The following is a 114,287-nucleotide window of genomic DNA, read 5'->3' on the forward strand; positions in this document are numbered from 1 at the left end:
AGAAATGAGCCACTGCTTCCTCTGGTGCCAACAAGAACACCGTGGCCAAGATTGAGAATATGGCCCTTCGTTCCTGCACACTTCACAACCCTGACAGTCCATACAGATCTTATCAGCTTTGCATGCAAGCAACAAAGTTTAAAGAAATCGCGCTCGATTTGTTGCATAAAGACCCTTCAGTCAACACAAATGCCGAATCAATTTTGTATGTCTCGGTAATGCTAAGGATGGGACTTGAGATACGAAAACACTTCACTTTTCAACTTGATGTTCGTGGGGCAAACCTTTCAACTTCATCAGTCAAGGCAGGAAGAGGAGAAAATATGTAGGCCGGCCGGGTCAACATTTCCTTGTATACTGATATCATTTCCTAGTCGTTTCCTTCCATCAGAAATGTCTATGGTCCGTCCAGTCAAGCCCAATCACATCAACTCCAGTACCTTTCATCCGTTCAAGAAGCCCACCATTTACATTGAGAGCACAAGTGGTATTTGTGGGCACTTTTTCTTCACTATGCTTACTATCTGCACTAACAGCGGTATTCAGAAAGGGGAGAGAAAGGAATATGGTGCAAGTATAACTCAAAGAGCTTTAAGCAATGGCAGCATCAAAAGCCTAAAATTGATATCGGAACAGAGATAATAAACACGTTTATTTAAAGTTTTTTTTTTTCAACTTTCAGGATTTTAACATTAAAATCACTTTTAGAATAGAATTTATTAGTAAATTGAATTCTTTCAGATATTAAGACAAACAAATCATAAAAATGGAACAAAAAGTACTAAGTTCGACATCCTTAAGGACAATACAATATTCACTTAAAAGAAAATGAATATAAGATCATCTCATCTTCCAACTCTTTATCTTCATCAATGTGCTCTCTGAAAAATGTTGGACCTCTTCTATTTCGTTGTTCAACAAATTTAGCAAAATAGTGACAAAGTTTAAAGACGTGTTGCATTTTTTTACATGAGTTTTCCGTAAAATGACTTAGAATAAATCGTGGTAATATATTAGTAATCAATATTACAATTACAACTTGATAAGAAATTAATGTCGTATGATGTCAAATACAACACAAGTAACATGACATGAAAAAATGGAAAGATTTAACTTACATGACCCATAATTTGCAGCGCCAACCAAACCATTGAAAGAAAAAATACACATTTCAAATATCAGAAATAAGTTTGGCAGAAGAATGATCCTTGCTATCATGATCTAAACTATAAAGTGAGTTTGTGGAATCAGTCCATGGCCCATCCATCGAAACACCTCTCTGTTCTCTACCATCCACAGATATAGTTGACGCCCTCGTCTGGCTATCCTGTGACAATACCTCTAAAGCTTTGAATCTGACATCTGAATCCATTTGTCCACGCTTCACCAATGGAGCTTGAACCGGGATTTGGCCTTCGAGCATGCTCACCACGGAGGACATGGTTGGTCTCAGAGTTGGAGAAGGGTTGGCACACAAAAGTGCCAAGTTTAACATCCTCAACGCTTCTTCTTTGGAGTAGTTTGATTCGAGACTTGGGTCCACTAGTTCTAAGAGATTTCCTTGCTCTTGTTGGACATAAGCCTGACATTTGAACAAATAGATACTTATGTAAGAGAGAAATAAAAGGATTGTTGTTCATTTGAACTTTGAAGGTGATCTTGCATTATTGATGTAGAACGATACAAGTCTTTGACCAGCGCGTTAAAAAGTTTTTCAAATGTCATATTATCGGATGCTTAACTAATACCCGACCATGTATAAGATGAACAGAACCACTAACTCTTATTCATTCATCTACCGGTAAAGGTGACCTAGTGGCTAGTCTCCTTAACATGTAATTGTGTTACTTTTCTTACTTAATGGTGCAGAACCTATAAGAAACTCAGCATCTGAAAAACAAATTGTATTTATCAAAGAAGGAGAGAATTCCCAACAATTATAATTGAAGATGATACCATGTAAAAACAAAAGAATAGAAATATTGTCATTGCAACTAAGGGTTGAGCTTTTCTATCGGTTCCGATACCAATTATGAAATAAAGATTTGTGGCATTATTAGAAGCTACAGTTTATAGTAATTTTAAAAATCAGACCTATATTTCTATAGTTGGTACTAATACCTACAAGATCAATTGTACTCCATACATAGTTTCAGCTAACTTAGAACAAGAAATCGAGTAAATGAACGAATCTTACCCAATCGAGAAGGAACACAAACTCCTCTTTTGGCCTGTAATTAGTGTTACTCTTGCCACTGACAATTTCTAGTGCAACTATCCCAAAACTGTAGACGTCTGCTTTGTCTGTCAAATAGCCTCTCATTGCATACTCAGGAGCCATGTAACCTCTGAAAACACAACAAAAAAAAGTAACAACTCTTCATCTTATACAAAGATCATTAGAAATCTTGACTTCAAGTTTTCAAGTCATACGATCCAATGGCATGGCCAATTTTTCTTCCAAAGATTCAAGAGAATCCCAGTTTTCCTCATGATTTGAAAGCTCACATTTTACATACAAGAGGTAACACCACCCACAAAAACTGATGCATAACTTTACAGAATCATAAATCAAGAAAAGAATGAAGGGAAAATGACATACACTGTTCCAGCAATTCTTGTGCTAATATGTGTGTTCTCTTCTTCATCAAGCTTAGCCAAACCAAAGTCGGATATCTTAGCATTCAGATCCTTATCCAGAAGAACATTTGTAGCCTTAATATCTCTATGGACGATTTTCAACCTTGATTCTTCGTGAAGATATGCTAGACCTCTAGCTATTCCTATGCATATCCTTTGTCTAGTGGGCCAGTTCAGGTTTAATAGTTGCTTCTCACTACCTAAACGAGGAAGCCAGGAGTAATAAGCCCAGCATGAGAAAAATTGTGGCAGATTTTAGAAAGGTCAAGGGATAGGGAAGCATATTTACCAAAAAGTGCTCGAGCAAGACAGTTGTTTTCGAGGTACTCATATATTAGTAGCAGTTGGTTTCCTTCTATGCAGCACCCAAAGAGCCTGACAAGGTTGGGGTGTTGAAGAGCAGAAATCATTCCTATTTCATTCACAAACTCCCGGTTTCCTTGCTTAGACTTGGAGGAGAGCTGCTTAACTGCGATAACCGTACCATCGGAAAATACACCCTAAAATAGAGAGAATGATTTCATAAAAACTTACATGCCATATTGCCAGAAAATGAAATAGGAAAATAAGCTTCAGGCTTTACCATAATCCTATGTTCCATAACTTTTTAAATAAACTTCAGGAATAAATAGAGCTTGGTTTGGATTAAAAGGGAGTGAGAGAAGGTAGAAGTTTATGCCAACATACCTTGTAGACAGGACCAAATCCTCCTTCGCCTATCTTGTTAGCATTATCAAAGTTGTTTGTAGCAGCTTTTATCTGTCTGAGAGAAAAATATCCCGTCTGTAGATCGAGTGCTTTAAGTTCTGTACCGAGAAGATTATAGTATATTTAGTCAGTCACCAAAGTCTAAGTTTCTTTCACAGCTGATTAAACAAAGAACGATTGAACCAAGTCGAAGTAGGATAAATTCACAGAAGCTGGAAAATTTTACCCTTTTCTCGAGCATCTTTTCCTTCGAAGCACCCTTTCTTCCAGAGAACAAATAAAACCAACAACACAACTGCACAAGAGGAAATGACAATCCCAGCAATAGCTCCCACTGAGAGCCCTGTACTGACATCAAAATCTGCAAAAAAAGGTGTCTTGTCATGAGGCAGTCGACAAGAATGCCAATTTGGGAAGAAAATGATTGTGGGTAATATCTTACTTGGTGTCACTGCGATTGCAGATACTAAGGGCCCGTATACACCTCTGTCGGGAATGGCAGTGGTTCCCTTCCCAGTCCAGTACAAGTGGATCTCTAGAGTGCTACCGTTAACAAGGGCATTAAAATCCTGGTATATTCCTTTTCTAACACCCTTAGCTTCTTTTGCAATATCAAAGTCCGTCAAAACCACATTCCCCTGCCAAGGAATTCCAATTAATATTGAATGCTAATCAAATATCAATATATCTATTCCAGATAAAGTGCTCAAATTGTCGTCTATACTAATTATTCATGCTGTGCACATTGTAGGTCAAGTAACAAGAGAAGGAATAAATTATAACATCAAGTGTCTGCCATTATACCAAAAACTACAGCTCATGGTAATACTACAAGTGCCACATTTCTACCGATGTGTCATGCAGGCAAACACACAGGGTACACCGGATCAATCGATGCTACCCGACAACAACCTTCATTTGAATGATTGTGCTTACCTTGCGACTGATTGAGATTGAATGCATAACTTTGGCTTTGTAGTAATTTTAGGATTGAGCAATTACAATTTTACCGAAACATATAACTAACGGTAACTATATGACAAAAATTTGTTAACCTTACAGCCACCCAAACATCACATTTCTGTTGCTATGTGATATAATTAGCACAGTGGGGAAAGTTGATACTATAAATCAAAAAATGTAAAGAAGAATCATATGCCAAGTATCCTTCATGGATCCACTTACTTGGATAGCTACATCAAATACCCTTCTTCCGAGGCTCTTAAATGTGTTGTCATCAGAATACATTATTTCAGCAAAATGAAGACGCACTTTGTAGCTACCTTGGCGCAAGCAAAGTCCATAAAATTTGAGTGAAGAAGGTGAAAGACGAGCAGTCTGGTAAATTTCGGCATCTTTTGTTGCCATGGAAGAATAACTTGCTGCAATAAAACTAGCACGATCATTATTCATGAACGTCCCTGTGCTGCTATAAGCCCATCTGTCATTGGATTCAAAATGTGAAGGGCCATTAGGGCTCGTGTTCTCGTCATATTCATTGCCTTGATAGCTGGTCCTTCCTCCTCCACAATTTATGAACAATGAATGACCTGCTGGTTTAGAAAAGGATGATTACGCATGTTTATAGCCACATATTAATCAAAGATCTCAAGTAGAAGAAGTCGTTACGATTGGCATTTCTAGAGCAGGGGAGATCCGGTTTCAAACACCAAGATATTCTGTCAACATAAGAAGTGCCAGAGATAAGGAGGATTTAAACTATAAATCTAAACTAAAAAAATAAAACTCTTGAAGGAGGATACAAGAACTCACGTTTCGCTAGCTGAAGTCGAATGACTGGCAGCTAAGTTCCTGTGAGAGTGCAAGCATATTGAAGTAAAGATTCAAAAATGGATTAATGTAAAGAAATTTCACACTATTTGTATCATCAATATCGTATCTCATAAAAAAAAGCATCTACAGAGAGAAACTTACACATTGTTGAACTGGCAGCCACTTGATCGTGCTTGTGTGAAATTGTTGTATGATACATCCCTGCAACAAGTTACATTGGTCATAAATCCATCGTGTTAGTTCCTTTTTTCTTTCTTTATATTACTCGAGGTGTAAAAGCAAATGTGTAGACATAAAGATCTAAAAAGCACTGCATGATAAATATAACTCAAGAGATCGCCCGACTCAGTTAAAAAGGGAGCGGGAGAGCAAGAATAAATTCATGGTAAGAAGTAATGTCACACTAGCATCAAATTTAATAATATGATAGTCAAAGCAGGAATAAATGCTTACATATTCTGTTTGCTGTCCAAAATCCAACTATGTATCTCTCCATTCAGCGAGTTATGACCCAAAAACCTATGAACAGAACATAAAATATTAATTTGTTGATGAAACTATCATTGGAGTTTTTAACATAGTCTATCAAGAAAAGAGATTCAAGAGAAACATCCACGCTGATCCATATTTAATGAACAGGATACTTACAGGTTAACCAGTTTACTTAGCCTCCCGAGTCCATTCGGTACTTGACCATTTAACAAGTTGAAAGTCAGGTCTCTACAACGAAATAAACCGAATATAAGCCTAGTAAAGAATCTCCAGAAAAAGAAGGCAAACATAACAAAATAATCTTATTTGAAAAACAATAAAGAGTACACGCTGCTTCATTTCGACAAGCTCTTGTGCCAGTTCCACATGGAAACACAAGAGAGAGATGTGACTTACAATGTTTTTAGATTACTCAAGTCTGCCAAGTATTCTGGAATAGGACCAGTAATTGAGCAATTTCTTAATATCCTGCATCAAGTGATTTTATAACATTACTACATCCACAGATGATTCTCTCTAAATGGGCATAGGACATTACATTTCCTGAAAAAAGAGAGAAAAAAAAGAATAAGATACTTACAATTCCGACATGGATTGCATGTCTTGCAAATTGGGGAAAGTCATGCTCATTCCCTTGAGATCAGTTATCCTCCTGACAAAGGAATAACAATAGCAGAAACTTATATGAGCACCGATGAGCTAATAAATTTGACGTCCCTTCATTTGGTTGAAAAATTACATGAAATCGTACAGGTTTTTGGTAATTAATGATTATTATAACTTACAGCTCCGTCAAGTTTTTCAATTGAGAAATTGTAGCAGGTATAGGACCCTCCATTCCCGTACCTTGCAAATCTCTACAACAATTAAATTAGAATTGTAATAAAGATATTATTAACACGTGTTACTGTCCATGGTAATGAAGGAAGAATGACAATCACTGATATAACTAAGATACTCACAGTCTAATAAGTTTGGTCCAGTTTCCTATAAAATCAGGTATCTTTCCAGATAAACTGCTCCCATCGATCCTACTGAAAACCATGTAATGAAAAGTTTCAGATACACGTATAGGTTTCGAAGAAAAGTTTGGTGCAATCCTAGCTCAGGTCTTGATGACTCTCATGGAAAAACAGAAATCTAAAATTTGAGGCTAGTAAAAGACGAAGCATGTATTCTTATGGTTTCTGGCCAATGAACCGTGTAGCTCAATGCCTCATAGCCAATTCTTGTGGCTGAATCCAGTGCACTCCAAAAATCATCACTTACAAATTTGTCAAGTTCCTCAGATTTCCATATGTTTCCGGTATAGTCCCCGTGAAGTTGTTTGCAGAAAACAAGCTGCAATATAAATTTTCGACATAAGAGACCGGTTTATATTCAAAACAAGCGTAGGATTCAAGAAAGATGCAAAAAGAATAAAAAGCAGACCCAAGGCTAGACGGTTTAAATTACAAAGTCGATCTTAATTATGACACATTCTTACATTCTCTTCAAATTGATTAAACTTCCAAGGTTTGTGGGAAGATTTCCTCCGAGCAGATTATCCTCCAAAACCCTGGAGAAGAGGTAACAATGTGCAATCAAATACAAATCTATACTTCTACGTTTAAACTACCACATCATACTATTCATAACTTACAGGTCTTCAAGTGAGGTGATGTTCCCAATTTCCTCCGGAATTGAACCACTTATACGGTTTCCAAGAATCGACCTATAATTATAGAAAGATGTGTATAGCCAATAGGTATCGTGCAATCTACTATCTAGGCTATAGCTTCCACTATTTCTTTTGTTTTCCTTCTCTGCGAGGAGGAGAAGATGTAACTTACAGAGTAGTTAAACGAAGTTGCCCAAAACTAGCCGGAATTGTTCCATTGATGTAATTTCGAGTGAGATCTCTGGAACGATAAAGAAGTGAGACTTCATTCACAATGCATTTGCATTACAGCAGCTGAAATAGAAGTTTCTCCTTACATTTCTCGGAGATAAGTTAGATTTGCAAATTCCACAGGTAATGTTCCGGTCAAGTTGAGACCCTTCAACTGGCTGTAAGTGCAAAACAAAGATTTGGATTTGAAATCAAATAATGAGAAATTCACATAAGGATTCCACAACTTAAAACATGAGTCAGGTATGCATGCTACACAATTATCCAACATATCAAAGATTATAATCATATATATTCATGGCTTTGATTGAACAAACATACAGACTGCAAACCTTGAGCTCTAGAATGCCGAGTCAATTTAAGAAAACATTCACTCGCTTATGGACTCAAATTACTTCTTAACTGATCATAAAGCTGACCCATTATCTGATCCGTTGTAACATAAACGAATGTCGGTCAGTATGAAATCTAAAGCTTACATGTTAGTGACATGGCATGTAGTGTTACTGTCGAAAGAACAGTCACATGCCACACCGCTGTATATGTTCGCAGGCACATATGTCACGTTAAATCCATGGCTAGCCTCAGTACAAGAGCTTCGACTGACATTCCAGTACGTGTTGTGTAGTTTTGAAGATATTGTTTGAAGAATTTGCACTGTAAATAACAGAGTTAATCACAAAGTTACGAGCTAATTGATGAGCATGTCAAACAGAACTCATTTGTAAAAGCATACTTTCGCATGAATTTACAAGAGGAACTCGGGAAATTATCATCCAATGAAATGGCATCTCGGAGATCACAAAAAGAGGCCCAAACCGGATTCATGACAAGAATTAGAAAAATTCACAAGCATCCCACAAAGTAATTGATGTATCAATAATTCATCGAGGATCTTATTCTTTACTGACACAACCTGCATTTTTACGATAAAAGCAAGAAATTTCCACTTTATACTCTGTAATTTGCTCTTGGCTTCGGTGAGTCTAAACGTTTCATGAAACCAATAATTTTACGAGAAAATAATCCCTTATTTTCTATAATTTCTGTGTGATTACAATCATTTAATTCATCCTTACGATGCTATGAAATTCAGAAAACCAAGAAACGCCTTTGTTATCATATAAACTAGCTGTGGATGTACGTACACCAATCATATATTGCTAAGAATTAACTGTTTACACGTACTTATCAATCCTATACACAGTCTCCTAAAACAAACAGCACGCAAGAATAAAAACTACAAATTTCGTGAATGAGGAAAGTCCAAAAAATCCATTAACACCAGGTTTCGTCCGTCAGGAACAGTTCTTAGACTGTAAAGTTAAATGAACAACTTCGCTAAAAAAGGATTTTTGTTAGCATTTTAAACAGCGTACCTTCATCTTCAGGCAGAAGTTGAGCAACAGATGTCAAAGCAAACGATGCACAAAAACTGACGAAAAAGATTCTCAACAAATCTGCCTTCTTACAGACACTTTTCCTAAGAAAAATACCCATCAAAAAGTATTGAATGGGATAAATTCACACTAGAAATCCCGTCTCCCGACAACCGTAAACTGCCTTTTATATGTATGTATACGTGTAAAATCCTGCTTCTGTATGTGCTTTCTAATTATATGCAAGCAAACCTGCATCAAAATGAGTTAGAATAATGAGGTAATAGGTAGTTAAAATTGATGGCTGGCGGGAGAATAGAATATTGAAGCAGTTGTAAAGTCGAGAAGAAGATGGTGCGAAGGAAAGAGTTTGAAGGGGTCAAAATTCAAGGTAGATGGCCTCAAAAAGCAATCATTAAAATATCTTGTCGGGGGATGGATACTTAGCGGGATTATTCGTTATACGTCGATTTAGTTCCTAAAATTGACTGAAACAATTCGAACACTTAAATCTCACGTGTTTTTATTATTTTATCAAAGTGTTAATTTTATGGGATAATAAAAACGTCAACTTTTAAATTATGATGAGCACGAACACGACAGACTACGTATATAATAACTATTAAAAATTTGAACTTTATATTTTGTTTATTAGTTCATAAGCTGCAGAGTTTGACAATCCATATACTTCTGTTTCATATTATATATTAATAAAAAAAAAGATAAAAATTTGTGTGAGACGGTCTCACGGGTTTTATCTTGTGAGACAAATATCTTATTTAGGTCATAAGAAAAAAATATTACTTTTTATTTTAAGAATACTTTTTATTGTAAATATCGATAAAATTGACTCGTCTCAAAAAAAAAAAAATTAATAGAGATACTCATGAAAAAATATGTTACAGAGCCAATTCAAGGAGGCGTATTTGAAAAAAAATGGACAGATGATATTTTGTTTAATTCTAATCTGAACCACTCGTTTTTGTCGATATTTCTTCTTATCCAGTTTTTGAATTTCTCTGGCCGGCTGTTTCTTCCTTTTTTTTTTCCCTTTATTATTGTCTTTTTTAGGGAAGCTTTTTCGTTTTTAAAGCGCCCATTGAATGGTGTTTGTTCCACTAAATAATCTTTTAATGAATGCTTTATTATAGAAAAAAGTATCGCACAATAAAAAAAAATTATAATAATTACTTTATATAACATAATATCGTACAATAAATTTTTTTATAAATAATTGCTTAACATTCCTAAATGAGAAATTATATTTTTTATAGTATATATATATATATATATATGTTTGTTTCAGTACTCTATTGTATCAAATTTCAGTTTTAGTATCTTGTTTTTTGTCATTTGACATTATTGATGTCACATCAACGTTACGTCGGGAAAAAAATACTAAAATTAAAAAAAAAAAAAACAAAGAGTCTACGTTGAAAAAAGCGTTAAATCGACAAAAAAAAACAAATATGAATGTGAACGAAATCTGGTAACATAAATGATTAAAATCACACAATCAAATAAACAATATCAAAAATTAAAATTTCTCTGCTAAAATAAAATATGAATTCACATACTTTTTAATGTGTGATTTGAACTTTGATTTTAATACAGAGAAAACAACAATCCGACCGTACGATTAATAAAAATATATAAAATTTATTCTCTTATCCAGTCTTTCGTAACTTCGTAATGCACCTAGCTATTAATTATTTATTGATAAATTCCTCAATTCAATTTAGGAGTTGGATACGAGCTATGACACGACGTATTCAAATTAATATGAAATTAATTTGACAATATAAATATTTGAAATTCGTACATATGATCAAAGGGATGCTTATAATTATAAATTTGATATCGATCCATATTATATTTTTTTTATTGAGAAATATCCAAATTAGTGTTTTTATCTTGAATAGATGTATTGTGAGACAGTCTCACGAATCTTTATCTGTCAGATCGGTCAATCATATCGATATTGACAATAAAAAATAATACTCTTAGCATAAAAATATATTTTTTCATAGATAATCCAAATAATATATATGTCTCACAAATGATCCGTGAAATCATCTCACGCAAATTTGTGTTTTTTTATTTTCCTACTTTGGAGGAAAACTCGAGAGAGTAACATTTCCAATCAACCCCTTAAGCATAATACGTATACTTTTTTGTTTATTATAATAATAATTATTATTATTGTTATTATTATTATTTGTGTAATACGTAAACTTGATATATACTTAGAGACTATAACATTTTTATCATTGGAAATATTGTTAAAAAATACAAGGGCAAAAAAAAAAAATATATATATATATATATATATTTAAAAAAAAATGAAGTCTAATTTTATATTTCTCGTCATAACGGTTCTATTTTTTATTTTTATCTTTTTTATGCATATGTGTGAACTGCCATACTAATTGTGATATATATATATATATTTATATATATATATATATATATTGATGATATGATAGCTCGTAATCGCTATTCAGACAAATTACAGTATTGGACAAGTTTTATGCGATAAGTTCGGCCCGAGAAACTGTTGGTAGTTATTAAATTTAATAAGTGAAAATTTATTAAAATTATTAATATAAGAAATATATTCAAATTTTAAATATTACTATATAAAAAATATTTATATTATTTGATATATCATTTAAATGAGGACAACATTCTTCTATAGTTGAATTGACTTCTTTATCTTGGTTGAGTGAAATTATTACTTATAAAAATTAAGAAATCATATGCAATTACTTTGTCTATCAAAATTTAAAACAACAAACTTTTTTCCAAAGATCAATTTTTGTCGTTTATTAGATGAATAATTTTTATTAATTTTTTTAAATTATTTTCAGAAGACGATAAAAATTATTTATATTGACATTTTAATTAAAATATAATAATAATAGTAACAACAAGAACAACAAAAATAATTTATGGACATTAAATGTATCAAATTTCACGTCGACAATTTTTTAAAAAGTTATAAAACATAATATTATATAAAAAATTATATATTTTTTAATATGATAGAGAGTGATGAGCTAAATATATAAAAGTAATGCAAAACTCAAAATCATAACTGAAATTAAATAAAATAATATAACAAGTGTAGATATTTTAATGTAATTTATAGTTTCAAGAGACATTAAATTCAAATTTGAATTTTTTTTAAAAAAATTAAATACTTCACATTACATATTTAATTTTATTTATTTTTAAATATTTAAAACAATAAGTGAATAAATTAATATTAATAAATATTTCTTTTAATGGTAATTTTTTGCCAAAAAACTTTGTTTTTATATATATGGATAAAAGACATAAAAATTTAAAATAATTCGATGGATGTAATTAATATCTTATTGTACGATGACGCGGTTCTTTGACTTCTTGTCCAATCAATTTAAAATACAAGGAAACCATCAAAATTAATTCTCAATTAATCCACGCAAGCGGATTCATGTTCAAGTTCTCTATCCCAAATGGAAACCCATAAAATTATGAAGTAAGTTTCATGAATATATATGTACGAGATAGATTGATGGATATCTGAAAAATATGTCGAATATCGCCTTCATCTATATTTATAATTAAAAGCAATAATTTTTATGAGTCGAGTTATATCAGATATATGTTTCACAAAATTAATTCGTGAAACGTTATCATCAGAATTTTTATGATATAATGCAATTGAATTATCAAAAGGAAAAAATATATAATTTTTAACATTAATGTGGTTTTGATTTGCGACTTTATTGGGAAAATAACTCTCAAAACATCGTTTTTTATATTCACGGGAAATTTAGGGTCCGCTCTCAGCAAGTGTCACTAGTGCAGACGCAGGGTTTTGAAATTGTCCTGAGCCTGAAATCACGAAAAAGACCGTTAAAGGGGGTCAGGAGGGTGTCCTGGCGTAGCTCCTCTGACGCTCAAGTCAGTGACTGAGGAAATGTGAGAGGAGCAGCTAAGAGTGCTGTTGAAAACAATATAATGAATTGAATGCCTGAGTTATACACCCGAACCTGATATTTATAAGAGAATACATGAGCCCGTAATGAACCTGTCTTCCATTTGGACTAAGGATAGACCATGGATAATAATGGGGTATCAGTTTTCTTTAAAAAAAAATTCAAAACCTTTTAATTTGTTTTCTTTTATAAAAAAATCTGGATAATTGTTACTTAAATAGAAAGACGTCCGAAATCACACGGAAGTGACAACTGCGCCATCGAGTTTGACCGCATGCACGGACGTACGGCATCAATAATTGGTTTAAATAAAAAAATTCCCATTGGAAATATTTAGGCCATCTCCAACCCAACACCATGTTGGTGCAATACTCCATCATGGTGTGAGTTTTTCTTCTCCAACCCAACACCATTTCCTACTCTATTTTGGTGGTGTGCTACAGTATTGCACCAAATTTGGTGCAATACTGTAGCAATAGCGTTAATTCTTTTTTTTTTTTGATTTTTTTATGTGATTAATTAGCAATTATTACATTCAATTAAGTATTAAGCTTAAGTATTTAAAATAATAATATTAAATACTAAAAAATTTAACGTAATTCAAAAAACATTATTTAATTAAATTTTTTTAATTCATGTATATTTATAATGAATTTCGATATATACATTATTTTAGATATTAATGATATTTTAATTATTGTGTTTAAAATATTTTGTGAAATAAATTATTTGTTGTGAATAAAATAATAGGGAATATTCTGAGAATATTCTTTTTGATGTAGAGTTTAGAGTTGATGGGTTGGAGATGAGTTTTAGATTTAGTGTAAGAATTACACTATTTTAAAGTTAGTGTGACACTAAGATAGTGTAATGGGTTGGAGATGGCCTTAGGCAGATCAATCATTGAATTTTATTAAGTTTCGGGGCATGATAATAGCAGAATATATTAAAATCGTAATAAAATTTTAAGTGTAAACTGATTTTAAAATTCAAGCCAATATATTTGGCTAGTTCATATAAATCATATTATCCATTTGTTGTAATTTGAATTAATTTTTATTGCACAACTATAATAAACAAAACTATATATAATTATAATGATTTAACTATAATTTGATTTAAAATAAGTTAAATTTTAAAAAAAAATTTAAAGTAAGCCATATGATAATATATAACATAAACAAAACATTGTCCGTTATACAACGAAAATATATCAATAATATAAAATTAGTGAGACTTGATATGGTAAGAACATGTTTGATAGTTATGATGAAATTGGTGAGATAAAGTTGAAAACATCGTTTAATGTTGACGTCAATAACTTCGATGATGAAAATGATGTTGAAATCTGATTTTTTTTTTATTTAATTTAATAATTTCATATTTAAAAAAATTAAAACATAATTAAAAAAGTTCAATTACCCAAAATTAAATTTCAATTAATAAATTAAATTAAACATAATTTAAAAAAAGACACGCAAATAAAAAATGACAAATAATTAAATGTGACAAAATATGAACTAAATAAATTAATACTTGAACAGTTTACGAATGATTTTTTCTTTCATCTCCGAATAATATCCCTTATGTTTGGATCAAATTAGCTAGTGATATATAATTTCTTCTAATTCGTTTATTCCTTAAAACATAATCATATTCAATAAATTATGAAATGAAAAGAGACCACCCAGCCATTTATTTGAATAAAGTTGGATTTATTATCTTTTTTTTTTTTTTTTTTGTAGAAGGGACAATGATCAAATCGGTAATCTATCTTGCATAGTAAATACTGGATCTATATGGAGTGAAATACTGGGAGTGCCCTACGCCTACATTGCTTCCAAACAAACTCATGAGGAATATACCTTCATCCCGTCGATCTATATGATCGAGTTTACAAAACCATGGACGCAACAGCAAAAGAAATGTAAACGCAAACCAAAGCACAAATCCAAACCAAAATCAACCATTTGCGGGGAAAAGTGGAGGCTAAGGATAACAAGAGGCTTCTTCAACATCAAGAACTATCTTTATATCAATATTCCTATGAGCTAGCGTATAACTATTCAAATACAAGATCATGGTAGGTGTAACTGCAATATCCGATTGAGTGTCAAAAATGGTGCCTCCGCTTCGAGCCAGCAACACGTGATCCATGATATTGGTAGCCATTATCCAAGGGTGAGGAGCGAATGTCGGGTACAAAGACGGACGAGTCAAATGGATCCTGGCACATCTGAGGACAGTGTAGTCCGGACGCTGTTGGTGGGGAAGGAATCTGAGGTACTGCCCAAAGTGTTCCGGGCACTTGTCCGATATACTCATCATCCTCAAATTCTCCGTCAGCAACTTCTAAGTTCGGAGATCTATCTGAATCTCCGAGTCTCCCATTATCCACCTGACAGACGGTTTAATTATACAAGAAAGATCAAGTTTAGAGCAAACTAAAAACTCTCCAAATGTAACTCACATCCAAAAGACTTATAATGAAAGATGGTGCAACTTCATTTGCGGCCCGCGCTTGTAAAAGAGATGGCAACGACATCACAAAAAGCCAGTGCAAACAATTATATATATTGAACTAAGCACAAGTGAAATTCCTTCCAACTCGAAAAAACCACGAGCCAACAACTTTTAAAGTTTGACGGGGCAATATCGATGTTCTCACAGGTTTGAATAATATATCACGCCATTACTTATGCATAATCACTAATTAAATCAAATGCGTTATTATTTAAGCTAATTGAGCTTCTAATATCTAATATAATTCAGTGTATACCTATATTCCAGGAGAATTTATCAATAACTTGACTATAGTTTCTTAATATGACATTCGCGATGATGCTACGTTTGATACATATATATATACTGCTGCAGGATTGGTGTTTCATCTGAATACAAATCAGAGGCTTTAATAAAATAACAAAAATGGTACTAACGCAATTAGATTTCTCAACCTAACGCAATATAGAAACTTATAAAACAGTTTTAAAAAATAACAAAATATGAGCAAATGATCATTAGAGTGGAAAAATTGTTAAACTTGTGCTGCATCATCAGTTTTAGCAGCCATTTCATTCAATTTTAAATAAGTTTGCAAGTAAAGCTTGTAAGATGAGGACAGGTCGCCGATCAGATTTCAAGAACCAGACACATCAAGAAACCTTGATAAGTTATCGTAGTTTTACAGATTGATTAAAAATAGACCAAAAATTAATTTAATACACCAAACATGTGAGTCGTAAGTATAGAAAATAAAGGGAAACTATCACTAATATTGAAGGTGGCAAGATTGTTTGGGAAACTAAAACAATCCCAAAACCTACCTAGAATAAATGCTGATGAATCAACTACACTAGTTCTCTAACCTCAAGCCTAACCTTTCTGTCAAACTAGTGCACCCAATAAATGAGAAAACAAAAAAGCGATATTGTGTCGATTTAACATTGAGTTACCATTGAAAAACTAGATTTCCATACTCTTGTGTATATAATAACCAATGCTTCACTCAAAATGATAATACCAAGACCAATGATGAGGTAGAAATCATCAACATGGAACAAACAGAAACATGATCTCCATTCTCTGTGATTCAAAGGCATGGACACATGCTCAGTCGACAATGAATTTTGACGATGAGGGGCAGCTGAAGCTGGACAACAAAATTGCTATAAATTTTTTTTTAAAATGTTGAATATCATATTTTTGGAGGGGGCCAGTGGCCCTTCTTCGCCCTCCTGCAGGCGTGTGTACGACTCGAGATCATACCTTAGATGAACCACTATCCATGAGATTTTGATTCTGATTGAAGTCACCAAGTCCAATAAATTCATCCAACTGCCAAGGCGAAATGCTTTCAGTTGCAGAACCTCCAGGAAAAGGAGGCTTTGAAGATGAAGCGTCCCTGCCCACGCTATCTTGGACCGGTATGGTTCTCTTGGGAAGAGAAAATTCTAAATCAGATACTTTCTCGTGTGATTTAGTTTTAACAAAAGAGGGTAATGGATCATGTTCAATAGCTTCAATGACTACTTTAACTCCAGTAAGTAAAAATCTCTGATGTTTTGATACGAAGGAATTCACTGTGTGTGTGGCAAGATCACATTTTCTGCAAAATAAAGCTCGGTCCTCTAGGCAAAAGAAATAGCCGATCGTTTCCTGCACGACATAAAAAGCAAAAGCATCGAGACCTACTCATACAGGAAAATTAAAATCTAACGTATGTATATCTCGAACTGAAGTACGAACAAAATTTGATTATTACATGGTACCAAATACAGGGTAAGAAACAAAGTACGAACAAACCTGGCAAATGTCACACTTGGGCATCTGGGTCGGTGAGCTAGAAAGTAGAACCCTCTGGTGCTTATTAACAAGCTTGTTTGCTGTGTGCACTTTCTCATCGCAAGCCCAACACAGCGCAGCATCATCTGCGCAGCAGAAAACGGCCGCCTCCGCTGCCTCGCACACGCTACACTGTATCTTCATCCTACCTTCGGCTCAGTTCACCAATCTTAACACCTAAAAAATTACTATACCCACAAAACTCGACTCCGAAACTTCAAGAAGCAAACAAGAGAATCCGATGATCCATGCGAACAACTTTATTCATAGGGAAGCAGAGGAGGTGGTATGAGCTTGTAACGAAAGACAGAAAGCATGCGGAGATTCAAGGGAGTTCAAGAATGCGCCATATTGATTCTAGGGTCTTATCTTGAAGTAATTACTACGATTGTTAAGGCGGTTACACGGCGGTATGGGGAGGGAAGCGAGGCGTCACGCGGGTGGGTGGTGGTAGCGCCTGGGATGGGATATCTTCACCGCGAAGAACTGTGCTCTATTTATATATACCAGTGTCTTAATATTATTATATTAATATTTGAATAATATCATAATTTAAAATAGAATATTGAAATTTTTAAAAAAAATGATAATATGTAAGACAATTTTTAGAGCAAAAACATAGTTTTTTTTTTTTCCGAATGAGGAAGATTTTTTGTATACAGTTATAGATATACATCTGATTTGACGTTTTTCTTAAAATTTTGACTTCTTTTCTTGACCAATTTAAACAAAAATTTGTGTGAAATGGTCTTACGGGTCGTATTTTGTAAAACGAATATTTTATTTGAGTCATCTATTAAAAGTATTACTTTTTGTGCTAAAAGTATTATTTTTACTGTGAATATCTATATGTATGATTGATCTGTCTTAAAGATAAAATTCGTGAGATCGTTTCACAAGAGACCTACTCAACAATTTGTTATTAAAATTTTGATTGTACGTGACTATTCGGTCGGATACCCATTAAGAATTATGCATACAATTTGGGTTTTGGTAATAAGGCGAACTTCTTTTATTTTTAGAATACATATTGATATATGCATAAGCCAAATATTCATTTTCACATAGAATCCATAAAATCCAACGAATTAAAAAATATTTTCTTAGTATTTGGTTACAAAAGTTTTTTTAAAAAGACACTTAAAAAATGTTTTTTCAGAAATTGCAATTTTTGGTTTTTGGTTTCTGCTTCTATTTAAAATAAAATAAAACAATTTTTAATATTTATATAAATATAAAAATGTTCCTAATGAACTTATTTAAAATAGTGTTTACAAATGATTTATAGATTTTTCCTTTACAAATTTTCAATAATAGTTTTTTTTTAAACTTTTACATATACTATTTAATTATTTTTTAAGGTACAAGTTTATATCCAAACTTACATCTAGAGTAGTTCTTTTTATATATAATTTCTTCATTTTATCACCTTTCAAATGAAATACACTCTTATATAAAAATGATTGTAAACAATATTTGCAAAATCTTTGATTTTATTGGGAGAATTTTGAGAGAAGTTTCGGAGAAATATATTGAAATAATGTTTTCTAAAAAAGAACATATGTTTTATTTATTTAATTTGAAATATAAACTATAAATGTCAAAACACATTAAAAAATTTCCACAAAAACACTTTAAAATTGCATATTTCGGATCAAAACATTATGTTTGTTTAGATAATTATGAAAAATTTAATTAACATTAATTTATATCAGAAGATGAGAAAATATTAAAATATTTATTTTAATAAATACGTAATAAATTGGATTTTTATTTGGATAAAATTCTGAATTTGCATGGCGTCCAGTAGACAACCGGGGCTCCGAGATTCTGACAGTCGGGTCTATTAAAACGATCTCCTACGTACTTTCCCGCCATTATACTACCAAAAACACAAAGCTCGATGATCGATACAAACTTGCGAAGAATAAATCAAATAAACCCCGTCCAACGCTACTTTTCGTATAATTTTTGGGAAAATTTAGGTTCAACTCGTTCTTCGTATTCCACTTCTTCAATTGATGCGCTTGGAATTAACCTTTTTTCTGGATAGAAGGAGATTTTCAGGTACGAAACTTGTTTTCAACTTTAATATTATTGATATTCTGGAATATTGGGAATAGCATTGAATTAGTTCGTTGTTGGCTATATTTTCTTTTTTCAAAAAAAAAATTTGGAGTTTTGGCTGAACACTTGCGTGACAAATTTCGAAATTGGAGTTCTTGTGATTTTTCTGTTATTGTTTGAGAATTAAGATAAGAAGAATTATTCAGCTTCTAGATTATCCGTGGCTTTGTATCATCTGAAGAAACCGTATGAAATTTCACCTAACTCAGCTCAGTTCAACTTAATCTCTTGATTTTGTAATTTTTAAGCTCTGGTTTCTGATTCTGTTCATTAGATCTCGGTGATCGGGAATATGCGGTCCGGAAGCTTATTTAAATATCGTTATTGAAATGAAAAATTCAATTGTTGTAAACATGGTTTGTATAAGTAGTTTGAATGTAGCTCTACTGATGATACGGTGTTCCTTCGTCTAACTGTAGAAATTGATGATTTATCACCAGTTCACCAGAATGGCCTATTAAGAATGGAACTTGGACCTAACTCAACCCCAAAAGCTAGCTCAAGGGGGGAGGATTGTCCAAGTCCATATATGTAACTCCCAGGTTATTTATCCAACCGATGTGGGACACTAACACACCCCCTCACGCCCAGGAATGAACATTATGGGCCCAGAATGGCCATACTATAAATACAAAATCGTTCGAGAGGATCAGTACGATGGTCTTGTTTTGCTTGAGATAGTTGATAATCAACTTTATCTTTGAAAACCATTTAGATTGATTAATGGAAAGCAAATCAGAAGTGATAATCAGTCTAGTAATAACTATTGTGAGGTTTCCTCCACCTGCACTTGATATACAACATATCATTGACATAGTTCATATTCGTAGTAGAGTTCCAAATGGATTACTTAAACATTTGGAGTGATGGAGGACCCAATGTCTAGTAGTAACTGTTTATTATATAAGATAAGGGATAGTGGAAATTTGAAGATACAATTTTTTTAGTCATTTTATAATGGTGTGCGCCACTTGGAGAGCTAAAATGCAGTTGGTCAGTGACTCACTGGGATGGATTTTGTGGGTTCATATTAGTAATTTCTGATTGGACCCTGATTAGGTTAGAAACTAAGGCATAAATCTTACCCTGCTTTTCGAGGCATATGTACATTTTTGGATTTTTGGTTGAAAAATGTTAAGCGTGATGTGGTAGCATCTCAAGAACTATAAAAAAATGGCATGTTTTTTTGTCAGACTACAAAATTTCAACGCATTGCCAAGTGAATGTTAATATTGTTGCTTGAGGCAAAATGAGGTGCAATTCTTGCTGGAGAGAATTGGAAGGACGAGCAATTACCACCACCTGTGGTCACCTTTTATGTATCCAAATTCTTGAAAAATATTCAGTATCAATTGCTATAATTCCTGGAAAATCTTGATGACTGGTGAATCTATAAGATTTCCTTAATAACCTCAAAAGGCCCTGAAGACGCCAATAAGATTCTCAGCAGTGATGGTGCCTGCCCCGTATGTGATCAAGTGCTCTCCAAAAGGTGTGTTGAAAATTCTTATATGGTTTATCACCTGCCCATTAATTATCAAAGAACTTCTGAGATAGACTTCATGAATAGTGAGAAAGTATGAAACACAATTTTTTTAGGAAATGGCATGTATCGCAATCGTCCTGGTACAAATTGCAGTGTTTTTCTCTCTTATGTGATTGATTCATTTCAAGAATAAATAGTAGTAGTTTGATTCACAATTAAGATCTAACATGCTTTTGACATGTCATTTTGCTTGTCAGTCTTATGAAGCCTGTGGATATCAGTCCTAACGATGAATGGGTAAATGTAAGATATGGCTCTCAAACAACTACGTTATCCCTCTTCTTAACTTACTTTCCATGCCTCTCAACTTAGCTTCTCATTTCAGATTCTGTAACATCTAAAGTTTCATCATTATCCTCTTAAATGATATTCTACTTTCTCCTGCAGATGGTCATGGCTGGAATATCCCCTCAAATATGTATCCTCAACAATGTGATTCATATAAACAACTCTAAATTTATGACTACTAGGTTATTTTGTTTTCCATGTGAAAATTATGCAATAGCCTTTATTTTTATGCTCAATTTCTCAAAACTACATATTAGACCTGTTATTTTCCTGAACTCTCCCAGTAATGAAGAGCGCATATAGAAGTGTAATGTTTTATATTGGACAAAGGGACTTGGAGATGCAATTTAAGATGAACAAAGTAGTTGCTCAATGCCGCCAGAAATGTGAGACAATGCAAGAGAAGTTCACAGAGAAACTGGAACAGATACACAGTGCATACCAAAAAATGACCAAAAGGTGCCAAATGATGGAGCAAGAGATGGAGAACTTGTCCAAAGATAAGCAGGAGCTTCAAGAAAAATTTTCAGAGAAATGCAGGTTGACTCCTATCTTGGTTCCTCTTAGTTATTCTCTCATACTGTACATTGTTGTGCTGACTCGAACACTGCCAGGCAGAAGAGAAAACTCGATGAAATGTATGATCAAGCAAGAAGTGAAATCGAGTCCATAAAGAGATCAGCAATTCAGCCTGCAAACCATTACTTCTCTAGACCAGGGCCTGATTTATTCTCAAATCAGGCTGCTAGGATGGATAACAGAGATACCATCATGAAAGGTAATATATTAACTTTAACTCATCCTCAATTGCTGACAATTCAGTTGAGCTTGAAAATTACTGTATTTCACGAAGTGCATTTGATCCAAACTAATAAGAAAGTTGAGTTTGACGTCATTAAAATTTAGAAATTTGTTTTTTTTTTCCATTTGCCTGGACGATTAGCTTTTCACTCCTCCATGCCTGTTTGCTTATCATCCATAAAGGTTTATATATAATCACATATTGTTTTTGAGAAAATTTTGAATCTATACTACAATGATGGTAGCTCATGTAGGTGATAGTGTGACAGTTACATCGATGAATGTCATATTCTTTCAAAATATACCAGTTGACTTATCTATTGCAGACTGGTCGATTTTCACTCCTGACACTCCAGGGCCAAGGGAGGACATGTGGGCAGGGAGACAGAACAGTTCTGGTTCTACATTTGACATCTCTGGTGGCTCACCTGCAAAACAGACGGGGGTTCCAATCGATACAGGAAACAGAATGTCGAGTGCTCACCATTCTTTTGGCATTGGGAGTGGAACTGGAGCCAGCAATCCCTCGATGACTCTAAGAAATCTTGTACTTTCGCCGCTAAAACGACCACAGCTCTCTCGCAGCCGACCTCAATTATTCACGTAAGACCCTATGTATTACACTGCTTAAAGGAAAAATAGCATTTTTGGGTCTTGGAAGCTAGAATTTTGGTCCAATATTTGCGCTATTTTTAGTTCAAGATTTGATCCTTGAAAAGAGAAATGTGTACATGGTTCCTGATTTCTCTAAAGTTTTAAATCGAGTATTCTCTCTGATTGTTGGTTTTGTTCAAATCTATTTATAACTTTGAGATCGGAGCATCATAAAGATTTTTACTGTCACATGTGAAGACCTGAGTGGAATTTTGCTAAAGAATTAAAGTTTAAATTGGTAAATGATAGTCTAATTCGGATATAATTGGTTTTAATCCATTTGAATGTGTGCCAAGTCGTGGATTCGGACTCAATTTTCTAAATTGAAAATAATCCAAAATTGACAAAACTTGCAAATTACTAAAATGGTAATAGTTTGCTTTGTATCATCATTTCTTTGTCTTGGATTATCAGAAAATTCCTTCTTTTCCAGGCTGTAGATTGGAGAGATCTGCCGTTCCAGTCCCAAGTAGTAAGGTCCCGCCTTATACTCCTCTATGTTTAACCTGTCAGAGAAAAATGCACATAAAATTTTCCGGTCGTGGATTAGTTGTTTCTCTCTTGTTTCTTACTATTTTACAGCTACTGTTACTTTACCTTGTCTGCATGAATTCACTCATTTTCATTCGAGAATGTTCTTCTAGTGCTGAATGAATCGATAATTTTAAGGAGGGATTGATAAACTGAACATGAGGGATGATGCATACGTTTATATTGAGCAAAGTTTATTGTTGACTGGATTGCCTGCTTTTATGTTTTATTGGGCAGCTGCAACATAAGCTATAACCATTAAAAATTTGTTGAGAACACGCCTAATCAGTTTGCGGTTTACATTCTACACTTCATCGTATAAAATATATGTTGCGTATGAGTCTTAAAAATTTAGGTATCCACGAGAATTAGGCACATCCTTTGGGAGGATTTAGCAGCTGATTAATTGCCCCCAAGAATACGTTTCTCATTTTTATGTATACCTAGAAAAATGCAAAATTTACCCCGTCGAAAATAAGTTAAATAACAACCCCGTGGAGTTGACCAAAGTTGCAATATATAAATGGAATTAAGTTCAAATATATTCATTTCACAATATCCAAAAGTTACAACCCAACGGACTGGTATAAGACAAGCATGAACCACACAAGCCGGTGGATGCTTAGTTCAGATCTTCGGTTCTTATTGGTGTCCATCTCCTACTTATACATGTAGGTTAGTAATACGTATCCTTAATTAAACTTAAGATAATGTCTGATGGAAGTAAAATTAATACATGAGGCAGAATTCCTCACCATTACAGATTCTAAGAAGTTTAAAAGAGACCCAAGAAATAAGCTGAAGCTGGAAACTTTGACTAATACAGAAATGATAAGCCGTCAACAAAACAAAATCACGGAATCAAACCACGGGTTAACAGATTAATTCACTCAGCTGGAGTTTTCCTGTTCGGCTCAAAAACGGTCTTGATAAGCGACTCCTTAATCGACAACAACTCCGGAAACTCTTTCTTCAACTTGGAGGCATCCATCTCGTTGTTACTTCTAGGAGCAACTATGACCTTGGCTTGCTCTTCCAGTGTGAAGTTGGTCCACTTAAATTCAGGATCAATGTATTTCTTGTACATCTCCAAAATTTCATTGTGGCTAACGACGCCAGGATTTGTGAAGTTCCATATGCCTCTAAGATTTCGTTTTGCCATTTCGATTGAAATCGGAAGAAGCTCATCCAAGATTGTCATACTGTTGGGAATGTTAACGACCTTATTGTAACGGGAAATCTTAGTGATGAAATTGCGTGGGTTGTTCAGGTCTGCAGATATCGGCATCCGAACTCTGAGCGTGCAGACATTGTCATATTCTTTCAAGAGCTCCTCCACCTGATTAGTATACATAGGGAAAAAATTAGCAGCCATATTGATGCATGTTGCTTGCTTTTTGTCAATATTTAACTAATAAATACATGCACATCATAATTCGATCAAGATATTCGAAGGGAGAAGGCAGAAAAGTACCATGGCCTTAGTCTTTGAATAGAAGGAACCAATGAAGTTGGGCGTGTCTTCCTCCTTAAACCCAATGCCAGAACCTTCAGGGTGAGAATCATTGTATTCAAATATACACCCTGTGGCAAAATTCATCATCAATAGACCATGCTCTCTGCATAAATCCGCCAAGTTCAGAGTACCAGCAACATTGGTACGGATTGTTTCAGTTTTGTGAGTTTCACACCAATCAACATTGGGTCGTCCAGTTACGCCAGCAGCATTAAAAACGTGTGTTGGCTTCACAGCAAGGATGTCTGCCAAAAGCTGTGTGCGATCCTGCAGACGCCCTTTCCCATATTCATATGGAATACCCTGTTTTTCACACAATTTTCCAAGCAACCCACCAATCCACCCCGTCCTACCATAGATCAAAAATTTGAGGGATGGTTTTTGTGGTGAAGGGCTGCTTTTGGAAGCTGGCACCAACATATTCACCTGGTTAAAATTTTCAGCAAACTCGGATTTTCCAGATTCGTAATTCTCAGCTTCGCTGAAATGCCTTTCTATTCCACCAGTCATCATCAGCATTCTAGGATGAGGAAGGAGGGCACCAGACACATCACCCCACCAATCAGGATTGCTAGTGTACCACTCCATGGTCTTTTTTAAACCATCTTCCCATTTGGTCCTTTCAAACCAACCCAAATTCTTCAGCTTCTGGTCATCAAGGAAGTATCTCTGATCATTAAATGGCCTATTTTCCACAAACTGAATACTCTTGTCTGGATCCATGTTAAATAGATTGCATACATCTCTGGCAACATCAGTGACTCTTCTCTCCTTCTTAGTTCCTATATTGTAGACATGACCAACTTCACCTTTGTGAAGAATGACTTCAAATGCCTCGGCAACATCCTCACAGTAAAGATAACTTCGCACATTTGAACCATCACCATGAATTGGGAGAGTTTTACCCTTCATGGCTAGAAGTATAAACTTGGGGATCAACTTTTCCGGAAACTGATTCGGACCATAAACGTTGTTCCCACGAGTGGTAATCACGGGCAAGCCGTAAGACCTACCGTAAGCCATAACAAGCATTTCAGCCCCAGCTTTTGTTGCTGAGTATGGGTTTGTTGGCAGGAGTTGTGAGGCCTCGTGATTTCCAACAACGGCATCTTCATCAGTCTCCCCGTACACCTCATCTGTGCTAACATGGATGAACCTCCTGATCTGTTTAGTAACTTTGCATGCCTCCAATAGAACATGGGTACCATAAATGTTGTTTTTGGTGAACTCGAAACTGTTGCCAAAAGAATTATCAACATGGGTCTGGGCTGCAAAGTGCATTATAGTATCAATGTTCTCGGCAACGAGAAGGTAGTTGACAAGGTCGGCACTCCCAATGTCACCCTTGACAAACTTGAAGTTGGGAGATGATTTGGAGGGAAGAAGATTTTTGAGATTGGAACAGTAGTCAAGTTTGTCGAGGACAACGATCTTGTACTCTGGGTAGTTTCGGATAAGCCTATTGGCCACATGAGATGCAATGAATCCAGCGGCCCCAGTAATTAGGATATTCTTGGGCGTGAACGTCGACATTGTAGCTTGATATCTGCTAGGGAGCAGATGCTCTGTTTAAAAACAATCATCATTAACTTAAAAGCTAAAAATTCAGCTTATTTCCACAACACAATTATAGAAACAGTGAAATAAAGCAAAAGTATTTTCCTTTTTTATGGTTGATTCCAGTGAATATACTACATTTAAACACGGACCAAGAATTTAAGAGAGAACCAGTACTTCACTACTTAAGCAATATCGTGCCCTTCGAATTTATTTTTAATAACATCATCTCCTGATAATCCCAAATCGAACATAACTGCAGGACAAAACTTATACTTTGCTCTAGAATCGAATTATTAAACAAAAAATCTCACGATGGAACATGTACACCAAGCAAGAAAATCATTTAGAAGAAAAAAAGAAAGGCAAGGCTCGAGCATAAGGCCTGGCCAACAATTCAATTAAAAGCGCGAACGCATTCAAAGCTTTGCCATCGATCCCATTTATTCATCTTCCACGAACCTACACGTACAAACACTACGTCGCACGTACACAAACCAAACGGCAACAGCAACAGAGATTCGCACAGTTATCACACACACATACACGCGCACGCACAGATCTGGATGGACCGCAGCAATGACATTATACCATCAATAATCACATATCCAAAAAATTCACACAGATCTAGCATAAAAACAATGAGATCCTCGAATTAACTCACATTTTTTTCTTCAATTATCAGGATCGGGATCCACCAATGCAGCTCCAAATATATAAATGAAGATCGAGAATAATTCGATAATGAAAAAAAGAGAGGAAGGAATTTGGAGAGAAGGGCAAATAATCGATGAAACAAGAAAGAAAGAGAGGTAAGTGAGGAGACTAGGAGAGTCCGCATCGCGCTTCTGTATTTATACTGCACAAACACGCGTCCTCCATTTCGTTACATGAAAAATTCAGCTCAAAAACTAACGTGAGTTCTCGTCACATGTAAACTGCGTGATTATAATTTTAATTCGACTTGATTCATGAAAAAAAAAAATTATAAAAAATACTCGAATTCGTGTTCAAATTTTTCCGTTTTCGTATATATTTAAAGAATTATATATTATTAGTAGAATTTATAAACCATACAATTTATTCATGAAATAACAACTCCAATTCTTCACCATGATAATATACTAGAAAAATTTATACTAATAATCTTGAGGAAAAAAATTTGATTAACAAACGAGATCTTGACAAGTATGTATAGTTAAAAACATAGTATTATATTCTATTTATCGCCGAATAAATACATTTAATTCTAGATATTTTACTGAGAGTTTATGGGTAATTTAAAGCTAGACATTAATTAAATATAGAAAAGTCTATGCCCAAAAAAAAGGAAATAGAAAAGTCTTTTAGAGATATTTCAAAAATATTTATATATTAATAATTGCAACGAATGTTTGATTTACAAACTACTTACATAATTTATAAATTATATTAAATTACGAGGATTTAGCCTCAATTATTATTTTATATAAATATGAATTATTTTTAAAATCTTATATAATATTAATTATCACATAAACTAGAAAGTCATATATGGATATTCATAGACTGTACTATCCTTTTGACCGGCAGTTGTGTCTAATTCGATGCGAGATAGCTAAAAAAGTAGAACTACCACTTCGACGTCTCATATTTTTATCATCAACAAAAATTTATGTGAGACGATCTCACAGATCGTATTTTATGAGACAGATCTCTTATTTGGATTATCCATAAAAAAGTGTTACTAAAGTATTATTTTTTATGCTAAAATTACTACTTTTTATTGTAAATATCGATAGAATTGACCCGTCTCACAAATAAAGATTCGTGAAATCGTCTCACAAGAGATCTATTTATCATCTTTCTTCTCCCACACATGCACATATATTTGCTAGAAGTTTGGAAATATTTAAATAATACTACCTAAATAGTACTATAATTTATATCTATATAAATATATGAATGTGAATTGTGAATTTACAAAAATGTCCTTACCTTCATTTACACACTCCATATTTAATTTTTTTGTTGTTTTCAATGTTTTTCATCTATTAATTAATAAAATTTAAAATATATCTATTCTATCTATTAATTAATAAATCTATATCTATATAAATATATGAATGTGATTTCATGTTAATTTTTTTGTTGTTTTAATTAATAAAATTTAAAATAAATTAATATATCTATATCTATATAAATATATGAATGTGAATTGTGAATTTACAAAAATGTCATTACCTTCATTTACACACTCCATATTTAATTTTTTTGTTGTTTTCCATGTTTTTCATCTATTAATTAATAAAATTTAAAATATATCTATTCTATATCTATATAAATATATGAATGTGAATTGTGAATTTACAAAAATGTCCTTACCTTCATTTACACACTCCATATTTAATTTTTTTGTTGTTTTTCATGTTTTTCATTTATTAATTAATAAAATTTAAAATAAATTAAAATAAAATGAATTTACATAAATGTCATTACCTTCATTTACACAATTTTTTTGTTGTTTTAATTAATAAAATTTAAAATAAATTAATATAAAATTAATTTACATAAATGTCCTTACCTTCATTTACACACTCCATATTTAATTTTTTTGTTGTTTTTCATGTCTTAATCTATTAATTAATGAAATTTAAAATAAATTAAAATAAAATTAAATATGGAGTTTGTAAATGTGAATTGTGAATTTACTTAAATTGAAGAAAAATGAAATTAAAATAAATTGAAGAGAAATGAATTTTAGTCTTTTCTAATCTATTAATTAATTGAATCTAAATTAAATTGAAGAAAAATAAAAAAAAATAAAATAAAATTTAGCATCAGCATTCATTCTTCAGTAATACATGTTTATTTTTTGTTTTTTTTCATATATGTTTTTCATCTATTAATTAATAAAATTTAAAATAAATTAAAATAAAATGAATTTACATAAATGTCCTTACCTTCATTTACACAATTTTTTTGTTGTTTTAATTAATAAAATTTAAAATAAATTAATATAAAATGAATTTACATAAATGTCCTTACCTTCATTTACACACTCCATATTTAATTTTTTTGTTGTTTTTCATGTTCTTCATCTATAATTAATGAAATTTAAAATAAATTAAAATAAAATTAAATATGGAGTGTGTAAATGTGAATTGTGAATTTACATAAATTGAAGAAAAATGAAATTAAAATAAATTGAAGAAAAATGAATTTTAGTCTTTTCTAATCTATTAATTAATTGAATCTAAACTAAATTGAAGAAAAAAAATAAAATAAAATTTAGCATCAGCATTCATTCTTCAGTAATACATGTTTATTTTTTGTTTTTTTCATATATTAATTAATTAATAAAATTTAAAATAAATTGAAGAAAAATGAAATTTAGCCTTTCATTTTATTGATGAAATTTGAACTCCATTATTATTATTATTATTGGTTTTATATGTTTTTCATCTATTAATTAATGTAATTTAAAATAAATTGAAGATAAATGAATTTAGTCTTCATATTTTGTGATGAAATTTGTACTCCATTTATATGAGACATTTATATAGTCCTGAGAGGGGCTGACCCAGTTATTTCAGGAGTGAAAAAATACTTTTTTTTTTCACGATTCAAGTCAGATATGAGGCATGTTTCACAAAATTCACTCGTGAAACAACCTCATAGGAGTTTCTGTGTCAATTTTATTTTTAACTTAAATAAATTAACATCTATAACGTAAATAATAATAATTAATATACTTCTCTTCGCTTGTTTGTTTTTTTCCATCTATTATTTAATATATTCTAAAATAAATTGAAGAAAAATAAATTTTAACCACCAGTTTTTAGAATGAAATTTAAATTAAGCCTTCATTTTTTGGAATGAAATTTACACATCATTTTTAAAAAAAATAATATCTTTAATAAAATTTGAAATAATAATAATAAATACATATTCTATTGTTTGTTTTTTTCCCAACTATCAATTAATTCTAAATAAAATTAAACAAAATTAAATTTAGCCACCATTTTTTAAATGAAATTTATACTTTATTTGTTTTAAAAAATATATCTTTAATATAATTTATAATGAATAGAACAATAATAAAATTTACAATATATTTTCACAGAATGAATTATATCATTATTTTAAAAATAATTATTTTTGTTTGACTTCTCTTTTTTTTTTTTATGAATTTTTGTAGTTCTCCAATTTTTGAATTGGTTTTATGTGAGCCGCTCTCAAGGATATATCCTTCAGATGGGTCACCGATCAATTTTTTGAGTGAAAAAACAATGATTTTTCATGATTAGGGTAGGATATGAGACATGTTCCTGTGAAACAGCCTCGTAGGAGTTTTTATGCAATTTTTATTTTAAACTTGAGTAAATTAATATCCATTAATAACTTAAATAAACACGACTAATAAAATTGAAAACTATAATAAAATTGTGTCAGTTTACATTTATGTCGTTATTTTCGTTAAATAATATTAATAAATAAATGTCTTTTTTTTGTTCGTTTTCAGGTATTAATGAATTTTATAATAATTGAAGAAAAATGAAATTTTATTTTTGGAATGAAATTTACAGTTTTTTTAAAAAATTATATCTTTAATGAAATTTAAAATAAGCGACACAATGTCAGCAGCGTAACTCACGAAAACTTCACAGGAGTTCACTTATCCCAATGCTGCTCTCACTCTTGTACGCTTAACCTAACAAAACTGAATGATAGTGAAAGATTTATCTTTTAGTTCGAATATTGCTTAATATTTATGTCAAAAGTTATATTTGTTACCCACGACGCAATATTTATTTATTATAATTGTGATTTATCGTGCAAAGCCTTATACTAAGCAAATGGTGAACATAATGAGGATTGCATTGACGTGCCTGTCAATTTGACAAATTGTAAAACCCTATGCATGACAAACACAAATAATTGTTTGGTACAATAAGAAAACACTTCAAAAGAATCAAAATGAGTTTAAATTAGTTTTATGTGTAATAATTACTCTTATATACATCAAATGAATAGAAAAAGAGAAATAAAAATGAATTCAAATCGTTTTTATGTAAAACAAATTACCAATACACAACCCAAGTTTTAGATCACAATAAAAAAATGTGATCATTACTTTACTTCTTTATGTTACATGTATAGAATAACAATCACAATTGAAGATGAGAATGAGATCGCAATAATAACATCCGTTTCTATTTAGCAACAGAAAACAGGTCTGGTATTCACTCCTTTCAGGGAAGTAAGTAATGCAACTGGATTGATGCTGAGAGATGGTTCGAAAGGGGCCGCTCTCTAGCTAGGATCTGATTTGCTATGTCCTCATTCTATCGGTGGAGAATCTGGTTCCTATCCCACTCGTCGGTTTTTCTATTTATGATGAGCTAACTGACTGAACCCTTTACACTGCGGTCGGGTGGGACCTAGATGGCTGGTGGATCAACGGTGAACATGAAGATCCATGAAGACGAAGATGAAATAGAGATTCGAGATGAAGAACCAATTGCCGAGTACAAAAAAAGAGATAAGAAGATAAAACCGACGGACACAAAAAGATTTCAAGAAGTCTTCAAATCAAAGACAAGAAAATGTGATGATTTCGATTGTAACCAAATAATTAATTAATTATCTATTAAAAGTTATTTTTATTTCAAAAATAATTTAAACATATTTATATAAAATTATCATATACAAATTATTCTATTTCTCAGCGTGCAATGCACGTGCATTTATCTAATTAGTATAAATATATAAGGGGTATATGGGTCAAAATACGACTATAGAAGTTAGTTAAATATTTTTAATTAAGTTTGTTTAATTCTTGACCAAGGCACGTGATTCTTGCCTTTGTCCCAGTATTATAAAATATATTAAAGTTTATAATATTTACCCTCTCAAATCTCGAAGCAATTAAAATAATGAGTACACTTGATGATTGTTGATTCATAAAATAATATATGCATTACATAAATATAGTATTCTTGTCATGCTTCAAAATATATAAAGTAGAATCAGTAGATTAATTTTTCTACTTTAGTTATATCCAGGGACGGACATATGCATGGTCCGTCTTAGACTATAGCTTGGCCCAATTTTTTTTTTACAAAGACCTATAGAGATTCGAGTCAATTCAAATTTTTTTTTCGTAAATATATATTGAGATTTAAGCACGGTCTAATGTTTTTTTAAAAGATATCATAGTGCCAATAACTCATAAAAGTTAATATTTAGAATACCTATTTAACTTTCACATTGAATAAATGTAGATTTTCAATATTTCAAAGGGGTTTGGTGCAAATAACTCGTAAAAGTGATAAATTTATTTTATCAATTCTTTTATTTAATAGAATTTAATTTTGAAAATATATTAAAAATAGTTTTAAAATATAAATTTTGAATCTAAGTGAAACTTGTCTTATATTACACGAGTTACATATTAATTTAAATAATATATAAATTTTGAAAATTGATGTTGATTAAACATATTTTTTTGAAAATTAACTCTCCTATATCGAATACGCTAGGAACTATAGATTTTTTTTTAAAAAAATACCAATATCATTTTGATAACTATTTTCATATTAATATCTCATATTATATATATATATATATATATATATATACATACATATATATATATATATATATATATATAATCTAACTTATTATATTAAGATCAAGCTCACCTCAACCTTAATTTCTGGATCCGTCCCTGATTATATATTTACCACATGTTTTTAACCTTGGGAAATATTAAATAAAATATATTGTTTGTTAAATTTTTTAAGTGGAAAATGATTTTTTATTCATTAACTTATCTAATTTTGAATTTTTTCCTCGTGTTTTTAAAGTTTGATTTGATACAGTACTGACTTTTAATTTTCGATTATTTTGGTCAAGTTTCTAACATCCGACATATCAATAAATTTCGATATCAAGTACGTCTGCATTTTTCGATGTCATGTTAGTTTTTTTCATTATCACGTCAATAATTGAACTAAAATAACCAAAAATCAAGCCTTAAAAACTTATTTCTCATTTTAAAATATGCAAGTGTTCCATGAACGGTGAGAATAAATGTTTACTTAAGATTCACTGCTTACTAATCCCTGATTTTTTTTTTCAGCTTCACTCATATGAAAATAATGCAACATGTATTCTCGACTTTAAATTTGAAACAAAATTAAGAATGTGTGAAAATGAGAAATTTGTCGGTGTTCAACCGGGTAGGCACATTCCCATTTTTTGTTCAATATACGGAAATAAAATTATCAAGGTTGCGTTTAAGACGAAATGATTTGAAACTATGAAGTTTAAATCCGCATATAAATACACTAATTGATAATCCAATGTAAATGTAATCCTGATGGATTCAAATATATACAAAATAATCGTAATTTCAAATTTATCGTTCAAATCTTTCGACGAACAATCTATTAAGTCACTTGAACATTACAATATTCTAAAACCAAAAAAGTAAAACACAATCAATCCATTCATTATTTGCCTCCAGATTAATAGCAGGTTTGGCTAGAAAGTGGGCTGCTGAATTGGCAGATCTTCTCATGAGTTTATTTCATTATATTCATGTGAGTATTGTCCTTATGATAGGATGGATAATCAAGATTTGCCCATCATGTATATATAGGACCCACTTTTTTTTTTTTGAAATTATATATGTGACAAAATCTTATCCGTTGAAATAAAGTGAAGGTAGTGTCCACATAAGTAAAATCTCATTTACCCTTCTCATGTGCCTTAGATGAAGGAAAGACGGGCTGAGATCGAATATCCGACAAGATAATCTCATTAGGTCCCAAATATTCGCTCCTTTGAATTACTGTCTGAATCACCCTAAAGCATCGGAATAAGTACAAGATTCCAACTCCACATGTTAAGAGAATAAACTAAAGAAGATGTGTTCAAGTTATACTTACATACATACATATATATATATATATATATATATATATATATATATATATATATATTAAAATGAATTTTTTTTAAGAAATAAAATACCGCCGATATGAATTATGACGAAGTTAGACACACCTTAACTTCCGTATTTAAACATAACGAGATCGATACGTATGAAAAACTAAAGTACAAGAGAAACTAAATTAAGAAGTCTTTTGTATATATCATCTGTAGCTAAAATATCGAAAACATATAAATATATCGTACACATCAATAAAATACCGAATGCTAAAAAATCTACATCATGGTGAACTTCTGACAATTCGGAAAGGCATTCAACTGCTTTATGAGAAATATTTTTAAGATGTTGAAGTTGCATCAGATTCACTTTTGGTGGTACAGGTAGTGTAAGGACCGTGTATCGTATTATCGTAAATCTTATGTGATTATCGATAATTAATGAATTTGATATGTGATTATGTATATGATGTGCATTTTGACCATGAGTATTGGATATGAATTGACGTTGTAAGAGCTCGATTGGAAAGGCCGGACGCCAAATTAGTACAAATTTTATATTTTGTACAGAATGTGCGGCGCCCGGGCGGTAGAAAATGACCGCCCGAGCGCCAGGGTTGAGTTGGAGAGTATTCGGGTAGAATACTTCGCGCCCGAGCGGTAGTTTGTTACCGCCCGAGCGCGATGTAAATCATGTTCTCGGACAGAACATGCCGCGCCCGAGCGGTAATTTCCTACCGCCCGAGCGCGGTGCAATTGTACTCGGGGGCAGAGTGTCTCGCGCTCGGGCACGAGAATTCTACCGCCCGAGCGCGAGAGACGGTGAGATAAGCTTAAATTCTTCTGTTTCGTTTCTTTCTTCATTTCTCACCATAGCTTCGAGAAAGCACGAGAGATTTCGAAATTTTTTCTTCCGATTTGACTTCGAGACGTTGTCTAAACGCGAGACAAATTATATATTTGTGATCGTCGCGTCGAGGGCTTCAGACTGAGGTAATTTTCTTCTGGTTTCAGCAGCTTTAAATATCAAGGTGCTGGAATAGCATGTATTTGAAGTTGAATTTCTGATATGTAGTAGAATATCCGACAATAAACTCGTAATCGAAGTCGGAATTGAATTATTATATGATTATGATTTGATATGAATTTTTGAAGTTTCAAATGATATTTGAAACTCATATTAATGATTTTGGAGTATGTTATTGATTGAAATGAGTATGTAATTGATGTAGATAAAGTGTATCTTCCAGCTACATCAATTGGAACGAAGAATTGAGGTATGTTACGACCGGGTAACATACGACAGATATCTGTATTATATGATATATGATTAGATTGATTTGATTGGATTGGATTGGAATACGTGTCTATGTGCCTATTTGATGATTTGATGTGGCATACATGACATTGAGATTGGAGTATCGATGTATAAAATAAATGTTTTGTTAACACACATCATTTTATGCATACATCGATACATGACATGCACGTTGAGCTATGATCCTTGGATACCCTGATATGATTTGATTGGATTCCGGGGTTTGTGAACACAATCGCTATGCCGGTATTATATGACCCGTAAAACATAGACAATTGTGGCCCCATATGATTGGATATGAGATGTGGGATTGACGACGCTTCGTCGACGTTGTCATATGTGTATTCCCATATCGGCCGGTGTGCCAGCTCGAGCATTGATTTGATTTGATAGCGATTCGATTGATTCTGACATGTGCTCAGTGGATGGGCATTTGACCTGATACCTCCACGACATACATGCATTGCATACCATATATCATTGTTTAGATATCTGTGGTATATATGATTGGTTGTTCCATACGGAGCTTTGCTCACCCCCAAGGGGGGCTGTTGTTGTCTTTGTGTGTGGACAATGGCAGGTACTCCAGGATATCAGGAGACCAGAGAGGGTACTTCTGGAGGGAGCCACAGCTTGGGCTGAGGTTTATGTTTATGTCTGATTCCCAGTATATATGTATACGTATCTATATACCGGGACATGTCCCGAGGATATGAGATGTTTGTGTGTGATTGATTACGTGTGGGCGTGTTTATGATTTGAATTTAGATACTATTTTTAGTATTTAAATATCAGAAGAGATATTTTGGGCTCATCGTAAAGAAATTTTAAACCCGTTTTCCGCTGTGATTAATTAAACCCTAATCAAATTGCATTGTAATAACGATTAGGAGTTAAGGGCCCCACAGGTAGTCACCACCAAACAGAAGTATCTTGGCTATATTGGATTTTGCACGACAAAAATAATAAAGAACATGAAAGCACCTATGATTGATGAGATTATTCATGCATGCAGATCGGTTAATAAAGTAGCACATCAAATTGCTTGTTTTACTTTGTCCTCCCCTTCATCTTTTGTTTAGGTGAATGGTAAATTTCCTTCATCATTGCTTAAGTTTGTAATTGACGATTATTTACAATAATATTACGAGTTTTTGATCCTAAAAAAAGTGATCATTGGAAGTATTATATGTATAATAAAATAAAATTAAAGTAAATTATAAATATATTGGTATAATTCATATTTATGATTGTGTTCGATTTTTATTTTATTTTTGTTATCGGATAATGTAATATGCATTTGTATAATTATTAATATTATCTTTATACATATTTTGTTATATACTCTTAGGTTAAAAATATTTGGAAAAATACTCCTTTTTGGCATTGGATTAAAAAACACAACCATGCCTCTTTCCTGGATTGTATTTTATTTGTGAGGAAGAATACACAGGATGATGACTTTGAATCCGTCGTTTGTTTGTGTTGGGCTATATGAGCTGAAATCTGCAAAAGAATATATGACGACGCTGGGCAGTTAAATGGTTTGGATGTGAGTTGGGTTTATGGTGTGATGGATAGCTTCAGGACTCTTCGACAGCTTCATGGGGAGGCGGAAGCTGATGGGAACCAGAATCAATGTACTACATGGGCACCTCCACTGAACTCCCAGTATAGACTCGATGTCGATGCGGGATTTGATTCTATCAGAGATAAATACAGTGTGGGGATGGTAGTGAGGGATGCGCAGGGGAGAGTCATTGGGGCGAAAGCTTGTCCGATTCGGTTTCCTGGAAGTGTGGTTTGTGCAGAACTTCTGGCTATAAGGATGGGAATGGACTTCTGCTTGGGGCTTGGGCTGGACAACGTATGCATATTCTCTGACTCTTTGGTAGCGGTTAAAGCGGTGAGGGAAGAGAATTTCGATCTAAGTCACAGCAGCGGAGTGGCTTCCGAAGTTAGAGCTATGCTTGAGGATGAGTCTTTTCTTTCGATACATCATATGAGGCGCATGCTCTAGCTCATCGAGCTCTAGTTTTTTCTATGTTATTTGAATGGACTGACGGCTTTCTTCTGTCATGGCTCATTAATGTTGTAACCCGAGACTTGTCGGTTATTTGAGTTATGGCAAGATTTTTATTCAAAAAAAAATACTTTTTTTCATAATATATATTATTAATTTGGTTGAAAATTAATTTTAAAATAAATTAAATTATTTTATTAATTTTTTTGACAATATAAATAAATCATTAGAAATAGCTATTTTTGAAAAATAATAAACGTGACACAGAATCTAATTTATGTTGCGAAGAAGAACAAACTCAGCCCAAAATTCCCGAAACTAGTAAGGATAATTTTGATTCCTGAATTAGGGTTCTTGGATTTTGTATTTTGTTCAATCAAGGGGAATTTCCGTCTGAAGTTTTTTGCAACACAGCAGAACGTGTAAGCTTGTTTGTTACCTTTTCATCAGTTCGAATGCCGTAGCAGCGAATCGTATATCTCTTGCTCGTTGATGATATATGAATTTTCTCTCAAATTTTTTAAGTTGAATATGTCTGCTTTCTCTCTAATTTTGTAAATTAAATGTGAATTAGTTCATCATTTGTCCTTTCTCTTCAATTTTGTAAGTTAAATATATATTGCGAGCTGTATTAAATGCTTGGTATGCTACTATGGGATTTAGATAGGTACTCTGAGGTGTTAGATTTATTTTTTAATTCAATTTCAAGATCTGAACAGTTACTACGGGTGAAGAAGATATTAAGTTCTTGTGACATGAATCAATTTGTGTTCATTTTCAATAATTTCTGTTTCTTGAATATTGATCAGCTTCACTGCATTGTTGTTGATCAAATTGCAAAAATTTAAAGAAACATGCATATACTCTAGCATATAGTTACTTATTTACGGCTATGCCTCGTGAGTTCCATTTAAGAATTAGTGGATTTTTTATTTTATTTTATTTTTTGTGTTGAAATTTTGGTATTTGAGTTATTCAACTGATTAAACCCAGCATACATCAAGAATGTCGGCCAGAAATAGAGGACCTCCCCTTCCAGCTAAAGGAGGTGCACATGTTGGGCTGCCTCAGCCTCCACTACAAGAATCTCCTTTTTCAAGAGGCCTTGGAGGAGTGCCACATCGTTCCCTACTCGAAGAAATGAGGGATTCTCATTATAGTTTAGGAGGAGGCCCCAGACAGCCGCCAACTCATCCTGTCATCATAAAGGAGAGGTTGGCAGCTCAACATGATGAAATCCAGGCTCTGCTAGTTGATAACCAAAGGTTCGCTGCAACGCATGTAGCGCTCAGGCAGGAATTAGAGGTTGCCCAATATGAACTACAGCGTGATGATAATTTTGCTCGGTCGCTGCATGCAGAGAATGAGTTACATATGAGGGAATTTTATGAGAAATCTGTTAAGATGGAAAATGAACTTCATGCTGTTAACGCCATGAGGGCGGAGCTTATGCAAGTGCATATGGATATGAAGGAGTTAACAGCTGTTAGGCAAGATCTTAACGCTCAGTTCCAAATGATGACTCAGGATTTGTCTAGAGTCATCTCAGATTTGCAGAAGATTCCAGCCATCAAGGCCGAAATTGAAGGCTTGAGGCATGAAATGGAGCAAACTAGGTGCGATTTACTTAAAAAAGGTGTCCATATTTGTACTTATACTTTTATATGTGTGTGCTAGTAAAGTTGTGGTCCTCTCAGGGGTGCAATCGAGCATGAGAAGAAAGCATTTGCAGAAAGCTTTGAGCATGGTAAGGTGATGGAGAATAAGTTAATATCAATGGCAAGAGAGATGGAAAAACTTCGAGCTGAGTTGGCTAATGCAGAAAAAAGAGCGCATGCTGCTGCTGTTGGGAATCCAGGTATTGGTTTTCTTAAAGAAATTGAGAGATCCATTGGTGAATATTTCTTTATATTTTGTATGTATCGTACTTTCCCTTCATTAATTGTGAATTGAATATTGTTTCATAACAATGAAGAAATTACATTCTTTCACGTTTGTAGTTCTCATTTTTGTGGGAGTCAGATATATTGGCTTGTTCAGTTGCAATTTTTGGTTCACTGTTTGAAGGTAAAATCTCTGGAAAGAATAAGAGGCCGTTTGTTGAGTTTACTTACTCCTTCTAACAAGTTGTAAGATGTTTAGGAACTTATAAGATATCTTTAACTGTCTCTAATTTTTTTAAGAAAAGATCGTATAAAATTTGAAGATAAGTTGCCAAGAGCTTATAAATATTTTTTTAAAAAGTAAGTCATGCCTACTTATTTTAAGATCTTTTAAACTTTATGTAAAGTAAATCATTACGTATATGAAATATCTTACCAATCAGTACATGCTTAAATCATCTTATAATTTCTCATGACTCATTTCGTTCAAATGTTTTCAAAGTTCAGTTATAAAATAAAATGTACAACAGAAAACGAGCCTTTATCCCAATAAGTGAGGTCGATGTATGGATCCTCTTACACCATTGGGCTCCATCTCCTGTTATATCATCATCTATGTTTAGATGATGCATATCACGCTTAATCGTTATCATTCACAAACGTGATTGGTTTGTTTTTGGTTGATATAGTGGTATTTTCCTTTTTCAAGTTGATTTTACATTAAGAAAGATGGCTTAAAGTTGTTTTGAACTATGAACTTTAATCTGCAGGAGTAAGTTATAATGTGAATTACGGTAATCCTGAATTGGGATATCCAGGAAATCCTTATTCTGGGAGCTATAGCATGGTACCCGGAAATTCAATGCATCAGGCAAGTTCTTTACTTATTATCTGGGCTGCTCCATTCTCTTTCTCCCTTATTTCCAATGCAAAGAAGAGTCTGGAGTCTGGACTCTTGGATATTTTCCACCTTTGTGATAGATGATGAGCACCAAAAACACAAAGCCTTGTAATTTTTTTCGGTGGTCAATTGTTTTTATGCTAACGCAAATACTAAAAAACTTATCTTTGTCCTGTTGCAGGCACCTACTGGGACAGAAGGTTATCCCCAGTATGGAACTGGATCTGGTGCTTGGGGCCCCTATGATGCTCAGCGAGCTCAAGGCCCCTATGATGCTCAGAGAGCTCAAGGCCCTAGATAAATTGGTTTATGCCATGATGTATGTTTTGCTCAACTATTGTTAATAAGAATTTATATTATTGCAGCATTGCCTAAGTTTCTTGGATGGTCATAATTTTTGCTCTTCTTAAACTAAAGTGTGTATAGTTTTCTAGACAACAAATGCTGGTTAAACATAGAAATTTTAGGGGCAATTTTTTTTGTCTCAGAGCCTTAGGCTAATGCTCCTTCAAATTTCTTCTATTTTTAGCGGAATTTTGTGAGTTAAAGGGTAGCGTTGCCCTTGGTATATGTTTTTGTGTTAGTTATCAATCGAGGGCAGAGCTCTCAATGGACAAGAATATTATTTATATCCTTAGTCCATATGCGAATATTATACCTTTCTTTTATTTGTGTGCAAGGTGGCATAGCTTGTAGAAATCTTGCTCTCGCGTACATAAGGCTCTTAGTTTCAGTCCTATCTCATAATATGTATTTTGATTTAATGAATAAATTGTGGTAACAGCTTTTTCTTCACAATCAGATTGTTTTTATGATCATTTATTAGACTTAGCTGATCAGAATTTTTTTGGGGCTTTTTTCTCTACGTTCTATTTGCTGTGAAATCAACTTATTTCAATTTGCCTCAAGTTATGATTCATCTCTCGGTGAAGTTTGTTCATTCGGTCTAGTAGATTCACCTTATTGTCTCCATCGAATGACATCCAAGTCATGATTTATGGAATTTTCAGGTCGTTGGAAGAGCTTATGCGAGTAAAGACAGATATTGTTCTGTTGGTGGATTTTGCTTGGAATTATTGTTGTGGAAGCAGATTACGAGAGTCCATGTACTTCTGTAGAGGATTTAACATTTTCACAACTTAACTATGATAATCGTGCTGTATCTTCAATGGATCTTAGTGTCAAATTTTGAGGATCACTTCTAAGATGACATCCTTATTTTCAAGAGTTTAATATATGAGTTGTAGTTTTAATTCCAATGTGATATACTCTGCTTAAACACCTGGTACAAAGCCAAAATCGAATATCAAGTAAACCAATTGTAGATTCATCGCGCTGACCAAATTTTTAGAATACTCGGCTATCAGGCTCAACTTAGTAACAAATCGACAATAAAACAATAGTTTCTACATGTAAACCAAACTCAACCGTGCCATGACAATCATGGATGAATGAAACTAACCATCGACCAGCATCCGACAGTCTTAACAGCGTTATTGACTTGAAAAATTCTGTACATTCACTGAGGACTTCCTCATTCACTACGAGATCATTTTAAAAAAAAACTAAGTTAATCCAATCTCTACAGCCACACCAATCTTTCGTTGAGAAGCAGCTCCATTCGCAACAAACTGAGTTTGCGCTTTTAACAAATCGGTCGCAACAGGGATTTGACTGATCAAGGTGCCAATTTGCGCTTGTGGCTGGAGATATGGGTTGCTGTTTATTTCATTGTTCATCCCGGGTTTTAACTTAGCTGGATTGTATTCTTGAGATTGTGCTTGACAATTGGTGTCAACGCGCATCCCATTTACAAATTTAACTGGCATATATTGCTGCTTGACTTGGGATGCTTCCATCTCGGCTTCAATCGTACACTTGTCTTGATTCTTCTCAAAGCTAGTCCTAAGAATGTGATGAGGAGATATTGATTGAGGAAGGACCCTTCCACCATAGTAGTCATTCCCGTGGCTGCCGTTCTCAGATGGTAAAACTGGCCCCATAACTCTTGGTTGGTTGGCTACAAAGAACACAAAAAGGCGATTTGAGTAATTATTTTGAGGCTAACAGACAAATACAGTAATAGTTTCACATAGCAGGTAATAGGAATGATTACATCAGGGGGTAAAACTTCAGAGCTGTTGTAAGGAAAAGCATGTTTTAGTACAATTAATTTCCAATTCATATAACTAGTCATAGGATTGTGGGGCCTTTTTTTCAGTGTTTTTTTCAAAAAGCCTTCCAATACAAATATTTCACAAACCAATATAATAATAAGAGGAGAATGCAAGGTAAAAAAAAAGAGTCAATACCATTAGGTACTCGTGGTGGTGGTCGCAAAATGCTTGATATATTTCCAGAATTGGAATCTGGAACCCTGAGTCCTGCGGACATAGCTTCAGTAGTTTTCCGATGGTCAAATGCTGACATGGTTGGCTGTGGCCTGGGAGGAATTGTGCTTGTCACAGTAGATCTGCATGAAATGAAAAAGGCAAGAGACTGTTAAGTTACAGACAAATACATACATGCATCACCAAAAAACTTATAAATGGACTTGAGAAACCTGGTTTTCATGCATGCATGACCAAAAAACTTATAAATGGACTTCAGAAACCTGGTTTAAATGCATGCATGACCAAAAAACTTATAAATGGACTTCAGAAACCTCGTTTCCTCGCTTGAAACCTACTAAAAAAACCCTACCCTGGCAGGCAAGACAACATGAGAAAATGGATTGGGCAAGTAAAAATTTATAGAGCAAATGCCATAAATCATTTGAGTGAAGAATAACAAGGAGAAAGGGGATAAGTCAGGATAAAAGATTTTTAAAAAACTGCTGTCTGCTCAAAGATAGGCCTTTTTACCAACTTCAACCTGTAACTATTTTCAGCAGTGACTTCATACGACATGATGCACATAAATTTCACGAATAATTAACATCTTTCGATATTATTTTGTTTCATCAACTTAGGAGAAAATTAACTTAAAAACTCACCTTGGAAGAGAATCGTGCTTTTTCTCAGGAGGAATCACAGGCCCACTTTTTCCAAAATTTCCCTCGAGATATGCAAATTGCTTCTTGAAATGACCAATAGCACTATATAACAGAAAGAACAGATGACAAAGTGCTGTTTGTCAATAGCCAGACAGGTATCACCTCAATAGGTTCAAGTGAGAATTAGATACCTAGGATAGAGAAAACTCGTGCCACCATTTCCTGCCATGTGGTCCTTCAGTAACTGAGGGTGGTACTCCAATATCTCCCGAAATATTAATTCCCTGATGTCCTCTTTTGTTACTCGTCGTCTCTCAAACTCAAATTCCATCTTTAAGATTGGCTGACAACAAGGTTCCCTCTCAATTTTGGCGAGTCCCCTGAAGTATGGATCAGCCAATGCCTAATAAACACATACACCAAACTCACTTCAGGATATGCTTAAAGCAACATCGTTATTCTTAACATCAAGAATATGATAGAATGAAAATATATATTTATAAAGAATATTTACCTCTTCAGCACTTGGGCGATCCTTTGGGTCAAATGCTAACAACCTTTTCAACAATTTGAGAGCCAAAGGATCTGCATTTGGAAACTTATTGGTGAAAGTCACTGGGTACTTTTTCTTCACATCTGATAAATATTTCCTTGCCTTCTCATCGCGTACCTGCATCCAGGACTAAATAGTTGCTTCCTGTTTTGAAAAGATACAAAGAATAAAATATCACAATAAGAGGGTGAAATCCCATACTCCAGAAATTGTATCTGCTGATGGTGTCCCAAGAAAATCAGTAATCAATTCCAGCTGATGCGCAACACTTTTACCAGGAAACAATGGCTTTCCTGTCAAGACTTCGGCAAAGATGCATCCAATACTCCAAACATCAATAGCAGGTGTATACTGCAAGAAATATGTAAAGAAGCGTGAGTATGAATCATGAAATCAATAAATCCTCCAAGAAAAAGATGCGACCCGACTCAATTACCTCAGAGCACAGAAATTTCAACTTCCGTGAGAGTTCAATAGTCCTCCCTGAACAAAATTATTTTAATCTACAATTACAATAGCGTTGATGCACTCTAAATACATGCACTTGGTACTAAAATAAACAAGTCACGTGCTACCACTGCCAGAAAAAGTCCTTTAAAAATTGCGTGAAACCACAATTCCGACTACACCTTAGAGTCCCACAGTCCACAGACTTATGCTTGGTTCTACAAGGAGGGAAAGCTAAGAAACAAGGGTATGCTGACAACATGTAAATGCATATATAGTTTTTGAACACCCGATGATGAAAAAAAAGTGAAGCCAGAAATGTCGCGTACATGCAAAAACCCAATTGAAGAAAATCTTACAATATTTTAAAGGGTCTCATGGCCCACATCAATATGATTACACAATCAGACAATGTTACATAAAAGAAATAAAGAAGTATTGATTGCTAGAATACCACTTAACATTGATTTGGAACCATGTGTTCAAATCAAAATTGATAAAGGAACAATACGAAGGCATGGCACATATCATTACCTTGGAGAAGAAAGATCCACATAACTCCGGAGCTCTATACCATCTTGTAGCAATATAATCCTGCAACACGGTACAATTCATGAAGAAAATGATCGGCTGTCAAAATACGCTTCAGCTATAAACGAGAAAACAAAAAAACTGAAATCAAGCTGTATGAAGTACAATGTACCGTCCAAAAAATTGTTGTCGGTGTGTCATTGAAAGCCACTCTTGCCAGTCCAAAATCACAAATTTTGAGTTTGCAGTTGGCATTTGCTAATATATTCTTTGGTTTTAGATCCCTGTGATACACATTAGCTGAAACCATATGGTGTTAAAATAAAGAACCATTTCACCACCCACATTCAAATTAAAGATTCAGTGATCAAGAAATGATCAATACAAGCAACCAAATATGATATGTGCATAACATAGTTGGACAAAGGATTATCAGGAGTATCATCAAGGTTCTAATTGAGTGTAATCCAACAATTATATAAGCAAAGCCTAATATCGTATCACCTGTATGCATATATTTCAGCGCGCGGAGCATCTGATAAAGAAAAAACCGGTGATGGTCATGTGTCAAGTCATCATTAGCTTTAATAACTTGATGAAGGTCAGACTCCATAAGCTCAAAAACAACATAAATGTCTCTAAAGTCCCGCCTAGATGGTGGTAGCATGATCCGTTTAATTTCAACAATATCAGGATGATGCAAAAGCCGAAGCAACTTAATTTCACGTAAAATCCGAATAGCATCTGATATATGATCAAAAATATTTGTTATTTTCTTTATCGCCACTTTTTCCCCAGTGTGCGTGTCAATGGCTGCACAAACAACACCATAACTTCCCTTTCCAACTATTTCCAGAATTCTGTATCTGTTGGCTTCTCCATACTCCGTAAATAATTCAATCTCTTTAGAAATCTGTAAAATAATCACTAATGCATGAGAAAACCATAAACCAGTAAAATCAAGATTCCAGATTAGACTCCAGTCAAAGTAAATTAGCATCAATGTAAATTCAGGGCAATGAACAACATAGTACATCTGAGTATGGACAAAGTAGCAAGTCTCATACAAGAGGCAACGACCTCTTTTCTTTCCCTTATTTGGTTCAAAAGGGTCAACACAAATATAATCTATATTCCAGATTACACTATAAATTTTTTCAGCTCCGTGGTTCTAGTTTGCAATCTAAAAAAATAAAATCGGTATGTACATAAAGCTAAAAGACCCAGTGGCCAATCACATCGATTAGTACATCAAAATTTAAAATTTAAACTTGATAAAAGAACACATAGAAACTTCTGAAAGAGTCATCTTCCCCAAACGAAGATATATAAAATAGAAATAACAACACAAAATACTGAAAGACAAAACCTTCTTCTTCTGATCTTGTTGCTGCATACTTTATCTTATTTCCCAAAAACTCCGCGAAATCACCAATATCACTTTGGAAGCGATAGATGAAACAAAGCAACGAATTCAAACAATCTATCGATAAATTAGTCACTGCAACGTGAAATCTCCGCCGACTCCAACAAATTCACCACAATCACTACTCCGATTTCTTCTTGTCGCAGAAGATCGAAGAAAGTAGATTTAGGCGAAAACCGATTGGGGTTAGGGTTTGGAGATCTGATGGTGGAGGAGGAGAGGGTCGATGGGAGATTCGGTGAGCGGAAAGAGCTGGACTCGGCACGCGTTTATTAAACGAGGAAATGTTTGGGGCTTCGCGTGGTATGGACACTTCCGTTGTTGCTTATTTATAGTAAGAAGTATTTAAGAATGTTATTTTATAAAATTAATTATTACATTAAAATTAATAAATTTTATTTAAATTTTTTAATTTTTTTAGAACATGCTAAAAATATTAATATTCAAATTTCTAATTAAAATATATAAAATTAATTATTACATTAAAATTAATAAATTTTATTTAAATTTTTTAATTTTTTTAGAACATGCTAAAAATATTAATATTCAAATTTCTAATTAAAATACATAATAATAACAACAATAATAATAATAATAATAATTACAGGCCGAATATTTTAAAGGGGGGGCCAAATATACATTAGTTGGTAGTTATCATAACTAGTATTTAACTTGTGCGATGCACTGGATGATATTATTAAAAATTAGTGAAAATGAACAGACATTTAAAATGAAAAAATAATATAACTATAAAAACTATTTTTTCGCTAATTTTAAAAAAAAAATTCTCAAATACAACGCATGTCGATTAATTTTTTTTACTAATAATCACTATCATATATCAAAATTTTATATTGTGTTAGCATATGGTAATAGCATGATGCTTATCGTGTTTAGTGTATTTGATGTCGACCACTAACTTTAATACATATTTAATTATTTAATTTTTGAAAAGTTATATATTATTATTTTTTAACATGTGATAAAAAAATATTTTTAAATCACAATCAATAAAATTAATGAGAATTTTTTTTTTAAAATTCAATAATTTCATCTAAATCTACATCATAAATAATTTTGTGACATGGCACGTGTTTGACATATTTGAATGATAACAATAATTGGTTCATCAATATCTTTATTCAAATGGGTTGTGATTTTATCTACAAAATCTTTTCATAATATACACAACAGCCTATTATTCCTAAAGAAAAATGAAAAATGCAATTATAAATAAATTTTGTATAAACCAGAAAAGTTATTTAATTAACATTTACTATGTGTATTCCAAAATAACGTCAATAAATTTTATAATATGTCTCCTAAAAAGATGCGCACTTTCTTTAGAATTGGTTTAATCATTTCCATTACGGGACATTTTATACTATCGTGTATCCATGAACTTTGTAATATAGAATAAATTATCACATTAATAAATACGTAATAATTAAAATTTTGTACAAATAGAAGAATAATATTTTTTTTAACTTCTCGATCATAAAAGTCAGATTTAAAACTTAATGTCTCGTTGTTTCCTTATGTAGGTGGTTCATAACAACGAACAAATCTAAATTTAAACGAACATTACATCTTAAAAGGATTCAACTCAGATCTGGTGCTGAAAAAATGAGTCATTTCAGAATTCAATTTTGGAGTAGATAAATAGAATAATTTTTTTTAACAAAATATGCAATATTGCATTATTTATAATTTAAAATTCAAATAAGACATTCCAAGGGACAAAAAATATACATTGGATGCTTTTGAGTTTTGACAGAATTATATCATACATTACCTCTTTGAAATTATTGAAATTTCGAATTACATGCCTTGTGTGTCAACATTTATGATTATTGAAGGTATATACACGTTTATTGAGAGAAATTTAATGTCCATTTGAAACTCTTTTGAATCTATCTTTTTTAATTTTCTTGGACATTTTTATTCGAATGTTTAAGAAGACAATTCAATATATACAATATACATATAGTTTTGAAAGAAAACTACAATATATTAATTCTTTCAAATTAAGGTAATCTTGAAATAATATACATTTGGGATAAAAAAATTTTGATTATTAAATGGTAATTTAACGTCCATTGGAAAACTTTGTTGTAGTGATAACTTTTAATACTCAACAAATTTTATTTTTAGAAAGATTAAATCAAATAATTAAATATTATATTTCTTTTCTACTAATTAATTTGGACATGAAATTACTTAAATAACAAAATGTATTTTTGAATGATTTACCACATGAGTGATACTGAACATTGCAATAATTTGTATTTCAAATTTATTTATACAGTTTTTAATTAAATTGATTAATATAATCAATGAAATTTTTTAATGTAGTTTATGTTTTCAATAGAGATTATTTCCAATTAAAATAAAAAACATATAATACATAAATTATATTTGAATAATATAAAAATAAATTAAATTCATATTTGAACTAAATGAATTGATATAATCAATGCAAACAATAATTGAAGTTATCATTTATTGCAGTACACATATTTCAATTCATGACATATCTTTCTTTTTTTAGAAATGACATTTTGGCGGAAAACTCTGCTTATATATATATATATATATATATATATATATATATATATTAAAATAAGAAAAATATTTAATTTGTATACGTAATTTTTATAACATTAAGTTTTGCCCAAAATATATGAACTACCAGCTTGATATTAAATATATATTTTTTCAAAAATAATATTAAAGTTACAACCAAGATATCGTACAACTATATTTACAACAATTCAATCGTGAAATTTAGATAATTAATTTAAATTTATCTTCGATATATTTGTTATGTGATATTTGACCTCTAAAATTTTAGTTTCAGATAAAAGAAAATTAAATCATATATTGTTCCATGAAAACAAACACGATTATGAACACATTGATATTAAATTGGTTATAAGAGAGATTGAATATCTCAATGTCAAACTCATTAAAATCAGACTTGTTTTAAAAACTAACTTGAAGTTCTATATTTAAAGAAGCATAGGATTAAACTCCACTTTTGCGTGTATAAGTTTATTGGCACTTTCGATAGGTTGTGAGAAAGCTACTCGGATTTGATCTTGATCTAAAGGACTTATCAGAGAGAACAAAGTCTAGCCTGTACAAATCAAGTTGTAATGGCTAATGTTGGATGATCTATTGATGATGAAGTCTGTTTAAATTCTAGTTATAGAATCAATAGTTGAACCAAATTTGATGCTGATGAAGCAGCACTTCTAATTTGATTGTAGGGAAGAATTTTTATAGATATCCAATCATTTCAAAAAATAATTCCGTATGAACGGCACAATATCGTTGTTGTACCGATAAATAGGTATACCACAAATATTCGGTATAACCGATATAGATATCCAATCATTTCAAAAGATAATTCCGTATGAACGGCATAATATCGTTGTCGTACCGATAAATAGGTATACCGCAAATATTCGGTATGATCGATATGATACCAAGATTTTGTTTTATGATATTAATATAATTATTTTGAGTAGGTCTCATGTAAGACCGTCTCACGGATCATAATCTGTGAGACGGGTCAACCCTAACCATATTCACAATAGAAAGTAATACTCTTAGCATAAAAAGTAATATTTTTTCATGGGTGACCCAAATAAGAGATCCGTCTCACAAATACGACCCGTAAGACCGTCTCACACAAATTTTTGCCTAATATTTTTATATCCAATTTTCTGATACGATATATATGATATAAGTGAAAATTTCGACTATAATTATCGAACCACCCCCATGGCAATCTATTGTCTTTCATCTTATCATTCCATCCAATAGATATTTATAGTTACTATTATTTATTTCAATATTTGTACTTAAATATCATTCATCATTGTGTATTGTTTGATATAATATATAAAATAAATATCTATTGTTCAACCAAATATTAATAAACACTATATAATAAATAAAGTTGTTAGACGTTCTCATTGATATTTATTTGTGAGACGAGTTAACTGTGTTCATATTTACTATAAAAGTAATATTTTTGACATAAACAATAATATATTTTCATGGAGACCTAAATAGAATATTCGTCTCATAAAATTGACTCATAAAACTATCTCAGATGAGTTTTTATGATAAATAATTACACTATATAAACATCTTATATCTATCAATTATTTGCCTCATATTAAAGGGACATATCTTTTCGTCATCTCATAAGTTGACGTATCAGTATAATTTCAGCGGTTTATACTTCTCGGTTATTTGAATATTCAAATTTATTTTAAAATAGTTTACCAACCTAATAAAAAAATAATTTTAACTTTATTAAAAAATGTTATTTTTCTTAAAATATGTTATTAATGAAAACAGAGAACTTTTTTTCTTTAAAAGTACCATTCACGAAATGGGATATTATATAATAAAATATAAACTTTAAATTTATGTGGGATTTTTTGCTCCACTCGAATATTGCCATATATGTGCACTATGGGAATGTTTTTGAACCTCAATTTCTCTTCCCGGTTCGAAGAGAAGCTTATCAACTCAACCTCTCCACACTTTTGGTTAGTTGACAGGGTTATATACAAAGATCGATTTTTTTTTTCTATTGGAGTTTTTCGATTCGGGGGTGTTGTGCGATGAGAAGTTCTCGAGTGGGTTCTTGATTGTAGAGGAATATTGGGTACTTTTTTGCAGTTAAAATATTAGTTATATGATGCTGTCAATGACATGCCAAAGTCTTGAGCTCGCAAGAACAACTTTGGATTTTGTGGTTTGTGGGTGCTCTTCAAATGCCTCTTTTGATCGTTTTTCTGTGAGAAATTGTGCCAAGGGCGTGCCGAGGAATGTCAAAAGAGGCTCCAAAGGTCGGAAATTGTCGTGTCACATGCGTGATATGGGGCGGCGTCGCGTGTTTTCGACTAAGACTTCAGAAACTTTTCTCAATGGTAATAAAAGTTTTTATCTTTTTATGATGTGCTAGAACGAGACTTTGTTTAGATGCTATTAGTTTTATTTCACGCCTGTTTCTGGTTTTAAACCGCTATTGAAACTGGATTCCTTGGTCTGTGCCAGTGCCTGGATTGACATTTTAAATTTTGAATCATGGTCTTTTTGTGCCATTGCAGGAATTTCATCTGGTCCCCCACGGGTGCAGGATTTGACTGAAGAGTTAACAAGACGTTCTTCAATAGCTGATTCGTTTGAAGTTGTAGCAGATGATTTACTGACACTTAACAAAAATCTCCAATCAGTAAGTTTGATATTAGTATGCATTGAAAAAGTATGTTCATAATGGGCAAAATGGAAGAGAAACTACATTTATCAAGAGATTGTCAAGTCCATTGTCACTGGAGAGGACATGGCAGATCGTATCAAAGTTAATAATCATTTTTTCCTAAAACAATCATTGCCTTCAAATTATATTTCACATGAATTTTTCCTTAGTATGTAGCATTCAAAGTAAAGTGCTATCCCCCTCACTAAATCTGTGGTTGTTTCTTTTCATTGATTTATTTTTTCTTCATTACGATTTTCTATATATTCAGTCAGTATGTCTGATATCCTCCAGGCCACTAGTATTAACTTGTTTGGTCATACGAAGTCCTTCACCAATTGGCTCCGTAAAAAATGTTAAAAAAAATTTAGACGCAGTTCAGCATTTGACTATATATGCATGTTGGAGAATAAAAGCAAATCTTAAATTTTATTCAAAAACTTATTAAGAGTCATTGTTAGATCGTTGGTGCAGAAAACCCAGTTTTGATGTCTGCTGCTGAGCAAATATTTGGAGCTGGGGGCAAAAGGATGCGACCGGCTTTAAGTTTCCTAGTTTCTAGAGCAACTGCGGAGATCGCTGGCTTAAAGTAAGCTCTATCCTGTTATCTAATGTACTTGTATCAAAAGTTAGAATTTAAGCCATTTATACGTATGATATGGGTGTCCGTAATGGTTTCAGGGAACTCACGAAAGAACATAGAAGGTTGGCAGAAATAATTGAAATGATCCACACTGCAAGTTTGATACATGATGATGTGTTAGATGATAGTGATTTGCGGAGAGGTTAGCTTCCTACTTTTACCTTATGAAGACTATACGGCATCTATTTTAGAAAGTTGAATATCTAGAATCATTGTATTTGTTTATCTTAATTAGCATACTTAATAATATATTTTAGAATCAGATTTGATAATTATTTTGGCCTCTGAAAATTGGTTCTTTTCAGTGTATATCTACCATTTTAAAATTCAATGATCTACGTTTAAGAATTTTGTACTATAAAGTATAAACACCTTTTGCTTCGATACCTATACTGAAATTGTTGGCTGGCATGTCTGATATATCGATTCTTTTGCAGGAAAGGAAACGGTCCATCAAATATATGGTACGAGAATAGCTGTTCTGGCTGGGGATTTTATGTTCGCACAAGCGTCATGGTACCTGGCCAACCTTGAAAATCTTGATGTCATTAAGCTTATCAGTCAGGTAAGCTGGATTCCGCTCATGCATTTTTATGGTTCAAAGATGCAAATTTTTGCAGATTATCATATATAGACAAGCCCAATGTTTAATTGGAAAACATCAGAAAAATGAAAATCTGATGAGTAGAATTCATTACATGAATCATTTTGTAGGTCATTAAAGACTTTGCAAGCGGTGAAATAAAGCAGGCCTCAAGTTTGTTTGACTGTGATGCTCAACTGGATGAATACTTAATAAAAAGTTACTATAAAACAGCATCCTTGATCGCTGCTAGCACTAAAGGAGCCGCCATTTTCAGTGGAGTTGACAACGATATCACCGAACAGATGTATCAGTACGGTAAAAATTTAGGTCTATCATTCCAAGTAGTCGATGATGTACTGGATTTTACCCAATCAGCCGAGCAACTTGGCAAGCCTGCTGGCAGTGATTTGGCCAAAGGAATCTTGACAGCTCCCGTAATATTTGGGTTGGAGAAAGAAAAGAAACTAAGGGATATGATCGAATCCGAGTTCAGTGAGATGGGTTCACTTGAAGAGGCTATATCTTTCGTCAAGAACTCTGGTGGGATCGAGAGGGCTCAGGAATTGGCTCGGGAAATAGCTGATCAAGCTGTTCGGAATCTTCAATGCCTGCCCCCGAGCCCCTTTAAATTTGCACTTGAACGAATGGTTAACTTTAACTTGGAACGGATACAATGATCATATAATATGGTGGCATCTAATCGGTTCTTGGTTGATTCGACCACATACAATGGAGATGGCATTTTTCTTGTGGAAGTTCCATCAATGAAAGAAACTATTCCATCTGTATATTCATAGGTTACCCTTGAGCATATAGGAAACAATTAAATTTGATCGGTGTTATGTATTTGTTCTTTGTGTCTTGAAGAACCAATTATACCGTGACGAATTATGAATTATATTATTTCAAAATTATAATTTCCCTTTTATATGATTAACTATATGAAACATTAGGAAATAAGATTAGCCTACTCAAAAGAATAATGTAGACTAAACTTTAATTAACTTGCAAATTTATATTGATTTTCATTATTTTATTACTTGTACGATCGATGATATAATAGCAATAATAATAATATTATTATTATTATTTTTTTTCTAGGGATAATATACTAAAACATCTTATTATTTAGTACTATTCTTCATTTCACAAAAAATTATATTATTACATTTGATTTTTAATATTTTTGTTACTATTTCGAGCCTTTTTTCCCCGAACATCTAATGACGCAGCATAATCAGGGTTCGTCTGATCTGTAGGCTTGTCTCGCACATCTGTGACATAACCCCACATCGATTTCTACCGCAAGAAATTCTTCGTAACATAACCTCAATACGAATAATTTTTTCTATCCAATTGCACACTAATCGATTGAATAGAATCGTCTTTACGAGTACCTATGATGCCAAAACCAAACAAAATCGAATGAATAAAACAAAACATAATGCAGAGAAGAAATCGCACGTGATTACCAAAGAGAAATTATACTAACGAAAAGTTGTAATAAAGCTGTGGATGAGATTAACAGTTCTTCTCTACCATTGACATATACATAAGATAGAGGCTCTCATACCATTAAGCAACATAGAGTGAGTGAAATTCAAGTCGCAGTATTGTAAACTGAATAATAAAAAATACGAAGAATGGTGTTTATATAACTACGGTGAACATAAAAAGTGTAAAATGACTAATATATGAGCGCTAATAATAATAATATATTCTAATATTCTAACAATTTTAACTATTCTTGACTGAATTTGGTACGAGCAAAATATTATACTCAGTGGTGAGCCACAAATTTTATGCCTGGGCTATTTAGGATATTTCGGGTGGAAAACTTGTAATTTTTATGTACATTTTATTACTGAGGTGTGCTGCATGAGTTTTGGTTTTGCTGGTTCCACCTTATCTTGCACTGTTGGTCCTTTTTCAGTATGCCACTGAAATGGTTTTCATTCACTGTTTTCTTCTTGTCATGTCAAATTCACTCACAGATTCATTAAGAAGAAAAAGGGTCCAACCTTCTATTTGTTAACCAACTTCTAATAGAGTAGCTTGCGTGCAATGTATACATGTTTTATGTGATTCTTTAAGTAGTGAAATTTCAGAAAGATGATCCCTATATGATGTCTTCTAAATTTGTTCAACCAATTTCAATGTTTATGTTTTTTTGTTGTTGGAAAAATAGGTTCCGAAGGCCACATGTGGATTCAAGGAGGTAATATCTATGCTTCGAGGGATTCTCAGCAACTTGGTCCGATTCCTTGTGGGTTGATTCTTGGAAAAGTTTTTGGTTGCCCTGTTAGCTGAGGCCATACCATTAAGCACAGTGTGTTTCTTTTTACACTTAATTTTCATAGAAGGATCTAATGTTTGGAACCCATTCAATATTTTTAATGAGTGTGAGCTCTTAATTATTTGTTTTCTCTGCGCTGATTTTCCATTCCTAAAGTTGTCTACTTAGATAATTGAGTTTTTTTCTTTTTAGATTATTTTTTAGCAAAATTTTAAAAAGATAATGGTCAAAGACTTAAATATAACAATAATGATGTTTGGCCACGAGTCCACGAGAAGAGCTTAAACCTAAAAGATCAACCATCTAGTCGGAGAGCCTGTCAAATTTATGAGCTGCTGCACAAACACGTCACAATTCTGCCAATTCTTTGAGAAGCTGATACGCAGATCGGTGCACTATGAAAAACTTTTACTCACTTATCAATATTTGGTCCATATACTCGTACTTTTAAGCAAAAAACTTGAATATTTACTATCACCGTATGTTGTTATGGAGAGAGAATAAAATTTTATTATTGTCCAGGTTGTAATAATCATAAACTACATAATCTATTGAACTTAAACACTATCCAAACAATTTGAATTGATTCCAGAAGAAGATTTAAGCAATTGAATGGAAGAAGTTGAATTTGTCAAATTGAATTTTTGTATCGTTTTACATGCATCATGTTATTCGGTTCAAATAACGTCAAAAAAGGGAAGAGTTTGTTTCTCTAAATCAATGAATTAATTGACACAATAAAATAAAAGGCCCAATAATTCAAAATAGTCGGGTCAGACCCAGATAAAGGCTAGGGGCTTCCTATAAAAGCCGGAGGGTTTAGGGTTTCTTGATTTTAACATTGCCTTTGAGAGAACATGGCGCCGATATCAACTGTGGCGCTCGTGCTCCGTTGCCGGCAGAAAGCGATGGTCGGGACCTTTCTCGATAGCAAATTGATTATATGTATTAACACTCTTTTGCTCTGAGAAAGATCTCACATTATTTTTCTTCGCTGATTTGATGAAATCGAGAATCGTCTTCCTCCATGGATTGGCCGATCCAATGGGTTCCCTCGACAAATATTGTTAACGAGAGAGCTCAATTTCACCCGGCCTAGATTTATTACTTTTAAGGGGGCTTGTTCGAACTTCGAAGTTTCACACATTTCTTCTTTGTGTTTCTCACTTGGAAATTGCCCTATATTATATGTTAAAACCTCTTCTACGAATGGGTCCTTTCTGGTACTTCCCCCATTTTGTGGCCCTAACTGTAAATGGTTCGCCCTCCGCCACTGCCAAAATTTCGTGCGTACCTGAAATCAAAGGTGAATCTTTTTAAAGCTTTCTGTGAGGTCTCAATTGCCGTGCTGTTTATGAAAAAAATGTTCAAACTGAAATTTTTTGCTAAACCTCTTCTTATATAGTTTTTACATGAACGAAAACCAAATTCGAAAAAGCACATAAGTTCGATCAAATAAGAAATGATTCGTTACATTAGAGCAACATAAATCTGAGGTCATATGCTTTTATCCCGACCTACTTGAAATCACTCCGTGCAAGCGTATTCCTTCCAAAGAAGTCCTGGATTTAAAAAACTACTTCATATGCTAATCTTGTTTTATTAAATCTTTTTTCGTTTGATTTCAATGTTTTTTGGATCTAAAAATGAAAATATATGTTGATAAGTAAATTGTAATTTATCAATGGACCGATTTTCCTGGATTATGCTTACGTAACTGTGTATATGTATATATATATATATCTATATTGAAGTCTAGGTTAGCGGTAAAGTTTGAATTGTGTTTTGTCTCGTTTGTCCCTGATTATTCTTCAAATTTTGTGTTGTGGTCTTGTTTGTTTTTTTGTATGGTGTTTGAGGTATTTAAGTTGTTTCTTTTACGGGCGATGTGTTTTCTTAGTTATTGTTGGATGACAGTGTTGTTCATTGATGGCATTGTTATTATTATTGTGATGTCTCATGGCAAAACTCTATTGCCACATAGAGTGTCTTGGTCGGTGGATTAGAAGTATCTGTGCCAAATGAGTCATCATCTGCACTAGATAGTTCATAATCTTCCTCAATCCAGGACTGTAAAAAGAATAATAAAAAAACTAAGCGTTATGTATCAATATTTTATAATTGACATATGTCATGATAGCGAGTTGCTTAACAAAATTGCAAATTACCTGATGGTAACTTACAAAGTTTGGATGATGCAATAGCGCCATTATATTGACCTCCCAGGTCATTTTATATTTCAAAACAAAATCCAATGCCAGCCAACAATGTTTAAAAATTTCACATAGAAAGAAAGAGAAGAACTTAATGGATAATCTGATCTTTATTATCTTCATTGAATGTGATTTTTTTGACTGCATACGTCATCCTATCGAGTTTGTGTCTACATTCAAAGACACGACCATATCCAACTTTTCCAGTAACAACAAAAAGATCAATTCATTGGAAGTCTCGAGCAACTACATCAAGAAGTCATAGAAAAAATAAAAGAAAAACAATAAAGCCTAACATGTTGATTCACATGAATAAGCATTATATATATGTCATCCGCTACATTGTATATATAACGTCATATATAACGTTTATTTATGTGAATCAGCCTGTTGGGCTCTATTGTTTTTCTTTTAATTTATCTATGATTTCTTGACGTAGTTACTCAAGACTTCCATTGAACTGATCTTTTTATTGTTACTGGAAAAGTTGGATATGGTCGTGTCTTTGAATGTAGACACAAACTCGATGAGATGACGTATGCAGTGGAAAAGATTCCATTCAATGAAGATAATGAAGATCAGGTTATCCATTAAGTTCTTCTCTTTCTTTCCATGTGAAATTTTTAAGCATTGTTGGCTGGTATTGGATTTTGTTTTGAAATATAAAATGACCTGGGAGGTCAAGATAATGGCGATATTGCATCATCCAAACTTTGTAAGTTACCATCAAGTAATTTGCAATTTTGTTAAGTAACTCGCTATCATGACCTATGTCAATTATAAAATATTGGTACATAACGCTTATTTTTTTTACAGTCTTGGATTGAGGAAGGTTATGAACTATCTAGTGCAGATGATGACCCATTTGGCACAAATACTTCTAATCCGCCGACCAAGACACTTTATGTGGCAATAGAGTTTTGCCATGAGACTTCACAATAATAACAACACTGTCATCATTGAAGAACGCTGTCATCCAATAATAAGAAAGGAAACGCTATCGCTCGATAAGGAAACAACTTAAATGTCTCAAACACCATATCAAAAAGCAAACACGACCACAACTCAAGATTTGAAGATTAATCAGGGACAAACGAGACAAAACACAATTCAAACTTTACCGCTAACCTAGACTTCAAAATAGATATATATGCATAGTTACATACGCATAATCTAGGAAAATTGGTATGATAACATTGCAGTTTACTCATCTACATGTGTTTTCATTTTTAGATCCAAAAAACATTGAACTCAAACGAAGAAAAGATTTAATAAAACAATATAACATATGAAGTAGTTTGTTGATGTTCACAAGTATGTTTACATTCATGAAAAATTAAATTGTCTCAAGTTCACAACTAAATCCAAGACTTCTTTGATAGAAATACGTTTGCACGGAGTGATTTCGAGGATAAAATCACAGGACCTCATATTTATGCTGCTATAATCTAACGAAACATTTCTTATTTGATCAAACTTATGTGCTCTTTTTGATTGAGTCAACTAGATTTTCCAATATTTTCTCACATATTAAATGTTAAACATTCTTTTTTTTATGGTAATATTTACATTCCTTTAAGTAAATTATAATGAAAAATGTTATATATACACCGAGAGTTATGAATTGGGTTACAAAGTGTATTTGAAATTATAGAATTGTTTTTGCACTTTATTTGAAAAACATCTTTAAAAAATGCATTTAAGATAACGTTATAATTTCAAATACAATTTGTATCACAACTTGTAACCCCATTTTATATGTAGCATAATCCTATGATAATTGAATGGATATCATGTGAGACAGTTTCACAGATCTTAATCTGTGAGACAGTCCACGGATCTTAATCTGTGAGACGGGTTAACCTTACCTATATTCACAATAAAAAGTAATACTCTTAGCATAAAAAATAGTACTTTTCATGGATAACCCAAATAAGAGATCCGTCTCACAAATACGACCTGTGAGACCGTCTCACACAAGTTTTTGTAATGATAATTTGTAGCATATATGTATATTTTATATCCATAAAAATTCAGAATATTTATTGCAGCCATAATTTGTAACTGGAAAACAATAATACAAATCCAAGAATGTGAAAAAGAATGACAGAGAATCTCTAGTTAGAGCTTTTGCAGGATCAGAGGAACACCATGCTGTGGCTGGAGAGTGATAATTGAGAAGGGAGCATGTTTGTAAGAGGCCGACAGCTCGAATTTGAAGCCTTGTAATATCATCGCCATGGCTATTTTGGCCTCAATCATCGAAAAGTTTTGGCCGATACAGACTCGCGGACCAGAGCTGAATGGTATATAGGAGAAATGTTTTGTGTTTGCTGCGCTTGAAATTCCTTCCGAAAATCTCTGTGGTTTGAATACGTTGGCGTTATCTCCCCATATCTTGGGATCGCGGTGGAGTAATCCAATCAGAAGGGTCAACTGCACCCCCAATGGCAGATTCATGTTTCCCAGTTTAGCAGTCTTCGCGGGTGCTCGAACGATAATGGGAACGGATGGGTACAACCTTAGAACCTCTTGGAGAATCATGGTTACCTACAAGTGTAGAGTTTATGCATATGTATATGCACACACATTTTCTTCCTTTTTTGTTACACTAGATTGTATGCGAGCAGGCTTACGACCAAGAAAATTTTTAGTTCTAAATCTTTACTAGTGAATTGCATCCAAACTAATGTAATACGAGGAGTTAAAAAGAAAGGTAGCGTAGAATAAGATTGAAGCTTTGGAAAATATTCATCTTACAATTTTAAGTTGGTTCAGTCCATCAAAAGTTGGTTCCTTACTTCCAAAAACTTGCAAAACCTCGTCTCTCGCGGAAGCCTGCCAATCCTGGTGTTTGCTTAGCAATATCATTGTCCACACCAGCAAATTAGAAGTGGTCTCCGACCCGGCAAAGTAGAACAGCTTGCACTCTTCGATAACATCTTCAATACTCATTCCCATGTTACTGTTTCCATGTTCTTGAATTTCTTTTAAATTAGATTCCATTAAAATACCCAATAAGTCGTCGTTGAAGCTCTCTCCTCTTTCTGTTGCCTTCTGTCTTTGGTTGATAATTCCTTTTAGCAAGGAATGAATTTCTCTGACTACTGATTTCATTCTTCTATTTGTTTTGGTTGGAAAATGTCTGCCAAGTGTTGACCCCACTATTAATCTTGGGAACGGGTTGCTACTTGAAAACCAATGCCTCGAGGGGCTAATTATCAAAATATACTTCCCAAATAATAAATTACCTCCATCCTGGGATAAAAGAGAACTGCATTAGTTTGAGAGCAAGTTTAACTTGTTCCTTCTGAAGCTCAAATATCTTTCTACCTTCTCCGTGACTACTTCCAAATGCAGTCCGGGAAATCACATCGCCAGATAAGTCTTCAATATAAGGCCAGACATCAATCTCACTTGTGCTTTTTCCAACACCAGAAGCCAACGCTTCCCATTTCTCTATCATGCGAGAACAACTCAGACACATTGCCCCTATCACACTCTGCAGAATAGAAACTCGAATTCGACATCAGAAAGCAGGAAAAAAGGTTCATACTTCTTGAAAATTCTTAAGAACCTAGGAGGGACTAGTGTTATTTGCGCAACTATGTGGTCTAGTAAAAAAAGGTTAGATGCATGTATAATTTACCTTCAACTTCTCCATACGGAAGGCCGGGTTGATGATTTTCCTATGTTTCACCCATTTCTCATCCTCGAGATAAAGAAGTCCTCCCACAATTGTTTCACCAATAGGGTCTGGAACTGGCTTTTGAAATACCTTGGGTTTTGTTAGAATCTCCTTTATGAGCTCAGGATCAGCGATATTCAATCTTGGTGAAGGTCCAAACCATACAATAGAACTTTTGCCTGATTTTGATTAATCATGAAATACAGATCAAACCTTAGGAATTAGGCCATATATGGGTTGTATGAGCAAAACCTATCTGAAAAGAACGCAATCCTAACATAAAAGATCTGTTTTTCAGATCAAAGAACCATCAAAAGTTGCTTGTATATATAGTTCATGTGAGTCATTCATACGAAATCTTACCATACTTGGCAATGATTTTGTGGTAATATGGAAACACATGAGATGAAATATCATTGGAAAAATCGATAGATTTGGGCTGCTCTTGTTTCATGGCGGTGATGAAGTCTTTCATATCTCCTAGTAAAACCCTGTATTGATTCCCATTAATCCCTTGCTTCCTCAAGAATTTCTCCAGCCTCTTGGGCTTAAACCAAACCCAATTCAGTACTCTCACAGCTAGTAGTGTGAATGACACTACAATGATGGAGACGATGATTGAGCTTGGTTTCACATCCATTTGCTACCCTTCTTTCTCCAGATAATTTTGTTCTGATTTAAACAATTGCCGTTTCAATATGAATCTCCTGTTTTTTTTTTCTTCAAGATTTTGTTCCTATTTAAAGAATCACTCTTGGTTTCTTCCAAAATAGATTGGTTGATTTGATGTAGAATCTGCAGTACGAAGCCACCAAATGGTGGACGGTTCAAGCTAGTCTTTTAGTCTTCAGTTCTTTGCTAAAAGCTGGTATCTATAGCGGCCGTTTTGTATTGGATACTTTTAGGAGTTTATTTCTCCCATAATTTTTCCTTATCAGTTCTCATGTTTCATAATCATGTTACCTACACACAAAAATACAAGTAAATGAATGACATGCTATGTATAGTATATTATTCTTGGATTCTTGTATAAATATTGTAGAACCGAACGCCCGTCGTCTCATAATTTTTAAAATTAAAATCGAACATTTCAAGAAATTTTTGGGTTCATTAAGAAACCATGTGCCAGCTACATGATCATACCAACACAAGATAAATCTGGATGAGAAATTTCCCGTAAAGGACTTAAAGGACTCGTGTATTTCTTCATAAAATGAAAACAAAAGGAGATAATGTGAATGATCATGAAATAAAAAATTATATCAAGTAAATTAGAGAGAAGATGGATGGATCTAGATATGAATTCAACCTGTACAGGATCCCTGGTCCTCTAAGTCTCATTAGTGTCCGGGCTAAGCTGGGAGCCGGGGCTCGCTCGAATGTGAGCCCGGGCTAAGGTTTTGCATTATAAATTGGAAAAGCAATCGGGCATTTCATTTGGAGCCGGTTATTTTTTGAAGGATTCTCATTTTCAAGCTACCAAGCCAAGGGGTGCGTTAAGTCCGTCAATATACATCTTATCCATGGCACTTTTTAAAATTTTGTGAGCCGGGTATATTTAAATTTTGCGAGACGGGTACATTTTCAAGCTACCAAGCCAAGGGCTCGCTCGAATGTGGATATTTTTTGCACAAAAATTCTTGTGAGACGATTTTACAGTTAAATTTTGTGAAACAGATATTCTATTTAGATCACTCATGATAAATTTTAATTTTTAAGCGAAAAAATATTACTTTTGTTGTAAATATGAACAAAGTTGACATATTTTACGAATAAAGATGCGATACTAAAAATATTCACCCTTAGAATAGTAATACACTCAATTTTTAATTAAATACATGTATATATAAATATCGTACACGTTTCTCTTTCTGTTTCACTATTTATACTAAAAGAAAAAGCATCGGCTCGAGTTCAGCTTCAATCTTAACTTGACGTTAAGTCCCAACTTGAGCTCGAATTAAATTTTGAGTTCGAACTCACGAAGTTGTGCCGAACTCACTCAAATGCTGCTTATCTGCACCCAAATGGGGAGGGGGCTAGTGGCAGCCCCACCGGCTAACCTTAACGCGGCTGACTCCCATGTTCTCCTTACTGGTCGGTCAGCTGATGAGACAATCTGGAGTTCCGTGTCCGATGAAATACACGACTTAGCACACTAATGATTGATGAACAAATTTGACACATAATCCATTTTTTTACTATTCATGATCGTAATGCACAGTCAAGATACTAAAGCAGTTAATACATACAACATGATAGGTGGCTTTCAAACACCAATAACACAATGATAAAATAATCACGTAACTTGAACAAAAAATATACACCAAGCTTCCTCTATGTAGATGTTTGCGACTACATTCGCCCGTTCTTCAAGTTGTCTCTTTGTTTGTGTGGCACTAGTCGATCCTTGTCAGGCCAAAGATTGCCGCAATTGCAGCCAGAACAGCCTGCACAAGAAGACAAAAAAATGGGTTCTAGATAAACATGTTTGAGCAAAGCCAAAGTTTACTCACCGAATTCAAGAACTCGGATAATGGGTAGGGGCGCAGAATCACGCTCTTCCCTCCCACTCAAAAAAAGTTCAAAAATATATGCACAGTTTCCCTAAAAATACAAGCTTTACCTGCCACATCCAAAGAACCATCGAGTCGCTCCCCTCAACTCGTGTCGCCTCCCTCCTTCCAAATAACCCTAGAATCCACCCCCAGATGGGTTCTTATGATTCATGTCACTCATTGCATCTCATACATTTGTTTATTTGCAATTCAGGGGCTTAGGAACCCAAAGCTTAAGGCATTGTTTTACATGTTTTATGTAATCATCTATGTGCAAGCAAAAATATATAGACACAAACACATATATATAGACACACACACAGATATATAGAGAGAGACCATTGACGATAAGTACTTACAGCAATTGTGCAAGCTACATAACCGGGTTTCTCACGAGGGTCAATATTTCTGGAACACATGAGAAGTATTGCCGCGATATACCATGGTATTGCAGCAAGGAAGAAACCAATAATGAAGCTGAAAGAAAAGAATGTACACTCATTGGCAAGAATAACAGTCGCGGATTAATTTGATGGTAAAATTGAATCATCTGAAAGATATGAAATCATATAACGAATTTCTGATGAAGATTGTTTGACATGATAATAGTTTCAATTTTGTCATGGAATTCTAAAGTTTAGGTGACTAATGACTTACCAGAACCAGCCAACGCCACAACCACAGCACGGAAGACGGTGCTCTCTAACAGACCTCCCTTCTGCAACAGCGTAGCCTGTTCTTACACGGAAATGCTAGTCGTAAATCACAAATTTATGTCGCCACAAACATGATAAAACGAGTCGCTAAATTCAAAACAATGCAGGCTTATGGTTAGCATATAAAGTAGTTCCATTAAATCAGAACATGATTAACCAAGGAAACAGCGCGTCACATTCCAATTTTAAAGAACAAAAAACCAATATCAAATAGGTTCTAAGAACCCAAAAATGAATAATATCCTACAAGATCTGGAAGTGTATGCGATGCTAGATCCAACTATCAATTTAAACATATACACCCATCGATCCATCAAATTTCAGAAATCCCAAATCGAAAATCAATGAAAATCCATTTTGTTCATTTAAAATTGACTCAACGCACAGCTCATTTTGGGATTCAAAAATTTCAGCCATTCAATGATCTGACCAGAACACGCATAAAAATTATAACTTTCTTGATGGGCTAATCCTAAAAAACTAAGAGGAAAATCCCTTTTCCTCCTTATCCATAAATTAACATGTGATCAAATAATTTCATACCCGGAACAGTTTGATAACCACGATCATAATATTGAGGACTGTGTTGAGGGAGGAGACCCAGATACACCCGGAGGCGGAACCGGCTGCGGGAAGCCGAAGGCCGTCGGCGGAGGGTGGTTGACCACGCCCTGAAAGGTTCCGTAGTATGGAGGTGGTTCCTCAGTTTGGTGCTGACTCTCCTTTTTGTCTTTACTCATGATTGATCTTCCCCTTTCCTCGACAAAGGGAGAAGCTATTATCGATCGGTGGATTGCGCTTAATCCATTTTTAGATTTATACTATGGATTTATTTTTGTTTGTTTCATCCATCGTAACCAAGCCAAGATGGGCCACCATCTCTAGACCCATCCCTTGGCCCATACAAAAGTCATTGGTCTTACTATGTTGAGGCCCGCATCCAAATAATATGGGCATTGGACATATATATGGGTATTGGCCCATTAGAACATGACTAAATAAAATGATTTTGTTTGTTGGCCTCAATGGATACTATTTTTTTAAGGAGATCAAATACCGCTATTATATGTGGAGTGGTGGGTATCATGTTAGACCGTCTCACGGATCCTAATCTGTGAGACGAGTCATCTTTACCGATATTCACAATAAAAAGTAATATTTTTTCATGGATGACCCAAATAAAATATCCGTCTCACAAATACGACTCGTGAGACCGTCTCACACAAGTTTTTGTCTTTTATGTGATAAATTTTCGAACTTAATACAATAGTCTAAGGGCTACAAACAACGTTAGTCGGATAAACTAATATTTTTTGCGCACAAAACAAGTTTATACAATATATATTTATATATTTCAATTCATATTTCCATTTTTTATTGTTAAAACTAAAATGAACAAAGTATTACTGATATATCTAATAATACATATAAACCCTGGAAATGTTAATGGATGGACAAAAATATTATTTATTTTATCTAATAAAAGCTATTATAATAACCTATTCTAAAAGTAACTAAATGATTTTTCAATCATAATTAGTAACTTAAATATATTTTTTAAAATTAATTAAGTTTAAAATATGTGCACGCGAATTATCTGGTATGTGGGTTGTTAATATATATTAATCATAGAGGAGATAATAAATGGTGTTGATTATTTTAAATAATTATTTTTTAAAAATATCAGAGTGTTTAAAAATAATAATGAGGATATTTTAGATAAAATATCATATATCTAAAAATATGCATTTATGCTAGAGGTGTACGAATTAATGGAGTAGGACTTTAAGAGAGCGTTTTATCGGTATTCAAAAGTTTGATTTTCCCTTCCAACACTTTTTTTGGGTGAATATATCACACATGATTTGTCCAGTACACTTTTCTGATGAACCATTGTGGGTTCTTACAACATAAAAAAAAATGCATTTATCCTCACTTGTTAAATGTTATTTGCCAAATCGACCACCTTATTTCATTTTTCACCACCTCCATATATATAACTGCTATTTGATTGGCTAAAAATATATATTTTACAAAGACTAAGTTTTTTTTAGACGGTCTCATGGATGTATATTCATGAAACGAGTCGATTCGATCCATTAAAAAATAATATTTTTATATAAAAATTATTATTTTTCATTTTTCTTGGGCAGTCTCACAAAATTTCTTCTACAAACATATATGCAATACACATGTTTATACACACACTCGCACGCACTGACCCACGTACGCAGATTCCTCAAGTTCGATTCATTAGTAATTAGCTTTTTAAACACATTTTCCATTTATTGATTCTTTTTTTAACATATTGTTTCATTATTTTATATATTTTCATTTACCTTTTTTGGGCTTTTTTTTTGGTGTAGCTTTTCACGTACATTATATTGGCAGCCGGAGCAGTATCTGCGGAGGTGGTGCATGTACTTAGCATATAAAGGCGATGCATACCTGACATGGAGTGACGCTTGCGGCAAGTACGACGGTTTCTGCCGGAAGGCGGCGACGCTTTGTTATGTACAGGCTCTTCACCAAATATGAAGCACCCGTTGCTTATACATAGTTGTAACCAAGGGATCGATCATCTGAGATTGCCATGAAAATAAAACTTGATCGATGGTGCGTGCCTTGAACCATGGAAATTTGCTTCTAAATCATGTATGAATGAAGAGATCATATCTTTAAGTTCTCCTTCTTGTCAATTAATCTATATTACAATAGTGGTCCGGTAAGTTTTCTATTTTTTTTAATCATGTTATGATTCGTTTATAATCTTAGACATAGTTTGATACACATGATAGGATAAACATGTGATATATAATATAAGGATAAGTTAAGAATAAATAAAATGTAGGATATTATATCTAATGTTTGGTATGATTTTAATAACAGTGATTAAATTTATATATTAGATTGTAATGACAAAATTAACATTATCATAATAAATTTTATAATTTCAAAATTGTTGCTTAAGTTCATATTTTGTATCTGTTCATGCACCGATAGTGCTTGTATGATTTATTTATTTTTACTAACTTCATATATTATATAATATGATAATTGAGTTTTTGATTTTGTGAGTTAAGTCAAATATCAATTTTTTAAGGTTAATCGAGTTATACTAATAATTTTATAGAGATTTATAAAAAATATTTATATAATTATCATATTATATAATATATAAAAATAAATAAAAATATTTATTTGATTTTAGGGTTGACAACATAATTTTTTTTTTTAATTTTTATGAGTGACGTAATTCTATAAAAATTGAGAAATTTTCCCCTTCGTTTCGAATACTGAGGTTATATCTCTACATGCTTATAACTGTTTAATCGGTTTTTGAATGTTAGAAACGTGTTTAATTGTAGGATATTAATTTGAAGAACACAACCAATATTACAAAGATAGAGCAATTTATAACCCCAATTGCAATAAATAAATAAAAATATTTGAACTTACTTTTTACCCATTTTATTTTTTAAAAGATGATATGTTACCTGTTTCGTGTTTAAAGAAATTGACATCGCATGGTGTGGGTTAAATTTGATCGAATGGTGGGGAAGCAAGTGGAAACTTTCATAGAAAAGAGGGAGAAGTAGGTTGCACATGAAATAATAGATCTCACAGCGAAGTTTGGTTTATGGTTTAAGATTGTCGCCGCCCTAAGTCACCAACCATGTCTCAATCAAATTCAATCATAATTTGGAGAACTTTCATATATTAAAATAATATTTATCGAGATATTTTTTTCTTGACCCTTCTGAATCTCGAACATCTGGATCCCAACACTTGTAGATCGGGAGGGAAAAAATTTTCTAATTCTTATCGAGACGAAGAACGTGTGGATGGTTGCACGACGGATGGGTACCTACCCAATCCCACCCCCAATTTCATCCCTTCTCCAAAACTCTGAACCTTTTGGGTGAAGCACAAATTTCAGTCGAGTTTTAAGTCTCGAAAATTAAATAAATTAACAAATGATGAAAAATAACTAGCATGAAGATCCCCAATAAGAGAATTGTTTACGGATTCAAATATTTTACAGTAGTAAAGAACCCGTTGATACAATCACCAGAAAAATAATGTTATAAGATTATTTTCAGGTGCGGTTAAAATATCGAGAGTTGAGTTGCTTCATCCAACTTCAACGAGCTTCATATTGGACAACTGCATGGATTGGACAGAAACGGAGTCACCATATAAAATCTGAGAGAAACAATCACTGAAACAGTATATTATAATAACAGTATATTATTAATTAATTACAATGGAAAAATATCACCAGGATATGATAGCCCATTGAAATGTTATTCCCTAATAACAACATTTAGACCAGAAACAAGGACGGGAGAGGGGTGTATGATGCTGAGATTGGGAAAGGGAAGTTTGATTTAAAGAGGAAGGGGGGAGGATCTGTGCTAGTAAAATGGAAAAGGGGTGTATGATGCTGAGATTGATGATAGCTCTGAAATGAGGAATCACTGCTTCTTGGGAAGAGGATGATATAGTGAAGAGGATATTATGAGGAGAAGACACAATTTACCTTCTAAAGGAAACGAGTAAAATCGCACAACAAAGAATCACTTCTCAACAGGATCAACTCATTCAACACTTCAGCAAGCAATTTGCGAAAGCATAAAACAATTAATTTCCACAGAAAGCTCCTCAATGAATTTAAGGATATGAAAAAAGTAAGAAGCGTAAAAAAGATCAACCATTTCGTAGGAGAGCATTTGAACGATTGCAGCAATGGAATGCAAAAATTGCATTAAGACTCAGGGCTACAATTTCATTTATAAAGGAACAGATTTCAACTCGCTAAGCTTTTGCAAGTATGATAAATTTGCATCAAGGTTCATTTTATCCAAAACACGGTTCACAGAACTCCACGGAAATATTCACAGCATAGCCTTCTTTATTGTTCCCCAAACATACCAACAAAAAGAAGAGTATAAACTATAAACAATACTTTTACCATTTTCTTCGCCCCATAAATCACCTCTATGTTCACCATCTCAACACAAATATCAAAGTTCAACTCTCATTGCATAACATTCAACAATATTATCGCTCTTAATAACATCAGTGGAAACACTAAAAAATTAATTACAATTTGTTACAAAACACATATAAATAGTGTTTTCAGGCAGGTTCAATTGAATTTGAATTTGAAATCATCGAACCAAAGCCATGCTGAAACATGTTCAAAAGGTTAAAATTATTTTATACAATAGCACATTGCAAAATTTCAATATGTTTATACTATTTTATAAAAATATTTAAAAATTCACGAGCTCGCATGTTCAAACCATAGAAAAATCTATCTGGGAAGAGCCAATATTAAGCTCAAACAAAAATAGGGAAGACTGCGTAACTCAATCAGAAAATAAATTAGCATTTGATCATCAAGCTGTGATCAAAACTAGCACAAATTTGAATAAAAATATTCAAGTGTCACTGAGGTCAACTAGCTCAATCATAGATTCATAATGCTAATGGAACATTACAATTCAGATGAAAATATTAAAATTCACATTATAAAATTCGATAAAGAAGATTAATCAAGGGCCAAAATAGAATCCAACATACAGAAAGTGTTTAACGATAAAATTAAATATTTGAAGTTCATCATATTGGGTTCAAAATAATTACTTCTGCGTGTGCGTTTCTTGTAAAGAATACGGTAACCGCATTCACGGCACTGAATCACGTCCCCTGGCTTCAGAGTGTTCTCTTGCCCGCAATCTGCAATCCCCAATTCAAATTTATCATAAATACAAAAAAAACACACACACACAGAGTTGAACGCATAAAGAACCAATCAACATGAACGCAGGTAACAGCAATAGATTAATCAGTGCCTCCACAGATATAGCTAACTGGTTCCGGTTGAGGATCCATTTGGAGTGACGATCAAAGACGGTGAACGCTTTAGGGTTTGAAACGTTGATGGGGGGACGGAGGTTTAATTCGCAATGGCCAAATTCAATTACCCCTCGTATATTTCATTGACCGCGATAAATAAATATAATAAATTATTATTATTATTATTATTATTTTTTACCGTGAAAAATTCTTGTAATTTATTGAATAAGAGTCAGATCCTTGATTACAAGATTAATCAACCAAAAAAAAAATCTCCACACTTCCAAACAAATGGGGAAGGGGAGGAAGAGGCAAAAAATGCAATAGAATGTACAACATGATTTGCAGTCCGACGAACATGCCTAAGAGAAGGGCTCCCTAGCAGAGACAGTAGACCACGGATATCAGACGCTAGGGCCCCAGTGTAACTACGATTCTCTTCTACACCAATGACTGCTTGCACGATGAGGAGAGAATCAGATGTAATAAGATGAATCCCGATGTTATGATCCCTTGAAATGTTAACACCAACTAGAATAGCTAGTAGTTCAGCAAAAGTAATCGAGGAAGGCTTCTCAATCTTCTGACCAAAGACAAGAATCGGTTGTCTCTCATGGTTCCTGATAATCCCACTAAGAGCATATCTATTGGTGCCTTCATTAAAAGCTGCATCAACATCTAGGCGTAGGGTATTCACCAGGGGAGCAATCCAAGATCTAGGAGAGCAAATTGGATCTGTGAGGAGGCAAGCCTTAGGGCTTGGCGTGACGATTGAAAGTCTGCCAGAAGGCTTGAGCTCCACTCCACATTGAAAGCAAGGGGATCCACTTTCGGACTATGAGTAAGACGAAGCCTCTCACACCAAATAGCCCAAGATCGCATCACAAATATCTCGAACTCATCCTTGCTTAGCTTTTCAGACATCCAGAGTGATATGTCCTGGGCATCCAAATGGTGAGTTTGTTTTAAGATCTGCCAGAAGCCGGTACCTTTCCAGCAGTGCTTAATGGCCGAACAGGAGAAAAGAGCGTGGGCAGTCGAGTCACAAGAGGCATGGCATAAGGGACACGATCCAACAACTGGGACATGGTGAGCCCGCAAATTCTGCTGCGTGGGGATAATATTCTGTAGAACACTCCACCAAAAAACCCGGACTTTCGGAGGAATATTGAGAGACCAAAGAAGCCGCCATTCATTGACAAAATGTGGAGCCGAGGTGGAGGGGTGAGAATCAAAAAAACCAATCTCTGCCTTGTTGCCACTCCGAACTGAATATTTGCCCATAGGGTCAATGGCCCAAAACCTAAAATCAGCTTTTGAGTAGGAAAGAGTGGGATCGATAGTATATCCTTGACTAAGTGAGGTGGGAAGAGGTTATGGATAATATCCTCATTCCAAGTATCTCCGTCCAATAGAGAGCTCACGGAAGAGAAATTTTCAGAGTTAACAAGGACATGTGTCAGGCACGACGACCCAGGAATCCAACGCTCCCCAAAGGTTGCAATCTTCGAACCGTCCCCCACTTTCCAACAAAGACCCCTTTCCAAAAGCGGCCTGCTCCACACTAAAGATCACCTAGATATAGGACTGGTTATTGCCAAGAGGAGCTTTCATAATATCAAGATCCCGAAAGTATCTAGCTTTCAAGACTCGAGCAAGTAAGGATCCCGGGTCAGTAATTAGTTATTGTTTTGAGAAATGTGATATTTTGGCATATATTCGAACCTTCATTAAGGTAGATAGGATGTGCATCAAATCGGGAAACCGAAATTTTTTTCTATCAAAATTCGGTTCTATAAATTTGGTTTTAAATTTTTATCAAACAAAAAATCATTTGAATCGATTTGATTAAGGTTATATTTTGAAAAATTAATTTAACCAATTCACCGATTTACTACACATATTTAATTTAAATTATATTTAGCCATAGGAAAGAAGTTATATATGTATGTTTTTTTTCTTGGGCATGTAGAAAAGGATCTTTAGCCATGGAAATTGACTACAAAATAATTTTTTTTAAGAGTAAGTATTTTATAAGATGATCTCACATATCCATATCCATAAGATATGCACACTTGATTCATTTTTGGAGTTAAATTAATAATTTTGACATAAAAAATAATATAATTTTATAACTCGGATAAGAGATTTGTCGTATAAAATTGACTCATGCACGATTTTCTCAAGGGTTTTTGTATTTTTTTTAAAGTAAATGTAGATATATAATTAAATATTAGCCCAAGATTTTGAGTTCAGAATGTCGTTTCAGAAAAATTTATAAAAGAACACAGAAAAATATGGAAAATGAAACTAGAGCAAAACAAATATCTTCATATATTTTTAAAAAAATCATGCAAATACTTGGGGATTGAAACCAGGAGTCTTGGATTACAGTTCACAAAACCAAGTACCATGTCTCTCCATAGTTGAACAATACACCAAACCTTCATTTAACAAAGCTTCAGAATTGAAGAAAATGTGGTGGAGGCACAAGGGTCCCTTGTATCTAAAACTAATAACAGTTTATAAAATTTTGGTTTCAACTAAACAAAAAACCACGAAAAACAACAGATAACTTCTACACCGCATGAGCTCCGACTGATCTCTGGATAATCACAAACTGCAAGCTCGTAAAAATTATATTTGTCATGCTTCTTTACAAATCGAATACAGCAAATTTTAGATATACCACCGTGGGACTAGTTACCTTGCAATGCCACGGCAGGAAAAAAATAGTTAAATTCAAGACAAAATGAAGTACGGTTAGCGAATCAATTAAGAAAATAGTTCAAGTTTTTTCGATCCAGTTTTTTTCAGGAGTAGTTATCTATTGACGAGGATGTTACCAAGTTTTGGATCTTTGTTCCAAATTCATTTTCTGCCACGGCTCTTGCTGAGAGACTGGCGCGCCAAGAGTTTTCGACCAGGAGTTAGATGGTCATCCTGCAAATTGTGCCAGGTGATAAAGTAGTTTCCTACAAATACGAGTATGGTGACATAGAGAGGCCTGGCTAAGACAGGCTCAAGGGTACATATAATTTTCAGAATCCAGTTTTAACAAGCTAAAAAATCAAATCACTAACGCAGGCAAATGAAGGTGAAGAAAATCGCGCAAATGAAGAAGGTGAAGAAAATCGCACGCAAATTTCTATTTCCACATCCTATCATTTGAGAAATGGATTTGTAATTTCTCGAAATTTTTACAGGTTATATAAATAGATGGGGCAACAGAAGCAGACCAAAAATAGGATATTCGAATCACAAACCTTATACATGGAAGCTGCTGATTCTGACTCCACCGTTTGGACCGGAACGTGTCCTTGTGCTTGGAAAGCGTCCAAAGCATCTAAAGTCAGCTGCCAACCACAAAGCGCTAAAGAAACAGCAGTGGAACTAGAGCCGCTGCTGCTACCACACCCTGCTGCCGCAACATCACCATTCACCCAAGGACAGAAGTAATTATGATGCTTAATTGGATCAAATTCAATTGCTTCATCATAGTTACTTTCGCCATTGGGAGGCCCTACCAACGATCCAAATAACAAAAATACCTTGTTACTAAGGTTGAGCTAATACCGACATAAAGGTTCCTATAATCAGCGATATAATATAAAAAGTAAGCAATTGATAATTGAAGCATATCAAGAACTGGCTTTGGTGCAACCATTCTCAAGCACGATGCAGAAGATCGGGATCATACAACAAACACGGAAGAGTATCCAGAAATTGGAACTTACCATCCGCAATCACATTTTTTTTTCAAACTTGGCTGCCACCTTAAAATGTGAAGATAATGGATTCTATTATCAACATAAGCCTACAAAAGTCTGATCAATATATTACCCCTGCAGCAGTTAAATGACGTTCGTCAAAAGCTTAACAACATACCTGTCTCACTTGCAACCAAATTTCCAGATTCAACATATCCACCATCATCAGTTGTCTTGGCAGCCTGAGTAACTTCTTCCTTGGATGCTTCAAACCCAGAGCATAAAATGGCATTGCAAGAAACAGAAGGATGAGGACTATTCTGATGGGGAGTGGCCCTCATGCTACTGGTCTTTTCACCACTCTCAAAAGATTCTGCCTTGGCCGAGCCAATGATTTTGGAGCCACTATCCGCCCTTCCTATAGATCGAGACATCAGATCCTGACTGTCACCATGAGGATCCTCGCGATCCATTTCCTCGGGTACAAAATCACCCATTACCCCAGGATCTGGAGCAATTTCCCCTGTCTGACCCTGGGCATCTGTTATCTCAGCAACAGGTTCTACATCAGCGACAATGCTATCAGTTCGATAGACAGAAGCATCTGTTCCATGAATTTCAGCTTCATGGCTAGCGCCCATTCCAACACTTCCTCCGCTAATTCCAAAGCTGGGACCATCTCTGCCTTGTCCAGTAGCAGTATCAGCATTCACGACTTCTTCTTCGTTTGTGCTGCTAACACCCATTTCACCAGCACTTCTGACAACAGCTGGGCAAGTACTCTGCTGTGCTTGATTACTATAGTTCAATTCAGATGTCTCGATGGGATCTGTGTTCTTGACCGTAGATGTAGAAGGCAAATGTATGTCGTCGAAGTCTCCTGGAAAGTTCTCGACACTTTCCATAGAATCATTATCTGCACTATGATAGATGGTGTCCATAGCAATAACAGAGGAGACATGTGTTGAATCTCTAGTGGATGGATTACCAATTAAATGATCGTGTCCAAGATCAAAAAAATCATCTTTAGGAGCATAATCGCCGAAATCAAAACCAAACAACTGGCTAGGACCAGCACCAGAAGAAACTTTTGTGTATGATGACAGGCGGGGCTCAACGATATCGGAGTCACGAGAACGCTTTGAAGGGCCAGCAGAGTACTGCTTACCATCATTGACTTCATCACCATCACGGTCAATCACAGTTCCTTCGATGCTATCTGCCTGTTGCATAAATAATGGTGGAATGTCAACTGTGCTTCCACCTTCATCTATGTTCCGCTTGCGAGAACTGGGACCATGTGATTCGTATGAGGCAGCACGATCTCCAACCTCACTGCTAGAGGGTTGACCGGTCAGTAACTCTCTGCCTATATGCACATGATGGTATTGATTAGACACAACGGCCACGTTCAGCCGTGAAGATGACACCCCAGCTGATATAGTGAGATTCAGATCTACTCCGATATTTGACAATGATTTTCCTTCACCAGTTTCAGCTTCATCAGGGTCCTCTGCATGCTCTTTTCTGGTACCATCTGCAGCAACCCATCCACTAATGCCACTCGCTGCACTTATTCCGCGCGTCAGTGCCATCTTCTTGCTGGTTTCAGGAACATCAATATTATTGGGAACATAACAAGCAGGACGTGAGATAGTGAGGAAGTCCCAAATTCTAACTGTTGCACCACATAAGCTACAATCCAACAAAGGGGATCTCGATAGACCTTTAGACTTGTTAACAGTCATTTCATTTATGGTGTTATCCTTTTTTGAGGAAGAACACAATGCTTTCTTTACACGGACAGGATCACGAGGAGGACCATGATATATTGATGGACCAATTGAGCATCCATTTCTAGCTGATTGAGCAGAATGTTCTTCACAATCCTGAACATTTGGAAGCCACCTCGGTTCCCATCCACACAGGCTTATCAACTTCTGAGCCTACAATATTAGTATAACTTCAATCAAATGCCATTTGTCAGGAAGAGCGTAAAAACAAAATTAACCCTAAATCTCCATTTGTTAATTACTCGAGAGTATGTGAAAAAATCTTCTCTGGAGTTATCAGCTCCAAATATAATCTCCAACTTAATGCCAGATTCACTGCCTGAAAACAGGGACTGAGCCATTAATCGTTCAATTTCTGGGCCCCTTGATGCCTTCATTTGCACAATCGCAGATACAGCCACAACAGGAAGTGAGGTAAACTGGAGTAATCCATCACAACGGTCCTTGTAACCACCAATAAGTGCTGATGGTGGAGTTGGCGGGAACTGCACTAAACTATCTGCACAGCAGTTTCCTGTCCATGGACAAGTAATTTTATGCCCTTCATCAAGTCTCTTGGCAAATTCTTCCCCAGCACCATCAGCTACCACAGAAGACAAAAACATGAGTAGAGCAATGTGTAACTAACAAAAACAAAAAAACCTTTTTTCTGGTCAAAGAAGCAACCAAAGCCTACTAAAGATGATGATGAGTTGCTAAGAATATATAATAAACAATGCAGAACGAGAGTATCACTAATTAATCTAATTCATATAATAACAAAACTTGGGTCAAAGTTATAAGCATAAAAGTTCATCCCTCATCCTCATAGTAGTTTTGCAGGCCATTGGAATCTTGAAACTATATTATCAATGGAAAAACAAAGAAATTCAATGACACAAACCAAAAGACAAGCCAATTTGGTGCAAAAAAAATAAAATTACTATCTTCAGGACAACTATCACCAGACAATGCCTGGCATTTCAGGAATTATATAGACAGTTGATGATTACCAGAAAATTTAGGCCTAAATATATTATATTCTGGAGGCTAATGAATATTATTAGCTGGTGACAACAGCCAAATAAGGGATGTAGCCCCTCTTCATCAACAAGGGACCTACTAGAATAAAAATAAACCTTTCCAAGTCATGGAATTTTCTATGTATATGACAAATATGCAGAACGCCAAGGCATTAGCTTACCTTTCTAAAAAAGTTAAATAACAAATAGTAATGCCTATGAAATCTTTATTGCTCGATTTAGGGAGATTTAGTATGGAAAATCATGTTAAAATGGAAAGCAATTTGAGCACAGGCCAAGTTCCACAGTACAATTCACAACTTAATTTAAAGAGAGAAAAGGGGGGCCAAGTTCCACAGTACAATTCACAACTTAATTTAAAGAGAGAAAAGGGGGGTTCAGCTACACCTTAACAAGTGTACCAGTTCTTAGTAATCAGAAATAAATTTTAAGCGGTAAATAAGCAGCAGTGCTTCAGTATTCAGTTGAGCGTCAAGTTTGCTTAGCTTCACTCTTTTCAGCCAATTTTAGCAGTCTTCTATAAAATAAGTTGTTTGAGTCATCTTCCACTTAGATCGGATACAGCACGCCAGGACTCCAATATCATTTACAGCAGCACAATAACAACCAGCATACGAATTATACATATGCCAGGGGAACCTTACTAGCTGCAAGATGGAGACTGAGAGGTTTATAGGAACTGAGAAAACCCATAAAAGTTAAAAATCTTGTCCAATGAACAAACAACACCCAATTGAATTTCCTCCACGATGATTGTTTGACTGGTTTGAACTCTGAATGTTGGTTATACATCTAAGTGAATAGCCAAAATGACTGAGTAGCTCGTAGATGTAGAATAGCCAAAATGACTGAGTAGCTCCATGGTCACACAGAAAACTGATTCCCCAAATTGTGAGTATAGTTTCAGATAAGAACTTGCATAATAAATCAGCAAATATTACATTGATCAAATACATCTCCTTTTTCCCTTTCTTCGTCTTTTTTTTGTGGGGAGGGGCACAACGCAGTCCGTAGACTTATGAATTTTCAATATATATAGTATAATTGGACTTGGCAGACACATGTTCAATATCTAATAAGAAATAGAACTTCTACGATTCAGATTAAACATCATCAAATTGTTGAAAAACTTTCTCAAATGAATCCTCGGACTTCATAATTTACTTGAACCTGGTCTACTACCAACAACAGAAGCTAAATAACAATCTAAAATCTTGCATATTTGAGGCATGTACATAGTCAAAAGCTAACAGCATGAATCACCTTGAGAAGGAGTCCAGGTAGTTGATGAAACAAACTTCAAAATTGCACCACAAGATTCACATTCAATTTTATCAACTCCTGCACTCACCCAGCCTCTTCGGGCGCAGGCCAGTGAACCAGCAGCCTGATCAAGGTTGATACAAAGAAATGACAGGTATAAAAGATGGAGTATAGAACAAATAGGCTAGCATAAGGAAAACTATACATGGAGAAGACCACATTAAATGGAATTTGATGGAGTGTGCTTATTTTCCTTCTGTCCCTATAATTTTAATCTGCTAGATTCACTAGAAATTAGTATCTTTTTGTGACCCAAACCCAAGCATAGTTGGACTACATGTGTAGATCATCCTACTTCCAAAGTAATAATTACTGCAAATGTATCTAATGTTTTCCACATTGACCAAAACCAAGTCGCTTGACTTTCCACACCCTAACCAGTATCCTCACTAGATTTGGCGACCAAAGCCAACAATCTATCCCTACTTTGATCTTTCTTTTTGAGACCGCATGGTTTCCAACTTACACAAATGAAACAATAGGCTGAGGAAACAATACTCGTAAAATCATTCTGACATATAATTGCTTATTAAATCAATAAACATACATCAGTTTATGTACAAGTATATCACCCTTAAAGATAAGGAAAATATCCTAATCAAGAATAAATTACGGCTACAATAAAATCCCTACAAGTTACGGATTATAATCTATCTAATCCCATAAAATCTGTATCAATATTCTTTCCAACAAATCCATATCTTTTTTTTATATAGGAAACATAACAATATTATTAATAATAAAATTTACAATACAAGCAGTGGACTAGTGGTCCACTACGACGAAAATGTAGATCATAATTTCTTAACAATACACAACTGACAAATCTCTTAGAACATCTAATGTAGTCAATCCCTGAAACAGTTTATCCGCTACTATCCAATTTGCTATTGAGAGCTTGATCTTCCCCCAGCAATCTTCCGTGTTTTCTTCCATATCTTCAAATATTCTTCGATTTCTCTCCAACCACACTGCCCAACTAATCCCATGAATCAAGACTTTCCAAAAAAAATTTGCTCTTTTGCCCAGCAAATGACCAAGATCCGTTGTAAACAAATCTTGAGTTGTTTTCGGTACCACCCAAACCAGTCGCATTTCTTCCAAAGCCTTAGCCCACAACGCATGAGTAAACTTGCAATGAATAAACAAATGATCTTGTGTTTCGACATCCTTGCGACACAAAACACACCAGTTGGGACAAAGAGCACAATTAGGATATCTCTTTTGTATCACCTCGGATGTAGGTAATTTTGCAATGACGGCCGTCCATGAGAAAATTTGAATTTTGGAAGGAATTGGAGATTTCCAAATGATTTTGAAGATTTTGAAATCTCGTGCACCCGTACTATCCTTAAAGAAAGATTGGAAAAAAGATTTGACCGTGAACTTCTCAGATGAATCCCCTCCCATTGTTGGAAATCCTCCACCCCCTCAACCAATCTCACCCCCTCCAAAATGCTTGAAAGCGATGATAATTGAGCGATCGACGAAAATGCAAATCCCAAGAAAAATCATGAGATGGATTATCAAAAAATCCAAAGTAAGATATAGGCAGATTACGAACCGAAGATAGCTGATACAAAGAAGGAAACAAATCACAGAAAGAAGAATCTCCCAACCAAATATCCTCCCAAAACCTGATTTTAGTCCCCCCTAACCATGACACGTATTAATCGGTGATAAGTCGTGTATGTCGATGAAATGAATTTCCACGGACATCTAAAAGTAACATTCTTCGCCAATCCTGCATCCCAACCATTTCCTTGTAACCCATACTTACTCTTTATTATTCTTTTCCACAACACTTCATTCCCAACGTTGAACCTCCACCACCATTTTCCCAATAACGCCGTATTTCTCAAACATAGGTTTCCGAGACCTAACCCGCCTTTGTCCTTCGGTCTACAAACTTTTTCTCAACTAACCATATGACAATGTGATTCTCCATCATTCCCATCCAAAGGAAGTCTCTCATTAATTTCTCCATCGTCTCCGCCACTCCTTTCGGAACCTTAAATAAAGACAAGAAGTATATAGGCACAGCAGTCAAAACCGAAGCTATCAATGATACTCTTCCCCTTTTTGACAAGAAAGCCTTTTTCCAGGTTGCCAACTTTCTAGTACCAACAAATCCATATCTTGACACTCCTCCCTCAAGATAGTGAATGGATGACGTCATTCCAAGCTTGATAACCATTTGCTGGAAGGTGTTACTCGGTTGCCTTTTTGTAAGAATATCTGCCAATTGATCTTTAGATGAGATTTATAGTCTGCAAATCAGTCCTTTATCCAACTTCTCCTTTATAAAGTGTCCCGAACTGTATTAATTTCCGCTACCGGAGCAAAAGTTATCACGTAATCAATGCCATAGGTCTGAGTATATCCTTCCGAACCAATTGAGCCTTGTATCTTTCCACTTAACCATCTGACTTGTATTTAACAGTCAACACCCATTTACATCCAATCATTTTCTTCCGTTTAGGCATCTCAACCAAATCCCATGTTTTAGTTCATTACATCGCTTCCATTTCTACTTTTATGGCATTCTCCCACTTCTCATTTCCTAATGCTTCAATTAAATTTCTGGGAACGGGAATGGAGTGAAGATTGGTAGAAAGGCTTTATGGTTTTGTGCTAAATTCTGGTAGGATAGGAAAGTATGCATGATTGAACCATAGCTCGAATAGGAGAAGATAGAACATTCTTGACTAAACTGTCAAGTCTTGGCCTTCTAGAATAAACTTGTAGTGGCTGCGTAAAATCTTGAGTTCCTCGTTCCTTTATCGTTTCGTTAGGGTTTGAATTATCAATGAATGCTGATGGCGTAGTGATGGGATAGATAGGCTAGGAAATTCAAAGGAAAACTTTTCGTGTTCTCTAGTTTGCCCCTATTGTGCGGATGAATGTGAACAAACGCAACACTGCTGAAGATTCTTGGAATCAAATTGTTTAAGGAAGTTGGGAAAGAATTTAGTGAGAGTTTCTAAAGGGCTTTTAAAATCAAGGACTTTTGTTGGAAGTCGGTTTATGAGATAAGCTGATGTGAGGACAACCACTCCCCATAATTGCTTGGGGACATTTTTGTGAAACAAGGATGCCCTCATGACATCAAGAAGGTGGCGAAATTTTCCGTTCAGCCACCCCATTTTGTTTGGGGGTATGAACACAAGAAGATTCATGAATAATCCCTTGTTTTGGAAGAAAGGTGAAAGAGTTTGAATATGGTTGCTGGATGGAATCCCATATTCCCATATTTCCGTTCAGCCACCCCATTTTGAATATGGTTGCTTGATGGAATCCCATATTTCCTTGGCTGTACCAAAGAACACACATGTATCACTTATTTCTGGAATCATCGAATTCCACAACCACGACATCACTAGGGAATCTGTTTCATCCCATGCTGCAAAGTTTGGGTCTTTTGAATCAGGCCTTGTGCCAAGTAAATGGCTCAACTTTCCTCGTCCCTTCAATGTTGTTCAAACAAGTTGCGACAACTTCAAATAATTTTTCCATTCAATCGATATGCACAGTGAATATTTTGCAAACGATGGCTGAATGCTCAGAGGAGTGCACGTCGGCTTCAGATTTTTTTCTAGTAGTGTTTGCCATAATTGATAGAGCAGAAAACTAAGAAATCGGATTATTCTCAAGATCAGTCTGATGTTTCTGATACCATGTTAATCAACAGAGAAAAATATATATTTTCACTTATTAGATCAATGAACATACATCAGTTTATATACAAGTATACCACCCTTAAAGATAAGGAAACTATCATAATCAATAATAAATTGCAGCTACAATAAAATCCTAACGGGATTACAATCAATCTAATCCCATAAATTATGTATCTATATTATTTCCAACAAATCCATATCTTGACATGCACATTTCTAAATCTTCAATTTTCAAAAATAATAAATAAGTTAGAAGGGAAAAGCAATCAGCTCATTATACGAGGAACCCATCATTGTGCTAAGTTCAACTCATCTGTGAGGTAAGAATTCGTCGCCTTGACAATGTAATTATATAAATAAGCAGAAATATTGGAAAACTAGCTTGTTAGGTTTGTTGTCATTAATTACAATTATCCTGATTATGTAAGAATCTTTATTTGAATTTTTTCATATTAATTTTAAGCATCATAGCCTGTATCGAAGTTTAGTTTTATCATTTACAAATCCGTAATGCACATTCCTAAAACCAATTTTTGAAAACTCAAATATGAAATACTCAATGAAAGGGGAAAACACAGTTTCTTGACTGTATGAAAAAAGTATGACAAAAAAACCGGGACTTTTAATATGCCAACTGCAAGATAGCGAAGCAAGCAAGTGCAAACCTTAGGCTTTCCAAACCAATTAGAAGGTTTGAATGTCGACAGGCGCCTTAGTAGATCACCCCTTTCCCAGGGCCTGCAGGAAGGCTGCGATGAACCAAGAGCAGAACCACCAGCACTCGTGCTCAAAGATGTGTACATGGGCTGTGAACCAGCACGAGAGAGGGATCCCCCTTTCGAATTCTGCCCTTGATCAAACCAGTCCGTGCTTCCAGCATTAGTAGGAACAGCAGGAGATGATGCCCCTGCAGAACTGTTAAAAAAAGAGCAAAACAAATATAAATTAATGGTGAAGTACGGAAATAATCGATTTGAGAAAGCTAGTAGCTTGCACTCATAACCTATTCAATAAATTCAATCTTAACCAGAAATCCAGAATAAAGAGCCAACTTGTCTCCTCCTTTTTCAATAATTCACCATCAATCTCCCCAACATGGACAGATCAGTGCTTTAGGCAAAGGACACGCTCCTTCACTCGAGCACATCTGGTATTATTAAGAGACCAATCTAAACACAGATGGTTGAGGAGCAAAGTTTCTTGACAAACTATAAGCAAACTTCGAAAACTCATTCCAAATGTGTGTCAAAGTTTGCCTTAACTCAAAAATGACAACAAAGCCACGCCTGATCCTTTTAAGAAATTATGAAGCTTGAAATCATCACCGTATGCATTTAACATCAAGCCCCATTTTGACATTAAACGTTACCCATTTAAGTTTATCCTGAACACAAGTTGAGAAAAAAAGGTAAACATGGAAATGAAAACTTTTTTCTCAGAAGACAACGTTTTATCTTAGAGTCAACCAAATGGAATTCATTGCAACTTTAATTGTTGAGAATAATTGAAAACAAACAAAAAAAAAAAACCAAATTTGCACCAAAACGCAAAAAATACCACCGACAAAAACCTCATATCTAACTAGATCCAAAGATCACCAAGAAACCAGTCACACACGAGCAAAAAGCTCACACTCTAAAACCACAAATCTTCGAAACAGAACGCACAAAACATCTAAACATGCCACTCGATCGCCTTCTGAAAAATTAAATAATCATCCACAACTTATTGAAAAAAACCCGCAAAGCGTGATAGACGAATTTGGAAGCAAAAGGGCGAGGCGAGGTCAGTCAAGTAAATTCACCTGGCGGCGGGAGTCGGAGTCGGGGGAGGAGATCTGGGCGGCAACAGCGAGTCACCGGTGGAGCCTATAGCCTCGTCCTTCATAATGTCTCTGTCCATAGCGTAGCCGTAAGTATATGTGCGTGAGTGTTGTGGGTGCGTGGCCTCTCTCCACTTGGGTTACGTACTGCGAGAAAGAGACCCAGAGCAGGGATTCCTGTGTAACATGACCACGGTCCGTTCAGAACCGTGACTGTTCAAAAAGGCGATTTTTGGTGTCATTTTCTTTAATCGTACCGGTTCGGTTCATCAACTGTGGTTCATGATACGGTTGTGGTTAATCAACTATTACGATTACCGTTCAATCATTATAATTGTAAAATAATTTATAATGGAGTGAGTCTCATGTGAGACCGTCTCACGGATCATAATCTGTAAGACGAGTCAACCCTACCCATATTCACAATAAAAAGTAATTCTCTTAGCATAAAAAATAATAATTTTTCATGGGTGACCCAAATAAGAGATCTGTCTCACAAATATGACCCGTGAGACCGTCTCACAAAAATTTTTGCTTTTATAATTTCGAATATAATTTTATTTTTAAAATATCATTTTTAATGCAAAAATATTTTACAATTACAACAAACTAGTTTGAAACACTGATTTCTTAATGAGTAGGTCTTTTGTGAGACGGTCTCACGAATATTTATCTATAAGACGGATCAACCCTAACGATTTTCACAAAAAAAAAATAATACTCTTAGTATAAAAAATAATGCTTTTTAATAGATGACCCAAAATAGATATCCGTCTCACATAATACGATCTGTGAAACCGTCTCACACAAGTTTTTGTCTTTATAAATTAAATAAAGGATAAGGAAGAGTTTGAACTTTGTAAGTTGCTAGAAAAATAAAATCTCACATAATTTCCTACTTTTTAACATTTTTTACTTTTGGAATTGGAGTAGCTCAATCAATTCCATTACTTATTCTTGTAGTCATAGATCATTCGGCATGATCTCGTTCTTTGTACTCTTTTTGCAGTTTGTGTCCAATCATCTAGTAATGTTTGGGCTTCCAAAGAATATGAATTTTGTTTAGATCGTCTCGCATACAAAATGTTACCATCTGCACTAAATATTTGTCCCACAACAACAGTTGTCATAGGACAAGTTAGGATCTCATTTGCTATGATTGAAAAAATTAGGAATCTTTGTGTTTTTATTACCACCACCATAAAATATCGAATTCTTGTTTATCATTTTTTTCATTGAAATCAAAAGCATTCGTAAAATAATTTTCAAATTCTAGTATGGATCTTGACGATCATTTTGGGCCTTTAATATTTTCTTTTAATATTATTTGTACTTTTGTCAATTTATAACTATTAGAAATACTGAGTTTAATGTTTTATGAATTTCTTATATTCTCTATAAATTTCATACAGACAATTTCTACATTGACTTACCATCAAATAACGATGTGATGAATAATAATCTTTAATTATAGTTGATACATCATAATAAATTGTTGACATTGCAATTGAAACATCTATTTTGCATCTAGAATCTAAAATGAAAGTGATTAAAAAAATTCAGAAATATAATAAAGAATATAGTAAACATATTTATCTTATTTAGCTTTCATTTTTTCCATTGAAATATCCCAGATATTCATTAATAATATATTCATTAAAAACCAGTATTATATTACAGTGATTTACTAAAAACTAGAAGATACGATGGATAATAAACTGCATATAGTTTGTCCATATGCGTTGTTAAATTTTTTCTAAAATTTCACAAATTATCTTGCTTATGTTCCACTGATGTGATAATAGATAAAAACTAGAATTTCCACTATGTCGTGCAAAAAATAAGCACAATAAGTTTTTGTATTCAAATGAATATTTAGTAATTTATATGTCAAGTTCCAACGAGTTGATATATCGTACGAGAACTTTCTAGGTCGCATACTATTTGTCTTACAAAATTTGCTATGTTGTTTCATTACAGTTGGATGAACATATAAATAAGACAAATACGAAATCCAAAACATGACAAATGCATAGAATGTCGAAAAATAAACCACCAATTGCAGGTTCACACACTTTTTGAAGTTTTTCGATACTCATAGTATTATAACTAGCAGTAACAAATAATACATAATAAATCTTTAAAGTTAAATCATATTTTTCCAAAATTTTAAATATCAATTGGGAAATGTTTTTGGCAGTCGGGATTTCATCAATTGCCCGATATGCAATTCATATTTGTTGAATTAATCATGAACTATCAATCCAATGACAAGTAATTCTCATATAGAATGACTTCGTCAATTGTGATTTCAAATATTAGAACATATAGAAACCTTATTTTAAAATTAGTAAATTATATAGTTTTTTTTTATTTTTGTCGCGAACTTATCTCTTAAATGTTCGAGTTAGTGTAGTTCGTGGAACACGATTTGCAACAGGTTGTAGTGACTCATGACATAATTCTTATAATTAAATCTAGATGCAATACTAAAGAAATATATTTGACGAAAACAAATACAGTCATTCATTATCTTAATTGTGTATCCGATTATTTGTTTTTTTAGATCTATCATTACCAAATTCCACTAGATTATTCGTCTCGATATGTCACTTCAAAAACCCATAACCTCCACCGCTTTAAAATTTATACGATACAGTGCAATATTTGCATTATGCATACGTTTCTCTATATGAAAATGTCACATTCTAGAAATGCTCAGTGAAAAGTGATTATCTAAGTAGAAGAGTAGATCCAACATTTGATTTTTGCACATTATCTTGGACATCAAATGTAGAAAATAAATCATCGTCAATAAACTCGATATCGTCGATATTAATATCTAGAGCTGTTACGTTCTACTTATCGTTGCATTTGGGTGAAGCACTTGAACCTTTTTTTTTAATAACGTGTAAAGAAAAAAAATCTAATTGGAAACAAAAAACCATGAATATATATGATATCTAGAAAGATTAAAACATAAATTGTATGTAATTAAATAAAATGATGATATAGAGTTATTGGTAGATATATAAAATTTTATATTTGGACAGTGAATATTCTCCAATTTTATATTTGGATAATGAATATTGGAGAAATATTTGATAAAAAATGAAAGAAGTGTATATGTTATTTATAGAATTTGAAACTAACATTAATATAGTTTATCTGATCAAATAATTAGGATTTGAATTGCATTTCAGATGAGTGTCTGCCCAACTCCCAGTCTGTTACAATAAATTTGAATTCAATAAATTATGAATTCAATAAAACATGAATTCCGAAACTAATTAATCTTGACAACGCAATGATATAAATATATATATATATATATATATATATATATATATATATATTATTTTGAAAAGATGTATATATAATATCTAGTTAACTTATTACCAAAAAAAACATGCAACTTATTAGTTAAGATACCGAAGAAATATTGACAATATCCACATTGATAATAAATAAAATATTAAATATACACTATACTTATTTACATATTAATAATATAAAGTAGAATGAATTTCAAATAATATAATTATTAGATGAATTTGAAACTCATTATAATTAATATGAAATATTATACAAACATGTAAAAAATGAATTTGAATTTTACGATCTTAATTATCTAAACAATAAAAATACATTTGAAAACAGTTCATCATCAACATGTTAGACTCGAGCCTGGATAAAACCATAAATTTTAGATTTAATCCGAATCGTATCCGTATGATCGATCGTGACAATAATATGTGTATCATCAAAAAAGATTTGTTACATGTACAATTCATCATGAAAAATATTGTTCTCGAGGATATTTGAACTCATCTAACTAGTCACGTGGCTATTCCACACGCTTACATAACACCACACACGTTTTTAGGGCAAATTTTACGTTTTATAATCTAATGAAAATTAGCATATATAATATCCACAAACAAAAGAATATCACATTTCGGGAGGGAGCGAGACGCGTAGATGAGAATATAACGTGGTACGGCGAAATGTTGTAATAAAAAGTAGATGACGGCAAATTGATTAAAAGGATAATAGAAGAGAAATAGAATGCACAAGAGAGTGAAAAAATGGGAGAGAAAAATACTGAAATTTGAATGTCAGCCAAAGCCTAATCATGCAAAGTGCAACCATGGCATTGACAGGCAAAGAAATGGCCACACAAGCACAAGCCAACCCATGTCTGTTCCCTTGCCATTAACCTATCTAGTGAAGTTACTGTAGCCAAAATCAAACATTTGAAGCCACTCATTCCATAGGTCGCAGGTCTATACTGTCAATTTTTTTTTTTTACTCCGCGAATGTCATCAACGCCTTTCTGAACTGGGTTTCACCAATTGCTGGATTTTCTTTACCGGGTTGAACGATATTGGTGAGCTGCGTGTGGAGGTCGGATATCAAGTTTGAATATTTTTACTTTTTGTAGTGTGTTGGAAGATTTCATTGGCTTGTGTTCAAGTGGTGATTGGTGCAGAAAGAGTTGCCCGTGGATGATTAATGGTGCATAAGTTTTGATAATGGCTTCTTTAGCTTCCTTGGCGAATTTGGGAAGCGTGAAGATGAATTCTTTTGGTAATTTTGATGGCTCTGTTTGTTTAGTTAGGAGGGTATCCTTTCACAGGAACCTTTGTAGTTGTAGAAGGTTTTGCATTGGCAAGAGATGGAGGTATGCTGGTGTTTGTAGATTTTCTTTAACTACTAATTACGTTACAGAACAAGGTAGTTCGGTATCTCTTGATTCCACGTACGGAGATGGTAAAGACAATGAGACTTTTCTGAGGGCCGCCCCTAGGCCGGTTTTGAAATCGGGATCGGGAATTGAACCCCTCCAGAGTATGTCTTGGGATGAACCCAGACTTCGAGAAGGTTTAGGCAATAAGAATGTGAACGATGATGAGAGAAGTAAGATGATCGAGTCTCTAGGGGAGGTGTTGGAGAAGGCAGAAAAGCTAGAGACTGGCAAGAAGGTGTATGTGCCAAGGAATAATCAGTCTAAGAATGAAGTATCTAAGCAAAACAAAGGCAGGCTGGTTATTGAGATGGAAAATTTAGATATCAAGTATAAGACTGTGAAGAGCGTTTGGAGGAAGGGTAATCCAGTCACTAATGTGCCAAAAGTTGTGAAGGGACCTCCGAAACAGGAACCTAAAATAGGTGGAGGAGAGGTGACTGGATATCAGTCTGTTTCTCCATCTAGGGTCCCCCAGCCTCCTCAGAAAGTTCAGCCAAGGTTACAGGCAAAACCCTCTGTAGCTCCTCCTCCTTTTCTCAAGAAACCCGTTGTCTTGAAGGATGTTAATGCAGCTGCCAAGTCTCCTGTTTCTGATGAATCTGATACAGGTACGAAGATGAAAGAGCGTAAACCAATTTTAATCGACAAATTTGCGTCTAAAAAACCTGTGGTTGATCCTGTGATTGCTCAAGCTGTTTTAGCCCCTCGAAAGCCAGGGAAGAGCCCTGTACCTGGAAAATTTAAGGCCGAATTTCGAAAAAAAAGTGGCACATCAGAAGGGCCTCGGAGACGCATGGTTGATGATGACAATGTAATTCTTGATGAGGATGCATCAGAACTCAATGTTTCAATTCCTGGGGCTACCACTTTGAGAAAAGGAAGAAAATGGAGTAAAGCAAGCCGAAAAGCTGCTAGACTCCGAGCAGCCCATGATGCTGCTCCTGTTAAAGTAGAAATGATGGAAGTTGGTGAAGATGGCATGTTGATTGAAGAGTTGGCCTGCAACTTGGTCATCAGTGAAGGTGAAATTCTTGGGTATTTCTACTCCAAAGGAATTAAACCTGATGGTGTTCAGAAGCTTAGCAAAGACATGGTGAAGATGGTATGCAGAGAATATCAGGTGGAAGTCATTGATGCTATCCCTGTGAGGGTAGAAGAAATGGCAAAAAAAAAAAAGATTTTTGATGAAAATGACATGGACAAATTAAAAGACAGACCTCCTGTTTTGACCATAATGGGTCATGTTGATCATGGAAAGGTTAGGAACAGCATCATTTTGTTTCTTTGATATTGGAATTGATATCTGCAAGCTCCATCTAACAGGTTTGTTCTCGTGCAGACGACACTTTTGGATTACATACGGAAGAGCAAGGTATGCACGCAATGTGAAGTCTTTGTAATGTCTATATGGCATATCACTGCCAAGTCTGAGGATTTGATACATGCTTGTGAACCTGCTCTACTTTTATGAGATAACAGTTGCTAGGAAAATCAATGCTAACTCTTGTACATTGTAGGTGGCAGCATCTGAAGCTGGTGGGATTACTCAAGGAATTGGGGCTTATAAGGTTCAAGTACCTATAGATGGCAAGCCACAAACATGTGTTTTTCTTGATACTCCTGGACACGAGGTAATCTTATCTCCATCTTATGCTGGTACTATTGCAGTTTTCCTTTCTAGTTCTCTCAATATATGATGCATGCACTAAAAAGAGTGCCACTTGATCGCTTTAATGAGGCTTAATGCTTAATCATGTAAGCTTGTATTTTATTCACTAAATATGTTTCTATAGGCATTCGGAGCAATGAGAGCTCGTGGAGCCAGAGTGACAGACATTGCCATCATCGTAGTGGCAGCTGACGATGGACTCCGACCTCAAACAAGTGAGGCTGTTGCCCACGCCAAAGCGGCTGGGGTGCCAATTGTGGTAGCTATAAATAAGGTATATTTGTACTAAAGCTCATTGATAGTTGTATGTTCCCTTGGTAGTTGGCACTTTCTTCTTTCCACAACTTTTTATTTTATTTCCCCTCATTCTAGATAGATAAGGATGGAGCTAATCCTGATCGAGTTCTACAAGAACTTTCTTCCATTGGTTTAATGCCTGAAGAGTGGGGTGGCGACGTTCCAATGGTCAAGGTAACAAAACAGAGTCTCGGGGTTCTGTGCGAGCCTAGTTTTATTTGCATAGGTGCTAACACTCCATCATTCTTCACAGATAAGTGCTCTTAAGGGAGAAAATATAGATGATTTACTGGAAACTGTCATGCTTGTTGCTGAGGTACTTGAGACTATTATTTTGCTTATGATGGTATTAGCTCTTCGCTTCTGAGCACATGTAGCTATTCGATTTGTTTATATTCTTTACCCCTTTTGTGTCACCCTTTGACACGTGCTTCTATAATGAGGACCCGTTACTATATGCTTATAATCACGGTTGATGGAAAACACACTCGTGATTCAAATCCTTGTATTCAAACTCACCTTCACTTTAGTGCATGGTTCTTGGAGAGTATGGATGATTAAACATGGAAAATACCTGTAGTATATTTTGAATGATTTGTTTATATTTGTATATCAATAGCTCTGAATTTTGCTATAATGTTCCTGTTAAGTTGCAAGACCTGAAGGCTAATCCAGATAGGAGTGCTAAAGGAACAGTGATTGAAGCAGGTCTTGATAAATCCAAGGGACCTGTGGCTACCTTTATTGTGCAAAATGGGACACTCAGAAGAGGAAATACAGTAGTTTGTGGTGAAGCGTTTGGAAAGGTTTGTACATGCAACCTTAGTGTCTTGTATTGGTTTGCCACTGTTGTCCGATAGATTTCATTGTTCAAAAATTTCAGGTGCGGGCAATATTTGATGATCAGGGGACAAAGGTTGATGAAGCTGGTCCTTCTATTCCAGTACAGGTATGCTGTTAGTCATGTTTATTTTCGATGTCATATCTTTGTCTATTACTCTATTTGTTAAATAGGATCACTGTGCACGATCTTTTACCGCAACCACAACATGAGTGTTTAGTAAGTTATTCATGTGCTTGAATGGTTGTTGCAACTTGCGATACACTGTGCTAGAAATGATAATTTTTTCGCGGCTTTCTTTGGTACATGGCATCATTTTTGATAGAAAAGGTTGATATTTTAGAAGTTCTGCAGACACGTCATTCCGGATGTTGGAAACGCTTGTTGTTAAACTATCTTGATTTTCATTCCTCTGAATGTTAAAACATTATATTGGGAACGGATCTTTCTTAACAGACCGATGTTGTTACCTAGAGGTGCCTTCATTTTTCTGAGTGGTTGGACAGGATTTCTGTTGTAATTTAACTCAGTCTTTTGCTAACTTTTATTCATTCTTCAATTCAATCCACCCCACCCCCTCCCCTCCTCCTGCCTTCCATTACTTCAATCCCATGACTGTTGCTTATGTTGCTGTCTTTTTTATTTAAAGCTTGGATATTTTGAAAGCATTTTTTAAAATGGTTCTCTTCTGCCTAAATAAAGCCAAAATGTTTGATTTTATTTTGGGAGTTTTGGGAAAAGAGCCGTGGGAAATTTTTTGTGAAATAAAATATGTTTGCTTTTATTGCGAGAAAATAAAGTTATTATTATATGTGTTAAATCATGTCAAGAATGGTTGAAAATTATAATAAAATGTGAATAGTATATTTTGTATAGTACGAGGTTTTTGGGAAAGGATGGAATTGTTTACTTAGGACTAATAATTGTGTTGGGAAGTAAAAAGATGAGCGAAAATTTGATTGTGAAAAGGAGAATGAGGAATTTTGTTTTAGGGAATGAGAAATTGGTTTGTGGAAATAAAAATAAAGTGATCACATTCCCTTACAATCTCCCAAAACTCTATTTTCTTTCAATTGTAGATCCCCCAGCATAATCATTACTTATAATTAAACTTCGTTCCGCAAAAATACTCTATTATTATTACATTAGTTTTAGCTACTTACTCTATATTTTAAAATGTTAAATTATTTATATACCATTAAATTAAAATAACCAAATATATATGATGTCATCAATAAGCTAATAAATTATTTCATGAGATGACATTTGTATTTCCTAAAACGCTTAAAAACACTATGAAGTATTAACTTTGTTTTTTTTCCACTGAATTATTTGGTATTAACACTTTGACAGGTTCTTGGATTGAGCAATGTTCCTTTAGCTGGTGATGAGTTTGAGGTTGTTGCATCTCTTGATATTGCTCGAGAAAAGGCAGGGTTGCGAGCAGAGTATTTGAGAAATGAACGTATAACAGAAAAAGCTGGAGATGGGAAGGTGACACTTTCTTCTTTAGCATCTGCTGTTTCAGCTGGGAAGAATGCTGGATTAGATCTGCACCAACTCAATATAATATTGAAGGTTGATGTTCAGGTAGGGTTATCAATATGCTTTGGAAGCATAAGTTAGATAATACAGTTCTTTTTATACCTGCTTATACCTAAAATCAAATTATTTTAGACTGGCCAGACTGATTCTCCTATTATTGGTAGTATTAAATCACCGATGGACTAATTATTCTGTAATTAGCTCGAAAATAATCTGGGCTACACCATCCTATGTGTTGACTATTGCCTTGAACATGAGCGCTCTCGCCTGAGATTTTTTTTAGGTATGATGGCATTCTCTCATGTTTCATCGATTGATACGAATTCTCAATGTGATGAAATCAAGTACGGATGCTTCCACAAATTTCTCGATAGACTGACAAATATAATAGCTAAGATATGTTTGTTCAGAGGCAATAAGATAGACATAATAAATGTACTTTCGATTCTGATGATATGAATTGTACTAAATTATCTTATGCTATTTTTTTAATCTGTCTTTAAGATTGAGAAATGACCATATAACCTATGAGTAAACTTGTGATACAGATCATGTGTAAAAGATAAAAAAATTAATTAATATTGACCAGGGATCCATTGAGGCCATAAAGCAAGCTTTGCAAGTGCTTCCTCAAGAAAACATCACTCTGAAGTTCCTGCTGCAAGCTACTGGGGATGTGAGCACCAGTGATGTTGACTTGGCAGTGGCAAGCAACGCTATTATTTTTGGCTTCAATGTCAAAACACCCGGTTCGGTGAAGAGTTACACAGATAACAAAAGTGTTGAAATCCGGCTATATAAAGTTATATATGAACTTATTGATGATGTGCGGAATGCAATGGAGGGTCTTCTGGATCTCGTTGATGTAAGCCTATGTTTAGACTCGTTTTATATTTTCTTTTAGATCATTGGAGAGTTTAGTATAAAACCTGCAGGCAAAAAAATGTCGTGTCTGGTTATTTAGTGGATCCATGGACTTGTTTGGTGCTTGATCTGATTTCAGGTGCAGATAGCGCTTAATTTGAGAGTGACGAAAACGGATTTTGAGTTTCTGTTTTTATTTTAATCAATTTGTGGCATGTTTCCTGGATCAGCAATGCCCATGCAAAACTGGAATTCGTTTAAAGTAAAAGTATTAAAAAGTACTTATTTATTTACTTGCCTGATCTTTTAGGTATTGCATTAGGAAGGTCCTCAGTTCATGCTAAAATGTCATCATGTAACTAGATTTTGATGGTTCTAATCATGAATATCTCGCTGGGGGTTCCTGATGCGTGTCTCTTACGAAAATTGTCAATAAATCCATATATGTCCCCGTCATCAGTGTGTTGAGCAGCAGTAACACAAGTCTTTTTTTAATTTCTGTAGGAGCAAGTACCGATGGGTTCAGCAGAGATAAGGGCAGTATTTAGTAGTGGCAGTGGCCGTGTTGCTGGATGCATGGTGACAGAGGGAAAACTAGTGAAAGATTGTGGAATTCGAGTACTAAGAAAAGGCAAAGAAGTTCATGTCGGTGTCCTAGGTTCCTTGAGACGGGTGAAGGAGATAGTAAAAGAGGTTAGTCGACTCTTGTACCCATTTTTTCATATATCAATGCTGATGCGACACGGACTTTGCTGATCCCTTTACGTCCTGACAGGTAAATGCTGGACTCGAATGCGGTATTGGAAGTGATGTCTTCGATGATTGGGAGGAGAGGGATATCGTGGAGGCATTTACCACCGTGCAAAAGAAAAGAACACTCGAAGAGGCGTCTGCCACGATGTCAGCTGCACTCGAAGAAGTAGGGATACAACTGTGAAGGCAAAATGGTTGCGGATATTTTTGGACGCCGCATTCTGGTACAAAATGTCGTGATGCTGAGTATCAGAACTTTGGAGATTCGGCGCTTGGTGTAGTCTATTTCTTTGTAAATAGTTGAATATATTTTAGAAATCGAGCTCCATTTTGTTGATAGCATTTGTGTGGAGTTTACACAAACTCAACCGTAATCACAAATGAAGAGTGAAATTAGACCATTGTTTTCACCATTGATATATGTTGAGGTATACATAGGGATGTAAACGATCCAAATCAAGTCGAACAGTATCAGGCTTGAGTTTGGCTCGTTTAAGATTAATTCAAGCTCGAGCTCGAGCTTGATTCGAGCTTTTATAATCTGGCTTGAGTTTGGCTCGTTTAAGATTGATAGAGCTCGAGCTTATTCGAGCTTTTATCATCAGGCTAGAATTCGACTTGTCTTGAAATTACTAAGCTTGTGAAAAGCTCGAGTTCGACTCGTTAAAAGCTCGTTTATCATGTTAATCAAGTCGGGCTCGAGCTTGGTTTATTAATAGCTCGTTTATCATATTTAACAAGCCTGACTTGAGCTCGGCTCGTTTTCGAGCTCGTAAAACATACAATTGAGCTCGAATTCGAACTTGATTCGAGCTTGTTAAAATTAAATATATCTATGAACTAATTTTATATTAGACATAAAAGTTTAACTTTTATTAGTACTAATATTTTTGTTTGTCAACTCAACAAATGAGTCAAGCTCGAGCTGACGAGCCACCTAAACGAGCTAAGTTCGAGCTCGCGAGCCTATTAACGAACATGTTTGCGAGCTCACGAGCCGAATACGCTTGGGCTTGAGCTTGGTTTGATTAAGTTGTCGAGCTCAAAATCGAGCTTGAGTTTGGTTTGATATGATTAACAAACGAACTCAAACAAGCTTTTTATCGAGCCGAGTTCCAAATAGCTCGCGAACGGTTTGGTTTGTTTACATCCCTAAGTATACAAATTGTCATATTTTTCGAAAAAAAAAAATTCTAATCTGAATGTTTTGAATTGCATAAATGACATATTTTTCTTTATCCTTCAATAAAGGCGTAAGTTATATTTTTATCATACATGCAAGTTTCATATTCTTACACAGCGTATGTATCACGACGTTCCAAATTTATTTGGATTCCATACCGTCTCCACCCAATCTTGATTGACAAGTGTTGGTTTCACGTACGATAACTTCAGATAATAATATAAAAACGAAGTATATATTTGATTGATTAATTTCGTGGGTACTAACTAATTTTAAAAAATTAGTTAGGTAAGAGATTCTAAAGCTAGAATTTGACATCATGTTTCTGCCTTTACCATGACAAGAAATCAGACAGCTACTCAAGTTCTAACACCATCCCTGTCTTAATATATATATAGACACACTAATATATATCATTATCACATTATTAGCTAAATAATTGAACATCTTTCCTAGTGGATTGTTAATTTAAACACACACACACACTCTTTTCATGTCTCTCTATTACTCACATATAATTAATTATATAGTCGTGGTCGTTTAGGTTAATTCGAACTCATTCGGATTAGTTCGATACTTTTCTTATCGTATGTTAAAAAAACATATTTAACTTTAAAAAATTTGGGGAAAAAATTAAGTAAATTAATGGAAGTTCATAGAAAAATTATTCTATAATGTACGTAACAAGTAATGGAACAATGAGGTTTTAATGCATGTGACAATGTGGAGAAGTAGAGGGACAACTTGCAAGATTTAAGCAACTTACAATTATTAGCCAGAATAATTAATTTGAGGTTTTTATATTGTGATTTGATTTTATTGATGAAGCTAAATTAAGAGTGATACAATGCACCTACAGACAAAAGTAGTAGAAATGATTGGTGTTTCTCAATCAAATCATCGTGCACTTTTCTTGGTTTGTGTAGCTAATTTATTAAGTTAATAGTATTATATTATATTATTCTAAAATTTGGAATCACTGTTTTCTTTCTTCTTTTCTTTTTTATGTGGGATTAAAGTTTCAAGATCTGATCTCAATTACCATTTTTCTAATGTTCGAGAGCTGAACTTTTTAATAACACGACGAAATTTTATATTGTCAAAATACATATTTGTTCTTAAAAGAATTGTTTGTCTCGTAATAATAAATATTAAAGACTAGACAATTATACTGTATATATTTGTGTAGCGGAAAATAATACATAAATTATAGTCGAGACGAAATCAAATAGAAGTATAATTTATGAATTTTTTTTAGTAAAAAAAATAGAATTGTGTGAGACTTTCTCACGTGAACAAACGTCGTCACAATTCACATGTATCTTTCTGCAAATAAGTTCGAACATTGTGCTATGTTAGGAGAATAATGTTGTATACATCACATGTGTTGTTTCTTCGATTAAGGGCCTACGAATTTAATTTAAATGTTTTCCCGTGGATATATCTGGGAATGAAACATTGGCAATTAGTGGAAAATAATAATAATAAAATAAGATGGACCTGAATCGATCGATCGGAAAACGAAATAGTTCAGACTATTTAACATACGATCGATTTGCATGCACTTGTAATTATGAAAATGGACGACCAAATATTTGATTGATTTACAAAACTTTATTTGGATATTTAAGGTTTTACTATAATATGTTGGAAAGCTTAATGAAAATAAATGAAGATTAAGCAAGAAATACAGAAGATAAATCCGAAGCTCGAAATGAAAAATATATTATTGTAGTAGCAGGGGGCGCCACTATTTGAGTGTCATTTTACATATAAAGAGAGTTTGTTACATTTCTAATTTGTTGAATTTGTGATATGTAGTTATAATATCACAAGTTAAAAGTCGTATTTCGAGAGATGATTATCATATCTCGTGAACACTACCATGTACATGACAAATTCGTCTCAGGGACAAAAATTTCTTCTCTCTCACCTCGACTTCGAAGTTAATAATATGTGTTTTTAGTCCTGTTATCATCAAGTTGCAGGCCTTGTGAATGTATTTTGGAGAAACTCATATTAACATAATATGGAATTCGCCTTATTTTACATATTAATTTTATCTTTTTTCTCGACCCAATATTTTCATAGAGATGAGAAGGAAACCTCGAAAAACTAATATTTTGGTTAGGAATGTTTAGAAATCAAATCAACCTATATTTCAAAGTTTCTATTCGTTCAAGTGACAAAATACTCACGTCTAAAATTGTCAAGAATCTGTAACTTCGTTTATTCGGAAATGTAACGTGTGAGACCGTCTCACTTAAATTTTTATCTTCTAGTTATTATCTATGAATGGTTACATAATGTAACGTGTATATATGTATCAAGATATATATGCTTAAAAATATGTATCAAGAAATGAACTCGAGCCCATTATCACGTGTCAATGACAGTCAGAATGATTGGTTCTATTTTTTAAGCTATTATTATGGGGATGGATTATCTCGCATTAACTCCATTGGTATGGACGTTACTGCTCCATTATTCGAGGGGAAATACTTAATAAATACATATACAAAAGGAAATACTTAATAAATACATATACAAAATTATATATATATAATTTTGTAAATACACACACATATATATATATATATTATATATATAATTTTGAAATATATATATATATATAGGAATTTATCGAAAAAGAAAAACAGAAATGAGCGACAATTGACCGTTGACCACGTGGTAAGGCAGATGCTGCGCACGTGGGTCCCAGTCAAAGTCAAGTTGACTGTTGAATACCATGTTGTAATATTTTCTTTTCCAAAAAATAATCTTTTTTATATAACAAATTGATAATATTAAACTATATTAGAAGACAAAATAAGACACTAACATGTGCTAATTAACAAGAATAAAACATCAACAAATTGGGAGAAAAAAACAATATTATTATAAAACAATTTAAAAACAAAATGCTATATCATTATTTTGATTTAAGAGATATGACACAATTAAGTCTCGAATCCAAAATTTTAATCGACGTCGAATGTTATCGCACATTGTTTTGAATTTTGAAGCTTGGTTTGATAGCATAATTAATCTTTCCTCCATTGACGAAGGATTTAAAATCCAACTCTTCCAAAATCAGCCATGCATGAACCCCAAGTTCCCACATTTTGGTCAGGTACGTTGTATGTATGTCTTCCGAGGAAGAAGCTGGCCATTTTTATTATATTAAATAAATAATATTATTTTATCACTTATTTGATTTAATTGTTAATAAATCGAATCAAAAACTTTATAAGCCTCATATCTTAGTTTTAATTTTCAAACTAGATTGTTATTCCGTTCCGTTTATTTTTCGCACACAGAACTAATTCTTTATTGAGAAAATTGCATTTTTTTATATCCAGTAATTTGGTCTTCTGTGTTATCAAATTTCAGTTTTAATTGTCCTCTATTTTCATATTTTTTGTAATTTTAGTGTTTTTTCATCGGTAATGCTAACATGGTAGTACACATGTCAAGATCACGTTAGCTTCACATCGAGAAAAAGACTAAAATTACGGAATATTTCATCCTGCCCCTGCAGGCAGTAAGATCACGTTAGCTTCACATCGAGAAAAAGACTAAAATTACGGAATATTTCATCCTGCCCCTGCAGGCACTGCCTGCAGGGGCAGATCCAAGGGCCAAAATTTTTCTGGCCCTTATATATATATTTTTTTAAAAATTCTCCCCCCCCATGAAAGAATCTTGGCCGTTGATTGGGTGTGCGGGCACTGCCCCCACACCCAGGATCGACCAAACCTAAAATTACAAGAACACAAATAAAAAATAGTGGATTAAAACTGAAATATGATAACATAAAAGTGAATCAAAATCATGAAGATATAAATATATATGATAAAAAAATTAATTTTAACTTCTTTAATTATAATTGTTTTTGAATAAACATGCATTATTGATTGATTTTCACATAATTGTTTTTGAATAAACATGCATGCATTATTGATTGATTTTCACTTGGCATGGCTGCTTTAGTTGAACTGTTGAAGGATATATTATTACATGCAGCTATCTCATTCGTTCCACAAATCATTTAGACTAGAGGTGTGTTTGATTGAGTGGATTAAATAAGGATAGATTAATAGTCAAATATTTATCGTTAAAATTTTCAGATGTTTTAATAATAATTTTGACCCGGTTTAAGATTCATTTTTATTAATCAAATAGTTATCCATAAAATTGGATCATAAACTCGATCAAAATGATTATTAAAAAAACTTAAAATTTTAACGATAAATATTTGACTATTAATCTATCTTTATTTAATCTACTCAACCAAACACACCATAGATTTCAAATTAATATACAATTTAACAGTTAGTTTCAAATAGTAACCGGATTTTAATTTACTACTCTAACTTCCTCGGATAACGCGAAATGTAAGTAAACTATATTAAAAAAATTGTGCAATTAAATTCTTTGAATTTAATAGCAATTCTATCACCCTATTTATATAAATTAATAATTAAATTCTCAACCAAACACGTTACCGAAATTAATTTAGGAAAATGTTATGTGTACATAATGGGTTACATAGAGGTTTACATGTAATTATTAATTAATATTAAATTACAAATAAAACACTCACCCTAAATTGATAGACTACCTATTCTATTAATTATTTCTTCTCCTATCTCAGCCCTCACTCCAAATCGATTGACCGTATCTTTCTTCTCCTCTCCCAACCCTCGCTTCCAAATCCATATGCGGTAAAGACGAAGAAAAAATCGAGATCATAGAAATATTCTATTGCTTATCGAGACGACCATCTATTCTCTTTGTTTTACATCTTTATTACTGTAAATTAAGGTTAGTTTTTTTCTTTCAATTTGTTGTTTCGTTTGTTTTAGATGTAGATTCGTAAAAGAGATTGTAGATTGTTTCGTTTGTCTACTCCTAATTTTGGCAATATAATAATTTATTATTGTAGTTACAATCATTAATTTTTTTAATTTTAAAAATCATTATTTTTAATTTTTTATATGATTTATTAAATATTGAAAATTATAATATTTATCAAAATATATTTTTTTAAAAAAAATTGTATGATAAATCTCAGGACTTACATTAAAAAAAACAATTTAATATTATTGATAGGAGAAGAAATAATGAATGAAATGTGTAGTCTATCAATTTAGGATGAGGGTTTAATTGTAATTTAATAATTAATTAATAATTACATGTAAGCCTCTATGTAACCATTATGTACACATAGCATTACCCATTAATTTAATGTTCCCCACCGCATCCCGTGGCCTCGTGTATATATATAGAGACACTCACGGCATTTACAATTCGCGTAAACTCAAACCAAAACATGGAGCAAGACGACTCCCTTTACTACTCCAATTTAGCAGACTCCGAGCTTGATCTGAGCTTCATCTCCGTCACCACAGCCACCACCGTTAGTGCCCGGAGCAGCTTAGCTCGCAGCAGCCTAACCCTCAGCTTCAACGAGTCGCGTCTATCTACCACCTCCAATTATAGTACTTCTTCCTCCACCGCCGTCCCAAACACCAACCACCGTCCACATAGTTGCCATGACAATCCCAACTGGGCAGCTATCAAGGCTGCCACCACGTTGTCACACGACGGTGCTATCCATCTCCGCCACCTCAAACTCCTCCGCCTGGTTGGGTCAGGGAACCTTGGCCGCGTCTTTCTCTGCCGCCTACGTGATTACGATCATGCAAACTTTGCCCTTAAAGTCGTCGATCGGGATTCCTTGACTTCTAAGAAACTGTCCCAGGTGCAGACGGAAGCGAAAATTCTCTCCTCTCTTGACCACCCTTTTCTTCCTACGTTGTACGCTCACTTAGAAGTGTCTCATTACACTTGTCTTTTGATGGACTTCTGCCCCCATGGAGACCTCCATGTCTTACTCCGAAAGCAACCCACGAATCGTTTACCTGTTCAGGCTGTCAGGTTCTTCGCTGCCGAAGTTCTCCTGGCTCTAGAATATCTACACTCGCGTGGCATTGTGTACCGGGATCTCAAACCGGAAAATGTATTGATCCGTGAAGATGGTCATATCATGTTATCGGATTTTGATCTGTGTTTCCAGTCAGATGTTTCGCCGAGATTGGAGAGTATGACACAAATCAAGGAGGGATCCTGTTCTTGTTTCGTCCGACGGCAGCGTGTGGAACGGGTGACCGAATTTGTGGCGGAGCCAACGGCAGCGTTTTCAAGATCGTGCGTCGGTACTCACGAATACTTATCGCCGGAGTTAGCTAGCGGCAGCGGCCATGGCAATGGAGTTGACTGGTGGGCTTTCGGCGTCTTGATATACGAACTACTCTACGGCACGACGCCGTTCAAGGGTGGGAGCAAGGAATCCACCCTGCGGAATATAACATCCACCAGAGGAGTGAGGTTGCAGGCGGCGGAAGGGGAGAGGGAGGAGCCGGGAATGGCGGAGGCTAGAGATTTGATCGAGAAATTGCTGGTAAAGGACCCTCGGAAGAGATTGGGATGTGGCAGGGGTGCAACGGACGTCAAGCGGCACCCATTCTTCCACGGCATTAAGTGGCCGCTGATCCGAAGTTACCGGCCGCCTGAGGTGCGTGGCCTGGCCGTGAAACGGAGCAAGAGCAGGGCCCACGTGGGTGTATTTTCGTCCCCAAGATGGCGGCGCTGCTTCTGGAAGAAGCTGGCTTGTTTGATGAGAATAAAAGCGTCTAAATACAGATTAAATTCTAATTACAATTATTATTCTCATATAGACTAATGTTTTAATTTTACTCAAACACAGTATATACGTTAATTTTGGACTCGTCTGATGACGTCATATTTGTTGTAACTAATACGGTCATTTTTCTTAAACGAAGGAAAAAATACTAGTTTATTTAATGATTATTATTTGAAATTCTACAGAATTTAACATCTTACTTATTCTATTTATATAAAAAAATTCGAGATAAATCAACTTAAATATTTCAAAATATTATAGTTTAAAATTTGAGACGGATAATGCCAGAATAATATCAAATCTAAGATGTAGATCGAATTGATTAGATTAAATGTATGATTATTTTTTTTAATTGGGAAATGGGAAATTATTAAATTATATATCTCTGATATATATTTTATTAATGAACGATATTAATATCGAATAAGAACTAAGAGTTGCATACCAGGGAAGACTTTCATCTCATCAACCAGTTCATACGCACCAACCGACCACTCAGATATTAGAATTTTTAATCATTTGAAGCTAATTTTTAGTAAAATCAAATGATTCCACAAGTTGCAACATCATATATTCGTTAGATTAATATATTAAAACATTGTTCTGCCAAGAATCCAACTGCCAATAGTGAGGTGAGGTCAAATTATATATATATTTAATTTTTTTAAGAGTGCATTTCTTTAAAAATATTAGAACGTGCACCATCGTTCATTACTAATTTTTTTGGGTAAATTTTTATGGAAAAAACATGGATTATATTACAAAAGATGCATGCGCATGCATTTGAACTTATAAGAAATGAAATTGTAGGAAAATAATAGAATTTTGATAAATTGTGTTTTAGGGTGATTGAAGTTTCTAGATGCTTCTTTTTATTGTAATGGTCATCAACTATCCCAATTTTTGGGGTTTTATTTGAGGCCTTCTCTCTCACAAACTTCCCAATTTTGGACTATGTATGGAGTCTTCTCCCTCATCGCCCTGTTGGTACCCATGACTCTCATTAATCTAAATACTTATCATGGAAGTCTTACGTTCGAGTGCTGCGTGAGACGAAACAAACCCATTTTCCAGGAGTGAAGATATTCTATGAGTAATTACGCATAAGAAAATCTGTGATGAAAAAGACTTTAGATCAGGAACTCGTTTACGAGAGATGGTCTTGAAGGAGAGCCGAAGATCTGGATAAGCAATAGATGTTACAATAAAAATATGATCATATTATTTTGTATTATCTTTATTTTTTAAATCTCATATATAATTTTTAATTAATTAGGTCACCGTTCTCATAAAATCATAACTTGTCACATGCATGGGATTTCCCTTTTTTCATAAGGGAAATTAAGTATCAAATTAAATAAAATTTTAAAACTATAATAACTTGAGACATGCAAAATTGACAATTTTTTTTACGCAGCATTCGTGAAAGTGCACTAAACACAGGCAGTTCACATTACAGGATGTATATATGTCGTAATAATGCTAAACGTGAGAGGTGGCAGCACTTCCAGAACTCGGGGGCGGCGGGCCTTTGGCAGTGGTAGCATCGCAGTAACCACGCAAGATATCACTTTCCTCCGTACTGATCCCGAGCGAGCCCAGCATGGAAGGCCAACACTGGTGCTGAATGATTCTTATAGCATTGCAGCAGCTTGATCCAAGACGCGTCTCTCCGTTGAGAAAGAACAACACCACTTCGCCGCTGCAAGAATGCAGCTCTAGCAACGAATCCCAGCAAGGGGATGACCCGTCTTCGACTAACATCAGGCGGGTCGAAAGGGAAGTTTTCAGGCTAAGATTACGAGCAGAAGAGGTTGTAGATGATGCGGAGAAATATAATAAAACGAGAATTACGAGGAGATTTGAATTGGAAGCCATGACTAATGATAGACTCTTGGGAAGTTTTTGAATTGTAGTATTCCTGGATTGGTGTAACGCGGAGATTTATAGGAGATGAAGCTAAACGGACATGACAAGAAGTTATGTGGGGAGAGGAAGTGGTTCTGTAACTTATATATGAATTAAAGCTGTGAAACGAAGAGACTAATAAAACGATGATGAAGAAAAGAGCAGTGACAAAGTCGGCAATGGAAAAGAAACACAAAATCTGGCCTACACAAATTAGTTTCATTGTCCGACTCCATTATGTATGTTTGTTTTCAAATCTTTATTAATTATAGAACAGATCTTGACAGATTTTGAAAATGAAAAAAACATTTTATTTAGTTTCTTGGGACACTTTTCCGTTAGTGTGTCAAATGTTAAATAAATCACAACAATCGAAAGAATACGTACTACATTTAACAAGTTTTCAATATTAAGTGTGTACAACCTTTTATCGTGTGGAAACAACGGCGATCAATCTCAATTTTGCAGGGTTACTTTCGCCATATCAATTCCTGATCCGACTACTATCTTGGAAACTATAGGACAGTCAAGACAGACTACAAAGATCACCATAATAAGTGAAAATAGACAAATTCTCATGTAGAAGTTAACAAAATCAATGGAAGAACCAGCATCATGGTATAATAAGTGAAAATAGACAAATTATCAACTTTTTAGACTCCATTGCAAAAGTTTGAAGCGGGGAAACATAAATGCAAAAATATACTTACCAACGGCATAACCAAATAGATTTATCTGTGTCAAATTTCGTGTCCGCAGACAGAAGGGCTGACAGAAGAAATACTACCCAGTCCTTCACAACCCCAGCCACACGAATGGTCAAAGCACTCGTACGAGAGATGACAAGCGGTTTGAAGCTCCATGTTCCTTGTTCGTCCATCCTTAGCTTCTCCAGGAAGAACCATGGAATTAAGAGACAAAGATCACTGCATTATGAACCAAACATTAATTTTAATGGACAACAATAATATCGAGACAAATCTCAGAGTTCTATAGAGTGAAGTACATGCCTGCAGGGGCTAACATAGTACATCATGGGGGCTCGTGGACATTCGACAGAGCTTGAGATACAAACATGTTAGTTTACTTGCCACAATGTTTTACAACAGCTATGTTGACAACTTTAATTTTTATGTTTGTTGCAGTTATTTCTCTAAGTTACTAATTGAGAAGAAATATGCTTTGCCATATATATCGTGTACTTGATGCTTTAGTCGTTCATTTCATGAAATTTTACGAGGATTCCAGAGAAATGCCTGTGATCTGGCACCAGTCACTTCTCGCATTTGCTCAGAGTCCAGTTATTTTCTCGCTTTTCTCCTTTTTTCCCTTAGCAAGCCCTTTGCATGCATCTGAACATATCCCCCTCAATGCTCTTTTGTGTTGCATGGAATATAGAAACATAGATTTTTACCTGTTCATGGTTATTGCTTCCTAGTTTGTTCAGTTAATGAAATATATTATTTAGATTAATGCAACTAATTTAAATTTGATTTCTCTATACTAGATTGCCGAATATTCGAATTTGCGAGTTTTCTCTTCTAACTGGGAAAGACTGTATTCTTCAGAAAACTGCTCTAGTTGTTTTATGAGTCATTTGAATTATTAGGAAATAATTATCATTTAAACTTTTAAATTTGCATAATTTATTGTTGCTATGTTATTTTAATTTTTAGCTGTAAAATTTAGTTATATTTAAGTATAAATATATAAAAATATGAAGAATTAAGTGTATATGTATTATATTTGCCAAATTGTATTAGAATGGAATGAGTTGGTATTTTGTCCAAAATAAATGTGACACATGTCTACATTGATTTATGTAAAAAAAAAAAATTTCTAATAGATCCGATTGTTTATCAATTTTATTTTATTAAAGTTGAGGACATGATAGAAACCGTCAAAAATATCACAATATGGGATCAGGATCCCCTACTGTGGCATCCCCACAGTAGGGGATGCTGTGCACACATTTTTTTTAAAAAAGCTTATATATTTTTTTTAAAAAATTTTTTGGATTTTTTGTTTTAATTTTTTTTTACTCTCATTCAAATTTTTTATTTTTAAATATTTTTTTGCTCCTTTTAAAATATATTATTATTTTTTCTTTTTTATTGGTAGAACCAAGTGTTTACCATATTAATGAAAATTCGATATTTTTTGGTAGAATTGTTTGATGATGAAAACAAATCACAAATTTTTAATCTTGTTCGAGTATCGATGAAAATGAACGAATCAAGCATGCGAAAAGAACTAAAATTTAAATGTCAAAAAAAGAATCAAAAATAGAAAAAAAGAATTATAATATATTTTAAAAGGAGCAAAAAAAATATTTAAAAATAAAAAATTTGAATGAGAGTAAAAAAAAATTAAAACAAAAAATCCAAAAAAAATTTTTAAAAAAATATATAAGCTTTTTTAAAAAAAATGTGTGCACAGCATCCCCTACTGTGGGGATGCCACAGTAGGGGATCCTGATCCCACAATATGTATATCTATTTTTGCCTCTCCATTATGGACAAATTCATCAAAATTGTTTTCTATCAAAATTACAGTACTGTAATCCCTCACTATTTCTTATAATTACAATTTATTCTTATTTAAATATAAATCAAATTAATTATAAAAAATATTAGGGTGCATCGGTTTACTAGCTAGTTTAATATTAAACTTCAATGTAGGTTTCGACGATCGACCATCACAAAATCTTATTACAAAATATTTGGTTCTTCCCGGCGTCCCGTTACATAGATAAGACATATAATTTATTCGATAAATTTCTCTTTCAAAAACCGTTGTCGTAGACATCAAATACGACGGTGAAAAACTGTTGTCGTAGGTCTTGTAAAACCGTTGTTAAAGACACTGTGGTTAAAAGGGTGCGCTCAAAGACAACGGTGAAAAACCGTTGTCATAGACGTCTAAAGACGACGGTGAAACACCGTTGTAGTAGCATTGAAAATCCGTTGTGAAACAAAAACTTGGCGACGGTTTGCATAACTATTCTGTCGCTATTGGCGACGGTTTTATATGTCCGTCGCCCATTAGCGACGGTTTGTATTATAATGACCGTCGCTATTTAGCCACGGTGATTTTATGAATTCCGTCGCTATTTGTTTTCGTTAAATAAAAAAAAATTTACGGTTATAATTCGATAAACCTAACAAAATAAACTAACAATATTACTAAATTAATATATTTATAATCTTTAACTTCAAATTTAAGTTTAAGATAAATCGTAGAGCAAACGTGGAAGAATAAAAAATTTGAGAAGTTAAAATAAGGAAATGACTTAGAGGTGTGAAAATAAATGAACTATAATGCGGAATATTTATAGACATTTGTGCGACGGTATAGATAAACCCGTTGCTATTAGCGACGGTTAAATGATAAGCCGTGGCTAAAATAAATCGGCGACGGTCCGGTACAAACTGTCGCTAAATTTAGCGACGAACTGGGGGGAACTGTCGCTCAATTTGCCGACGGGCATCTAAAACAGTCGCTATAGTTTTACCAAACAATTTTTTCAAAATCCGTTGTCTTTAACCAAATAAAACACTAAGAAACGACAACGTTTTAAAAAAGCGTTGTCGTAGTTAAAAAACCATCCGAAAGACAACGGTTTTTGAAAAAACGTTGTTGTAGCCCAAAAAAATCATCCAAAAGACAACGGTTTTTAAAAACCGTTGTTGTAGTCTAAAATAAATCGCTCATAGACAACGGTTGTTAAAACCGTTGTTGTAGCAAAAAAAAAAAAAGCTCTAAGGCAACAGTTTTTTAAAATCGTTGTTGTACAAAAAAAAAACGCTCATAGACAACGGTTTTTAAAAAACCGTTGTCGTAGACACATAAAAGACAATGGTTTTTTAAAAATCGTTGTCTATAAGCGAGATTTTTTAGGCTACGACAACGGTTTTTGTTAAAACCGTTGTTAAAAAAAAAAGACAACGGTTTTAGTAAAAACCGTTGTCGTATGAGTGTTGTTGATTGAAGTTTTTGTTGTAGTGTTTATATGAAAATATCAAGAGCGTCCCGTTACTTAGATAAGACATATAATTTATTCTATAATTTATTCGGTAAATTTCTCTTTATATGAAAATATCAAGAAATAACAATATATATATATATATATATATATATATATATATATATATATATATATATATATATAGTATACTAGTGACGTGAGTTTTATAAATTTGATCAAGATTCACGATCTTTAATTAATGGGGTGTGTATTCACGATCTTTAATTAATGGTGTGTGTGTGTGTGTTCATTAATGGTGTGTGTGTGTGTGTGTGTGTTTATAATATATATATATATATATATATATATATATATATATATATATATAATATAATATAATATGGCCATACATTATATTATGTGCATCGAATTGTCAGTAATAAAGCCGTCTTTGTTTCCGTGGAATATAATTCATGGACAATATGAACTCTCCTGCGGAAGGGGCCATGGGTGGTGGGATGTTTTATTTGGTGTCCACATCATAAGCAACAATATGGCACTATTCTTGTCTAAAGGTGTCTGAGTTGCTCGAGGAATTGAATATTTGACCAATTATCACGAATTCGATTATATCTATCAATATTTTAAAAGACACACAAGTTTTGTGTTATTTATTTGACTAACATAGTTAGCAGACTACTGTATTAGCTCATAGATTACCCAATACATATAAAAGAATAACGACTGCGAATTCTGAAGTTATAAAAAAATCTTTCATTAATATACTTCTCCAATTTTAGTCCACCTGCTACATAATTCCCATCAATTATTCATTATTCCATAAATTAAGGTTCGTGCCAATTGTCCATCATTCCGTATGTATATACAGCTGCAAGAACAGTTAAAAGTTTGATCGTTTTCACAAAATGATCAGCAATTTAAAACAGGTGGATTACTGGTCAATACCTTGCATGCATCGAGCCGTCGACCCTCTAATTGTGGATTGCAACATTTTATCCCTTCCATAACTATACTAGCACGATGTTAATTTATTTACACGAGATATCGTTGATGCGAAAGATGACTTGTTACTTTTTTACACATTTTGTTCTCATCCAATGTTTGTTTCAAATCCTACCATCAATATCTTACATTACTAGTTGCGTCATTTTACTACTCAAATATATTTCAAAACTCATTCAATTTTTTAGCCTAAATAACCTGCTAGTTTAATTTGAAGATTGATTCTGTCTCAGTTTGAACTTACAATTTACAGGTTCCAACTTGTTTCGAAGAACTAGTCTTGTGGTGATCAGCTGATTCATAGAGCTCAAATTTTTCGGTTCGATTTCAATTGATCACTTCGCATCCATATAATATATTCTCAAATGATTTAACAAACTGGGCACCTCCAAAATTCTACATGGGGAAAGAAAAAAATCAAGTATGGTGAAGATGGTAGTAGGAAAAAAAGCAATCTTATGCCATTTATAAGGTTGTACAAGAAAACATAGGAAAAAAGTGGTGTATTATTAATAAACAAACATTATCAAACTACTCTCACGGAATTATGTTTCTATTCTGCCTGATTTCATATACTGCGTGAGAGAATCGTCAGAAACCAGCCGAGCTTCCTTACATCCGAAAGCTACCATGCTGGCCCTGGAAACTTCCCGCGTGAAAACATATGGTGCTTCAAAAAAAATAAAATACAGAAAGAATAATATTATACGACACTCCAGGAGAGGGATTCCGGGGTGAAGTGATAATATATAACCATCCCACTGGAAATTCTCCACGAAAAATAGTAAAAAATGGGTTGAATTGGGATCAGGATTCAAGCCTGATTTACCAAGTCTTTGGCGTTGATGAATGTGCCGTGAAAACCATAGGGAACTCTTGATGGGAGCTTAATTGAGGCCTCCAATTTCATTGTGATGGCATTGATAATCTGGAGTTCTGATTTCCAAGCCTTTTCGTCATGGACGAAGGTCAGAATATAGCCATCAACTTCAGATTTTGGATCAGGGCCTGCGGGGAGAAACATGGGTTCTCCACCGAATTTCTCATCCCCGTAAATGAATTTCTTGATTTCTCCTGTGAAAAGATCTACCTTAGCGAACCCTGAGACTTTTGGCCATGGCTCTGCAATGGCAAGATATGCGTATTGGGTTTTTCTTCCAAGCCTGTTTTTGTTCACCATCCCGGCTTCTAAATTCACCTGATCTTGATATGATAAAATGGGCTTTCTTGTCGATTTACCAGTCTTCAAATTCAGCCTGATTTCAGATAGAACACTCTTTAATCCTTCTTCGCATTCGTTGAAAATGGAGTTCGGGGGAGTCATGCAGGAACCAATGACGACTATTTCATTTGTTTCAGGCTCCTCCCATGCATTCCAAAGATGGAAACAGAAGCAGTCAGGCACCTCCACCCACTTGATCCCAGAAGAGTTCTTAGCATACTTGTCCAGCACACCGAACCTGGAAACTTTATTCTTATCGTACGCAACCGGAGAGCCACCTTTGATCATTTCCGACAACTTGAACACCACCTGCTGATCCGGCACGATCACGAAATTTTCTGTAATAGCGAAATCATGCATCATTGTCGGTTCAGATATCGAGATCTCGACGTCTTCTGATTTCTCGCCGTTCCTTGAAAACCAAAAGTACTTCAAGTATGGCTTCTGAATGACGTCGTAGCTCAGAGCAAAGAGCTCACCGGAGACTGGGTCGAACTTTGGGTGAGCAATCATGGGGGACCTTAACTGACCATTGAAACTGTACCTTCCCACAGTTTCCAGGTCCCCATCCGGATCCAAGCGGACATTATAAGGCAAATCATCTTCCGACATGGCCAATAAACGGTTGTTGAAGTACACCAATCCAGCATTCGCAACTCCGATTCCCTGGTCATGATCAACCAGCTTAAACAAACCACGAGCATAAAAAAGCATCAATCTAGCTATGCCAGAATGGCCGTGTAGCTCTCCAATAGCTTTTGGGAAAACAGGGCGGCCCAAGTCCCTTTCCTGTATCAGTCTTCGTGTCTCTGTAAAACGACAGGCATAGCTTGCAGAGCCGTCAGAAATTTTCACACTGTGAATCATGCCATCACCGTCGAAGAGGTGGTGTCCTGAGAGCGGCTCGAAGAGCGGATTAGCTCCATTTCTCACGTACACTCCTTGAATGGAGTCTGGGATTTTCCCAGTAACCCGAAGTTTGTGCTTGACCGGCTGTTCTGGCACAGGAGAGAAATTTCCGGCGATTTGGACAACAGGGTCCGCTGTTTTAGGCAAAGGGTTCTCCAGCTCGTGAGCAGTTAGTGCACTCTCCAGTACATCCAAAGCCGCCGCCGCAGCTTTCTGAATCAAATTCCATTGTGGTTTCAGTGGAGAAGAAGCTGAATCTAGTTTTTTTATGGTAGCTAGTTTTGTAGCCGTTCGGATTTGGGATTGGTTCGGGAGGTGGATCGTTGGAGCTTGGATGGAGGATTTTATGTCGAAGTTGCCTTTTCTGTGCGGCAAACTAATGTGTTGGCTCAAGGATACAGATGTTTTACAAGAGCCCGAGTCGGCTATTAATGGAGCACGCGATTTAGGCTTAATCCACGAACTTGTGGCAGCGTTAGAATTGGCCATTGCTCCTTAGTTCTGATTTGAACTGTTAAAAGTTGTTTTAAGTGAAAAAAAAAAGATTGAGTTTCGTGTGGGGTTTCAACGGAAAATGAGAGCTTCTGTTTGTGTGAGTTGAGTGGTGGGAGAGGGGAGACGATGCGTATATATAGAGCCCAGTGTGGGGGAAAACCCACGTGTAGGTTACTAGGAAAGACAACTCTGTTTGATTTTGGGAATTGATTTTTTTCCTTATTTTTTCAAAAACTTTATTTTAATATAAACATAAATAATATCTGAAGTAGAATAAATATATGCATATAGGACAAAAATTTGTGTGAAATAATCTCACGGATCGTATTTTGTGAGACGGATCTCTTATTTGGATCATCAATGAAAAAATATTATTTTTGTGCTAATGATATTACTTTTTATTATGAATATCAGTATAATTGACATGTCTCATAGATAAAGATTTGTGAGATCGTAGCTCACTTTACATGTATAATGGATTCGGACATGTGAATGAATCAAGTTGTCGGAGTGGACCGTATTATGTACACATATATATAGCTTCTTCGAACTTTGATATGACCAACCTTGTCTTCTTCTTCACCCCATAATAATTCTATGATATGTATATATATATATATATATATATATATATATATATATATATATAATCTAAATCAAGTATAATATCACAGCTAATAATTTAGTTTTGTTTGCGATCTATTTCAGGAACGAGAAAAATTCCGTGTAAAGATAATATTAGCATTAACTATGGCTTTTTATCGATTCCTTCAGATACGTTACACATCACGTGATCAGTGGAAACAAAAACCATATTTTATTCAAAACTTTTCTAGATTAACTTATTGAAAAGTAAATCGAAAGTTAGATTCCAGAAAGGGATTAGTAGAAAAACGAGAACTTAGGTCGTTGACCATTTTATGACAAAAGTTCATAGCTTTTGCCTCACATATCTTATTGATGAGACAGTTCAATCATGTTTATATTTTTATATAATGAAAAATAATAATTTTCAATGAGTGACCTAAATAAAAGATATGTATCACAAAATTGACTAATGATCTCAAAAGAGTTTTTAATTTGTGATCATATTAATAGAAAAATTATATATCTCCAAAAAAAATTCTATATTTAAAAGATACTTGCTATTAATATGATAATATATATTAAAATAAAGTATAATTTGAATAGAAATGAGATGAAAACATAGGATATTTGTGGTCTAAACCCGCGTTGAACACTCTAAAAACTAAGGAGAGTGACTTGTTTCCCACGCGTCGGGTTTGTGTAAGAGTCTTAACCTAAATATGTATCACATTATTTGTCCAACACGCTTCTATATTTTTCCAAGGAAAATGTATATATTTATGGTAGAATAATACGAATAAAATGTTGGATGAAATAATGATATGAATACGAGTCGTGCTCGTGCTTTATCTTTCGCTCCACAATAGTTGGGCTGATAGGATTTGACGACGGATTATACATATAAATATAATACGTTATACGATATATTTATTATATATTTAACATTATTCTAAATAATAATGTAATTATTAAAATTTTTGGATAGGATGTTGAATAAATAATAATATAAGTGGTTTGATTGATTAAATTTTATACATTATAATGATAAATAAGTAAATATTTCGGCTGCGTTTGGTAGATATGATTATGTAGGATTGATTATTTTATCACACTTTATCCTGCGTTTGGTGCGATTTTTATTTATCCAGCTCAATCCCTCCTACAAGTGATTATGTGTGATTACATAATACCTCCTTCCTCCGAAGGATTATTAATCCCTCCTCTATCCCTACTCTCTTTCCAATTTTATCCTTCTTCCTTCACCGCTATTGAACCACCTCGACTGCCGGACCGCCGCCGCCGCCGCCGCTCTCGCCGGACCGCCGTGGGACCGCTGCCGGACCTCGCCGGACATGCGTCGTCGCCGACCGCCACCGCACAGCCTTCACCGGACCACCGCACAGCCGCCGCCGGACCGCCGCCATCGGAGTGGAAGAAGAAAAATAAAAGAGGAAGGGCAATTTTGTTATTTCATCAAAAATTTCAAAATTATCCTGTACTTAAAAATTTTACCAAACATATTACCATACATCACATTTCTACAACAATCATTTTCTTTATCATTTACTTACTAATCATTAGTTTATTTTATCCTGCAATCAAACGCAGCCGAAAAATACTATTATAAATTTTTATTAAATAATTTTATTTATATGAAATAAATAACTAATGATTTGATTGATATAACAATACCTAAAACCAATCATTTGATTAAATAATCCAATCTCATCCAAGCAACCAAACATTACTTTGTGTTGGTAGATCTAATTTCAGAGACGGAGTTGTATTCTTCAAAAATATTATTATAATTAAAATTGTTAGAAAAAATGTTGATAGACTGAATGCTTTTAATTAGTTATTTTTCAATAAAAAGAAACAAAATTTAAGTTTATATATATATATATATATATATATATATATATATATATATATATATATATGGGGAACTTGGTGTTTAGTCCCTGTTTGACCACAAACTTCCATTCCACTCCCTCCTTCTTCTTATCTTCCCAAAATACCCCTCTTCCCGATATCTTAAATAATTGTTTTTCCTTTTAAATTTAATGGCCCATCATGCTTCCGAAAATAAATTAAATCTT

General features: G+C 34.1%; 13 protein-coding genes, 2 long non-coding RNA genes and 1 pseudogene across 26 annotated transcripts; 6 read left to right on the forward strand and 10 right to left on the reverse strand.

The window, feature by feature from the left end:
* Positions 1 to 1,009: 1,009 nt before the first annotated feature.
* Positions 1,010 to 9,346, reverse strand: LOC140836572 (probable LRR receptor-like serine/threonine-protein kinase At1g53440). Its single transcript, XM_073202195.1, has 24 exons — positions 8,905 to 9,346; positions 8,005 to 8,182; positions 7,612 to 7,683; positions 7,467 to 7,535; positions 7,277 to 7,348; positions 7,121 to 7,192; positions 6,904 to 6,975; positions 6,597 to 6,668; positions 6,420 to 6,491; positions 6,215 to 6,286; positions 6,031 to 6,102; positions 5,791 to 5,862; positions 5,596 to 5,661; positions 5,284 to 5,343; positions 5,122 to 5,160; positions 4,978 to 5,027; positions 4,534 to 4,898; positions 3,791 to 3,986; positions 3,575 to 3,709; positions 3,328 to 3,446; positions 2,930 to 3,140; positions 2,603 to 2,840; positions 2,198 to 2,348; positions 1,010 to 1,582 (listed from the first exon to the last, which is right to left on the reverse strand). Exons 1-24 carry the CDS (start codon positions 9,023 to 9,025, stop codon positions 1,172 to 1,174), a joined length of 3,057 nt encoding a protein of 1,018 aa, XP_073058296.1. The 5' UTR covers positions 9,026 to 9,346; the 3' UTR covers positions 1,010 to 1,171.
* Positions 9,347 to 16,197: 6,851 nt separating this feature from the next.
* LOC140835975 (B-box zinc finger protein 22-like) lies at positions 16,198 to 17,683 on the reverse strand. Its single transcript, XM_073201387.1, has 2 exons — positions 17,196 to 17,683; positions 16,198 to 17,048 (listed from the first exon to the last, which is right to left on the reverse strand). The coding sequence occupies exons 1-2, from the start codon at positions 17,376 to 17,378 to the stop codon at positions 16,653 to 16,655; spliced, it is 579 nt and encodes a 192-aa protein (XP_073057488.1). The 5' UTR covers positions 17,379 to 17,683; the 3' UTR covers positions 16,198 to 16,652.
* A 2,872-nt stretch (positions 17,684 to 20,555) lies between these two features.
* On the forward strand, positions 20,556 to 23,364 carry LOC140835976 (E3 ubiquitin-protein ligase CCNB1IP1 homolog). 4 transcript variants are annotated; one of them, XM_073201388.1, is made up of 8 exons: positions 20,556 to 20,680; positions 20,781 to 20,853; positions 21,105 to 21,150; positions 21,295 to 21,325; positions 21,480 to 21,735; positions 21,810 to 21,973; positions 22,323 to 22,599; positions 23,084 to 23,364. In XM_073201388.1, exons 1-8 carry the CDS (start codon positions 20,611 to 20,613, stop codon positions 23,088 to 23,090), a joined length of 924 nt encoding a protein of 307 aa, XP_073057489.1. In that variant the 5' UTR covers positions 20,556 to 20,610; the 3' UTR covers positions 23,091 to 23,364. The 4 variants fall into 4 exon arrangements, with proteins under 4 accessions (XP_073057489.1, XP_073057491.1, XP_073057492.1 ...); XM_073201390.1 differs by having other exon boundaries at positions 22,353 to 22,599; XM_073201391.1 differs by lacking the exon at positions 23,084 to 23,364 and having other exon boundaries at positions 22,353 to 23,011.
* LOC140836573 (uncharacterized) lies at positions 20,680 to 22,438 on the reverse strand. The gene is made up of 3 exons (XR_012119134.1): positions 22,302 to 22,438; positions 21,638 to 21,802; positions 20,680 to 20,884 (listed from the first exon to the last, which is right to left on the reverse strand). It is a non-coding gene; the product is annotated as an uncharacterized lncRNA (long non-coding RNA).
* Positions 23,365 to 23,710: 346 nt separating the features above from the next.
* On the reverse strand, positions 23,711 to 27,142 carry LOC140836574 (trifunctional UDP-glucose 4,6-dehydratase/UDP-4-keto-6-deoxy-D-glucose 3,5-epimerase/UDP-4-keto-L-rhamnose-reductase RHM1-like). Of its 2 annotated transcripts, none has more exons than XM_073202197.1 (3): positions 26,919 to 27,142; positions 24,656 to 26,243; positions 23,711 to 24,520 (listed from the first exon to the last, which is right to left on the reverse strand). In XM_073202197.1, the coding sequence occupies exons 2-3, from the start codon at positions 26,228 to 26,230 to the stop codon at positions 24,068 to 24,070; spliced, it is 2,028 nt and encodes a 675-aa protein (XP_073058298.1). In that variant the 5' UTR covers positions 26,231 to 26,243; positions 26,919 to 27,142; the 3' UTR covers positions 23,711 to 24,067. The 2 variants fall into 2 exon arrangements, with proteins under 2 accessions (XP_073058298.1, XP_073058297.1); XM_073202196.1 differs by having other exon boundaries at positions 24,656 to 26,262; positions 26,919 to 27,141.
* Positions 27,143 to 37,772: 10,630 nt separating this feature from the next.
* On the forward strand, positions 37,773 to 41,542 carry LOC140836576 (protein FLX-like 1). Of its 5 annotated transcripts, none has more exons than XM_073202201.1 (6): positions 37,773 to 37,854; positions 38,527 to 39,149; positions 39,231 to 39,391; positions 40,187 to 40,287; positions 40,499 to 40,636; positions 41,328 to 41,542. In XM_073202201.1, the coding sequence occupies exons 2-5, from the start codon at positions 38,539 to 38,541 to the stop codon at positions 40,616 to 40,618; spliced, it is 993 nt and encodes a 330-aa protein (XP_073058302.1). In that variant the 5' UTR covers positions 37,773 to 37,854; positions 38,527 to 38,538; the 3' UTR covers positions 40,619 to 40,636; positions 41,328 to 41,542. The 5 variants fall into 5 exon arrangements, 4 of the variants coding, with proteins under 4 accessions (XP_073058302.1, XP_073058304.1, XP_073058303.1 ...); XM_073202203.1 differs by having other exon boundaries at positions 37,784 to 37,955; positions 38,538 to 39,149; XM_073202202.1 differs by having other exon boundaries at positions 37,786 to 37,854; positions 38,538 to 39,149.
* Positions 41,543 to 41,678: 136 nt separating this feature from the next.
* On the reverse strand, positions 41,679 to 46,567 carry LOC140836575 (mitogen-activated protein kinase 15-like). The gene is made up of 10 exons (XM_073202199.1): positions 46,213 to 46,567; positions 45,348 to 45,756; positions 45,016 to 45,143; positions 44,847 to 44,906; positions 44,067 to 44,216; positions 43,827 to 43,982; positions 43,504 to 43,715; positions 43,313 to 43,414; positions 42,630 to 42,790; positions 41,679 to 42,337 (listed from the first exon to the last, which is right to left on the reverse strand). Exons 1-10 carry the CDS (start codon positions 46,237 to 46,239, stop codon positions 41,883 to 41,885), a joined length of 1,860 nt encoding a protein of 619 aa, XP_073058300.1. The 5' UTR covers positions 46,240 to 46,567; the 3' UTR covers positions 41,679 to 41,882.
* Positions 46,568 to 50,771: 4,204 nt separating this feature from the next.
* LOC140836577 (solanesyl diphosphate synthase 1, chloroplastic-like) lies at positions 50,772 to 53,707 on the forward strand. Its single transcript, XM_073202204.1, has 6 exons — positions 50,772 to 51,221; positions 51,402 to 51,526; positions 52,012 to 52,139; positions 52,232 to 52,335; positions 52,631 to 52,758; positions 52,908 to 53,707. Exons 1-6 carry the CDS (start codon positions 50,987 to 50,989, stop codon positions 53,454 to 53,456), a joined length of 1,269 nt encoding a protein of 422 aa, XP_073058305.1. The 5' UTR covers positions 50,772 to 50,986; the 3' UTR covers positions 53,457 to 53,707.
* Positions 53,708 to 55,841: 2,134 nt separating this feature from the next.
* Positions 55,842 to 59,593, forward strand: LOC140836579 (uncharacterized). Its single transcript, XR_012119136.1, has 2 exons — positions 55,842 to 56,381; positions 59,340 to 59,593. It is a non-coding gene; the product is annotated as an uncharacterized lncRNA (long non-coding RNA).
* Positions 59,410 to 61,942, reverse strand: LOC140836578 (cytochrome P450 CYP72A219-like). Its single transcript, XM_073202205.1, has 5 exons — positions 61,340 to 61,942; positions 60,938 to 61,155; positions 60,540 to 60,790; positions 60,049 to 60,433; positions 59,410 to 59,838 (listed from the first exon to the last, which is right to left on the reverse strand). The coding sequence occupies exons 1-5, from the start codon at positions 61,614 to 61,616 to the stop codon at positions 59,410 to 59,412; spliced, it is 1,560 nt and encodes a 519-aa protein (XP_073058306.1). The 5' UTR covers positions 61,617 to 61,942.
* Positions 61,943 to 63,153: 1,211 nt separating this feature from the next.
* Positions 63,154 to 65,061, reverse strand: LOC140836581 (large ribosomal subunit protein eL20z-like; annotated as a pseudogene).
* Positions 65,062 to 68,231: 3,170 nt separating this feature from the next.
* LOC140836582 (DNA-directed RNA polymerases II, IV and V subunit 12) lies at positions 68,232 to 70,275 on the reverse strand. Its single transcript, XM_073202206.1, has 3 exons — positions 70,112 to 70,275; positions 69,903 to 69,995; positions 68,232 to 68,417 (listed from the first exon to the last, which is right to left on the reverse strand). Exons 1-3 carry the CDS (start codon positions 70,149 to 70,151, stop codon positions 68,395 to 68,397), a joined length of 156 nt encoding a protein of 51 aa, XP_073058307.1. The 5' UTR covers positions 70,152 to 70,275; the 3' UTR covers positions 68,232 to 68,394.
* A 2,205-nt stretch (positions 70,276 to 72,480) lies between these two features.
* LOC140836583 (uncharacterized) lies at positions 72,481 to 83,664 on the reverse strand. 3 transcript variants are annotated; one of them, XM_073202209.1, is made up of 8 exons: positions 83,448 to 83,664; positions 82,309 to 82,558; positions 77,904 to 78,027; positions 75,861 to 76,201; positions 74,004 to 75,771; positions 73,382 to 73,638; positions 72,962 to 73,058; positions 72,481 to 72,735 (listed from the first exon to the last, which is right to left on the reverse strand). In XM_073202209.1, exons 1-7 carry the CDS (start codon positions 83,543 to 83,545, stop codon positions 72,987 to 72,989), a joined length of 2,910 nt encoding a protein of 969 aa, XP_073058310.1. In that variant the 5' UTR covers positions 83,546 to 83,664; the 3' UTR covers positions 72,481 to 72,735; positions 72,962 to 72,986. The 3 variants fall into 3 exon arrangements, with proteins under 3 accessions (XP_073058310.1, XP_073058311.1, XP_073058308.1); XM_073202210.1 differs by having other exon boundaries at positions 72,481 to 72,822; XM_073202207.1 differs by having other exon boundaries at positions 72,481 to 73,058.
* A 3,799-nt stretch (positions 83,665 to 87,463) lies between these two features.
* LOC140836584 (translation initiation factor IF-2, chloroplastic-like) lies at positions 87,464 to 94,580 on the forward strand. 2 transcript variants are annotated; one of them, XM_073202212.1, is made up of 13 exons: positions 87,464 to 87,749; positions 87,910 to 89,473; positions 89,555 to 89,587; positions 89,733 to 89,846; positions 90,009 to 90,158; positions 90,257 to 90,355; positions 90,435 to 90,497; positions 90,832 to 90,987; positions 91,065 to 91,130; positions 92,376 to 92,612; positions 93,157 to 93,432; positions 93,936 to 94,124; positions 94,207 to 94,580. In XM_073202212.1, exons 2-13 carry the CDS (start codon positions 88,001 to 88,003, stop codon positions 94,366 to 94,368), a joined length of 3,018 nt encoding a protein of 1,005 aa, XP_073058313.1. In that variant the 5' UTR covers positions 87,464 to 87,749; positions 87,910 to 88,000; the 3' UTR covers positions 94,369 to 94,580. The 2 variants fall into 2 exon arrangements, with proteins under 2 accessions (XP_073058313.1, XP_073058312.1); XM_073202211.1 differs by having other exon boundaries at positions 87,465 to 89,473.
* Positions 94,581 to 100,702: 6,122 nt separating this feature from the next.
* On the forward strand, positions 100,703 to 102,115 carry LOC140835978 (serine/threonine-protein kinase WAG1-like). Its single transcript, XM_073201392.1, has one exon. It carries the CDS (start codon positions 100,703 to 100,705, stop codon positions 102,113 to 102,115), a length of 1,413 nt encoding a protein of 470 aa, XP_073057493.1.
* A 7,289-nt stretch (positions 102,116 to 109,404) lies between these two features.
* Positions 109,405 to 111,692, reverse strand: LOC140836585 (9-cis-epoxycarotenoid dioxygenase NCED1, chloroplastic-like). Its single transcript, XM_073202213.1, has one exon. It carries the CDS (start codon positions 111,592 to 111,594, stop codon positions 109,789 to 109,791), a length of 1,806 nt encoding a protein of 601 aa, XP_073058314.1. The 5' UTR covers positions 111,595 to 111,692; the 3' UTR covers positions 109,405 to 109,788.
* Between the last annotated feature and the right edge of the window lie 2,595 nt (positions 111,693 to 114,287).

Source organism: Primulina eburnea, chromosome 7, assembly GCF_022965805.1.
Source record: "Primulina eburnea isolate SZY01 chromosome 7, ASM2296580v1, whole genome shotgun sequence".
In the NCBI taxonomy this organism is placed as follows: Eukaryota; Viridiplantae; Streptophyta; class Magnoliopsida; order Lamiales; family Gesneriaceae; genus Primulina; species Primulina eburnea.

Coding starts and splice junctions, on each gene's coding strand:
- LOC140836585 (XM_073202213.1), bottom strand. CDS start 111,594: ATGGCCAATTCTAACGCTGCCACAAGTTCGTGGATTAAGCCTAAATCG.
- LOC140836574 (XM_073202197.1), bottom strand. CDS start 26,230: ATGTCGACGTTCACGCCCAAGAATATCCTAATTACTGGGGCCGCTGGA. Junction 24,521..24,655: donor ATTCAAAGACTAAGGCCATG/GTACTTTTCTGC, acceptor TATACTAATCAG/GTGGAGGAGCTCTTGAAAGA.
- LOC140836584 (XM_073202212.1), top strand. CDS start 88,001: ATGGCTTCTTTAGCTTCCTTGGCGAATTTGGGAAGCGTGAAGATGAAT. Junction 89,847..90,008: donor TTGATACTCCTGGACACGAG/GTAATCTTATCT, acceptor ATGTTTCTATAG/GCATTCGGAGCAATGAGAGC. Junction 93,433..93,935: donor GTCTTCTGGATCTCGTTGAT/GTAAGCCTATGT, acceptor TAATTTCTGTAG/GAGCAAGTACCGATGGGTTC.
- LOC140835978 (XM_073201392.1), top strand. CDS start 100,703: ATGGAGCAAGACGACTCCCTTTACTACTCCAATTTAGCAGACTCCGAG.
- LOC140836576 (XM_073202201.1), top strand. CDS start 38,539: ATGTCGGCCAGAAATAGAGGACCTCCCCTTCCAGCTAAAGGAGGTGCA. Junction 39,150..39,230: donor CATGAAATGGAGCAAACTAG/GTGCGATTTACT, acceptor TGGTCCTCTCAG/GGGTGCAATCGAGCATGAGA. Junction 39,392..40,186: donor TGCTGCTGTTGGGAATCCAG/GTATTGGTTTTC, acceptor TTTAATCTGCAG/GAGTAAGTTATAATGTGAAT.
- LOC140836575 (XM_073202199.1), bottom strand. CDS start 46,239: ATGCAGCAACAAGATCAGAAGAAGAAG. Junction 45,144..45,347: donor GCTGAAATATATGCATACAG/GTGATACGATAT, acceptor ATATGGTTTCAG/CTAATGTGTATCACAGGGAT. Junction 44,217..44,846: donor GTGGATCTTTCTTCTCCAAG/GTAATGATATGT, acceptor TATTTCTTGCAG/TATACACCTGCTATTGATGT.
- LOC140835976 (XM_073201388.1), top strand. CDS start 20,611: ATGAGGTGCAATTCTTGCTGGAGAGAATTGGAAGGACGAGCAATTACC. Junction 20,854..21,104: donor GATCAAGTGCTCTCCAAAAG/GTGTGTTGAAAA, acceptor TTTGCTTGTCAG/TCTTATGAAGCCTGTGGATA. Junction 21,326..21,479: donor TGGAATATCCCCTCAAATAT/GTATCCTCAACA, acceptor GAACTCTCCCAG/TAATGAAGAGCGCATATAGA.
- LOC140836577 (XM_073202204.1), top strand. CDS start 50,987: ATGATGCTGTCAATGACATGCCAAAGTCTTGAGCTCGCAAGAACAACT. Junction 52,140..52,231: donor GCGGAGATCGCTGGCTTAAA/GTAAGCTCTATC, acceptor TAATGGTTTCAG/GGAACTCACGAAAGAACATA. Junction 52,336..52,630: donor TGATAGTGATTTGCGGAGAG/GTTAGCTTCCTA, acceptor ATTCTTTTGCAG/GAAAGGAAACGGTCCATCAA.
- LOC140835975 (XM_073201387.1), bottom strand. CDS start 17,378: ATGAAGATACAGTGTAGCGTGTGCGAGGCAGCGGAGGCGGCCGTTTTC. Junction 17,049..17,195: donor CCAAGTGTGACATTTGCCAG/GTTTGTTCGTAC, acceptor TATGTCGTGCAG/GAAACGATCGGCTATTTCTT.
- LOC140836572 (XM_073202195.1), bottom strand. CDS start 9,025: ATGGGTATTTTTCTTAGGAAAAGTGTCTGTAAGAAGGCAGATTTGTTG. Junction 5,863..6,030: donor TTGAGTAATCTAAAAACATT/GTAAGTCACATC, acceptor ATTTCGTTGTAG/AGACCTGACTTTCAACTTGT. Junction 4,899..4,977: donor CTGCTCTAGAAATGCCAATC/GTAACGACTTCT, acceptor CTAAACCAGCAG/GTCATTCATTGTTCATAAAT.
- LOC140836583 (XM_073202209.1), bottom strand. CDS start 83,545: ATGGACAGAGACATTATGAAGGACGAGGCTATAGGCTCCACCGGTGAC. Junction 78,028..82,308: donor ATTGGTTTGGAAAGCCTAAG/GTTTGCACTTGC, acceptor AACCTTGATCAG/GCTGCTGGTTCACTGGCCTG. Junction 76,202..77,903: donor TACCTGGACTCCTTCTCAAG/GTGATTCATGCT, acceptor CTTCTGTGGTAG/CTGATGGTGCTGGGGAAGAA.
- LOC140836578 (XM_073202205.1), bottom strand. CDS start 61,616: ATGGATGTGAAACCAAGCTCAATCATCGTCTCCATCATTGTAGTGTCA. Junction 60,791..60,937: donor TCCGTATGGAGAAGTTGAAG/GTAAATTATACA, acceptor TCTATTCTGCAG/AGTGTGATAGGGGCAATGTG. Junction 60,434..60,539: donor TCTTTTATCCCAGGATGGAG/GTAATTTATTAT, acceptor AACACTTGGCAG/ACATTTTCCAACCAAAACAA.
- LOC140836582 (XM_073202206.1), bottom strand. CDS start 70,151: ATGGATCCTCAACCGGAACCAGTTAGCTATATCTGTGGAG. Junction 69,996..70,111: donor AGTTAGCTATATCTGTGGAG/GCACTGATTAAT, acceptor TGGGGATTGCAG/ATTGCGGGCAAGAGAACACT. Junction 68,418..69,902: donor CAAGAAACGCACACGCAGAA/GTAATTATTTTG, acceptor CAATCCATGCAG/TTGTCCAATATGAAGCTCGT.